Below are 122,842 nucleotides of genomic sequence, written 5' to 3' on the forward strand. Positions count from 1 at the left end.
AGCTGAGCCGTTGCGTGCTGCCTCCCAGGGTGCACGTTACCAGGAAGCTGGGTCAGACGCAGAGGGGCCAGGACGCTTACCCAGGCGCTCTGGCGTGGGATGTGGGAGACCCAGGTGGCGGGGTGAACCACTGCACCACACTGCCTGGGCTGGGGTTGCTGTCGCGGCACAGCAGGTTAAGGTGCTGCCTGTTCTGCTTAAAACTGCTCAGAGGCGCTCATTTCCTATGTGTTGATTCATTCACATAGAACTTGGCCAGCAGCACTTTGAAGCCTTCTGGTGCGTGGGAGCCTTGGACGGCATTGGCGCCGTAGGAAACCAGTGGAATACGAGTCCCCCCCAAAAAGCACAGAAGTGTAAAAAGCGTGCCCAGCATAGACCCCAAGAATACATAGGGTATCCTGGAGGTCACCCAGGGCACTTGGCAGGCGGGAAAATCTCCAGCTAATGCCGTTAAAACCTCTCAGCCCCACCCAGAAAGACAGATCACCCCAATAACCCCATCGCATCACCAGAAGGCAAACAGCCTAACTGGCGGGAGGCTGCCGTCACAAAGGTACCCTTGGGTTAGCCCTGTGCAGCTGCCTGCCACGGGCTGTCCTGCCCCTGGCTCCCTTGCCGTGTGTTCAATAAATCCTAGTTCTCACTCTGCCTCCTCTGGTGACCTCTCCTCCCCCGCGACACCGGCCTCAGTCACTCCCACAACAGGTGCGAAGCTGGAAGGAAGGGGAATGTCACCTTGTTGGACGTCAGCTAGGGGGTCAGCTGGGAGGTGTGCCTTGGGTGCTCCAGTTCCACTGCTGGGGGGGTGCTCGCTGCAGGACAGGGAGCTAAGCTGCTGCTTGGGGCGTCCACATCCCGAATCGGGTCCCAGCCCATCTGCTTCCGATCCAGCTCCCTGCTCACGCATCTGGGAGGGCGGCAGAGGATGGCCCAAGTGCTTGGGCCCCTGCACTCATGTGGGGGACGCAGGTGGAGTTCCTGGCTCCTGATTTGACCTGGTCTGGCCCTGGTTACGGGCATTTGGGGAGTGAGCCAGCAATGAAAGATAGCTCTCTCCTCTACATTCAAGTAATGTCACTACTCTGCATGTCTGCAAATGACCATAAATGCTCAAGTATTGATGTCAGGCTTACAACTGGGCTTTAGCAAGTTTGCAAATTCTACACTACAGAATTCTCAAGTAATGAACTGTCCATCGTCACCTCTCTGGCTGCGCGGGCAGTAGAAGTCGATGGGAAGGTGACCGGCGGAACCCACTGGTGCAGAACTCCGGTCCCCAGCCCTGTTAGTTCTTGGCTTCTATGGCCAGCAGCCTCCTAACCAGGCTTCCTGGTTCCAGGTCTTTCCCTACGGTCAGTTGACACAGCTGCCAGAGAGATCTTACAACATCTAGACGTGTGACTATTACTCCCGTGTGGGGGCTCCCTGTTGTGGGGGAGACCCCAGTATGGGGTCCTTCGCTCTGTAACAAAAGTGGAGACGCGTGTCCGCAGCCCGAGCATGGGGGAGCAGGCCTGCCGGGCTGAGTCGGCCTGGACACGGCGACAGGAAAGAGGGGCGCAGATGCTAACGAGCGGGAGCAACCTGCGCGGTTTCCTGGGAAAGGGGGTGGCGTACTAATGGGAACTGGCCCCTCCGTGGTCTCCAGTGGATGTTGTGATTGTCAGTTGTCATGGCGCTGGTGCAGGTGTCATTTAGCATGGACGTCAGGTGAGAGGTCTGGGGTCTCCCAAAGGCTGCTCAGGCCACTGTACCGCTTCTGGCTGGTGCCGGCTGGTGAGCCTGCAGAACTGTTGGCTGCCAGGCATCCTGTTGCCGCAAGAGCTGAAGTTAGGGTGGGGGTAGGAGCTTACGCAGGCCATGTAGGCATTGCCCTAGGTAACACGACAGCTTGGCTCGGCGCTCTCCCCTGGCTTCCTGTGTTGTCTTCACCCTGGCTCAGGAGACAGCCGCTCTTCCACTGCCGGCTTTTGCACCATGTGCCTCTCACCCGCGCTCCGTGTTCATCCGAGCCAGCCTTCTGCCATTGCTCGAACAGACTGTTACCCAACCCGAAACCAGGTGCTCGTCCCAAGGGAAGCCGAGGACTCCGAGCACAAGCTTTGGGTGGGAAAAGAGAGGAAGTTCAGGGTGCTAGCACCCGGGGAGGTGGCAGGCTGACACCCCAGCACCCAGCCTCTCCATCAGAGGGAAGCGGGCCAGGGTTTGCATGGGGAAGCAGTATTCCCTGCGTGACTACCGTTATGCAAGAGGTGTAGGAGGTGAGGTCTCCCAGATGTCCCATCTTGTGACTGTCGTGTCAGCCCAGCCTGCACAGAAACGCAAACCCAATGCTTGCTGGGTCCCGACTCAGTCCCAGGCCACTCACAGCGGTGGGCTGCCAGCCGCTGTGACAGCAGAGCCCCCTCCGTGCCCTCTACGTCTGCGAAGAAGCCATCCACTCCTTGCGCCCGTCCTCTGCCCCTCGTACGCTGGCTGCTTCCCCAGAGCACTCGCCGCCAGCTGGCGTGGTTGTGTCTCCCACTGGGATAGAAGCTCCTGGAGCGGCGGCTTGGCCTGTGCATCTGGTTGCCGTGGCCCAGTGCTAGGACGGGAGCCAGCACTCACTAGGCAACAAATGAATATTGATGAGTGCAGCAGTAGTGCCTGTTGATGCGCTGGAGTGATTTTTTTTTTTTTTTTAAAGATTTATTTATTTGAAAGGCAGAGTTAGAGAGAGAGGAAGCGATAGAAATCTTTACCCAGGGCTGGCGCTGTGGGGTAGCGGGTAAAGCTGTCACCTGCAGTGCCCACATCCCATATGGGCGCTAGTTCAAGACCTGGCTGCTCACTTCCGATCCAGCTTTTTGCTATGGCCTGGGAAAGCAGTAGAAGATGGCCCCAGTACCCACATGGGAGACTCCGAAGAAGCTCCTGGCTCCTGGCTTCAGATCAGCACAGCTCTGGCCATTGTGCCCAATTGGGGGGTGAACAAGTGGATGGAAGACTTCTCTCTGCCTCTCCTTCTCTCTCTCTGTAACTCTGACTTTCAAATAAATTAAAAAAAAAAAAAAAAAAAGAACTCTTTACCCATTGGTTCACTTCCCAAATGACTGCAGTGGCCAGGGCTAGGCTAGGTAGAAGCCAGGAGCTTCATCCGGGTCTCCCACGTGGGCCCAGGCGCCCAAAGACGTGGGCTACCTGCTGCTGCTTTCCCAAGCACATTAGCAGGGAGCTGGATCGGAAGGCGGCACCTTAACCCTTTGAGCCACAGTACCAGCCCCTGGAGTGAAATTCTAAACACTTCCGGGGTGGGTATTTGCCTACTTAAGATACCTACAGGCCAGTGCTGTGGCTCACTAGGCTAATCCTCCGCCTTGCGGCGCCGGCACCCCAGGTTCTAGTCCCGGTCGGGGCGCCGGATTATGTCCCGGTTGCCCCTCTTCCAGGCCAGCTCTCTGCTGTGGCCAGGGAGTGCAGTGGAGGATGGCCCAAGTGCTTGGGCCCTGCACCCCATGGGAGACCAGGAGAAGCACCTGGCTCCTGCCATCGGATCAGCGCGGTGCGCCGGCCGCAGCGCGCCGGCCATGGCGGCCATTGGAGGGTGAACCAACAGCAAAAGGAAAACCTTCTCTCTGTCTCTCTCTCTCACTGTCCACTCTGCCTGTCAAAAAAAAAAAAAAAATGCTTACATCCCTGGGTTTGAGTCCCAGCTCCACTCCTGACTCCAGCTAATGCACACCGGGGAAGCAGCAGGTGACGGCTCAAGTGACCGGGTTCCCACAGGGGAGACCTGAAGTTCAGTTCCCAGCTCTGGCTTTTGCCCAGCTCTGGGGGACCACTGCAGGCATTTGGGGAATAAGCCGTGGATGGGAGCCTGTTCTCTCTCTCTCTTTCTTCAAACATTTTTTTTTAAAAAAGATTTATTTATTTATTTGGAAGGTAGTTACAGAGAGAGAGAAATCTTCCATCTGCTGGTTCACTCCCCAAATGGTCCAGCCTCAGCTGGACCAGGCCAAAGCCAGGAGGCAGGAACTCCACCCAGGTCTTCCATGTGGGTGCAGGGGCCCAAGCACGTGGGCCATCGTCTGCTGCCTTCCCAGGCCATTAGCAGGGAGCTGGATCAGAGGCAGAGCAGCCAGGACTCAAGTCCGTGCTCATGTCGGGTGCCGGCCTTGCAGGTAACGGCTTAACCCACTGCGCCAAGCTACAAACAGCTCATTTTCCAGCAGAATCAGAACTGGTGAGCTTTCTGTATCCTGACGGCCCCTTCCATTGGACCCTCGCTGGGGAGGGTCCGACAAATGGTGCCGTGACTCGGATAGTCGGACCGGTCACTGGAAGCAGGAAAGAAAAAATTAGAACGTGTGGAAAACACGGGAATCTAGGCAGTAAAGCCTAGGATTGGTACCGCGGAAAAAAGGAATTCCTCGACAACCAAGTTGTCTTTGAAAAAAAAAAAAAAAAGTAGCGGGGACGCCCGTGAAAGCGGCCGCTGTAAAGCGGGGAGTTAGAACAGGAACAATGGCGTGGGGTCGGAAGACAATTGAGGGCAGCAGAGAAATCGCCTGAAGTCCTTAGGTTATGGCAACTGATCGACCAAGCTCTCCGTAATGACTCGGAGGAAATAGCAGCCCTCCTAGATGAAGGGGCTGACTTACTAGAGGAAACGCAGAGAATCTCCATCTGGGAGCCTAGATGGAGACAAAGAGGACGGAGACAGAGGACCAACATGGGTCGGGACAGAGAGATAGGGAGGATGAGAGACCCCTCCTTCTGCACCCCCTACTCGAACCAAGACTCTCCCTCCTCCGGAGGACTCCTCCTCCACGAGAGACAAAAGGCGGGGGCTTCTCCCCGGAACCTCCCTGAGAAAAACGGGCAGGAGGACGAGGCACTCCCCCTAAGTGGGAAGAATATCACCACATAAATCAGGCTTTCCCTGTAATAGTGGACGTGCAGGGCAACCGGGGATGGACCCCCCTGGACCACAAGTTGTTAAAGGAATTACAACAATCAGTACAATTATATGGACCACATGCTAACTTAAGCGGTCCTAGATAACATAGGCACCAATGGACTAGTCCCAGAGGACTGGAGGAACCTAGCTAAGGCAGTGCTTGATGGGGGAGACTTCCTCCTCTGGTCCGCGGCTTACAGAGAGCTCGCGAGGGCTCAGGCCCATGATAACGCTAGGTACCGTCAGCCAGCCTGGAACGAGGATAATGACGAATAGGCTCAGGCCGGTTGCCCTAATGAGGTTTTGATGCAAGTGAGAGAACTAGCCCGGAGGGCATGGAAGGCCATTCCAAGGAACGAGCTAGGACGAAAATGTTTTAAGTGTGGAAAAGATCACATGAAAAGGGAATGTACAGAACAGACAATCGGGACGCCAACCAGGACTGTGTCCTCGATGCGGTAAAGGCAACCATTGGGCAAATGAGTGCTATTCCCAGCCAGATAAGGCAGGCAATCCGCTCCTATCGCCCACCAGATCAAGTGGCCAGAATAGTACATTCCAAAAAAACGAGTGGTGAGCCCCCACACCCAGGAGCCCGAAAACTCGGTGGGCAAGAGGACAAACCATGGGAGGAGTAGGACCGTCTCAAAAGGACCGGCAAGCGTTTACTGCACAGAGCTGCGAGCCACCAACTATCTAGTATGAACACCTCAAATGGGAATCCAGGCAATACATGTGGAACCTCGGGAGCCCATGGATGATAGCCACGGCTTAGGCGTTACTATAGGAAGGGCTACAAATTCATTAACGGGGCTTATTCAGTTGCCTTGCTCAAAGTAATGTTCCAATCTACTAAGGGGATAGTGCAGCTGTTGCCATTGCAGCCTGTGGCTCAGCTGCTAACAATAAGTCCTGTAAAGGATGCTAGAGGTAATCAAGGAAAGCATTTTACAGCCCTCACTATGACTCTTGGCGAGCGCCCACTATGGACTCCTATTATCAAAGGAAAGGCGATCAAGGAGCTGTTAGATACGGGCGCAGATGTTAGTATTATCTCCGAACAAGACTGGCCTCCTTCATGGCTCCTCCAGGAAGGAGATAACACCTTGGTAGGATTAGGCACCGCTGTTGCCCCATCCCGAAGTGCGCAAGTGCTAGACTGGAAAGATCAAGAAGGCACCACAGGCAAAGTACAACCTTACGTGTGTGCTATCCCTGTAACTTTATGGGAGAAGGATGTCTTAGAGCAACTTCATTTGCAGACCTGTTGTTGGCAGCTGCGAGAGAAGACACCCTAGAAAGAGCGTTTACCATGCTAACCTCATGCTTGCAGACGGCGGGGTTACAAATTGCACCAGAAAAGATTCAAAAGGGCACCGTGGTCCAGTACCTAGGACTAAGGTTAACACCAACTACTGTGGCTCCTTTAGATTTTGTCATGTCCACCGCAGGACTTAAAACCTTAAATGACTTCCAAAAATTATGTGGTAACTTAAACTGGATACGGCCTTATTATAAAACATTTTGGAAGGCTATTCACAGCTCGCCTTACCTCGTACAGCTGCAATCTTACAGAAGGTTGAAGAACGCCTTAAAAACACGCAGATGCAAAGATGCCAGAGCTGTTTGCACGTGTTGGTGGACACATGCTCTGGAATTGTCAGCCACGGCTCTAAAAGAAGGAACTCAACAGGTTATTCAACACTGTCTAGTCCTTTGCCGCTTGGGGGTGCCCAAAATTATCAAAACAGGTAATGGGCTAGCGTATACTTTGGCCCATTTTGCTACATTCTTAAAAGAATTCGGCATAAAGCACGTTACAGGTGTACCCTACAATCCCCAAGGGCAGGTAATAATTGAACAGACTCACCTGTACTTAACTTTAATAAACAAAAAGGGGAATAGGAGAATATATGGTAGCTAATTGCGATGCATTGGCTATAGCTCTATATACTATAAATTTTTTGAATAGGAAAAAGTGTGGCAAAACTGAGTTCATGGTGTTTAGTGATGTACTTGCAGTATTGTTTGAAGAATTGTTTTGTCTTAAGGAAAAAAAGACGTTGCACGTGATTTGTACTGCAGCAAATCAGCAAAGTGACCTGAGTTGGATACATTTGAAGGTATTTTGAAAGTTACGTTCAAGGCTAACACCTAAGCTTTGTGTAGTGTAAATAAGGATGTTTTTGTATCAGTTTTTTCCTTCGTAAATGGCATTAACATTGTTACTTGAGGTCTTGCTTAATCACTGTTGTCCTGAGGACTTGAATTTCAAATTTCCTTACACTTTTCATACAAAAATCATAAATATCTGTAGTGGTCCGACAGGCTATGCTTGCTATGTATCGCTCTGACCCGCAGCAACAGATAACAAGAAAGGGGGCGCTGTGGGGAACCGCAGGCTGGCCACCTGTGGGAACCTCCTCATCTACATGGTTTGCAGCAATCGGTCGACCACAAGGCCTACGAAAACAACCAGGTGAAACAGATGAAACAGAATGGACTCTGCATAAACTAGGAAGAACCAGGTGAAACAGAAGAACTTTTGACCTGAGGCTATACGCGCCCTTTCATCTGATTGGACGCCCCCGCCGCCGCGGCCCCTCTTCTTTTCTCCTCTCCCCACTTTCCTTCTCTCCCCACAAATATAAAGTTCCTTGAGAACCGATGAACAGTGACCGTGTCGTGACTGCGTTGGACCCCCACTGGCGAGGGTCCGACACCCTTCAATGCTTTCCCGAAATTACAATTTCTTCCAAATCGCAGAAATCAAAATCTGAAGTTGATTTCACTTTAGGTGAGTTTCAAATTATGCTTTTAAAAATAAATCACGCGAAAAGAAATCCTGTTCCTATGAATAATCTTACTTCTGGTGTTTTTCTTAATCAGAAAATAAGACTGACATTTCTACAGTCTAGCACTTTGAAAGTCCTGTGAAAGTATTTGTTTTAGCTGTGCAAAAATATTCCATACTGAAAAAAACAACCAGAAACTAATTTCTTTGTTAAATACCATGATTTTGGTTTTTTGGCGATGGGGTTTCATGATGAGAAAGGTCCTTAGCTCCTAACGTACAGGCTTATATATAGTCTATATATAACTTATATAGGAAAGACAGGGTGACAGTCAACATTGCTTTTTAAAATTTAATTTTTATTTGAAAGGCAGAAACAGACACAGAGAAATCTTCCATCTGCTGAATCACTCCCAGACACCTTCAGTGGCCACCAGGGGGCAGAGCTGGGAGCCCAGAGCTCAGTCCAGGTCCCCCTTGTGGGTGGCGAGAACCCAATCTCTTCGGCCATCACCACCGCCTCCCAGGGGCTGCACTGGCAGGAGGCTGGAGTCCGGAGCCAGTGCTGGGGGTTGAACTCAGGTAGGTACTCTGGTGCAGGATGTATGAGTCAAGTACTAGGCCAAATGCCCACTCCTATGTTTAATCTATCCTCATACCGTATATTAGTGATAGTTTTTTTTTTTTTTTTAAGATTTATTTATTTGAGAAGCAGAGTTACAGAGAGAGGGAGAGACAGAGAGGTCTTCCATCTGCTTGCACCCAGCGACACTGACTGAAAGGAGCCTCTTCTCCCTGTGTTCTCCTATAAGAGAGTGGGTGGGGCTGCTGCCTGCAGTACCAGCATCCCATATGGGCGCCGGTTCGAGACCTGGCTGCTCCACTTCCAATCCAGCTCTCTGCTATGGCCTGGGAAAGCAGTAGAAGACGGCCCAGGTCCTTGGGCCCCTGTGCCCATGTGGGAGACCCAGAGGAAGCTCCTGGCGCCTGGTTTCGGATCAGCACAGCTCCAGCCATTGTGGCCATTTGGAGAGTGAGCCAACGGATGGAAGACCTCTCTCTCTCTCTCTCTCTCTCTCTCTGCCTCTGCCTTTCAAATAAATAAATAAACCTTTAAAAAAAAAAAAGAGCCCACTAAAACTTAGAGATGGTTCTTTGGCCCTTCCAGTGACCGTATGGGATTTGTTAGTTATTGTTGAAAGCGGTCCCAGAGAGAGGATTTTCACTGCCTTTACTCTTGGCAGGAGACTTTCCTGAGTCCCTTCATACCGAACGCTAGAAGCAGCCAAGTCTTTGATTCTGTACCTGAGAACCTTCCGTAACACGCTCTGTGCAGAAGTCAGCATCGCGCCCATGGAGGAATCCGGGGAGAAACACCTCTGGGTCCCGCACAACCCCACAGCTTACTTTCTCTGATGATGGCCAAGACGTGGTCGCCGTGGGAAACTCACACAATCAGCACTCGTGACGTCTTGCCCCGTGTTAGCCACCGTTGATGTGTTGCACGGGCCCAGTTTGAGTGCTGCACTGTGCACTGGTGACTCTTAGCCAGTTAACGGCAGATCCTTTCCAAACAGTTGTAAAGGAGAATTTTTTAAAAAATTTTTTTTTATTATTTTTTGAGGCAGAGTGGACAGTGAGAGAGAGAAACAGAGAAATGTCTTCCTTTTTGCCGTTGGTTCACCCTCCAATGGCCGCTGCGGCCGGCGCACCGTGCTGATCAGATGGCAGGAGCCAGGTGCTTCTCCTGGTCTCCCATGGGGTGCAGGGCCCAAGGACTTGGGCCATCCTCCACTGTACTCCCTGGCCACAGCAGAGAGCTGGACTGGAAGAGGGGCAGCCGGGACAGAACCGGCGCCCCGACCGGGACTAGAACCCAGTGTGCTGGCGCCGCAAGGCGGAGGATTAGCCTAGTGAGCCGCGGCGCCGGCCGTAAAGGAGAATTTAAGATGTGGTCTTTCCTTCTGCTGGCCCTCATTCTCTTTGTAACAGAACAGAAGCTATCTTTTTTGAATGTCAGTCACTTTGTGAATATTAGTGCTAATTCTCCCAGCAGCCTTGTAATCCAAGTATTCTAACCACAGGAGGGTATTTCAGAAAGTTGGTGGGGAAAAAATGTTTATTTTGGTGCAATACATTTTGAAATTCATAGATTCAAGGGGTCTTCGAACAGTTGAAAGCAGGGCCAGCCCTGTGGTGCAGTGGGTAAAGCCGCCGCCTGCAGCGCTGGCATCCCCTATGGGCGCTGGTTCAAGTCCTGGCTGCTCCACTTCTGACCAGCTCTCTGCTGTGGCCTGGGAAAGCAGTAGAAGTTGGCCCAAGTGCTTAGACCCTCACCCATGTGGGAGACCCTGGCTCCTGGCTTCAGCCTGGCTCAGCCCCAGCTATGTGGCCATTTAGGGAGTAAACCAGTTGATGGAAGATCTCTCTCTAATCTCTCCCTCTCTCTCTAACTCTAACTTTCAAATAAATAAATAAATCTTCTTTTTAAAAAAAGTTGAAAGGAAATGGGTAACATGAAAGAACTGCGCATGGAGTTCAAAATTTTTTTGTAGCAGAGAGAACTTCTCTCTCTCTCTCTTTTTTTTTTTTTTGACAGGCGTGGATAGTGAGAGAGAGACAGAGAGAAAGGTCTTCCTTTTTGCCGTTGGTTCAACCTCTAATGGCCGCTGCGGCCGGCGCACCTCGCTGATCCGAAGCTAGGAGCCAGGTGCTTCTTCCTGGTCTCCCATGGGGTGCAGGGCCCAAGGACTTGGGCCATCCTCCACTGCCTTCCCGGGCCATAGCAGAGAGTTGGCCTGGAAGAGGGGCAACCGGGATAGAATCCGGAGCCCCAACCGGGACTAGAACGTGGTGTGCCGGCGCCGCAAGGCAGAGGATTAGCCTGTTAAGCCACGGCGCCCACCGAGAACTTCTCTCTTAATCTCATGCTCCGTGCAATTTCTGAAGGAGCCGGTGGCGCCGAGTCCCCGAGGGCCCACTGCTCTCAGAGCTCGGAGGGATTTCCCTGTTACGTCACGGAGGCAGCTGAGGTTGAGGAAGGGGGGTCGTCTCGTGCGGAGTCACACAGCTCCAGGGTCCTCTGTCCAGGGCACGCCGTCACTGCCATCCCTCGCCGGGACTTCTACCACACCCGCCCACGCTCGCCGCCTCTAACCTGTTCCCCCCTCATCCGCCAGCGTAATCTTAATCCGTGCATGTGCACACAAGCACATTGGCCTGCACTGGTTTCCCATCAGAGGAACCACGCGCAGCTACTGGGAAGCCAATGAAACTTCCAGACCCCTCGCTGCACGGCCCTGGGAAGCATCCTAGTGTGTTCTTCAGCCCAGATGCAAAGTAAGATCTTTCCCCTGCAGTTGGTAGGCGCTGCTGTCTGCACAAACCTTCCCTCCCTTGGAAGACGGCAGTGGGTGTGGGTGGGTGTGTTGGGATATATCCAGTCACAGTCCATCGGATGCATGCTGGGGTAGTCGGCCATCTGGGTGTAGAAGTGGCTTCCAGGCTGTCTCCTGCCATGCATCATGCCACCTCATGCAGCTCCGTGACAGGGGATGTTGGTGTAGAAGCTGTGTCACCCCATGAGCAGCTTAGGGGACCCACAGCAGTTTATGGATATGGAAGAAGAATGAGGCTTGATGTGTTTGGAGTCCGAGGTTAGCCTAAGGAAAACCCCAATGTGTACAGTTACAAGCTGACAGGAGCCAGCGCTGTGGCGCAGTGGGTTAAGCCACCATCTGCAAAGTGGCATCCCACATGGACACCAGTTCAAGTCCCGGCTGCTCCACTTTGGTCCAGCTCCCTGCTACTGTGCCTGGGAAAGCAGCAGAAGATGGCCCAAGTGCTTTGGACCCTGTACCCATGTGGGAGACCTGGAGGAAGCTCCTGGCTTCAGTTTGGCACACCTGGCTGTTCTGGGCATTTGGGAAGTGAACCAATGAATGAAAGATCTCTCTCTTTGTTTCTCCCTCTCTCTCTGTAACTCTGCCTGTCAGATAAATAAATCTTTTTTTAAAGTTTATTTTAGTGCCAGAAATTTGTTTTAAAGAATGATTTATTTATTTGAAAGGCCAATTTACAGAGGGGCAGAGACAGAGAGAGAATCTTTCATCCATCCGCTGGTTCACTCCTCAAGTGACAGCAACGGCCGAAATTGGGCTGATCTGAAGCCAGGAACCAGGAGCTTCTTCTGGGTCTCCCTTGTGGCTGCAGGGGCCCAAACACTCAGGCCATCTTCCACTGCTTTCCCAGGCCATAGCAGGGAGCTGAATCGGAAGTGGAGCAGCCAGGACTGGAACCGGCGCCCATATGGGATGCCTGGCGTCGCAGATGGTGGCTTTACCCACTATGCCACGGTGCTGGCCCCAGCCTGGGGCTTTTAAGGAGTGCTGCTGCCGAGACAGACGCGCAGCCGCTCGCCGGTCTGATCACGGAGCCCTGGACTTCAGCGCAGTTCCTTGGGCAGCTTGCTTGATGGCTTGGCTTTATCAGGAGGAGGGGATGGCGGGATAAGGGAGACAAGAGGTGGGGGCAGCTGCAGTTGGTCTCTGGCCAGGCTTAGATAAGGGGCTGCTTGGCGTCACCGTGGCTACTTTCATCCTGCGCCGCTGACCAGAGAGGACCAGATGGCTTTGCAGTTCAGCCGCCTTTCCAAGGCCGGGTTCCAGAATTCTCAAGTGAGCCTTAATTATCTGTCGAATGGAGCAGATCCTCATCAGTACCAGGCTCCGTAGTTTGCGTTTGCTTATCGGAACATGGAAAAGAAAAGAAAGATGTATTAGGTCTGATTCTGCAGCCACTGGATTAACGGACTCCCTGCCGTAAACCTGGACCAGCCTTTTCCTTTGTCCTTGGGCTGAAATCCAACCCCTCGTTCTATTCTGACCTCCAACCCCTGGCCTGCATCTTTCTGACCATGCGCTGATGTGATTGCATTGCTTGCATTAAGCTCTTTCCTGCCTCCGGGTCTGGACCCGCCCCCTGCTCTCCCTGGGGGATGCTCTTGCCCAGCCGACCGCCTGCCTGGCGCTTTCCCCTCTCTGCTCCGTCAGAAAGGTGACTTCTGAGCGCCCTTTCGCCCCCTCCCTTCCTGTTTACTTCCTGCAGTTTGAAGTCCTCTGTCTCTCACCTGCCTCTTGCCCCAGGCCGAGAGCGAGCATAGGGAAGGAGGGAGCGTTCCCTCCGTGCAGAATCTGACCTAGAGCTGACCCCCAAATCGTCATCGCTAGCTGGGGACGTGACAGCGCAGCGATTCAAACTCGCGCTTATCTCACAGCCAAGGCCAAAGGCTGTGCACAGCCTGCCACGCCCAGGATGTGTTTCCAACCTGTTAGCCTGCGGACGGGAGAGTGTGTGTGCGCTGGGACACAGCCCATCTCAGCTCTGGTTCTGGTGGCTGAGAAAGCCGACGCCATCATATACCCCTTTCCTGACAGGTGGCTTCAGTGTCCCTCCGTTTTCAAAAACCACGGAGACCACCTAGAGGGCATCAGACATGTTGTCGGAGAGAAAGGAAAGATTGCGTCTTGTGCACCAGCTGTGGGCCTGGAAATGAGCCACCGATTTCCAGTGTTAAGAGATTCGGATCAGGTGGCTTGGGATTTGGTTAACGGTAATCAATTGTCTGGGACAATCCATGCCAGATGTCACCCCAGCCCTCGCAGGGCGCTGTCTGTATCGCCACACGACTGCTCATCTGGTTCCTACTACCCATGCAGAATCTTGCTGTCAGTCGGCATTCCACAGGAGAGGAAGCTCCGTGAGAAATCGAACCGTGGCTAAATAAATTAGAGGAGTGGATAATTAGAGCAGAGGTTCCAAAGCCGCTCCCCTTGGGTTCTCTTTTAGCCTTACTCCTCTGAAAGCATTCTATGGAGGTTTTTGTTTTTTTGTTTTTTGTTTTTGTTTTTTTTTTTTTTTTTAACAGGCAGAGTGGATAGTAAGAGAGACAGAGAGAAAGGTCTTCCTTTGCCGTTGGTTCACCCTCCAATGGCCGCTGCGGCCAGCGCATCTCGCTGATCCGAAGCCAGGAGCCAGGTGCTTCTCCTGGTCTCCCATGCGGGTGCAGGGCCCAAGGACTTGGGCCATCCTCCACTGCCTTCCCGGGCCAGAGCAGAGAACTGGCCTGGAAGAGGGGCAACTGGGATAGAATCCGGTGCGCCGACCGGGACTAGAACCTGGTGTGCTGGTGCCGCAAGGCAGAGGATTAGCCTGTTAAGCCACGGCGCCGGCCTATGGAGGTTTTATAACACAGGGAAATAGGATATAGTGAATTTCAAATTTTTGAGTGCTTTTGAGGATCAGTCTTTTATAATGTTCTCTGCTTGGGGTGAGAACAAGCTGGGAATAGTTACACTGGCAACCAGTGAGTTCATTTCTAAGATGGCCATTCTGGGTGGAGCCACAAATATCCATCCAGGGGATAGTGGCCTCCATCTGCAGGAGGATTTGTGCCCTTGGAGTCCGCAGCAGGGTCTGCGAACACCTCTCCTGCTCAGAGTAGAAGTCCTGGGGAAGACACAGGCTGCCTATTGGGCAGGATTATTTAAATTCTCTATTTTACACAGTGGTCTTAGAGACAGTAAAGTCAGGGCACAGGGCGGGCATTGTGGCATAGTGACTTAAGCTACTGCTTGCAACGCTGGCTTCCGTTACCTGGTTCAAGTCTCCGCTTCTGACCCAGCTTCCGGCTAGTGCACCTGAGAAGGCGTTGAGGGATGGCCCAAGCATTTGGGAACCTGCTGTCCATGTGGGACTCCAGGCTGGAGCTCCTGGCTCTTAACATCAGCCTGGCCCGGCCCTGGCTGTTGCAGTCATTTGGTGAGTGAGCTGGCAGATGTAAATCCCTCTCTCTTCTCTCTCTCTCCTCCTTCCTCTCTCTCTCTCTCCCACCTCTGTCACTCTGCCTTTCAAGTAAATGAATATTTTTAAAGAATGGAGAAAGGACATAAGTTTCTTTTTTAAAAATAAAAAAAAGATTTATTTATTTTAAAAGCAGTGACAGAGAGGGAGAGACCAAGAGTAACACAAACACACACACAGAGAGAGAGTGAGAGAGAGAGAGAGTCTTTCATCTACTGGTTTACTCCCCAAATGTCCCAAAATAGCCAGGGCTGGGCCAGGCTGAAGCCAGGAACCCCATGCAGGTCTCCCACCTGGGAACGCAATACATGGGCCGTTATCCACTGCTTCCCATGCACGTTAGCAGGAAGCTGGATGGGAAACATGTAGCAGCCAGGACTTGAACCGGGCACTCTGACATGGGATGCAGGGGGCCCAAGCGGCAGCTTAGCCCACTGCACCACAATACAACACCACAAGCCTCTTTTTAAAATTTGCAATATGTGTATCATCTCAGGAGAACGGGTCTCTTACCATACGTATGTACTCCTAGTTAGTTGTCTTTGTTTAACAAACAAATGTTGAACTTTTGCTTGTCAAATAATTGCAAATCTGCAGAGGGCTTCTATCTACAGAAATCCAGATGTATCTTAAAAGAATAATGTCTTTCATAATGTGACCCATCACTCCCACACTAAAAAATCTCAAAATCTAGGGGGCACGAAATACTCTACTACACTCTCTTAAGGTGGAAACAATATTCTCATTTCTTTTATTTGTTTTTTAAGATTTACTTATTCATTTGAATGGCAGCACGACAGAGAGAGGGAGAGACCGAGAGATCTCCCAGCTGCTGGTTTGTTCCTCAAATGGTGCAACAGCCAGGGCTGGGCCAGGACAAAGCCAGGAGTCAGGAGCTCCATCCAGGGTTCCCATGTGGATAGCAGGGCCGTCATCTGCTGCTTTGCCAGGTGCATTAGCAGGGAGCTGGATCAGAAGCAGAGCAGCTGGGACCCAGCCCGGGATGTTGGTGTAACCCTCTGCATGACAGTGCAAGTCTCCGTATCCTTGTTTCTTAACAAGAGCAGCTGGCTGGTGCCGTGGCTCACTAGGCTAACCCCCCACCTGAGGTGCTGGCACCCCGGGTTCTAGTCTCAGCTGGGGCACCGGATTCTGTCCCGGTTGCTCCTCTTCCTGTCCAGCTCTCTGCTGTGGCCTGGGAGTCAGTGGAGGATGGCCCAAGTGCTTGGGCCCTGCACCCACATAGGAGACCAGGAGAAGCACCTGGCTCCTGCCTTCAGATCAGTGTGGTGCGCTGGCCGCAGCGGCCATTGTGGGGTGAGCCAACAGAAAAGGAAGCCCTCTCTCTCTCTCTCTCACTGTCCACTCTGCCTGTCAAAAAAAAAAAAAAAAAAAAAAAAAAAAGCCAAGAGCTGCTTCTCTTCCCATAGGCGTGTATTTTTTCCCAAGCCAGGACGTGTTATTATTTAGTATGCTTTGTAGCTACATTCTCATTTCTTTGTTAGGCTGTTTTTCTATTGGTAATTGGTTCTGTGACAGTGTTCTGTGTATATTTGCTATTATTCAGTTCTATCAGGACAGATCAATCTGTGTTATTTGATTTTAGACACTACTGTGTGGCTGCTATACTGTAATATAATAAAACACAGCCAATGAGCTTTCATACATTAAAATATGTTTGCACTTTTACATTTTAATTGCAGCCCTCAAAATAGCCCTCGAAAGGAACCTTTAAAAAAAATCCGCATTTCTTTTTGACGGATTGACTTTTAGCATCCCGTCAACGCTTACTTGTTCCCGTTTAATTTGTCAGCTGCATTTAATCTCAGCAGTAAAAGTGACAGCATCCATTTTTATCTCTAATTAACTTTTCGCTTTGGCTTTCGTCTCGAAGGCTCACCGCGGCGGAGTTCATCTCCAGGCCGCCATGGACACGCGGAGTGGCAGGTTCCGGGAGACGCGGCCTGGCTCTGCCTTCGCTCAGCTGACCCCATTCTGAAAGAGAGACGTCGAGCCGCACTGGCGCGGAGGACGGCCGCTAGGCCACATGCGGAGGACAGTGTTTGGTTTTGACCCTTGCGGTCCATCTGGCCTCCCACGTCTCTTCCTGTTCTGTTTCTCTTTTAACAGAAAAGTACCCGCTGCCCTTTGCCCAAGGGTTTCGTAAGGGCAGAAGCAGCTCAGAGAGTAGGAGCACTTCGATGGTAACAGCTGCCAGTCATTGGCCACTCAGGAGCCAGGGGAACTCAAAACCTGTGAGTTAGGCTTTGGGGGCCGGCGCCATGGCTCACTTGGTTAATCCTCCACCTGCAGTGCTGGCATCCCATATGGGAGCCGGGTTCTAGTCCCGGTTGCTCCTCTTCCAGGCCAGCTCTCTGCTGTGGCCCGGGAGGGCAGTGGAGGATGGCCCAAGTGCTTGGGCCCTGCACTCGCATGGGAGATCAGGAGAAGCACCTGGCTCCTGGCTTCGGATCAGTGCGGTGTGCCAGCCGCAGCGGCCACTGGAGGGTGAACCAATGGTGAAAGGAAGACCTTTCTCTCTGTCTCTCTCTCTCACTATCCACTCTGCCTGTCAAAAAAAAAAAAAAAAATCCATGCATAAGAAAGGACTTCAAAAACTTCATGGAAAACGTGTAATATGAAAACACTCTGGGCCTGGCTCCATGGCGCTGTGTGGTGGATTGAGAAGGCCATGCCAAAACGGCTGCTGGCAAGCGAGTGTCAGTTACTCAGAAATGGCTTTGGAAACCACCTGGCAACAGAGCCTGCCTGACAACAGGCTATGATTGGTTAGGGCATAAACCGCCCCTTGACCGGATTGGCTGCCTTGGCTATACAAGCTGCTGTACCAACTGAAATAAATGAGTCTGCGGGCTGCTTGCCTCTGGCCCACTTTCACTCGACTCCTGGGGTCTGTGTGGTGACTTCACGCCTCTTGCCCCCACCGCACTCCTCCTTCCAGAATGAATCCACAGCAACAGGGCAGTAGGTTGATCCTCTACCTACAGTGCTGGCATCCCATATGGGTGCCAGTTTGAGTCCCGGCTGCTCCTCTTCCGATCCAGCTCTCTGCTATGGCCTGGGAAAACAGTAGAAGATGGCCCAAGTCCTTGGGCCCCTGCACCTGCGTGGGAGACTGGAAAGAAGCTCCTGGCTCCTGGCTTCAGATCGGCGCAGCTCCAGCCATTGTGGCCACCTGGGGAGTGAACCAACAGATGGAAGACCTCTCTTTCTCTCTGTCAGTACCTCTCACTGTCTGTAACTCTACCTCTCAAATAAATAAATAAAATCTTAAAAAAAAAAAACTACACAGAGACTTTAAAAAATTGCACGGAAATAAGTTTATCATTTTGTTTTAAATGAAGGTTTTTTTTTTTTTTAAAGATTTATTTATTTCAAAGGCAGAGGTAGAGAGAGGGAGAGGCAGAGAGAGAGAGAGAGAGAGGTCTTCTATCCACTGATCCACTAGTTCACCCCCAAAGTGGCTGCAACAGCTGGAGCTGCGCCGATTCGAAGCCAGGAGCCAGGAGCTTCTTCCAGGTCTCCCCTGTGGGTGCAGGGGCCCAAGCACTTAGGCCATCTTCTGCTTTCCTAGGGCATTAGCAGGGAGCTGGACCAGAAATGGGCCAGCTGGGACTTGAACCAGTGCCCATATGGGATACAGGTGCCTCAGGTGGTGGCTTTACCTGCTATACCACTGTGCTGGTCCCAGTTTTTTTTTTTTTTAAAGATTTATTTATTTATTTGAAAGTCGGAGTTAGAGAGAGAGAGAGAGACAGAGATATCTTCCATCCGCTGGTTCATTCCCTAGATGGCTGCAATGGCCAGAGCAGGGCCAGGACGAAGCCAGGAGCCAGGAGTTTCTTCTGGGTCTGTCTCCAGCGTGGGTGCAGGGACCCAAGAACTTGGGCCATCTTGCACTGCTTTCTCAGGCATCATCAGAGAGCTGGATCAGAAGTAGAACAGCCAGGACTGAAACTGGAGCCCAAGGGGAATGCCGGCACAACAGGCGTGGCTTAACCTGCTGCACCACAACGCCAACCCCAAATGTGTCTTTTAGTGGCATTTCCCCACACACTGCCTGGAGCACCCTGGGACTTCCTGAGCATCTACTCCGAGCAAAGTGGGCAGGTGCTGTGAGTCAGGAGCTGCTGACTGGGGGGCACTGAGGCGCTCTAAACTGCCGCAGAGGAGGGAATGACAAACTGTAGCAAATGTAGGGGAAGGAACTGGAGGGCAGGGAGTGATGGAGGGTCCAACGGAGGTTTGCTTGTCCCTCAAGAGGAGACAAAGAAGCTCAAGCTGAAGAAGCAGGGGGCAGGTGGAGGGGAGGAGAGGACACGCCAGGCAGAGGAAGAGCATGTGCAAGGGCCCTGGGGCAGGGCTGGCTTTGGTGGTTCTGGGGCCTTGAAGAGCCAGTGGTGTGCCACTCCATGTGCAAAGGAGGGGGTGTGACGTGGAGTCGTCGAGGGCAGCAGGGCCCTTCTGGGATTGGCTGCTGGCTGCTGTGTTGGACAAGGTGTAGGGGGCGACAGCCATGTCTGGGGCAGGAGTCAGAGATGCATTGGCATATGAAGAGAGCTGTAGGCGGGTAGGGGGTGTAGAAGTGGGTCCAGGTGAATTCCAGGTAAACCACGCTTTTGGGGGGTGAAGCAGAAGGGGAGCTAGGGATGACATCTGGGTGTTCAGCTTGACTTGTCTGCTGGATGGTGGTACCACGGATTTACCCGGGAAGGCTCAGAGGACAACAGGACTGGGGACATTGCTAAGTGACATGACCAGGAGACAATGACACCAGGTGCCTAGCTCTGCGAGAGCTCAGTACCCGGTCACTGTCAGGACACGGGTGCGGATGGTGTTGACAGCCAGGAAAGCCGACAGCGTCACCCAGGGAGGGAGCACTCACACGGAGACGCAAGAGAACTGGTCCAAGTCTTGAGCTGTGTAGTCCCCGGCAAACAGAGCCCGAGTGGAAGAGGAGGAGGCTGCCAGGAGAACTCGGGATGAGAGTAACCGATTATTGCCCTCGACATATTGCTTGAGATTGAATGAGCTAACATATTAACACGTGCTTAACTTATACTCTTCGTTACCTGGCACGGCGAACATGGCAGTTACTGAATTCTGTTTGCTGTGGCAAGGTGCCAGCCGGCTCGGGGGTATTTAGGGGCAGGCCAGTTTGAGCTGCAGCTGGGGATGCCAGCATTGCATATTATACTGCCTAGATTGAGTCCCAGCTCCGCTCCTGCCAGGGCACACCCTGGGAGGCAGCAGGTGATGGCTCCCGTGGCTGGGTCCCTGCCGCCCTCGCTGGAGACCCAGACTGAGTTCCTGGCTTCAGGTTTTGACCCATCCCTGGATGTTGTGTGGCATTTGGCAAAAGATGTCAGGTTAATAGAGAAATAGATGAAGTGAAGGGATTTGAAATGGGTCTTGAAGAAAGGGTGGGTTTGAGTATTCAGATAAAGGGAGAAGGAACAGAATGTGTAAAGATGGGGAAAATGTGATAAACACCCCACGGTCTTCAGGGGGATGTGCAGTGCTGTATGACAGTCGCTTGGGCTGCATCTCAGAAAGCTGGAAGACAGATGCTACTTTAGTTGGTAGCTATGGCACTGGCCGCGGTTTCCACTGTCATCTGGGCAGCCGGCGTCTCCTAGCAATGTCTCTAACCGAATCAGGTGCAGCCACCACATCTAGCAACCATGACTAATGGGCGTATCCTCCAAGCAGAAGCCGGGCAGGATCCACACATTACATTCTGTGATTTGGATTTTAAAGTTCAAAACAATTTACACACTTTGCCTTCCACTTAAAAACAGTGACAACGATGATAATGCAAACACCTGCTGTTCTCGTGGTTATTGGCATAAAATTCTGTGAGGTCCGGGGGTTCTGAACATGCCTGCTGGCACAGAGCTAGCAACCATTTAACTGTAGTTTTGCCACCGGCATGTACCATGACCTTCCGTTTCAAATCCCTGGGCTGTAAAACACAAGAACACTTTGAAGTCGCCCAAACACTGTCAGGATGAATTGTATATGCATGCAGAGCCCGCGACTTGCTTCAGAGCAAAAGATCTAAATCTGCAGCCAGGTTTAGATTCTAACAGATGTACTGATCTGGAGGTCAGAACGAAATTTCTGCTCACCGGGCACCTAGAGCTGTCTGCTCCGTAAAGCTCTCTCTAAAGAGACAGAGGCACTCATTGCCGGTGAAGTTTAAGGGTAACTCACTAGCATCCCTTCAGCCGGATGAAGCTTTCTAATCAGTTAGAAACAGGAGGCAGGCAGGGTCTAGTGGGATGGGAGGCAGGATTCCAGCAGTCAGTATCCATCTCCATCGGAAGCACCAAAGTCACAAAGGCTGACCGACAGCAGCGCGGAGGACCTGCCCAAGCCAGTTCTGCGCGTGGCTCTCCTGCATGTCAGTAGTTGCACCTTCCAGCGTCCAGGTTCCTGATGGGAAGCCCTTGGGAGCTGCTGGCACCTGCGGGCAGTGGAGCCCAGTGGGGAGTGCTTTGGCCAGGAGCCCCGTGCCAGTCCTTTCTCACCACGGTTTGTCTCAGCACCCCTCTTGTTTCTTTGCTCATCCCTCTGGCATTATTTTATTTATGCAGTTTGCGGGCGTTCTGAACGCTGGAAGCGGTCGGTCCATCTGGTCGGCTTCTCGGGCTCTGCGGAGAGCGGATATCAACTCTCCTGGGTTTGCAGGTCACCCAGAGTGGTTAGGGCAAGGGCGCACCTGTGAGCCAGCCTGGAGGCAGGCCAACGTGGTGGGGCGGGGCCAGGTGTGGAAAGGGCGGGGCTAGGAGTTGAGGCAGAGGCGGGGCCAGCTCTGCCGGGGCGGGGCCGGGGCGGGACCACGCGCGGCGAGCCTCCTATCGCGGCCCGGCCCCGCCCAGAGCAGAGGGGTTAAGGTGGGCTCGGCGGCCGGAGCTGAGCGGACGAGCCGACGAGCGGAGGGGCAGGTGTCCGGTCCCTGTCCCGGAGGCCCTCCCGCGTGAGGCCGGGGCGATGGCGGTGCGGGGGTCGCGGCCTCGCGCGCTGCACCTGCTGCTGCTGCTGGAGCTGGTGGCCGGGCGCTGGGCGGCGGGGGGCGCCGCGCCGCGAGGTGAGCCTGGTTGCGGGGGTGGGGGTGGGGGGCACTTAGCATCTTTTTCTCTGGTCGTTGGAGCGGGGTTCCAGTTTCAGCGTCCAGGGCCGGCTTCGCTGCGGGGACTGCGCGTGGACCTCGCAGCCACTTTTGCCCGAAAGATGCCAGGGTGGCCCTGCAGGGCTCCCCTCGGGGCTTGAGACCTGACCTGGGCCGCCGGCCCCCTCCCCGGGCGAGGGCCGCCGCGCGGGCAGCCGGCGCTTTCCGCTCGGCCGTTCTGGAAGGTGCGCCGAGCGAGAACCGAGGGCACAAAGGGCTGGGTCCCTCCGCGAGTTGCCAGCGCTGCGGAGAGTTTCCGAGGCAGCCCCCGGACGCCGCACCTGTGTGCGGTCTCACCTGCGGGCGGGCGGCGGGCGAGGGCGCGCGCTGCACCTGTGTGCGGTCTCACCTGCGGGCGAGCGGCGGGCGAGGGCGCGCGCTGCACCTGTGTGCGGTCTCACCTGCGGGCGGGCGAGGGCGCGCGCCGCACCTGTGCCTTAGGCAGAGGGAGAACCTTATGGGTGTTAAACGTTTCTTTGCTCCGTGTTTAAACTGTGATTCCCGGTTTCGGGAAGGAATGGCTTTGGAAATTGGAGTTATTCTTGCAGGAGGCATGCGGGATACTTTGAAAAGTTCATGGAAACGGAATTAAAAGATACCATTTGGGTGCCAAGAGTTTTTGCAAGCCATGCGTAGTGTTATCGTGATACTCATTTTCCAAGGATGCTTTTGAGGCCTCGTATGCGTGGATTTACATTTTTTTTTTTTGCACTAAGATACACATACCTTTTTAAAAGCTGATCTTTAAAATGGATTTTATCTTATTTGAAAGGTGGGGCGGGGCAGGCACTTACGACCCTACTTGGGTCACCACGTGGCTTATTGGACTGCTGGGGTCCAGGTCCTGGCGCGGCTGCTGACTCCAGTTTCCTGCCAATGCACACCGTGGGAAGCAGGGGTGATGGCTTGTGCCCAGCGAGCGAGTGCTGATGGAGGAGCGCCCCACACTGATACATTTTAGAGTCCTTTACTGCCGGAGGCCCAGAGCGGGCTCGTGCCCCAAAGAACTCTCGACCCCAAAGCAGCAGGATTTATAAAGGCAAAAACCACAAAATCGGGAGGGGAATACATGGTTACCAGGGTCAAGCTAACCTAAAGCCTATGCGAAACTACTATCGATTATAATCTTAATAGTTACAATCTTAACAATTTCAATTATAATCTTGACATTAATCCAGGTATTGGCTTAAATCATGTAGGGCAGAGACAAGTTGCCATCTATTAATCCAGGTGCAGCCTATCTACTTCCAAGCCTGAGCAATTATGCTGTGGGAGGTGGTTTCCTAGGCTCTGCGAAGTGTGATGTAGGGGACTGCTATTGTCCGAGTGTGTTAGATGATAGTTTCAGACCAGAGTCTCGTGGTGGTGGGGGTACCTGCCCAGGATGGAGTCCCTACTGCCAAGGTGTTACTTCAGCCTGAAGCAGTTGGTTCCCTGCCACCCACGTGAGAGACCGGATTCAATTTTATGACTCCGGACTCGGACTTGGACTTGGACTTGGCCCAGTCTCTGCTGTTGGGCAGAAGGGACACACACACACACACACACACACCAATCTCCCATCCATTGGTTCACTCCCCAAATGCCCACAACAGCCAGGGCTGGGCCAAGCCGAATCTGGGATCCAGAAACTCCATCTGGGTCTCCCGTGTGGGTGGCAGGGCCCCCACTGTGTGAGCAGCACCTGCGCCCCCCAGGGTGTGCACTAGCAGAGAGCTGGGAGCGGGAGCTGAAGCAGGAGCTTCGTACGGGCGCTCCCATACGGGACGTGGGTGTCCGTTCCAAGAGGCATCTTAACTGCTGTGCCGGATACCTGCCCCTCTGCTAACGTTTTGACATACCCTCGTATTTCTTCATGTAGACGGATGAGAGATAAGGTGGGGAGGGTCATTGAAACAGAATCCTGTGCGGAGAGTTACCGTTTAATAGGAAGGAGTGTGGCTTATAGCCAGAAAAACAGGAATTTAAATGGCAGCTCTGATGTATCCTGAGGTGGGACAAACTTTTCCCCCAGTTCCCTTTGGAAAATGAGGATCGTGTAAGTACCTCTCAGTCATCTTCAGGATGAAGGACTGTGTATAAAGTGCTTGGCACGTGCTGTGGTGCACTAGGTTAATCCTCCGCCTGCGGCACCAGCATCCCATATGGGTGCCAGTTCTAGTCCCGGCTGCTCCTCTTCCCATCCAGCTCTCTGCTGTGGCCCAGAAGGGCAGTGGAGGATGGCCCAAGTCCATCTCCCTGCACCTGTGTGGGAGACAGGGAAGAAGCATCTGGCTCCTGGCTTTGAATCAGCACAGCGCCATTTGTTGTGGCCATTTGGGGGATGAACCAATGGAAGGAAGACCTTTCTCTCTGTCTCTCCCTCTCACTATCTGTAACTATACCTGTCGAATAAATAAATAAATCTTAAAAAAATAATAATAAAGTGCTGAGCTGGCGCCGTGGCTCCATAGGCTAATCCTTTGCCTTGCGGCACCGGCACACCGGGTTCTAGTCCCGGTTGGGGCACCGGATTCTGTCCCGGTTGCCCCTCTTCCAGGCCAGCTCTCTGCTATGGCCCAGGAGGGCAGTGGAGGATGGCCCAAGTGCTTGGGCCCTGCACCCCATGGGAGACCAGGAGAAGCACCTGGCTCCTGCCATTGGATTAGCGCGGTGCGCTGGCAGCCATTGGAGGGTGAACCAATGGTAAAAGGAAGACCTTTCTCTCTGTCTCTCTCACTGTCCACTCTGTCCAAAAATATATATATATATAAATAAGTAAAATAAAGTGCTTAGCATGGCGCCTACACTAGGAAACAAATAGTCCCCTGCCCCTTTTGGTCTACCTGGAACTTTGTATTTTCTCTGTTCCAGTGCGGAGCTCTATAGGCAAGCGTTAAGTGGTGTGCCTGCCACCTCTGCCCATGGCAGGTGCACATTGTTGGAGCCAGAGCTGATGGCTCCACCTTCTGCCCCTGCTCTCCCTAGCGAGTGCTCCTTTGATGGGAACTACCTCGGGGTATCACATTTGTATAATGTCTTTCCTCAACCCAGCTGCTTTAACAACCACAATTCTGCCCTTTCTCTTGGTATCCCAACAGTTAGCTTCTTGTAGGAGCACAGAAAGTGTTTGTGGGATGAGTGAATGCAACAGCGGTGAGCATGCTGGAGCTTCCTTTCCTCACCTGGAAGGCGAGACGTCGTTACCGGCTCCAGAACTCTAAGATCCTGTGTGCTCTTAGTGGTCAGGATGGGGCACGTGGCACCGAGTGGCCGAGGAGGTCACACACGTGCCCCTGTGCACAGGGCCTGTGAGTGTGGGTTGGCGGGGGTGACCGCGTGACCTGGGGCATGTGACCGCCCTTGCCGGTTCTCCGTTTCTTTCCTCTTTAAAATGAGAGGGTGGTCCATGTTTTTGAGGCCCCTTTAACTATATTAGTGTTCATATGTTACTGTTTTCATATTCATTTTTTATATTCATTTTAAATTCTTTTTTAATGATTTATTTAGGCAGAGTTAGAGGAATAGAGAGAGAGAGGAAGAGAGAGAAAGAGAGCGCTGGGCTTCAACCCACTGGCTCACTCCCCCAGTAGCTGCAACAGCTGGGACTGGGCCAAGCTGAAGCCAGGAGCCATCGCTCCACCTGGGTCTCTCAAGCAGGTGCAGGGGTCCAAGCACTGCTTTCCCAGGTGCATTAGCAGGGAGCCGGGTTAGAAGTTGAGCAGCCGGGATTTGAACTGGTGCCGTATGGGATGCTGGTGTTGTAGGCAGCCTCTTAACCCAGTAGGCCACAATGCAGGCCCCTGATGTTAGATTCTGACTCGTTCCTCCCTAGGGTTTTCTGTGAGCCAGGTGGTCCCCAAGGGAAAGAGAATGCCTAGTGAGCCAGCAGCCTGCCTGTTTGGCTAATGGGAGGTGACCGAGCTGTGGAAAGTGGCCCAGAAGCCAATTTTATCTGTATTAAAGGATAATTTACTAGTACATTCAGGTAATATGAGCCTTTTAAACTGACCAAACTGTGACTGGGACAGTGATTTACGGAAATTAGATAGTCATCACTCAGTTATTTTTTGCTGTGTGACATTTTAAATGTAATATATATAGTGGCTGAGTTCTTCATTCAAAGGAAAATAAAATAATTCATAAAAATATTAGAGCAATGGAAGCTTGTTTTTCCTCTCACTTTGGGTCATTCTCTCTCTCTCTTTTTTTTTTTTTAACTTATTTTTCGTTGAAAGGCAGAGAGAGGAATAGAGCCTGAGACAGAGCACTCCCATCTGCACTCTGCAGATGACCGCACAGTGAGGGCTGGGCTGGGCAGGAGCGTGGAGCCTGGCGCTCCGCTGGGTCCCCCAAGTGGGTAGCTGGGACCCAGTCGCTTGAGAAACCGCTTGCTGCCTCCCAGACTGTGCATCAGCAGGAAGCTGGGGTCGGAAGCAGAGCTGGGGCTGGAACCCAGGCCCTCCAGTGTGGGACGGGGGAGTCCCCGGTGGCGTCTTGCGCACTCTGCCACATGCCCACCTCTGGTCATTTTCACTGTCATTTTCAGAAACTAACAGAAATAAATGCACACTCAGTGACTGCCAGCTCTATTTTTATCTATGTGTTTGTCCTTAGATGAACTTTGCAGGCAATTTAATTTCAAATTAAAATTTATTTTGGCTTCCTGGAATAGTAGATATGCTCTGTGAGCAAGGCTTTGAGTACCTGGAAGGTAGGGTTTCATTCGTGTGTTTCCAGGGGTATTGCAGGTGTGCGCAAGGTTAGTAACCTGGCCTGTGTGTGGAATGCAGAGGTCTTCAGTCAGTTGTCAAAGGCTCATTTTGTTCAACTTAAAATCTACAGATTAGATGTAGCAAGGAATTGGTTATGATCAGTACGAAATCCAGTACAGGCACGCTCCTTCTCGCAGCATTGTTTTGCTCCCTAGGAATTAGAAGTAGAATCCTTTCTCCTTTTTTAAAGATTTATTTACTTGAGAGGCAGAGTTACAGGCAGAGAGGGGGAGAGAGAGAGGTCTTCCATCTGCCGGTTCACTTCCCAAATGGCTGCAACGGCCGGAGCTGTGCTGATCCTAAGCCAGGAGCTTCTTCCCGGGTCTCCGACATGGATGCAGGGGCCCAAGCACTTGAGCCATCTTCTGCTGTTTTCTCAGGCCATTAGCAGGGAGCTGGATCTGAAGTGGAGCAGCCAGGACTCGAACCGGTGCCCATAAGGGATGCCAGCGCCACAGGCGGGGGCTTTACCTACTATGCCACAACGCCAGCCCTGGAAGTAAATTCTTTCAGATGATTTTTAAGTTTACTATTAAATAAGCATTATGCCTACAATGAGAATTGTTAAATATTGGAATAGTTTTTGAGAGAAGTTTAGAATTTGTAGAAATCTCTCTAGAACACATTGGTATGGTTTTATAATGACAATATAAGAGATTTTAAAAAATTTTGGCCAGCGCCACGGCTCAATAGGCTCATCTTCTGCCTGCTGCGCCGGCACACCGGGTTCTAGTCCCAGTCAGGGCGCCGGATTCGGTCCCGGTTGCCCCTCTTCCAGTCCAGCTCTCTGCTGTGGCCCGGGAAGGCAGTGGAGGATGGCCCAAGTGCTTGGGCCCTGCACCCCATGGGAGACCAGGAGAAGCTCTTGGCTTCTGATCAGCGTGGTGCGCCGGCCATTGGAGGGTGAACCAACGGCAAAGGAAGACCTTTCTCTCTGTCTCTCTCTCTCACTGTCCACTCTGCCTGTCAAAAAATAAATAATAAAAAATTTTAATTTTTATTCATGTGTGAAACAGATCAGGAGAAAGAGCTCCTGTCTGCTGGCTCACTCTCTAGTCTGGGAGCCAGGACACAGTCCGGACCTCCTGCACGGTGGCAGGAGCCGGGCTACCTGAGCCATCACCACTGCCTCCCAGTGTGTACAATAGAAGAAAACGAACTGGAAGCAGAGCTGGGACTCGAACCCAGGTACTCTGCTATGGGGTGGGGGCAGCCCAGCTGTTGTCTTAACCTCTTAGCTAACTGTGTGCCCGGAGAGGATTGTTTTTAATGATTCGTCCCCGCTTTGTGACGGGAATTATAATTCGGATGTTTTGTTCTCAATTTGGGAACGCTTGTTATTTTTCTGTGTTTAATTTCATGACCTTGTGCTCTTTTCTTCCCAAGTCTAATTGTAAAACACAATTTTTTTTTTAGCAGAAAAAAACAGAAGTCTGAGTGTTTGAATCCCAATGAGAGGACAGTCTGAACTTCTGGGTTTTATTTTTTATCTGGCCTTTTTGTTCTTTTTAGTTTACCATTGATGGTGTGTAGGACATTGGGCAAAACCGTTTTTCTCCTTAGACAGGGTTTCTCAGCCTCTGGGATTTGTTGTTGAGGAAGCGGCATCCCTGGCCTCTGTCCCTGCGACACCAGTGTGGCACGCACTGAAAAACGTCTCCAGACATTGAAAATGGCCTTGGAGACCAAAGTGTTCCCCTCAGGGCCCGTAAAGGTGGCAGAGTGGGTAAAGCCACCACCTACCACGCCGATATCCCATATGGGTGCTGGTTCACGTCCTGACTGCTCCACTTCCGATCCAGCTCCCTGCTGATGGGTCTGTGACAAGCAACAGAAGATGACCCCAGTGCTTGGGCTCCTGCCACTCAAGTGGGAGACCCAGATGGAGCTCCTGGCTTCAGCCTGGCCCAACCCTGGCTATTGTGGCCATTTGGGGAGTGAACCAGCAGGTGGAAGATCTCCGTCTCTGTCTCTCCCTCTTTGTAACTTTCAAAGGAATCAGTCGGTCTTGCCCCTCATCCTTGTCCGCCCTCCCTGAGAGTCCTGGCTGTAGATCTGCTGACCGGGCATCTCACCTTGTGTACACGTGGCTGGATGTTGGTGGAATGCAGGTGTTGATTCCGTGGGTCAGAGGCAGGGCCCGGGAGTCTGCATTTCAGTACCACGCTGTGAGTAGCAAGGTGTAGACCGTCCTCCACTCATACAAATGGGGTGAATTTTCTAGGGGATCCACTGAAAGAAATTATGGAAATAGTACATTTACAGTGAATGCTGGCCCAGACAACACAACACCAATAGGAAGTAAGAAAATGGTGTAACCTCGCCCTCCTCACAAAGCAGCTCTGCACTTTTCTGGATTTCTTCCCAGTACTTAAATTCACTCATAGTTGAACTTTTTTTTTTTTTTTTGGACAGGCAGAGTGGATAGTGAGAGAGAGACAGAGAGAAAGGCCTTCCTTTGCCGTTGGTTCACCCTCCAATGGCCGCTGTGGCTGGCACATCGCGCTGATCCGAAGCCAGGAGCCAGGTGCTTCTCCTGGTCTCCCGTGCGGGTGCAGGGCCCAAGCTCTTGGGTCATCCTCCACTGCCTTCCTGGACCATAGCAGAGAGCTGGCCTGGAAGAGGGGCAACCGGGATAGAATCCGGAGCCCCAACCGGAACTAGAACCCGGTGTGCCGGCGCCGCAAGGCGGAGGATTAGCCTGTTACGCCACGGTGCCGGCCTGAACTTTTTTTAAAAAAGATTTTATGTATTTACTTATTTTAAAGATGTATTTGAAAAGCAGAGCATCAGAGAGGGAGAGACAGATCATCCATCTGCTGGTTCCCTCCCCAAATGGCCACAACAGCTAGGGGTGTGCCAGGCAGGAGCCAGGAGCCAGGTCCCCGCGGGTCCCCTGTGTGGGTGGCTTTCACAGGTGCGTTAGGAGGCTGGATTGGAGGTGTAGCAGCCAGGACTCTGCTACAGCCAGGACGCCTGTGTTGCAAGAAGAGGCTGCACCCACCATGCCACAATGCTGGATAGTTCTAGAAAGGAAACTTGCAAAAGTCTTATCAAGGACATTTGGTCTGTAGCAAGCACCTTCCCATTCGGCTAGATGTTTTATTTCAGGATAGTATAACGGTAGGCACTCATAATACATATTTATTGCCTGTTGTGAGAGAGATTTACGGTCCCAAATTAAAACAGTGAGCTCTGCATTTCCTTGATCTGATGACGCTCAGACTTTGTAAAGTGTGGAAGCTCTCCTGTCCTTGAGAACTATCGACAGGACCTAAATTTACCATCACTGACGGTCATTTTCTCACGGCACCTGTTCCGAGAGTCAAAGGCAAGATGTTAAATGTTTAAGTTAACTAGAGCGTAGTATCCATTACAGCGGAACTTGACCCAATGATTCTGTGACACGAATCAATACAAAATGTCATGAAAATCCTGGAGTCGAAGAAAAATGACCCCCTGCGTCCTGCATCTTAGCTGCACGACTTAAAATAGTGATGGGTAAGCGTGTTCGTTCACCACATTGGAAACGCTGGGTGTGGCACAGCTTTCCCCTTTGCAGAATGGCTGGCTGTGTGCTCAGCTTTATCTCGCCCATTGCTTAATGCTCGTGGGACTGGGGCTGAGAGGATGCTTTGAAAAGGAGGACCGGTCACTTTTTGTTAACTTGAAAGCGATTCGGGGCGGGGGGCTTAGAGGGAGGAGAAACTGCTCCAAGCAAGCCTTGACTATGAACTGGGATATATGGGGCACCTTAGCCTTACCACCATTTTTATTTTTCATTTTATTTATTTTCTGACAGGCAGAGTGGATAGTGAGATAGAGACAGAGAAAGGTCTTCCTTTTTGCCGTTGGTTCACCCTCCAATGGCCGCTGCAGCTGGCGCACCGCGCTGATCCGAAGCCAGGAGCCAGGTGCTTCTCCTGGTCTCCCATGCGGGTGCAGGGCCCAAGGACTTGGGCCATCCTCCACTGCCTTCCCGGGCTATAGCAGAGAGCTGGCCTGGAAGTGTTAGACCTTCTCAGGTGGTCCCTGAAGAAGGCGGGAACTACATATGTGCACAGCCATGACACAGCAGGCCCACTAATTTTTTTTTTTTAAAGATTTATTTTATTTGAAAGGCAGCGTTGGAGGGAGAGACAGAGAGATCTTCATTCGCTGATTCACTCCCTAAATGGCTGCAACGGGCAAAGCTGGGCCACTCCGAAGCCAGGAGCTTCTTTTGGGTTTCCTGCTTGGGCCATCTGCTGCTGCTTTTCCAGGCCATTAGCAGGGAGCCAGATGGAAAGTGGAGTCACTGGGACTTGAACTGGCGCCTGTACGGGGCACCAGTGTCCAGCAGCCTTACCAGGTATGCTACAGTGCTGGCCCCAGCAGCTCCACTTCTAAGACCCAGTGCTGCCCTAAGTGTGGGAAAACCTGTGTACAAGGATGTTCGGTCGAGCGTTTTCCCACTGTGCCATGATTAGAAATAGCCGAGAACTGCAGACCGTGCAGTCGCCCATCCGCGATACACCGGTAACTCTGTGAGCGTCTGTGTTTGAATCTAACAAGGACCACTCATTCCTTTATGATGAATGCATCATTTTGAGATGAACCAAACGAAACCTGACTTCTAGTTCCACCTTCACTACTTACCAGCTGCTGACCTTAGACCAGTGATTCTCTGGGCCGGCGCCGTGGCTTAACAGGCTAATCCTCCACCTTGTGGCGCCGGCACACCGGGTTCTAGACCAGTGATTCTCTGAAGGGCGACTTTACTCCCCCTCCTCCGACATTTGGCAACATCTGAGGCATTTGTGGTCGTCCCGTGGTGCAAGTGGGAGTGGTGCAGCTAGTGGACAGAGCCAGGGATGCTGCTAGACCAGGACACAAGACAGCTCGCCGCAACAGGGAGCTAGTGTATTTAGGATAAAGTGGAAGCCAGTGGACGTGCAAGTTTGTACCCCAGAGAGGCAGGCGGTGTGTTTTTGTTTTCTGCTTTATTCCTGGTACCGGGCACAGGCCAGCGCAGTAAGCAGCCAGTCAACGTTTGTTGAATGAATGCATGAGTGCATTGAGCTAGATACCATGTGCTAAGCTCTGGTACACCCAGGTTGTAGCAGATGCTAAAGGTTTAAGAGAGGGTGGGAGTTGGCACGACAGATAAGTCGCTGCTTGAGATCCCACTTCCCACATTGGAGTGTGTGGTCTGAGGCCTGGCTGCTCCACTTCCAATCCAGCTCCCTGCTAACGCACACCCAGGGAGGCAGTGGGTGATGGCTCAAGCAGTTGAGCCCCTGCCACCCACGTGGAAGACTCAGGTCGAGTTCCAGGCTCCTGGCTTGGGCATGGCCCAGCCCTGGTGGTTGCCATATTTGGGTAGTGAACCAGTAGATAGAGAATCTCTCTCTCTCTGCCTTTTGCCTAAAATGAAATATACGTGTATGTGCATATGTGTGTGTATGTATGTGTTTATATATACGAAAAAATTCCACAAATAGTAAATTAGTTTAAAAATGATTTAACGGGGTCGGCACTGTGGCGTAGCTGGTAAGGCCCCGACCTGCAGTGCTGGCATCCCATATGGGCACCGGTTCAAGTCCCAGTTGCTCCACTTCCAATCCAACTCTCTGCTCTGGCCCAGGAAAGCAGTATTAGATGGCCCAAGTGCATGGGCCCCTGCACCCATGTGGGAAACCCAGAAGAAGCTCCTGGCTCTTGGCTTCGAATCGGCTCAGCTCTGGCCATTGCGGCCATCTGGGGAGTGCACCAGCAGATGAAAGACCTCTTTCTTTGTCTCTCACTCTTTGTAACTCTATCAAATAAATATCTAAAAATTATTTAAGAATTTATGGAAAAAACTGTAGCAGATTATCATCAATTTTTATCTGCAAATTGGAAAAACACTGCTAATATCCACATTTCGCTGCAGAACACATAGGCTGACTTCTCCCAGATCCATTGCTTTTTGTTAGGAAAATCATGGTTCTTCATGGAAAAATACTAGATGATGCTATCAGATACACCTGTCTTTTTGGCTGCATACTGTTTGAGGGTACTTCAGAAAGCTCATGGGAAAATGAGCCACTGTTTGGCACTGTGCTTAAGATGCCAGCTGGGGGACCAGCGCTGTGGTACAGCAGGTTAAAGCTCCGACCTGCAGTTCTGGCATCCCATATGGGTGCCGGTTCAAGTCCCGGCCACTCCACTTCTGATCCAGCTCTCTGCTATGGCCTGGGAAAGCAGTAGAAGATGGCCCAAGTACTTGGGCCCCTGCACCTGCTCCTGGCTCCTGGCTATGGATCTGCGCAGCTCTAGCCGTTGCGGTCATCTGGGGAGTGAACCAGCAGATGGAAGACCTCTATTTCTGTCTGTCTCTCTCTCTGTAACTCTGTCTTTCAAATAAATTAAAAAAAAAAAAAAAAAAGATGCCGTTCGGGACACCGGACGCCTGCATCCTGTACTGGAGTGAGTGTTGGAGCCTGTTCATGCTTCCTGCCAATGTGCACTGAGGGAGGCAGTGGTGGTGGCTCAAATGATCGGGTTCCTGCTTCCCACATGGGAGACCTGGATTGAGTTCTGGCTTCAGCCGGGCCCAAGCCTGGCTGCTGTGGGCTTTGGGGCAGTGAACTAGTAGATGGTAGAGCGCTATCTCTGTCTTCCAGAGAAAGTAAATAAAAACTCAGAATTTGTAGGAAAATGAAATTAAAAGGTAATTTTGTGGGCTGGCACTGTGGTGTAGCAGGTAAAGCCACCACCTGCGGTGCAGGCATCCCATGTGGGAGCTGGTTCTAGACTGAGCTGCTCCTCTTCCAATCCTGCTCTCTGTTATGGCCTGGGAAAGTAGCAGAAGATGGCCCAAGTCCTTGACCCCCTGTACCCGCGTGGGAGACCAGGAAGAAGCTCCTGGCTTTGGATTGGCCCAACTCCAGCCATTGCAGCAGGCTCTCTGCCCCTGCCTCTCTCTAACTCTGTCTTTCAAATAAATAAACCCAGGAGCTTCTTCTGGGTCCCCTGTGCAATGGACTTGGGCCAACATCCACTCTTTCCCAGGCCATAGCAGAGAGCTGGATCGGAAGTGGAGCAGCTGGGATATGAACCAGTGCCCATATGGGATGCCAACACTGCAGGCGACGGCTTTACTCGCTATGCCACAGCACTGCTCACCCCCCCCCCCTTTAAGATTTATTTATTTGTTCGAAAGAATTGGAGATATCTTCCATCTGCTATTTTACTCCCCAGATAGCTGCAACAGCCAGGGCTGGCCAGGATGAAGCCAGGAGCTTCTCCTGGGTCTCCCACCTGCGAGGCAGGGGCCCAGACACTTGGATCATCTCCCACTGCTTTTCTCAGACTATTAGCCAGGAGCTGGATTGGAAGGGGAGCAGCTGGGCCATGTGAATCGGTGCCTATACAGGATGCTCTTGTTGCAGACAGCTGCTTTACCCACAACAGTGGCTATTTATTTGAAAGGCGGAGTTACAGAGAGAACGAGCTAGCTTCTATCCTCTGGTTCACTCCCCAGATGGCTGCAGCAGCCAGGGCTAGGCCAGGCTGAAGCCAGGAGCCCTACAGCTCCATCCAGGCCTCCTATGTGGGTGGCAGACACCCAAGCACTTAGACCATCTTCTGCTTACCCAGGCACATTATCAGTTGGGAGCTGGATTGGAAATGGAGCAGCCAGGACACGAACCATCGCCCATGTGGGTTGCCAACATGGCAGGCAGTGGCTTAACCTGCTGAGCCACAGTGTGGGCCCCAGGGCCCCAGTTCTTGAGCCATTATCTGGTGCCTTCTCAGGCACATTAGCAGGAAGCTGAATCAGAAGCAGAGCAGCCAGGACTCCACCTGACAGGCTAATATGAGATATGGGCATCTCGGCTGTGGCTTGACCTCTGTGCACAGTGCTGGCCCCCAGAAGAAGGTTTTTTAGACACTCAAGGGGCCAACATTACGGTGTAATGGGTTAAACTGCTGCCTGCAAATGCCGGCGTCCTACATGGGTGCCAGTTCGAGTCCTGGTTCCTCCACTTCCCATCCAGCTCCTTGCTGATGTGCCTGGGAAAACAGAAGATGGCCCAAGTGCTTGGGCCCCTGCATCCACATGGGAGACCAAGAAGAAGCTCCTGGCTTTGAGGTAATAGATAACTCATGGTGTAGAATATTCAAGTTCAGGTTTTCAGCACTGCAGTTCTGTGTCCTTCCATCTTCACACTAAAATTAAGGAACAAGATTACATTTCCATGTAAAATAATTGCGATTTCACTAAATGACTTGAATGCGAAATGTTTTCAGCAAGTCATTCTCTTTAATTCCTCAAACTCAAGACAACAATATTCAGAGCTAAAATTGAACTTAGAAAACCAAAATAAGTTTTTTGCACACATCTGCACCTCACTAGGTAGGCAGCTTAGCTTTTATCTTGTTGGTTGTACTAACAGGTGCTTTATGTGTTATTAGTAGACTGATAATAGTATTAGCTTTAAATAATAGAGACTTGAAGAAAGCTTTATACTGGAAAAATGTTGCACTCTCAAGAATGTCCAGGGCCACGAATACATTCTTTCTTGCTATTTTTCAAGGTTCCATTGTATAGGCGGTGTGTTTGGATATTATCTTTCTTGGCCCCTTGGGAAGTTGTAGGTAGAAATTAGTAGCTCTGCAAATGAATGTGTGTGTCTGTGTGTGTGTGTGTGAGAGAGAGAGAGAGAGAGAGAGGGAGGGAGGGAGGCAGGCAGGCAGGCAGGCAGGCAAACAGAGAGGCTAAGGGTGCTCCCTTCTACTGGTTTACTCTCCAAATGCATACAATGACCATGACCAGACCCGGCCAAAGTCAGAAGCTGAGAACTCAATCCGATCTCTCATGTAAGCCGCAGGAACCCAGATGGCCTCCCATCCCCACGGCCATCCCCACGGCCTCTCAGTTCCTACATTAGCAGAGGCTGGAGCTGGATACTGAGTGCAGGCCCTCCCATAGGGGACCCGGGCGGTTTAGCCAGCATCTTACCTGCTAGGTTCATGGCTAGCCCTGTGCTGATACCTTGTGGACTTGCTGATGGAGGTCCCAGTTGCCGTGACTTCAGCAGTCATCCGAGGAGCACTAAGGGGAACCCTGACTGGCGCGTGGGCACGTTTTCAGTTAGTCTGCACAGCAGCCTCGTAAGGTGGGTACCGTGTACCGGTGTCATGGGTGAAAGACCGATATGCCACTTAGCGTCAGGTCACACGTGAGCGCGAGAGGCTGTTGAGAGCCAACCTGTCTGTCTTCACACCCTGAGTTCTTCACCAGCTTGTCTGTTACTTCTGCCTGTATCAGCATCTAAGACAAGATCACTATTTCCCCCCCTCGTGTCGGTGGCTTGTTTCCAAAAAGCAGTACCCCGCGATGACACCATCTTTGTCCATCATCTTCCTTAATAGAAGTTACAAAAAGTGGGGGGATGCAGTATCTTTGCAGGCTGGCACATTGCAGAGCCATCATGAATAGTAATGATTCCAAGCTGCTGGTTCATCCTGAGTCAGGCAAAAAAAATCTAAGAACAGATTCTGTTTATAGTGAGATCGTGAGACAGCCTTGAGTTATGATAGTACAGTAGTTGTAGGTAAGTTTGCTATGGGGTATCTTTTTTTTTTTTTTTTTTTTTTTTTACAGGCAGAGTGGATAGTGAGAGAGACAGAGAGAAAGGTCTTCCTTTACCGTTGGTTCACCCTCCAATGGCTGCTGCGGCCGGCGCATTGAGCTGATCCGAAGCCAGGAGCAGGGGCTTCTCCTGGTCTCCCATGCGGGTGCAGGGCCCAAGCTCTTGGGCCATCCTCCACTGCCTTCCCGGGCCATAGCAGAGAGCTGGCCTGGAAGAGGGGCAGCCGGGATAGAATCCGGCGCCCCAACCGGGACTAGAACCTGGTGTGCCGGTGCTGCAAGGCAGAGGATTAGCCTGTTAAGCCATGGCGCCGGCTGCTATGGGGTATTCTTAACCTAAATGCCAAACGAACATCACCCGAGTGCCTGCAGCCAGTGTCCCAACAGTGAGGACCAGCAAGGCTTTGGCTTCCCGGCTGTGAGTCCCGCACGTGACCTGCGCCCTCCCTTTGAGCCTGGGTCTTTTCATCCAAGAGGGCTTTCTCGATTCTTGTACCAAATCCCCATTCTGGTGCTTCTGCAGGAGAATGTTGTAGCCTTCTCCCCTCGCCACGCCCCACTGCGGTGCACTTCCAGGCTGTGGGCTAGTCGGAAGAGGGCTGGATGCCCTGTGGGAGGTCCAGCACAGTGCAGGCCACGTAGTCGCCGACGCCGTGCACCACGGCACTGCTGACGCTGTACTGGGGTGCCCCTGTGGCTCTCCAAGGAAGACCAGCATCTCATTCTTCATCTCCAGTGTATCCAGGTGCCCCCCTGAGCCCCCACCACCCACGCGAGAGCTTGCTGTCTACATGACTAAACTCTGCAGGCCACTGCCTGTGTCCCGGGGACCCACTCATCCCTACATGCTTGCTGGAGCCCAAAGATCGCTCATTTCAAGAAGCTGAGTGTAGTGACTCATCCTTGCTAGCAAATCTGTATAGCTCTTTGGACAGCTGCTTCACAACACACGATAGAATTCTGAATCAGTACAGGAAAGTGGGAGTGTTTGTTAGTGACTCATTTGTCCATTCATATATATATATATATTCATTCAAGAAACGAAGCAAGCACCTGCTATGCGCTTCCACTACCGGGTACAGGGATAGAATGATGACCGGAATGTTACACCTGCTACTGTTGGTTCACCCCATCGTGGCTGTAATCAAATGCACTACACACTGTGTGCAAGTGAGATAAGGAGCACGGTTCTGTGCAGAGGAGCCCAAGAGAGCAGTCGGGGACAGGGAGCCGAGATGAGATCCCAAGGGTGAGTGGGACCCAGCAGGGTGAAGAAGGAGGGCGAGCTTTGCTCACAGAGGGGAGCATCGCCTTGTAGGAAGGAAGCAGACGATGCGTGTGAGAAGCTGGACCGCCAGTGTGGACTGGAGCAGCCAAGCCACGGTAGGGCTGCCAGGAAATGTGGGGGCCAGAGTGGGGGGTGGGGGGACAGACTGGGCAGCACCTGGGTTTTAAGGATTTTAGTTTAATTAGTGGAAAGTTGCAGAAGGGTTTTAAGAAAGAGGATGTTAAAACACAAATTGAGATACCAAGAAATGCTTGAAATTAAATAGATTTGGAAAAAAAAAAAAGGGTGGTGTGGCTCAGTGGGTTAAGCTTCACTTGGAACACCAGCATTCCATCATGTCACACCGCCGTTTGAGTCCCTGCTGCTCTGCTTCCAATCCACCTTCCTGCTAATGTGCCAGGGAAGGCAGTGGAGGATGGAGCGCCTGGCTTCCATCTGGCCCCAGCCCTGGCCATCATGCCATCTGGGGAGTGAACCAGTGGATGGAAGATCTCTCTGCCTTTCAAATACATTTGTAAAAGAGAAAGGAGAGGTTTTGTTGAGCTAGCTGAACAAAGGCTATGACCGGGACGCATTCCTAATCCGCCAGCAGCGCGGCAGGTAGCGTGCGGAGAGATGCCTGCTGCGTTGGCAGAGCCGGGGACTTCGCTGTGCAAATGTGCGGAGAGGAAAACACACACGCTGCACCCACGCTGGCTGCAGATAAGAGAAGGGGGCACCACGGGCCAAGTCCTGGGAGAGGAGGAGAGTCCACAGGGAGAGGTGCTGCCGCTCGCTCGCCACTTCTGTGTGGACGCCAGTCGCCACGAATCCTCGACAGGCAGGAGCATGAGGAACAGTTTGTCCCAGGCGGGACTCGAACTTCAGTAAATCTGCAGCAGGCCAGTTTTTCAGCTGATAATGTTGTACGGCCCTCGAGTGATGTCGTAAATATCCAAATGGCGGCCGGCGCCGCGGCTCAATAGGCTAATCCTCTGCCTTGCGGCGCCGGCACACCGGGTTCTAGTCCCGGTCGGGGCGCCGGATTCTGTCCGGTTGCCGCTCTTCCAGGCCAGCTCTCTGCTGTGGCCCAGGAGTGCAGTGGAGGATGGCCCAAGTGCTTGGGCCCTGCACCCACATGGGAGACCAGGAGAAGCACCTGGCTCCTGGCTTCGGATAGCGTGGTGCGCCGGCCACAGTGGCCATTGGAGGGTGAACCAACGGCAAAAGGAAGACCTTTCTCTGTCTCTCTCTCTCACTGTCCACTCTGCCTGTCAAAAAAAAAAATCCAAATGGCTCTTGGCAGACAGAAGGTCCCCCACCCCCACCCGGGACCTTAGCCCAGAGCTGTCAGTTTTGTATAAACTCCTGTCTCTTCCTTCCCTCTGTCCTCTGGCCTGTGACTTCATTTAGGACATCTCGGGATTCTGTTCTTACCTCCCTCTCCCTCCCTCTCCCTCCTTCTCTCTCCTTCTCTCTCCTCCTCTCTCCTTTTCTCTTTTTCCTTATATATTTTTCAGTTATAGCCTTGGGAGTGTCCCTTTGGGATTTTGTTTTAAATAAATAGAACAGGATTTCTAGAGTCTCCATTGCTAAGTGCAGTTTTGCAAGTCTCTTGAAAAATGTCTAAATGTGTTGCTGGGACCTTTAACTATAAAACTGTAGCCACAGTAAGGGCTAGGTGTGATTGCGCCAGTCATTCTTAAAGAGGCTGCCTGACGGGTCTGACAGTGAGTCTTGGGAGCTACAAGAATCCCTGAGGTCTGTCAGGTGGTCTGCACTCGACCACTTTTTTTTGGCATCTTAAAAACTTGAAATGCAAGATTGTGATCTTTTTGGAAATCTCAGGTGTTAATCACCTTAAACCTGCATGTAATTTGACTCGGATGTCGCAGTTAACACGTTCACCTAATTTGAGTGTTACTAATAGTGACTTCTGTTACCATGTTGCATATCCCTCACTTGATAAAAATGGATCCCTGACTCAAACAGCGATGATAAGTAACAATGTGCACTTCAGCATTTCCCCATAAATACAGTGTGCATTCAGGGTGGAAACTGCAATGCCCTAAGACAAGAATTTGCAGCTAGGAGGATGTCAGTATCTGTAAACCGAATGTCACCCCATGGGCGATGCAGCCCCTGCTCCCCGGGGTGGTTCTGTGGTGAAACGTTGCCGGGCGCCGGCACCCAGGAAGCATCTGCTTTGTTTTCCAGCGCAGCACAGTGGCTCGCTGATGAACCAGCTATTTCTAGGACAAATGCACAATGGTACTTTCCAGTAGAAAATTAATGAATCTCGTTGCTAAAAACAGAAGGCCCAGTATCCAGAGACGACGTTCAGAATAGGACGGATCCTGGGCAGCAGAAACGGGTTTAAGGCACGACACTGACAAGCAGCTTGGAAAACCAGGCACAAATTACTGCGCTAGAGGAGAAAGAGGGAGAGATTATTAGCAAAATTACTCTATTTATATTTATTCAAAAAGCAGGGAAGCAGAGGGAGGGAGGGAGGGAGGGATCTATCTTCCGTTTGCTGATTCACTCCCCAAATGCCCAGAGCAGCTGGGGCTGGACCAGGGGAAAGCCAGGAGCTGGTGATCCAAACCAGGTCTCCCAGATGAGTGGCAGGGATGCGCATTGTTGGGATTGGCAGCTGGGATGGGCAGGGGGCTGGAACTGAAACCCAGGGACTCCCGGCTGAGCTGTGGGCATCCTAGACAGTGTCTTAACTGTAGCCCCAAAACCTGCCCCCAAATGCACTTCTTAGATGGCAGTGTTGGCTGTCACGTGACATTATTAGCATACGTTCTGGCATTTTGCTTTGTCGTTGGACAGAATCACCAGCACAGGTTTAGAATCACTGTTTGATTCGTGCCTGATAAATACAATGCACATGAGGGAGCTGTGCCCGCCAGCGTCTAATTTTTTGTCACCTTGAATTCTGTGTTATTGAAGAAGAGATTTAAACTTTAGCGAGGGTCGTTTTGTGGTAGAGACTGGAAAAGTGCGTTGAGAATGCTTACAGCAGAGTGCCAAGCGTGTGGGCTGTGGGGAAGTGGGTGGCAATGCAGACCAGGGGCTTCCAATGACAGACAGACGTAGGTGGGGACCTGTGTGCCTGCTGGGCTGGGTCCAGACCTGGAGGGGGAAGTCGCAGGCATCAGCTGTGTCTACAGCCTGTTGTGCGGAGAACGGGCACTGTGCACACAACTCTGCAGTCCACACGGAGCCGGCCTGGTTCTCCCTGGGGAACGTGCACCCTTGAGTGCCTAAACTCATGGGTGTGAGAGAGGCATTTCTTCATGGCACTGATACAACCATAAACCTGGGGCCGGCGCTGTGGTGTAGTGGGCAAAGCTACCGCCTGCAGTGCCGCATCCCATATGGGCGCTGGTTCAAGTCCCGGCTGCAAGGGCGGAGTTGGGCCAGGCCAAAGCCAGGAGCCTGAAGCTTTATCCAGGTCTCCCAGATGGGTGGAAGGGGCCCAAGCACTTGGGACATCCTCCACTGCTTTCCCAGGACATTAGCAGGGAGCTGGATCAGAAGTGGAGCAGCCAGGATTCAAACCTGTGCCCGTACGGGATGCCGGCACTGCAGGTGGCAGCTTTACCTGCTGTGCCACAACACAGGCCCCTCAAAACAACTTTGAACAAAGAAACATGCAGTTTACAGTTGATTTAGAATTCACCTTATGTGTATATTACAGTGCACGTGGTGTCAGTCTTTCCCGCTCGACTGTAAGTCTACATGCCGTGAGCCCTCTGTCCCAGCACCCATCTGGTATCAGGTGTGTGTCCAATAAGTGCTGAATGAATGAACAAAAATCAGTGTGGGCTGGAGCTCTGAGGGTGTGGCTGGTGAAGTTCTTTCAGGGACTTGTCACAAAGATGGGAGACGTTAGGGTGGCAGGTGCCACGGATGAGGTGTGTGGCGCTGGCCTTCCTGGCTGTATGCGTTGGATTCTCTGCTTCTCAACATTCTGAGGCTATGAGTAGCGCAAACTTAAAGCTCTTAGAGGCAACTATGAAAGTGTGACTTCTGGGGCCGGCACTGTGGTGCAGCAAGTTAATGCCCTGGCCTGCAGCACTGGCATCCCATATGGGCACCGGTTCAAGTCCTGGCTGCTCCACTTCCAATCCCGTTCTCTGCTATGGCCTGAGAAAGCAGTAGAGGATGACCCAAGTGCTTGGGCCCGTGCACCCACGTGGGAGACCTAGAAGAAGCTCCTGGCTTCAGATTGGTGCAGCTCCAGCGGTTGGGGAGTGAACTAGCAGATGGAAGACCTCTCTGTCTCTCTGCCTCTCCTCTCTCTGTTGTGGCCAATTGAGGAACAAACCGGCAACGGAAGACCTCTCTTTCTCTCTGCCTCTCCTCTCTGTAACTCTGACTTTCAAATAAATCTTAAAGTATGACTGCTAAGTAGGATTTACTGCACCATCAAGGTTATGTGCACCTGCCATCCCCGTCACATGTGCTAGGAATGCCAAGAGGATTTCTGATGTTGGATGTATTACAAAGATATTTACCAAGTCGTGTCTTAAGATTCTCATTAGGTAGAAATGTATATTATGTGATCGATGCCTTACCTATTCTCTTCCAAACAAAATTTGAAATAACGATTGAAGCTGATAGTCTCCCCTGCTGCTATTGAAAGTTTTTATCTTTTAAATCTTTTTTGATTTTTTTTTTGACAGAGTTAGACAGTGAGAGACACAGAGAAAGGTCTTCCTTCCATTGGTTCACCCCCCCAAATGGCCGCTACGGCCAGAGCTATGCTGATCCAAAGCCAGGAGCCAGGTGCTTCCTCTTGGTCTCCCATGTATGTGCAGGAGCCCAAGCACCTGGGCCATCCTCCACTGCCTTCTCGAACCATAGCAGAGAGCTGGACTGGAAGAGGAGCAACCAGGACTAGAACTCGGCACCCATATGGGATGCCGGCACAGCAGGTGGAGGATTAACCAAGTGAGCCACAGTGCTGGCCCCTATCTTTTAAATCTTAAATTTCATCATTTCAGAGGCTATAACATGTTTAGATGATATTAAAAGAGGAAAAGTGGTTCAGCAGTACCCCTTTAACTTGAAGCTCTGAAATTAGCAACCTCTAAACATTAAGAATGGCTTTAAAAAAATTATTTATTTGAAAGACAGAGTTAGAGAAAGAGAAGGGTCTTCCCTCTGCTGGTTCACTCTCCAGATGGCTGCAATGGCTGAAGTTGAGCCGATCCAAAGCCAGGAGCCAGGAGCTTCCTTGGGGTCTCCCACACCAGTGCAGGGGCCCAAGGACTTGGGCCATCTTCTACTGCTTTCCCAGGCCATAGCAGAGAGCTGGATCAGAAGTGGAACAGCCAGGACTCGAACCAGTGCCCATATAGGATGCCGGCGCTGCAGAAAGCTGCTTTACCCGCTACACCACAGCACCCGCCTCCAGTGTACTGTGTTATTAGAGTCTGTTTGGCATCTGTTTGTCCAGCGCTGTGCGTGTCAGCCTAAGGAGACTTCTATGAGTGGCATGGCACGGACTCGATTGTAGATTCAGTCAGGTACCTCCCTGTGCTCAGGGGAGCGGACAGAGACCCTGGGGCTGCTTTGTAACTGAAGGAACGGGGTCGGGGGCAGAGAGGGAGAATCGGGGAGCACCTGCTCTCCTCTCACCTCCGCAAGGGAAGGGGAGGTTTTGTGGAAGTGCCCGTTTCCTGGCAAACCGAAGCCGTCTCCAGCTGCTGCCACCCCTGTGTGTGCCCTTGCTGAAGACGCCAGTGGCATTTGGGCTCAGTACATGCTTTTTCTTCCCAAGATCCTTAGTCCCGAGTCACCTCATGTTTGAATTTCACACGTTTTATGTCTCCTTCCCAGACTCTGGTCCAGGAACTCGGAGAGCCTCGCCGCTGTCAGAGGCGCATTTCAGCTCGGGAGGAGTGTGACTGTGACGCGGAGCTGGCCAGACTTTAGCCTTGGTGTCTAACGCTTTCAAGCTTCTGTTTTTCTTTTTAAGACTTGGGCCCTAAAGTAGTTTTAGACACATGTGCAGCAGACGAAACCATGACAAATCTACATAATCCATTGAGTACTTGATGTATACTAATATTATGCAAATGAAAGCATGCCTATTTACATTTTCAGTGATAAACCGGCTTTGCTTCCCTGTATCTGTTTTCTAGGCTCGAAAGTGTTTTTGATAAGCAACTCCCCTATCCCTGGCAACTTAAAAGCTCTTATTTCTTGTATTTTAATTACTGTCTTGACTGCTGAATATCTCTTTGGGAACTCGGCGTATTCGTACAGTGAGTAGTCTGATTTAATGCAGGATTATATCGGAGCCAGAGTGTCTCTTATTTGAGTGCAGATATTCAGATCAGTATTTCATTCAAAAAGTTAGTCGTAATGGCCCAAATTTTAATTTGGCTCATTAATAATATTGGATTTTTTTCTTTTAAAAAAAGTATACATGTTTAATGGGAGAAAAGCCAGTGCACTAACTTAAAAATTTGTTAATAGGATTATCTGAACCATCCTTTGTGGCAAAACATGAAGACAGTTTGTTTAAGGATTTATTTCAAGACTATGAAAGATGGGTTCGTCCTGTGGAGCACCTGCACGACAAAATAAAGATCAAATTTGGCCTCGCGATATCCCAGCTCGTGGACGTGGTAGGTGTGCCTGTTACACGTGTTCATTTCCTGCGGGGGCGGTGAGCCAGCACCACGGCCCACCTGGTGAAGGAGACGCAAGCCGTCCCCTCGGGGTCCTCACCAGTGTCACAAAGGGAGTACGCCGTGCTTGCACGCGGCCGGATAGCTCAGAACTAGGCGGTCGCGCTCCCCTGCTGTGTTCCCAGGATACTCAGCAAGTGTTTAAATGTATATATAAAGTATTACTTATAGAAACGCCTTTGTTTTCTGATTAAAGCAGTGTGCACGATTTTTTGTAGAGAATTTAGAAAGTGCAAAAAATATAAAAATGGATTCTAATTCTACAACCCGCAGGTGACTCATGTGAACAATTTATTGCATTTATTTCCAGTTTTTCCCTTGTATGTATGTTACAAATTGAAAGAATGTTAGGCCGGTGCCGTGGCTTAACAGGCTAATCCTTCGCCTTGCGGCACTGGCACACCGGGTTCTAGTCCCGGTCGGGGCACCGGATTCTGTCCCGGTTGCACCTCTTCCAGGCCAACTCTCTGCTATGGCCCGGGAGTGCAGTGGAGGATGGCCCAAGTCCTTGGGCCCTGCACCCGCACGGGAGACCAGGAGAAGCACCTGGCTCCTGGCTTCGGATCAGCGAGATGTGCCGGCCGCAGCGGCCATTGGAGGGTGAACCAACGGCAAAAAGGAAGACCTTTCTCTCTGTCTCTCTCTCTCACTGTCCACTCTGCCTGGCAAAAAAAAAAAAAAAAAAAGTTAGATATAATTTCGGTTGCTGGCAACTTTTCCCACTACTGTTTACATGATAAACATTTTCCTGTCATTACATAGTCTTCAAATATAATTTTAATATAATATAATTTTAAGTCTTTAACTTATTTATTTGAGACACAGATGGACAGTCAAAGGGAGACATTAAACAAGTAGAGCGAGCTCCAGTATGCTGATCCACTCTGCAGTTGCCGGTATACAGAGCCAGGATCCCAGAATTCGGTCTAGTGGATGTCAGGAACCCACCCAGAGCCGTCACCTGCTGCCTCCCGGGTCCACACTGCCATAAGCTGGAGTACAGAGCTGAAGCTGGGAACCCAGCCCAGCACTCTGGTCATGGAACACGGGCATCGGAACTGGCGTCTTCAATCACCAGCCCCTTTATAATTTATTTAACCATTATCCTATTGTGGTTTTTGTTTGTTTGTTTGTTTTTAAAGATTTATATTTACTTGAAAGTCAGAGTTACAGAGAGAAAGGAGCAGCAGAGAGGTCTTCCATCCACTGGTTCACTCCCCCAATGGGCCACTAATGGCTGGAGCTGCACCAATCAGGAGCCAGGAGCTTCTTCCAGGTCTCCCCCATGGGTGCAGGGGTCCAAGGACTTGGGCCATCTTCTGCTATTCCAGGCCATAGCAGAGAGCTGGATTGGAAGTGGAACAGCCGGGACTTGAACTAGTGCCCACATGGGATGCCAGTACTGCAGGCAGTGGCTTTACCCGCTACGCCACAGCACCGGTCCCACCATTATCCTATTATTGGCAGAAGATTGTTCCCAGCTTTATTGCTCTAAATGACCATGATTGATACGTTCATACATGTCTGAATTTCTCCTTTCCTTAAGAAAGGCAATTGAGTCCAAGGATATACATGAATCCGTAGCTGTATCACCTCATTGTACCAGAAAGGCCAGGGAGTAGATGTGGTTGTGTCCCCGGCCCCTTGGGGATGCTGTAAATAAAGATAGGCAAGTGGAAGTAGGGAGAGCAGGACGTGCGCCCAAAGGTCTTTCCAGCTGGGGCTATTGGCACATAGAGCACGAGAGGATCGAAGGCAGCAAGGGTAGGGGAGGTGGCCCCGCGCTGGCCTAGTAGGAAGTGCGGAGTTTGATAGGACACAGAGGAAATCTACTTTAATAAGGGGGAACGATACGCTCCTGAGCCTTTTTGTGGTGCTGTTTGGATCCATCGACGAACGCTGAAAGCCCTGCTGCCTAGGAGCGGTCTGGCTGGGATGCTGGGGAGGCGGGGAGTGGCAGCTGCCTGCCACGTACTATGGCCTTGCTCCTGCTGTTTCTTGTGCTTGGAGAGCTTTCCGTCTGACACAGAAGGCCAAGTTCATCTACCAGACTTTGTGCAATGGTTGCAGACTCCTGACAACAGGGTCTCCCCGTCTCGCCCTGGAATGCAGTGCCCGGTCCTCAAGCACTCCCTGCCTCCCAGCATCCACGTAGCACGCATTCTTCTCCTGGTCCTTGTGTCCATCCCAGAGCCTAGCACGGTCTCTGGCATTTAGTGGATGTTCTACAAGCGATCTAATAGGGAAAAGCAGCCCACGAGGATAAATAAGAGGTCGCCTACCTGGCGTGGAGGGGGCAGGAGGTGTAGGAGCTTGAGAAGCGAGTTAGATGACCACACAGGAGAAGGGACAGGACCTGAGGCTGGAGGCGTCCGGTTTTGAATCCCGAGTGATCAGAAGGGGAGAGCGGCAGGGATTTGGAAGATGCAGTTAGTGGTCATGGTGCCGGTCAGAGGGGTTGGCGAGTTGGCCATTATTTGAGGTGGCCATTGCCAAGCAAACGTGCACCAGCCCTTGGGAAGTGGGCACTGGCGCAGAGCTGAGAGGTGAGCCCGAGGTCGGCTTGGAGTCGTGGCCTGGGGTGATGCTGAAAGCCGCGAGATGGGAGTTTTTAAAGCCAGAAGGGACAGTAGGAGCCTGATCTTTGAGGAACATTCATGGGCGGTGGTGGAAGGAGGAGCTAACCATGGACAGGAGTGGGGCAAGGGCGGCGTCCTGAGAGAAAGCCCCAGAAAATGCAAGGTGTGCGAGGGAAGACTGGGCCCAGGGGCCGGGGGCTGCAGATGGAACAGGAAAGTCCTGAGATGCTTCCGAGTTGTCTTAGGTTCTTGTATCGCTGGGGTAGCCTCTACCCTGTAGTCTTCTATGTGGGTTTTCCTTTAATTTCTTCTGAACTCTACCTTATTTCTTCCCTCCCTCCCTCCCTCCCTCCCTCCCTCCCTCCCTCCCTCCCTCCCTTTCTCTCTCTCTCTCTCTCCTCCCCCCGCCCCAAATAAATAAGAGACAGAAAAAGATCTTCCATCTGTTGGTTTCCTCCCCAAATGGCTGTGACAGTTGGGGCTGGGCCAGCTGAAGCCAGGAGCCAGGAACCCCATCCGGGTCTCCCACGTGAGCGGCAGGGGCCGAGGACTTGGGCCATCTTCTACTGCTTTCCTAGGCATATTAGCAGGGAGCTGGATCAGAAGTGGAGCATCTGGGACTTGAACCGGTACTTGGATATGGGAACCGGCTTCATAGGTAGTGGCTTAACTCACTGTGCAACAATGCAGGCCCCTCTTTCTTTTTATAAAATCTCAGTGTTCGTTTGTTTTGTCTTTATTTATTAAGATTGATTGATTTATTTGAAAGGCAGAGTGATGGAGAGAAAGAGAAAGGTCTTCCATCTGCTGGTTCACTCCCCAGTGGCTGCAAACCAGGAACTCCATCTGGGTTTCCCACAGTGTGGCAGGGGGCCAAGGACTTGGGCCATCCTCTCCTTTCCCAGGCGCATTAGCAGGGAGCTGGATTAGAAGCAGAGCAGCTGGGACTCCAGCCATGCTCTCTGGTATGCTGGCGTCGCAAGCAGTGGCTTAACCTACTGTGCTACAGAGCCAGCCCCAGTTTTTTTTTTTTTCTTGTAAGACTTATTTAGTTATTTACTTAAGTATTTGAAAGGCAGAGAGGGAGGGAGGGAGGGAAATCTTCTATCTGCTGGTTCACTCCCCAGATGGCCACAACAGCCAGGTCGGTGCCAGGCTGAAGCCAGCAGCTGGGAACACCATCCTGGTCTCCCACATGGGTGGCAGGGGCTCAAGTGCCTGGACCTTCATCTGCTGCTTTCCCAGGTGCCTTGGAACTGGATCAGAAGTGGAGCAGCCAGGACCTGAACCAGCTCTCCAGTGTGGCCAGCGTTGGCATTGCAAGCAGTGGACTTAACCCACTGCTCCACAATTCCGGGCCTGGCTTGTTTGTTTTGATTTTACTTTTATGGTTAGATTTAAAAAAACCATTACCCACTAAAACTTTTCTGCCACACTTACGTGTAATTAACATTTCTCCATTTCTTTCATTTTTTTAAAAAAGATTTATTTATTTGAAAGGCAGAGTCAGGCAGAGGCAGAGAGTGAGAGGTCTTCCATCTGCTGGTTCACTCCCCAGATGGCCGCAATGGCTGGAGCTATGCCAATCTGAAGCCAGGAACCTCTTCCAGGTCTCCCATGTGGGTGCAGGGGCCCAAGGACTTGGGCTATCTTCCACTGCCTTCCTCGGCCACAACAGAGAGCTGGACCAGAAGTGGAGCAACCAGGACCCAAGCCAGTGCCCACATGGGATGCCAGCACTGCAGGGGGCAGCCCCACCGGCTGTGCCACAGCGCCGGTCCATGCCCCTCTGCATTTATTTCTAGTTTGCTCCTCTTGTGCTGTTTTCCACATTCAGATCTGTTTTTCTCGCATCTTCCATTGTGCAGAGCACGTCGTGGGTGCTCAGGAGGTACTTGAGGTCACGTTGCGTTAGGGTCCCAAGGTCATGGCTAACTGCTGCGTCTTTGGGGCCTTCTGGAAACTTGGGCACTGTTCTTTTACCTGTGTCACTGTCGGAAATGCAGATATTGCCTGGGCCTCAGCGCACAGAGCAAGGTTTATATGTGACCACCTTTTCCTAGGGAGAGGGCCCATCGTTTCCATTAGATTCTCAGAATTGACCTGCCAGACAGCATCATGGGTAACAAGCTTACCAGGGCTTTCCTCATTGTAAGTGCCTCTGCCTAGGGTTTTGCCTGATAGGCCTATTCTGATAGAGGGACCAGTAGTTCCTCGGGATGGAGTGTGGCTTTGGGGTGGATGGCAGAGCTGGTGGGATAAGGTTGACATCTAGGAGATTTGAATTCTGGAATTAGTTCTGCTAATTGACGGTGTGGTTTCTTTCTTTCTTTCTTTCTTTTTTTTTTTTTTTTTAAGACATTTATCTGGAAGTCAGCGTTACACAGAGAGAGGAAGACACACAGACGCACACTCACATGCACACACACACCTCTTCCATCCACTGGTTCACTCCCCAAATGGCTGGGGCTGGGCCAGGCTGAAGCCAGGAGCTTCTTCCAGGTCTCCCACGAGGGTGCAGGGGCCCAAGCACTTGGGCCATCCTTCACTTTCCCAGGCGCATTAGCAGGGAGCTGGATCAGAAGTGGAGCAGCTGGGACTCGAACCAGTACCCATAAGGGATGCTGGCATAGCAGGCAGTGGCTTTACCGGCTATGCCACAGCGCCGGCTCCGGCAGTGTGCTTGCAGCCAAGTCGCCTCCCTGGCTCCGTCTCTGTGTCTGCAGGGTGGAAGGACTGCGGTGGATGGAACCGCGAGGTCCTCTCCAGCTCCAGGGTTTGAATCAGGGAAGACTGCCCTTAGGAACGGCAGTGTGGGCGGGACAGCCTGGCTTTGCTGAATTTCCGGGTCCTCCTCTCTCCCCCAAGGGGAGACCTCCCAGGGCTGCCTCCCTCCCCAGGGTGTGCTCCCTCCGTCTCCGCCTCTCCCAGGCCCTTCACTCTTGCTGGGATAGGGGAGGGGTCACCCCCACTTGGCTGAGCTGGCTGCCCTGTCCTCTCTCCCCAGTCCGTGGGCTTCACACTGTGTCCTGTGCGTGGTGTGTTTGTGGTTGGGTGACTGCCATGGCCTTTAACTGGGGCACTTGGCTCCACCATGCTTCAGTAGAATTTAATGGAAGGAATGTCACTTCATTTAGGCCTTGAACATCTGGGAAAAGACTGGCATAGCAAAGACAGGACAGCAGGAAGGGATACGTGACACATCCCGAGGACTCTGGAGACGTAGGATCTAAAAGCATCCAAGGCTGTGACTCCAGGACTTTTTCTACAGAGCAAATCCATGGGGAGATTCAAATTCTTGCCTCAGCAGAGGCAAATGACTGCAAGGAAGAGTCCCTGAGGAGTGCTCACACGTGCTGTGTCCCCAACCCTGGGACACACGTGGTCCTCCATGCTAGCCCCTCTGCAGTCCAGGTGTGTCCTGTAGAGCACAGTGGGTTCAGCTGCCGCCTGCAACACTTGTCCCTTCTTAGCACACTGGCCGGGTCCCAGCTGCTCCACTTCCCATCCAGCTCCCTGCTCATGTGCCTGGGAAGACAGCGGGTGATGGTCCCAGTACTTGGGCCCCTGCACCCATGTGGGAGAGCTGAATGGAGTCACAGGCTCCTGGCTCAGCCCTGGCTGTTGTGGGAGTGGAGTGAACAATCTCTCTCTCTCTCTCTCTCTCTCTCTCTCTCTCTCTCTCTCTTTTTCTCTTTTTCTCTTTCTCTTTCTCTCTTTGTTATTCTGCCTTTCAAATGCTTAAATAAATCTTAAAAGGAAATAGATATGACCTGGGATTAAGGATGGCTCACAATTCACTGGCAGGCTTTCTCCCCCTCATAGCACTGAATGCATAGAACAGTGGAGGTGGCTGGAGGAAATGTAGCAGTTGAGACTTCATGTTAAATCTAAGACTGCCAATGGTGTGCCTTAGGGCAGTTTATCTGAAATGCAAATCAGGTTGAAAGGAATCAGATAGGGGCTGGCACTGTGGCACAGTGGTTAAAGCCAATGCCTGCAGGGCTGGCATCCCACGTGGATGACAGTTCCAGTCCCGGCTGCTCCACTTCCAGTCCAGCTCCCTGCTAATGCTCCTGGGAAAGAAAAGGTAGATGGTCCAAGTCCTTGGGCCCCTGCACCCACACGGGAAATCCAGAAGAAACTCCTGGCTTCAGATTGGCCCAGCTCTGGCTGTTGCAGCCATTTGGAGAATGAACCCATGGATGGAAGACCACTCTCTCTCTGTCTCTGCCTCTCAGTAACTCTGCCTTTCAAATAAATAAATGAAGGAAGGAATCAGCTAGGCTGGGAAAAGATGCTGTTTTTCCAGAACATGAGACTGACACACACAGCATGGGCACCCCAGGGAGAGGCGTGTTTGTATAAAAATGTGAACATTTTAATTTAAAGAATGACTGTGTCCTTAATTGAAATAAGCAACCTTATTTAATCTTTATCTTACAGGATGAGAAAAACCAGTTAATGACGACAAACGTGTGGTTGAAACAGGTGTGTACCGGCACCACTGGTCACCACGGGGCTTGCAGCACAAGGGGACCAAGTGTGTGGGGTGCAGAGGGGGCCAGGGTGGATGTGGTCCTTGTATTCATCCAGTTAATGTTTTCCAAGTGTCTGCTCTGTGCAAGGCCCTGGCAAAAGAGCAGTGAACAAAACAGACCAAAGTCCCTGCCCTCAGGAACTTGGAACGAGAGGGAAGTGAATGGGTCAGTCGGACATCACCTTAGAGCCGGATCAGCCTGCAGAAAAACACGTTGGAAAGAGGACAGGGAGTGCTGGGGACTGTGCTCCTTAGAGTGCTCACTGAGAAGGCTGGGGGTGAACAGAGACCCGCAGGAGAGGAAGCGAGCTGTGTGGCTATCTGGGCAGGATCCTGCAGGTGCAAAGGCGTGTGCCTATGGGGTTCAAGGCGCAGCAAGGAAGCACTGTGGCTAGGGGTGGGTGGGCCATGGGTGGGTAGAGGAGGCGGGATCAGCTGCACAAGAGGAAGCTGAGGAGTGGGGCACCTGGGCCACTGCCGGGGCTCAGCTTTCCCTGGGGAGATGGGGATGAGCAGGGAGGTAAGGGGGTACTTCAGTGTCCTGAGCCCTTTTATATCAAAGCCTTTTTGTGAGGGACATCATACGTGTGCCTTCAACCTTTGGCAAGTGTTGCTGTGTCCTCGTCATCCCTAATTGTCAGACCTGCTGCCGGTTCCCTAACCCAAACCCCAAAGCACCAAAGACAGGTGTGCTTTTCTGGGGAGGCAACTCTTGCTTTTCTTTCTTTCTTTCTTTTTTTTTTTCAAAGATTTATCTATTTCAGAGGCAGAGTTAGAGAGAAAGAGGGAGAGACAGCAGAGAGAGATCTTCCATCTGCTGGTCCACTCCCCAAATGGCTGCAATGGCCAGAGCTGAGCTCATCTGAAGCCAGGAGCTTCTTGCAGGTCTCCCACGTGGGTGCAAGGGCCCAAGCATTTGGGCCATCTTCTGCTTTCCCAGGCCATAGCAGAGAGCTGGATCAGAAGTGGAGCAGCCAGGACAGGAACCAGTGCCCATATGGGAAGCCAGCGCTGCAGGCAGAGGCTTAGTCTACTATGCCACAGTGGCCGGCTGTTTTTCTTTTTTTCTAAATTTGTATCTATTTTATTTGAATGGGGTAGGTAGGTAGATATAGATAGGTGGGTGGAAGGAGGGATAGAGAGCACCCATCCACTGGTTCACTGTATGCCTGCAATAGCCAGGGCTGGGCCAGGCCAAAACTGGGAGCCAGGAACCCAATCTCTGTCTCTCACATGTGTGCAGGAACCCAACTACTTGAGCGATCACCCACTGCCTCCTAGGGAGACATTAGCAGAACGCTGGAATCGAGAGCAGAGCTAGGACTTCAATCCAGACACTGTGCTATAGGAAGCAGCTTAACTGCTATGCCAAATGCCCGCCCTGGCTGCCACTTATTTATTTATTTACTTTTTGCAATTCAGTCAATCATTATATTTATTTTATTTTTTTAAATTTATTTTTTAAGGAGTACAAATTTCATAAGTACAACTTTAGAAATATAGTTATTTTTCCCACTGTACTGGCCCTCCCACCCATACTCCCACCCCTCCTTTAACTTTGTACACAAAAGACCAACTCTATACTAAGATTTCAACAATTTGTGCACATACACACACAAACTGTTTGAAAACTAGTTTTACAGTTAAGCCTCATAACTCACTGAGGACAGAGGTCCTGCATGGGGAGTTAGTGCACAGTGACTCCTTTTGTTAATTTTTTTTTTTTTTTTGGACAGGCAGAGTGGAGAGAGAGAGAGAGAGAGAGAAAGGTCTTCCTTTTTGCCGTTAGTTCACCCTCCAATGGCCGCTGCAGCCAGCACATCTCGCTGATCCGAAGAGCCAGGAGCCAGGTGCTTCTCCTGGTCTCCCATGTGGGTGCAGGGCCCAAGGACTTGGGCCATCCTCCACTGCCTTCCCGGGCCATAGCAGAGAGCTGGCCTGGAAGAGGGGCAACCGGGATAGAATCCGGCACCCCGACGGGACTAGAACCCGGTGTGCCAGCGCTGCAAGGTGGAGGATTAGCCTGTTAAGCCATGGCGCCGGCCCTCCTTTTGTTAATTTAACAGTTAACTCTTATATATGGTGTCAGTGACCACCTGAGGCTCTTGACATGAGCTGCCTAGGCTGTGGAAATCTCTTTGATGGCCACTTCTTTCCAATGGGATCTCACTCACAGAGATCCTTCATGTAGAATATTTTTTTGCCACAGCGTCTTGGATTTCCATGCCTGAAATGCTCTCATGGGCTTTTCAGCCAGACCAGGAAGCCTTAAGGGCTGGTTCTGAGATCAGAGTGTTACTTAAAGCAATTGTCACTCTGAGTCTGCTGTGTGGACTGCTTCCCATATTGGAACATTCTCTCTTTTTTAATTCTATCTATCATTACCAGGCACTTGATCCTATTTATGTGATCACTTTAATACTTAATCCTATCTATATGTTCACTTGAACACTTTATCATCACTTTAAAAATTAAGATGGCATTTTTACCACCAAGCTTAATGGGATTTGGAGTCCCATGACAAATTTGTGAACTGTAGCCTTAGAAGTAAATCTGTAGGAATGTATGCAGAACTATACAGCTTTACAGTTAGACTTTCTCCTCCCTCTCTTATTCCCACTCTTATTTTTTACTGAGATCTGTTTTCAATGGATTTTATACACATATGATTAATTCTATGTTAAGTAAAGAGTTCGACAAATAGTATGAATGGAAAAATATGGAACTGATCCTCAATAGTCAAGACAAGGGCAGCTCAAGTCATTCCTTCTCAAAGTGTCAATTTCATTTCTACAGATTTCATTTTAGGTGCTCTATTAGTTCTCACAGATCCAGGAGAACTTATGGTATTTGTCCCTTTGGGACTGGCTTATTTCACTAAGTATGATGTTTTCCAGATTCATCCATTTTGTTGCAAATGACCAGACTTCATTTTTTTTAGTGCTGTGTAGTATTCCATAGTATATATATCCTGTAATTGAATTAAATCCTGGGCATTTAGGTTGAATCCATGTCTTAGTTATTGTGAATTGAGTTGCAATAAACATGGAGGTGCAGATAGCTCTTTTGTTTACTGATTTCACTTCCGTTGGGTAAATTCTGAGGAGTAGGATGGCTTGGTTATATGGTAGGTCTATATTCAGATTTTTGAGGTATCTCCATACTGTCTTCCATAGTAGCTTTACCAGTTTACATTCCCACCAACAGTGGATTGGGGTACCTTTTTCCCCACATCCTCGCCAGCATCTGTTGTTGGTAGATTTCTGTATGTGAGCCATTCTAACCAGGGTGAGGTGAAACTTCATTGTGGTTTTGATTTGCATTTCCCTGTTGGCTAGTGATCCTGAACATTTTTCATGTGTCTGTTGCCTTTTCACTTTCCTGAATGTTTGTTTTGCAGTACAGAAGCTTCTCAACTTGATGAAATTGTTAATTTTGGCTTTGACTGCCTGTGGCTCTGGGGTCTCTTCCAAGAACTCATTGCCCATGCCAATATCTTATAGGGTTTCCCCCAATGTTCTCTAATAATTTGATAGTGTAGGGTCATAGATTTAGATCTTTAATCCACGTTGAGTGAATTTTTGTGTAAGGTGTAAGGCAGGGGTCTTGTTTCATACTTCTGCATGTGGAGATCCAGTTTTTGCAGCACCATTTGTTGAAGAAACTGTCCTTGCTCCAGGGATTGGTTTTAGCTCCTTGGTCAAATATAAGTTGGCTGTAGATGTTTGGATTGATTTCTGGTGTTTCTATTCTGTTCCATTAGTCTATCCATCTGTTTTTGTACCAGTACCAGGCTGTTTTGATTGTAACTCCCTTGTAGTATGTCTTTTTTTTTTTTTAAAGATTTATTTATTTGAAAGAGTTACAGAGAGGAGAGGAGAGGCGGGATGAGGGGGATGTCTTCCATCCGCTGGTTCACTCCCCAATTGGCCGCATGGCCGGAGCTGTGCCGATCTGAGGCCAGGAGCCAGAAGCTTCCTCCAGGTCTCCCACGTGGGTGCATGGGCCCAAGGATTTGGGCCATCTTTTACTACTATCCCAAACCATAGCAGAGAGCTGAATTGGAAGTGGAGCAGCCAGGTCTCGAACCAGCACCCATATGGGATGCCAGTGCTTCAGGCCAGGGTGTTAACCCGCTTTGCCATAGGGCTGGCCCCCTTGTAGCATGTCTTGAAATCTGGTATTGTGATGTCTCTGGCTTTGTTTTTGTTGTATAAGATTGCTTTAGTTATTCAAGGTCTCCTGTGCCTCCGTATGGATTTCAGCATCATTTTTTCTAGATCTGAGAAGAATGTCTTTGGTATTTTGATTGGTATCTCATTGAATCTATAAATTGCTTTTGGAAGAGTGGACAGTTTGGTGATATTGATTCTTCCAATCCATGAACATGGAAGATTTTTCCACTTTTTTGCATCTTCTATTTCTTTAATGTTTTATAATTATCATCGTAGAGATCTTTGACATCCTTGGTTAAATTTATTCCAAGGTATTTGATTTTTTTGTAGCTATTGTGAATGGGATTGATTGTAGAAGCTCAATCTAAGCATTGCATTGTCTGTGTATACAAAGACTGTTAATTTTTGTGTACTGACTTTATATCCTGCTACTTTACCAAACTCTTCTATGAGGAGTCCTTTGGACCCCCTATATATAGAATCATGTCATCTGCAAATAGGGATAGTTTGACTTCCTCCTAAAATTTGTATCCCTTTGATTTCTATTTCTTGCCTAATGGCTCTGGCTAAAACTTCGAGGACTATATTAAATAGCAATGGTGAGAGTGGACATCCTTGTCTGGAACTGGATCTCAGTAGGAATACTTCCAACTTTTCCCCATTCAATAGAATGCTGGCCGTGAGTTTGTCATAAATTGCCTTGATTGTGTTGAGGAATGTTCCTTCTATACCCAATTTGCTTAGAGTTTTCATCATGAGAGGGTGTTGTATTTTATCAGATGCTTTCTCTGCATCTATTGAGATAATCATATGGTTTTTGTTCTGCAGTTTATTAATGTGATGTATCAATCACATTTGATCAATTTGTGAATGTTGAACTGTCCTTGCATACCAGGGATAAATCCTACTTGGTCTGGGTGGATGATCTTTCTGATGTGTTGTTGGATTTGATTGGCTAGTGTTTTGTTAAGGATTTTTTGCATCTATGTTCCGGCAAATTGGTCTGTAATTCTCTTTCTGTTGCATCTTTATCAGGTTTAGGAATTAAGGTGATGCTGGCTTCATAGAAAGAATGTAGGAGGATTACCTCCCTTTTAATTGTTTTGAATAACTTGAGAAGAATTGGAGTTCTTTCTTTTTTAATCTTTTTTTTTTTTGACAGGCAGAGTTAGACAGTGAAAGAGAGAGAGACAGAGAGAAAGGTCTTCCTTCTATTGGTTCACCCCTCAAATGGCTGCTACGGCTGGCGTGCTGCACCGATCTGAAGCCAGGAGCCAGGTGCTTCTCCTGGTCTCCCATGGGGTGCAGGGCCCAAGCACTTGGGCCATCCTCCACTGCACTCCCGGGCCACAGCAGAGAGCTGGACTGGAAGAGGAGCAACCGGAATAGAATCAGGCACCCCGACTGGGACTAGAACCCGGGGTGCTGGTGCCACAGGCAGAGGATTAGCTTAGCTGCAGCACCAGCAAGTTAGTTCCTCTTTAAATGTCTGGTAGAATTCAGTAGTAAAGCCATCTGGTCCTGGGCTTTTCTTTGTGGGGAGGGCCTTTATTACTGATTCAATTTCCATCTTGGTTATGGGTCTGTTTAGGTTTTATATGTCTTCATAGCTCAATTTAGGTAGGTTGTATGTGTCCAGGAATCTACTTCTGCTAGGTTTCTCAGTTTGTTGCCATACAGCTCTTTGTAGTAATCTCTGATGATTCTTTTTATTTATCTGGTGTCTGTGTTACATTTCCTTTTGTCTCCAATTTTATTGATTTGGGTCTTTCTCCTTTTTTTTGTTAGTTGGGCCAATGGTGTGTCAATTTTATTTTTTCAACAAATCAGCTCTTTGTTTTGCTGATCTTTTGGATTTTTTTTTATTTCATTTTGTTGATTTCTTCTCTAATTTTAATTATTTCTTTCCTCCTACTAGTTTTGGGTTTGATTTGCTGTTGCTTTTCTAGATCCTTGAGATGCATTGATAGCTCATTTATTTGATGCCTTTCCAATTTGATATAGGCACCTATTGCTATAAACTTTCCTCTTAACACTGCTTTTGCTGTATCCCATAAGTTTTGATATGTTGTGTTGTCATCTTCATTTGTTTCCAGAAATCTTTTGATTTCTTCTATGACCCACTGTTCATTCAGGAGCATGTTGTTCAGTCTCCATGTGTTTGAATATGTTCTAGATTCCCGAGTTGCTGATTTCTAGCTTCATTTCATTGTGGTCTGAGAAGATGCATGGTATGATTTTGATTTTTTTAAAATTTTTGAGACTTGCTTTATGGCCTGGCATGTGGTCAATCCTAGAGTAAGTTCCATGCATTGCTGAGAAGAATGTGTATTCTGCAACTGTAGGATGAAAAGTTCTGTAGATATCAGTTAGATCCACTTGGTCTATAGTGTCGATTAAATCTGCTACTTCCTTGTAGATTTTCTGTCTGCTTGATCTGTCCATTGCTGAAAGTGGGATATTGAAGTCCCCCATTACTATTGTATTGTAGTCTAGGCCTCCTTTTAGATCTCTTAACATTTCTTTTAAACAGCCAGGTGCCCTGTAATTAGGTGCATATACATTTATAATAGTGACATCTTCCTGTTGAATTGATCCCTTAATCATTGCACAGTGCCCTTCTTTGTCTCTTTTAACAGTTTTTGTGTTAAAGCTTCTTTTGTCTGATATTAGGATGGCTACACCAGCTCTTTTTTGGTTTGTGTTAACATGGAATATCTTTTTCCATCCTTTCACTTTCAGTCTGTGTGCATCTTTCTTGGTGAGATGTGTTTCTCGTAGGCAGCAAATGAGTTTTGTTTAATTCATTCAGCCAGTCTCTTTTAACTGGAGCGTTGAGGCCATTTACATTCAAGATGACTATTGATAAGTAATGACTTTGCCCTGCCATTTTTCCAAAAATATTCTTTTTTTTTTTTACTTTGGATTTCCTTGTACTTTTACTGAGAGATTATCTTCCATTACCTTCTTTCATAGTGATGAACATGTTTCTATTTTTCTGTGTGCAGCACATCCTTAAGCATATTTTGTAGGACTAGATGAGTGGTGATAAATTCTTTCAATTTCTGTTTGTCATGGAAGGTCTTTATTTCACCTTCATTCATAAATAAGAGCTTTGCAGGGTATAGTACTCTGGGGTGACAGTTTTTTTCTCTCAAGACTTGGAATATATCTCACAATTCTCTCATAGCCTGTAGGGTTTCTGATGAGAAGTCTGCTGTGAGTCTAATTTGAGATCCTCTGAAAGTAATCTGACATTTCTCTCAAGCACATTTTAGAATCTTTTCTTTATGTTTTACTCTGGTGAGTTTGATTACAATGTGTCATGGTGAAAATCTTTTCTGGTCATGTCTATTAAGAGTTCTGTGTGCTTCCTGTACTTGGAGTCTCTTCTCCAAATTAGGGAAGTTTTCTGTTATTATTTCACTAAAAAGACCTTCTAATCCTTTCTCTCTTTCCACACCTTCAGGGCTTCCTAGAACTCAGATTTTGGGTTGTTTGATAATATCCTGTAGATTCCCTTTTTTTTTTTTTTTTTTTTTTTGACAGGCAGAGTGGATAGTGAGAGAGACAGAGAGAAAGGTCTTCCTTTTTGCCTTTGGTTCACCCTCCAATGGCCGCTGTGGCCGGCGCATCTCACTGATCCAAAGCCAGGAGCCAGGTGCTTCTCCTGGTCTCCCGTGCGGGTGCAGGGCCCAAGGACTTGGGCCATCCTCCACTGCCTTCCCCGGGCCATAGCAGAGAGCTGGCCTGGAAGAGGGGCAACCGGGATAGAATCCGGTGCCCTAACCGGGACTAGAACCCGGTGTGCTGGCGCCGCAAGGCGGAGGATTAGCCTGTTAAGCCACGGCGCCGGCACTGTTGGGAATCTACAGGATTGGCCGGCGCCGTGGCTTAACAGGCTAATCCTCCGCCTTGCGGCGCCAGCACACCAGGTTCTAGTCCCGGTCGGGGCGCCAGATTCTATCCCGGTTGCCCCTCTTCCAAGCCAGCTCTCTGCTATGGCCCGGGAGTGCAGTGGAGGATGGCCCAAGTCCTTGGGCCCTGCACCCGCACGGGAGACCAGGAGAAGCACCTGGCTCCTGGCTTCGGATCAGCACAATGCACCGGCTGTAGCGGCCATTGGAGGGTGAACCAATAGAAGGAAGACCTTTCTCTCTGTCTCTCACTATCTACTCTGACTGTCAAAAAAAATTCAAAAAAAAAAAAAAAAAAGATTCCCAACAGTCCAACAGTGTTTTTTAGTTCACTAATTTCTTCGTGTTTTTGGTTTTACTGTATAATTTCCTGTGCTTTGTCTTCTAAATCTGATATTCTTTCTTCTGCTTCACTGATTCTGTTGCTAAGGCTCTTGACCCTATTTTTTATTTGTTCTATTGAATTCTTTATTTCATTTTGATTTCTATTTCAGATCTAAATTTCATGGGAGAAATTTTCTTTCATGTCCTGTACAGATTTCAGTAGTTCATGGATTTGCTTCTGATTACTTCTATGTAATCTTATGATCAATTTTTTGAATTCAATTTCTTGTTTTTCTTTCATCTCATCATCTTCACAATCAAATATTGTGTTCTGGCCAGCGCTGTGGCTCACTAGGCTAATCCTCCGCCTGCGGTGCCAGCACCCCGGGTTCTAGTCCCGGTCGGGGTGCCGGATTCTGTCCCGGTTGCCCCTCTTCCAGGCCAGCTCTCTGCTGTGGCCCGGGAGTGCAGTGGAGCATGGCCCAAGTCTTTGGGCTCTGCACCCCATGGGAGACAAGGAGAAGCACCTGGCTCCTGGCTTCGGATCAGTGTGGTGTGCTGGCCACAGCGCGCCACCCGTAGCAACCACTTGGGGGTGAGCCAACGGAAAAAGGAAGACCTTTCTCCCTGTCTCTCTCTCACTGTCCACTCTGCCTGTCAAAAAAAAAAAAAAGTTGTATTCTTTTGGGGGCATCATGTTGTCTTATTCTTGTTTCTTGAGTTGGTGCATTTGTTCAGCATTTGTGGAGATACTCATTGGTTTCTTCAGGTGCCACTCTTAGCTTGATCGCTGTTACTGTGTGGAGGTTGGACAGGTGTTTAAATGTATGCAGTGTGTAATAAATCCAGCTCTACCTTGCATGAACCATCCCAGTTCACTGAGGTGGCAATGCAGGTACAAGAGTGTTCCCCTTGAATCTTAGGGTCCTGAGCCTTCAGGTCCCTGGGGTGGTCAGTTGGTGGGCAAGGGCCTGAGCAAAGCCATGGACACACCCAGCTGTGGTCCTTACCAGTGTGTCCCCAGGACCATGGCTAACATCACTGCAGAAGGGGATGGGTTTGCCCTTGGGCCATCAGAAAGATGCAGAGGGAGTTTTCTCTTTGGAGGGAGAGACAGTTTCATTTCCAAAACGTCTAGTTTGACAAAAAAGTGTGCTTTTCACTCTGTATCACTTCTGTTGGCACTGAGGCAGGTTTCTGTTTTAAAGCAATGGACAGACGTAAAACTCAGGTGGAACCCCGAGGACTACGGAGGAATCCAGGTGATCCGCGTCCCCTCCGACTCCCTCTGGACCCCGGACATCGTCTTGTTTGATAAGTAAGTTCCACCCTAGATGCCACTTCCCACTTCCATGAGAAGACGGTTGCATCCGACTTGGGTACTAGCAAGGTTTCTCCCTTTTGAAAACCTTAGCTGTAGCATCAGACCTGATCTTGCATTTGCTGTCATGAGCCTCCCAGTGGGTTCTGTGCATTTTTGAAAGTTGCAAAAGACATGGGGTGGGGGTACAGGAGGGTGGAAGGCAGTCGGGGAGGGGGTTTAGCCTGCAGCGAACCCACATGGCGGCCCTGAGAGGCAGCCGCTGAGTTACACGCTGACACGCTGCTGGGTCTTAGTCCACCCGTACAAGGATGGACTGGGTCCGAGGAAAGGTAAGTGCGCCGCTCGCCCGTTCCCCAGCCTCCCGATCCCGGAGACAATCAGACGCAGCGGGGAGCCAAGTCTAGCAAGGACTCGTTTACTTCCTGCGTAACAGAACCTTTTATAGCACAGAACTGCAGAGTCATTGGGGCAGGGCTAAGGACCAACCAATCACTTAAAAAATCACCTTACGGGGGGGCTTTCTATAGGACTAGCCCTATGTCTATACACTTGTTACTAGTTTTGTTACCTCCCCTGATGTTGCACAGCCCATCAGTTTTAGTGGTAAACAACTTTGGATTCCGCCCACCTTACTTCCCCTGGGCTCCATCATGTAACTAATTTCCCCACATATTCCCCCTTTTTTGTTTTAGCACGCGGTCCCTGTCTTAGGTTGCCACCAGCTGTCCTTGCCCTTACCCGTCATCGGTAACCCAGGCAGCTTGGCCATGAGCCCTGTCTTAGGTTGGTGCAGGACGCTGGGTGCTTTACCCGTCTTGGGGTGTCACGTGACTTGTAATTATGGGAGCGTGGTTACAGTACGTGGGGGATGAGGGACACTAGCACACAGGAATCATTGTTGTGCACCAATACAAGGTATGAGTCTGTAGCCCTGCATAACAAAAACATCCCTCCCTTCTGGGGTGCCACCCATTGGCCCAAAGTCTCATTAACAATTTGACATCCGTTCCAGATTTTTTCCTGAGAACCTTTTGACTAATCCAATGACCCATCCCCGTAGTCTCACACACCCACTGAGATGGGGGTTGGCCCCCCTTTTTCTTTTAAAGATTGTTCCTTTAGGCCAGCCTCTTGGCCAGGCCGCTGGTTCTAGGCTCCTCGATGTGGAAAAGGAGCCGTAGCACACGCAGATCACATTGTAGGGCATGCTGAAGTCCTGCGTGGGCAGGCTCACCAGCAGCAGTTCCGTGTACAGTCTCACGAAGTAGCTGGACTGAGGATGGACAGGCTGACATAGAAGCCATGACTGGGGTCTGGAGTGTACTCAGTCCACTTGAGCAGGGCTCACTCAAACTGGATGGAGACCTTGGTGACCAAGCTGGCAGGCAGCTGAATGAGCGTCTCCAGGAGGTGGGGCTGCAGGCAGTCCTGGCAGGTCGGTCTCCTTGCCCTTGGACGTGATGGGCACGTAGACCACAGCATAGTGTCCAGCAGCAGCGTGGGGAAGGCGTGGTACGGGTGGGTGTACAGCAGGGCGCTCAACCCTCTCCCAGCCCGTGCAGCAGGAGGGCCAGGAACAGGTATCCGCGGGGCGCGCCTCTGAACTGGTGCCTGCGCAGTCCTGCGACGTACCGCCCTCCGCCTCCGGCCAGGTCCAGTGAGTGTTCGGGTGCAGGGTGCAAGGCGCGTGCGGGCCTCCGGAGGCCGGGCCAGGCCCCAGCCTCAGGTGGCCGCGGAGCGCCCCATACCCGATGGGAGCGCCGCGGGGCTGCAAGGCGCGTGCTCGCTCGGCGCCCTCGGACTGGGGTCCGAGGCCGGCCCGCGTCCCCGTCGCAGCCTCTCCACGAGTCGCCCCAGCCTCTCCTCTCCCGGCCCCAGATCTCCCGCTTTGTTCCGCGGTGGAGAGAGGGGCCCGGAGCTGCAGTCCTCCCCCCCCCCCACATTGGGGCTCCCGCCTGGGCCACCAGCGCCAGCGCTTATCGCCATCGTCGTCCTCCCGGTCCGTGCCGCTGCTCGAATCGGTGGGCAGCAGCTGTTGGCCCTGTGCTGAGGCCACTGCTGGCCCGGGGCCGCCCCTGCCGCCGCCGCTCCGGCTCCGCTGGTCCCCGCCGGGCTCCATGCGCTGCGTTGAGGGGTGCAGCGCAGTACTTGCACTGCTTCGTCCAGGTGCGAGAGGGCTGCGGTGCCACCCAGCTCCACGGCCAGGCGCGGCTCCTCGCACAGCTCCAATGGCGACCGCGAGGGGTCCGGGCCGGCCAGGTGTGCAGCCAGCGCGCAGCAGCCCTCGGCGAGGTGGGTGAGGCGACACCACAGGCGCTCCCAGGGGCCTTGGAAGGCGGCAGCCACGTCCCCGGAAGGCAGCGGGGTGATGCTCCCGCAGGGTGTTGTGTGGGGGCTCTGCCTGGCCCCCTCCGCCTGGCCCCAGGAGCAGCAGCACTAGCAGAGCGGGCGGCATGGCCGCCACCATGCCAGCGGCTGCTCCCGCGTAAGTTACCTCATTTCTCCTCCCTCCTCCCGGGCAATCGCAAGGGTCTGCATCAGGTAGCTCCCTCCGCGGCTCTACATAGGGGGAGGCTGCCTCTGCCCCCAGGAGGTATGGGGGGGATTCTGGCCCTTCTGGGGTGGATGGGCTAGGCGGGGTGACTTTTACTTTCGTTTTTGCTTTTTGATTAAACTTAGCCCGTTTTCTTTCCCCGCCATCTTCCTCTGAGTCTCTGGGCTCTCCCAAGTCCTGTAAGGCCTTTAAGGCCAGGTCCACTCTGGACGAAACTGCATTACCCATACTAGGGTTTCACTTACCCTGAGAGACCGCTTGGCCTCGGCTGAAAAGTAACTGCTCGAGCCCCACGTTGGGCGCCAGATGCTGGGTCTTAGTCCACCCGTACAAGGATGGACTGGGTCCGAGGAAAGGTAAGTGCGCCGCTCGCCCGTTCCCCAGCCTCCCGATCCCGGAGACAATCAGACGCAGCGGGGAGCCAAGTCTAGCAAGGACTCGTTTACTTCCTGCGTAACAGAACCTTTTATAGCACAGAACTGCAGAGTCATTGGGGCAGGGCTAAGGACCAACCAATCACTTAAAAAATCACCTTACGGGGGGGCTTTCTATAGGACTAGCCCTATGTCTATACACTTGTTACTAGTTTTGTTACCTCCCCTGATGTTGCACAGCCCATCAGTTTTAGTGGTAAACAACTTTGGATTCCGCCCACCTTACTTCCCCTGGGCTCCATCATGTAACTAATTTCCCCACAACACGCGTGTGCTCATGCCACTCTCACGGCGGCTATGTCTGTTTCCCAGACAAGCCGTCGAGGCCCAGGGTGGCTGCACCTTCTGCACGCTCACACAGCTGGCGTGTGAGAGGGAGGTCTTCACACCGTGGCCACGGATGCCCCGTGTGCCCGCTTGTGTACCAGACATCATCTTCCAGCTCTGGGAGGAGGGTGGCGTATTTTAAAAAGTTGACATTGTGTTTTATGTTCAAACGCACATCTTTGCCGCTGTGTTTAAACGCGGTGTTGGGAGGAGTGAGGACTAGTTACAGCCCTGTCTTGTGAGTTTGGAGGATGGGTTTTTTAACTCGGGGAAGGGGATGGTTCTGGGTCCCAAGTTTGTTATTTCTATGACGACCCCAGGGCGTACTGGGGAATTTGTGTTTATCCTAAAGCCCTTTATGTGCTAGAGGCATTTGGCATGAAAATGGAGCAAATATTGTGCAAAATTCTCTTTTAAAAACCTTTCCTTAGGGACCCAGCACTGTGGGTAGTGGGCTAAGCCTCTGCCTGTGGTGCAGGAATCCCATATGGGCACCAGTTCCTGTCCCGGCTGCTGCTCTTCCGATCCAGCTCTCTGCTGTGGCCTGGGAAAGCAGTGGAAGATGGCCCAAGTCCTTGGGCCCCTGAACTCATGTGGGAGACCTGGAAGAAGCTCCTGGCTCCTTCAGCTCAGCTCAGCTCCGGCCGTTGCAGCCACTTAGGGAGTAAACCAGCGGGTGGAAGACCCTTCTCTCCATCTCTCCCGCTCTCTGTAACTACCTCTCAAGTAAATAAAAATATGTAAAAACAAACAAACTTATTTGAAAGGTAGAGTTATATAGAGAGATGGAGAGAGGGAGGGGGGGGAGGGAGAGCGAGATCAGCAGGGAGCTGGGTTGGAAGTGGAACAGCCAGGACTTGAATCTATGCTTATATGGGATGATGGCGTTGCAGGTGGTAGCTTAACCCACTGCACAATGCCAGCCTTGCAAAACTTTTTTTTTTTTTGAAGACTTTTACCTCTGAGCCTCTCAATCTGGAAGAGGTGAACAAGCTAGGAGGTCACATGGTGCACCCCCTGGAGCGGAGCTTCCTCCTCAAACGCCTGGGGAAGCAGCAGAAGATGGGCTAAGTCCCTGGGCCCCTGTCACCCACGTGGGAAGCCCAGATGGAGCTCCTGGTTCCTGGCTTCAGTCTGGTCCAGCTTCAGCCATTGCAGCCATTTGGGGAGTGAAGTACCAGATGGAAGTACAGTCTCTCTCTCTCACTCTCAGTAATGGATGACTTTTTTTTTTCTTAAAAAAGGATTTATTTATTTAAAAGGCAGAGAGAGAGAGAGAGAGCGCGAGCGAGCGAGCTTCCTTCTGCTGGTTCACTCCCCAGATGGCTGCAATAGCTAGGGCTGGGCCAGGCAGGAGCCAGGAGCCAGGAGCCAGGAGATCCATCTGGGCCTTTCACATGGGTGACGGGGGCCCAGGGACTCGGGCCATCGTCTGCTGCTTCCCAGGCGCATGAGCCGGAAGCTGGATCGGTTGTGTGGAGCAGGTATACCTGAAGTGTCATCATCTAGAAATGATGCCATCAGTACAGGACTGACGTCATGCCAGGCTTGGGTTCTCCGCTTCCAGTAGTCACCGTGGGTGTGTGTGCGTGTGTGTGTTCTAGTGCAGATGGACGTTTCGAAGGGGCCAGCACTAAAACAGTCGTCAGATACAACGGCACGGTCACCTGGACGCCCCCGGCAAACTACAAGAGCTCCTGCACCATAGACGTCACGTTTTTCCCGTTCGACCTGCAGAACTGCTCCATGAAGTTCGGCTCTTGGACCTACGACGGCTCGCAGGTGGACATCGTCCTGGAGGACCAGGACGTGGACAAGCGGGATTTTTTCGATAACGGGGAGTGGGAAATCGTGAGCGCCACGGGGAGCAAAGGCAACCGAAGCGACAGCTGCTGCTGGTACCCTTCTGTCACCTACTCCTTCGTCATCAAGCGCCTGCCCCTGTTTTACACCCTGTTCCTTATCATCCCCTGCATCGGGCTCTCCTTCCTCACCGTGCTAGTCTTCTACCTGCCCTCCAACGAAGGCGAGAAGATCTGCCTGTGCACGTCCGTGCTCGTCTCGCTGACGGTCTTCCTGCTGGTCATCGAGGAGATCATACCGTCCTCCTCCAAGGTCATCCCCCTCATCGGCGAGTACCTGGTGTTCACCATGATTTTCGTGACCCTGTCCATCATGGTGACCGTCTTCGCCATCAACATCCACCATCGCTCCGCCTCCACGCACGACGCCATGGCGCCCTGGGCCCGCAGGGTGTTTCTGCACAAGCTGCCCAAGCTGCTATGTATGCGCAGCCACGCGGACCGCTACCTGGCGCAGGAGGAGGAAGAGGCGGCGGGCAGCGGGCGCAGGCCCCCGGCTCCCCGGAACACGCTGGAGGCCGCGCTGGATTCCGTCCGTTACATCGCCAGGCACGTCACCAAGGAGAGCGACGTCCGTGAGGTCCGTGGCGTGGGTCTCCTGACGCAGGCCTGCTGCTCCTCTCAGACGTGACTCTCGGGGCCCAGGGCGCAGTGAGCAGCGTGACCCTTGAGGTTAAGCGTAGAACGAGGGCCAGTCGACAATTTTGCTTTTTTTAAAGATTTATTTACTGGGGCTGGCACTATGGCGTAGTGGGTAAAGCCACTGCCTGCAGTGCCAGCATCCCATTGGGTGCTGGTTCGAGTCCCGGCTTTTCCTCTTCTGGTCCAGCTCTCTCCTACGGCCTGGGAAAGCAGTAGAGGATGGCCTGAGGCCTTGGGCCCCTGTACCCACATGGGAGACCTGGAGGAAGCTCCAGATTGGCACAGCTCCGGCCATTGTGGCCAATTGGGGAGTGAACCAGCAGATGGAAGACCTCTCTGTCTCTCTCTGCCTCTCCTTCTCTCTGTGTGTAACTCTGACTTTCAAACAATAAATCTTTAAAAAAAAGATTTATTTATTGAAAGGCAAAGTTGGAGGGAGGGAGAAATAGAGCTTCCATCCACTGGTTCACTCCCCAGATGGCTGCAATGGCCAGGTCTGGGCCTGCTGAAGCCAGGAGCTTTATCTGCATCTCCCATGTGGGTGTCAGGGGCCCAAGCACCCAGACTATCTTCTGCTGTTTTCCCAGGCACATTAGCAGGGAGCTGGATTGGAAGTGGAGCAGCATCCCGGAAGAGTGAAATAGAGGGAGATACAGAGATGGATCTTAAATCCACTGGGTCACTCCCCAAATGGCCACAACAGCCAGGGCTGGGCCAGGCTGAAGCCAGGAGCTTCCTCCGGGTCTCCCACGTGGGTGCAGGGGCCCAGGCACATGGGCCCTCCTCAGCTGCTTTCCCAGGCGCAGTAGCAGGGAGCTGGACGAAGCTTGAGGAGGCTGGGTTTGTAACAGGACCGGCGCTCAGCTGCACTCGGCAATGGCAGGCAGCAGAGGGAGGCAGACACGGAGGTGGCCAGCAGCTCAGCTGGCTGTACTTACACTATGCGCAGTGTTACCCATGTGCCTAACGCGTTTCTGTTTTTCCGTGACAGGTGGTGGAAGACTGGAAGTTCATAGCCCAGGTGCTTGACCGGGTGTTCCTGTGGATGTTCCTTCTGGTCTCAGTTGTGGGTTCTCTCGGACTTTTTGTTCCTGTTATTTATAAGTGGGCCACTATAGTAATACCAGTTCATATTGGAAACACAAATAAGTGAAATTGCTGAGGAGTGCTAGGCTGAATTTGGTTATCAAACATAGATCTTTTGGCGCCAGTAGAATTATGAAAAGTGGAAACTTTAAAATTTTAAAAAATTATTTTGAGGGGCCAGTGCTGTGGTGTAGTGGGTGCTGGTTTGAGTCCCGGCTGCTCCACTTCCCGTCCAGCTCCCTGCTAATGTGCCTGGGAAAACCTAAGTGTTTGGGTCCCTGCACCCCTGTGGGAGTCTCAGAGGAAGCTCCTGGCTCCTGGCTTCAGATCAGCCCAGCTCCAGCTGTTGCAGCCATCTGGGGAGTGAACCAGTGGATGGAAGACCTCTCTCTGTCTCTGCCTCTCTCTCTAACTCTTTCAAACAAAATAAACCTTTAAAAAATCATTTTGAGAGGAAGAGGTAGAGAGAAAGCTCTCATTCACTTATTTATTCCCCAAATGCCCATAACAGTTTGCGAGACCAGAACCAGGAGGCAGGAACTCAGTCCAGGGTGGCAGAAACCAACCACTGAGAGCCACCACCTGCTGCCTCCCAGGGGTGCATTAGCAGCAAAGTGGCCTTGGGAGTGGGGCTGGGATTTGAACCCGGGCACCCCAACAGGGCACGTGGGTGTCCTAAGTGGTACCTTAACCACCAAGCCCAGCACCTGCCCCCGTGATTAAAAGCGGATGCCAGCTTTTACGTAGACTTTTAAATAGACTGGCTAGCATCAGCGAATCCCGGATGCTCCCGCAGCACACGGCCTGCACGGCTGGAGTAGTACCTGGCCCAGCCACGCTGGACCTGCCACGTCCTCTCTGAGCCATGCCGGTGGAGGCCCACATCTGTATCCTGGCCGACAATCCTAACTTTAATCAGCAGCGAAGTCTGTGTTGATGGTGCTGAAAGGCGCCAGCTGTATTTGAAGTCATTTTAAAAACGTCGCCTGCACGTAGTACAAGTATACACTCTGAAATTCTTTCTGTCCTGGACTCCCTCACAGCTAATCTTTAGCATAATATTCCACTGCTATGTTAAGTAAGCTGGCTACGTGATAGAAAAATGAGTTACTGGGATACTGCTTTTCTATCACCAACATGAGAACTGGGCACTCCTTTTAGGCTTTCTTTTTTAGATGCTTAAGCTGAATGAACTGTTGTATTAACATTTAAAAAAGTGTAATGTACTTACCTTCAATTTATTTGAGAGAGAGAGAGGCAGACATCCACTGTTTGATCCGCAAACACCTGCAACAGCTAAGGCTGGGCTAAATCCTGGAACTCCGTCTGGGTCTCCCACATGGCTGGCAGGAAACCAGCGCCGGGAGCCATCGCCTGCTGCCTCCCAGCGTGCACGGGAGCAGGAAGCTGGACCCGAAGAGGAGGAGCCAGGACTCGAACAGGCACTGTGGGAGGTGGGTGCATCGAGTGATGACTGAGCTCCGCCCCAGAAGCCTGCCCCCTGAGTTGTCGCCTACCTTGCTTTGTAACACCGGCCAGTCCTGTGCACATGCAGCCGGTTCAAGCCCTGGCTGCTCTACTTGCGATCCAGTTCCCTGCTAATGCGCCTGGGAAGCAGCAGCAGATGGCCCGGGTGCTTGGGCCGCTGCACCCACGTGGGAGACCTGGATGGAGCTCCTGGTCCTGGCTTCAGTCCAGCCCAGCCCTGGTCTGGGGAGTGAACCAGCAGATGGAAGATCCATTCTCTCTCTTCTTGACTTCTTTCAAATACATTTAAAAATCTTGAAAAACAAAATTAAATTTCATCTCTAAGTCTTTAATGCAGCTACAACCAGGAAGAACACACCAATGGAAACCTTTGATTGGGACCTCGTAGCTCCTGAGAACAGCTATAAGCCATCCAAGTCCAGACGGCAGAGGGCACCCATCTAACTTCCGGGCTACTTAGGGTTTAATGCCATCTTATGAGTGAAAGTGTGGCTGGATGAACTTAACCTGCCTGTTAGCTGTCTTAGCCGGTATACGCCCCTTTACTGTGGCCGAGGCTTTTGTACATAAAGAAATGACACGGAACAAAGCTGCCTTCGACTGTTTGAAACGGGAGTCGCGGTGGGTTGCAAAACTGTACGTTTTTATTTTTGCACAGGAAAAACACTGCCTGGTGAGAAGGTGGAGCGGTCGGCTCCGTGGGGGGCTGGGTTTGCAGGTGTGGCGCCCAGTGCGCTTTCCTGAGACCCCCATCTACGGAGGGGACGGGGAACCGCGGACGTGTGTGTTGTCACAGGAGGTGGTGAGTGGCTTCCTGCCATCGGTGGGCAGATCTGGGGTGCTGCCGAAGGTGTCATGGTGCCCAGGACACCCCCCTGCACCCCAACACTTACCCAGCCCAAGGGGTCAACAGCACTGAGGCTGGGAAACCCAGCTCTACGGGTTCACGCTGTGGTCTGTGTGTTGTGTCTGCCCAGAACTCTTGTGAGTGGGGTTGGGGGTGGGACTGGACCCTTACCCAAGAGGCCACAGAGGGCCGGCTGGTCCCTTTGGCCACGTGGGGACGGGGCTGGAAGCTGCCCCTGGCCAGACACTGAGTCTCGCTGGCTCCTTGCACGCAGACCTTCCCACCTCCAACACAGCCGTTAGAGCTGCGAGTGAGTGGCATCTCCTTAGAGCCGCCCACGGGCCCAGGCAGGAGCCATCCGCGGGCCTGAGGCTGGCCGAACGGTTCCGAACGAGAAACACACCCCGAACAAGAAACACACGGCCGGAACCCTGAAGCAGCTCAAGCCGGGAGCAGACTGTGGGCGGAATAAGGGCAACCCCTGGGCAGTGCACGATGGACGCTGACGTGAGGGCTCCCCAAGGCAAGGTTTGCAGCTCAGCCACTGGGACACGGGGAACACTTCAGGCTCCACGCAGCACTGTGGATGGTTCCATCCCTCATCACCAAAGCTCATTCGGTGCTCATTTAGCCGTAATAAATGTTCTGGCCATTTATTATTTCGACAAAACAAACACACACAGGACAACTGGAGACTAAGGAAACCTTGCAATGCCAGAGACAGCAGTGGTAGGCTGGTAACAGGACGTAGGTCACAGCTGAGAGATGGTGATCAGGCATCATCCCTGGCCATGAGTGGCTGCAGGAACAAGCCCGCCGTGCCTAGAATGCACACCAGGATGAAGACCCACAGGAAGATGCGGTCGATCACCATGGCAACGTACTTCCAGTCGTCTTGGATCTGCAAGACCAAAGCCAGAGAAAGCAGTGAGAGGAAGGGCAGGGCGGCTGCAACCTCCCGAGTCCGTCTCTAATCCATCAGTTGCAGGAGCGAGGCCACTGAGCATCCAGCGTGCAACAAACCAGGCGCCCTGGTCCTCTGGGGAAGCTGACCATCTCGAGCGCCTGGCTACTCAGGAGAGAAACAGGTACTTGCACGGTTAGCTGTGTTTCGAATCAAAGGTCTGAACGTGTGTGTCACAGCTTTTCTCGATCAATTTTGATTTTACGAAGTCACACAGCTCCCCTGCTGGGGAACGTGGGGCCTGCCTTGCCGTGGCTGACCCAACTCCCAAAGTCCTTGTGCTTCAGATACTGGTTTCCTTGTAGCACCTGCTCCAGACACTCCGAGAGCCCCTGGACGTGAGCTCATCTCCTGTTGCCCAGCCGCCCAAGTGCCACAGAGTGAACACCGGCCTACCACCAAGAGCCCTGCTAACGGCGAGACCAATTGCATGTTGTGGGCTGGGCTCGGGAAGGAGAACTGCATGGCCACCTCCCTGCGAGACAGTCCAGAGAGCAAGGGAACCGTAATCAGGTTGAGAAAGACAAGACCTATGAGTCAGGGGCTGGGAAGCCGTAATCACATCACAAAGGCAGCACGTAATTTTGTGATTTAATTTAGGGCGCTGAGGCATGACTCTGTGCCGCCAGTATGAACTGGAGTAAGCCTGACCTCTGGGTGACACCCAGAAGCACTGCGAAAGTGAGAGTTACGAAGGCCATCGTAGAATCCCAAGAGCCGTGGCTCCTCCTCACCCCCACGGGCAGAACCTGAGACTCGTGGAGTCAGAGGGTGGAGAGGCAGCGTCCCAGAGACACTGCTTACGGTCCCAGCCATGAGCATTTGGGTAAACTGTGTCCCTCCCCGAGCCTCGACTTCTCACCTGCACAGTGGGGATTAGAGCCGCGCCTGCCTCCAGGGCTGTTTCAGCGCAGTGCTGAGCGGACAGGACCCCTGGGTAGTGATGTCTGTTTTAAAAGTGACCCTGCTGCAAGCTGGGATCTACCTTCCCCTGACAGCTCTCACAGCTGACCCTCCTGAGAGATGGCACTGGAAAACGTCCATGTGAAATGAAGCAAAACGTACACTGTGTTGCAAAAAAAATTTGAATTCGAGCATAAGAAGTCTATAGAAAACTCAGAGGGGCTAGCGATGTGGCATAGCAGGTAAAGCTGCCACCTGTGACACCCACGCTGGTTCGAGTCCCGGCTGCTCCACTTCTGATCCAGCTCCCTGCTAATGCACCTGGGAAAGCAGCAGAAGATGGCCCAAGTGCTTGGGCCCCTGCACCCATGTGGGAGACCTGGATGGAGCTCCAGGCTTCAGCCTGGCCCAGCCTGGGGGGCTCTTTCTGTAACTCTGCCTTTATTTATTTGAAAGGCAGAGTTACACAGAGGAGGAGAGTCAGAGGTCTTCCATCCGCTGGTTCACTCCCCAAATGGCTGCAGCAACAGCCTGAGCTGTGCTGATCCGAAGCCAGGAGCTTCTTCCGGGTCTCCCACGTGGGTACAAGGTGCCCAAGGACTTGGGCCATCTTCTGCTTTCCCAGGCCATAGCAGAGAGCTGGATCAGAAGTGGAACAGCCGGGACTAGAACTTGTGTCCATATGGGATGCCGGCATTGCAGGCGACAGCTTCACCCACTATATCACAGCACCGGCCCCTCAAATAAGTAAATCTTTAAAAAAATTTTTTTAAAGGATATAGAAATCACATTTTTAAAAAGTCCATGGAATTTGCCTCTTATGAAAAAACCACATAGCTTTCCATTTTTCAACAAAATACACCTAAATTCCATTTTACCATGATTTTTCAAAATTATTTATTCAAAGGCAGAGAAGCTGGTCAGAGCTCTTCCATCTGCTGGTTCACTCTCCAAGTGCTGTAACAGCCAGGGCTGGGCCAGACTGGAGCCAGGAGCTCCACCCAGGTTTTCTGGCCCAAGCACTTGGACCAGCTCCTGCTGCAGTCCCAGGTGCGTTGGCAGGGAGCTGGATCAGAAAGGGGAGGAGCCAGGACTTGAATCAGTGCTCCTTCGGGCTGCCGGCACTGCAGGCGACAGTGACACAACGCGGTCGCTCCAGAAACATTTGGAAGCACCCTGGTGCAAACAGGACTGCACAGAGAGGCGAGAGGACTCGAGTTCTCCCTCTGTTGTTCAAGTTGCCCAGCACCGTGGTCCTAGCGGTTCTCTGGCCGCGGAGCCCAGGCTGCATTGTGGGTGAACTCGCCCAGCCCCCTCCTGGAGGGAGGCTCGAAGCCTTTGGGGCTTGGGATGCGCGGGTCAGTGTGAGAGGCCCTGTGCCCTGGTGGTCTTCCCTGCAGCTGGGCCTCGCAGCCTGCCCTTGTGCAGCCCAGAGACCGGGAGGCAATTGGGAGCCACAGCAAGCCTGGCTGGAGGGATGCCCAGGGCCACCAGCAAACAAAGGCTCTGTGGGCCGGTAGAGCTGGAGGTTCCCTCCTTGCCTCCCCACCCCTGGCAGCACTCAACCTCCGAGGAGATGGGGCTGGGAGCCAGCTGGGCCCTCAGCCATTTGGCAAGGCTGGCAGAGCCCCCAGGGAAGAAGAGTTTACAGTCCCCCATACATGAGCCCAGCGCTCTGAAGGCAATGGAGACGGCAGCCAGGTGGGCCACGGGAAACACGAAGCTGCTTCCTAGAGCCAAGAGGAAAAAATGAATAACAGCAGGTGCAAGAAATAGGTCATAGCAGAGAGCCAGAGACCGGCAGGTGGCGCGATGGAGCGCCTGGCGTGGGGGGGGGGGGGACTACTCGGTAGCAGTCATCACCTGGGATGTCCCAGAATTACAGGAAGAGGCAACGTGCAGGAGAGCCCCCCCCCCCCCCCCCGAGTTTCTAGACAGAACGAGGGCCCATGGAGAGCCACGCTCAGATGCGCTTCAACCCTCCGAGGCAGAACAGGGCAGCAACGCGTGCTAAGGATGCGAGGAAAAAGAACGTTGCCCTCTGCCAGGTGCAGGCAGGACAGAGGAGGGCTTCCAGGAGGCGGCAGCACCCACAGGCCAAACGTCAAAGGCGAACACATCTAGTGACCACAACCAGAAACTGCCACGGCGGAAGAGGACGTGCCTAAGACTCCAGAACACACGCTCTGGTGTCCCCCAGAGCGGCAGGGTGGGTGGGGGCGGGAGGCCCAGGAGTGGCAGGAACGGAGTAGTTGAGTCCCTGCTCCCACTGCGGGGAAACCTGGATTGAGTTCCAAGTTCCAGGCTTGGGCCTGGCCCAGCCTTGGCCAACGGAGGCATCTGGGGAGTGAACCAGCAGGGGGAGTGCTCGCGCTCTCGCTTGATCTCTGCCTTTCAAACAAAGCTAATAAATGTGTATTATGGAAAACTGCATGGATTTCCCAAGTTTTCTTGGCCAACATCAACTAAGCTTTTGATTCTGTGTACAGTAAAGTTTCTGAAGCCCCCGTGTGTCTATATGTACCTAACAACCAGAAAACAACTTGTCTCAATTACTGGCTCAAAAGACGCAGCTGTGAGCCACACACACCTCCCAGACCCAGCACGGCCCAAGCGGCCTTCGAGACTCCTGGTCCACCCAGGGCCCTGTCCCCAGCCAGACTCCTGCTCCTATCCCGGGCCCCAACCCCAGCCCTGACTCTGAATGGCAGGATTACTGCTCATCCAAAGACCAAGTGTGAGCTCACGGCCGGGAATGGCCGGGCTGGCCCCCCCCCCCCCCTTAGCCCAGGGAGCCCCTACCGGGGGGGGGGTCCTTCAAGGCTGTCCCACCCTCAGGAGCTGGCCCTGGGGACACAGCCTGGGCCGAGCACAGGGGCCGCAGCCGTGTGGGAGCCAGAGAGTGTGAAGTAAACACACCTCTGGAAAGCTGCGCGTACGCCACAGAGCATCCACGACTCCGGAGCAAGGAGTCCTCGGGCAGCTGCCTGCCTCCCTCTGGGCACCGAGGAAGCACCTGCCGCCGAGCACCACGCAGCTCGGCTTGCTGGTCGGATCTCTGCTTTCCCTGGACTGTCTGCAAGACCCAGCATACTGGGCCCACGCTCCCACATGGCAACAGAAGACTAGAGGGGAGCTGTGGGTTGACCAGTAGTCTAGACCACCTGCCACGAATGTGCCACAGACCCCACCCCTGCCACGGCTCTGCTCTCACCTGCATCCCGTGTGGGCCCGTGACCTCCTTTTTCATAACTGCTTACAGGACTAGCTCCACGGCTCAGACCCTCCTGAGACTCAGACACCCTGGACCCTCCTTCACAGAAGAGGGTGGGGGGCTCACATGTCACTGCGCACATCCGCCAAAGACTTTAACCCCTCCCTCACGGACGGACATATGCCCCAGCCTCTCATTACTTCAACTAAACAACCCAGTGGGGGAAGGACCACGTGGCCAGGTGGGCGGCAGAGATGGTGGCTTTACACAGTGCGGGGCAGGGGCACCTGGGGCCAGGGCCGGGGCAGGTGTGTCTGTTTGGCTACAATGAGGAGGGATCCATTCTGCGGGCCCCAGCCCCTGACAACCTAACGCAGTCCAGTCACTCTGCACAGCACCACCCGCAGACACCTCTTCCCCATTTCAGTTCCATCCCAAACCCACTCCCACTTTGACACCTTGGGTCTGTGGGGACACCCGGATGATTTTCCCAAGTCACAAGGATACCTAGCACAGGTTTAACGCTGTGTAAACCATCACTCACCCGTATCGACCGGGGAACCACCACAGAAGGCAAAGTCTGCACCTGCTGGGGACAGGCGCAATTTCCCCCGAGTCCCCGTGACCCCCAGCTGGTCGGATCTGTGGGTGCAGGACCCGCAGGTGCAGAGCGCGGACTGATAACCCGACATGGGCCAGAGGGTGTGCGCTCCAGGGGTGCGCCCGGAGTAAAACCACGGCTAACTCAGAAGAGATTTTTCAAAGCGAGCCAAGGGTAGCAGAAACTATCTAGTACTGGCCAACAGATTTCCACTGGTCATTTACTTCACGTCCACCCACAACAGGAGAACTGGACTTTGGGGCTCAGTACCTGGGATGTGCCTGGGGGGAGGGGGTCACCCGGCTGGAGTCACGGGAGTGCTTCCAGCTGCTGGGTGGGTGGCGGGGAGGGGATGCAGGCAGCTGTGTCCTGCCCCTCTCAGTGGCTTGGGTCTGCCACTCACAGCAGAATGAAAGAGGCCACAGCCAGTTCTGCCAATCATGCGCTAGGAGCTGAAATCACCTGTAGTTAGCTCTCTGCCGATAAGACAGAAGTAGTTAATTTTAGAGTGTCTCATAAAATGGTAGAGTGTGTTGCTGGGATCCCTGGAGTGGACAGGGGGCCACACTCCCTCCCAATGTCACTTAGTGGAGCTCCCTTCTTCCTGGCACTTGGCGTTAGTCCCAGCATTTGATTTTTGGAACTCAGTACAGAACTCAGTACACTCAATTTTAAAAATGGGCAAAAGGATGTGAATGAAAACCCCAAAAAGGAGATACCCAAAGGGCCAATTGGCATAGAAAAAGAGCCCCTAGGGGAAATGCTAATTAAAACAGTAGGGTGGGGGCCCTGGCACTGTGTAAAGCCACCGTCTGCAGCACCGGCATCCCTCACGGGCGCCAGTTCAAGTCCTGGCTGCTCCACTTCCGATCCAACACCCTGCTCATGCACCTGGGAAAAGCAACAAGGCATGACCCAAGTGCTCGGGCCCTGGCCACGCACGCGGGAGACCCGGATGAAGCTCGGAGCAGTTCAAATGATTCCATGCACCTTACACAGCCTGCGAGCCGCCGGTCCCCCACCCCTGCCACGGAGGCTTGTCGAACGCACACGTGACCATGTCCTCACCTCTTTGGCCTCGTTCTGAGCCTTCATGTTCTCGGCGATGTACTGCACGCTCCGGATGGCCTCTCTGATCTCGGGGGACAGGGCAGACAGGGACAGCACCGCGTCGACAGACTCCGAGCTGGAGCTGCGCGTCAGGTTGGCGCCGAAGTTGGACATCTTGACCCTGCGGTGGTGACGGTAGCCACACGCACCATCCTGGCAGGGGCAGCCCTCCTTGTAGGTTTTGGGCTCGGCACGGCCGAAGCAGCCGAGGTTGGAGAGCTCGGCGCCGGCCAGGAGCTGTGGCATCTGAGCGCTGTCCCCGTCGCTGGCCGGCCTGGTCATGAACATGACCCTGGGGAGGAAGTTCAGGAAGACGGTCTTCACCCAGGCGGGCATCGTGTGCGTGGTGGGCGTCCGGTAGTGGACGTTGAGCACGAAGACGGTGATGACAATGGAGAGGGTGACGAAGATCATGGTGAAGAGCAGGTACTCGCCGATGAGCGGGATGACCAGCGAGGTGGACGGGATGGTCTCGGTGATGACCAGCAGGAAGACGGTGAGCGAGAGCAGCACAGAGATGCACAGGGTCACCTTCTCGCCGCAGTCGGACGGCAGGTAGAAGACCAGCACGGTGAGGAAGGAGATGAGCAGGCAGGGGATGATGAGGTTGATGGTGTAGAAGAGGGGCAGGCGGCGGATGTACAGCGAGTACGTGATGTCCGTATAGATCTCCTCGCAGCAGTTGTACTTGATGTCGTGCTTGTAGCCGGGGGCCTTGATGATGGCCCACTCGCCGCTCTCCCAGTAGTCCCTGAGGTTCATGGAGGAGCCGATGAGCACCAGGTCGATCTTGGCCTTGTCGTACGACCAGGAGCCGAACTTCATGGTGCAGTTCTGGTAGTCGAACGGGAAGTAGGTCACGTCGATCTTGCACGAGCTCTTGAAGATGGCCGGGGGGATCCAGGTCACCTCCCCCGTGTACTTGAGCAAGGCTTTGGTCTTGTCGTCCACCTGGAAGTCCCCAACGGCGCTGTGGAGACAGAGGAGGGGGCGGGGAGGCGGCCACAAGTGGTCATTGCCACGGCGACCTGGGCCGGCTTCCCACGGGTGGCAGCAGTAGGCCGCAAGTGACAACTGGTGATGCTATGGGATGGGAGCGCCATTCCCCCGCCCCGTTTGCCACTGGGGGCACAGAGACCCTGAACCGGTGCCCATATGGGATGCTGACACTGCACTCCAGGGCTTTACCAACTGTGCCACAGCGCCGGCCTTCCCAGCAGTCCCTGGAGGCCACCACTGGTTCACGCCGCAGTGCACCCCACCCCCCGCCTGGGGAAGCCAGAAAGGACATTTGAAAGCAATGCAGTAAAAGCCGTCCTGGAGGCAGGTACCGCCTGCTGGCCCCAAGCTCTGGCCCTCTGTGTCCTCACCCGGTCTTTCCTGGGCATCCAGCGTATGCACAAGGCCACCCCCACCATGTGGAACCCCGTCCGAGGGTTTGGCTGGAAACTTCCCTCTGGCTCCGGACCCCGCCACGCCCCGCACACCTCACCCTCTCATGACTACAGGTCCCCCTCCCCTCCCCCCCTCACAGCCCACACTCCAGTCACTGCACACAGAAGCGCCCGGCCCAGGGACGGTGCCCAGGGGTGGCGTCTGCTGCTCCACTTCGTGCCCAAGGAGCTGGCAGCCCACCACGAAGCCCCCATGTTCAAGGACAGCTCGTGTTGCCAGTACCGGGTGGGGACCTGGTGCAGGCCCCGGTGGCCCCCACTTCCCACCATGGATCCCGCCGGCCGGGACGCCCCACAGCAGCCCTGCGGCGCGGCACGGCACAGACTTAGTCCCGCTTCGCTGCTCCTCCCCAACCTGCATGGGAGACCCAGAAGAAGCTCCCATTTGGGGAGTGAACTAGCAGATGGAGACCTTTCTGTCTCTCCCTAATCTCTCAAATATTTTTTAAAAAAATAAACAAATGAATATTTAAAAAGGAAAGTTTGCTGATCCTGCTCTAGTCCACTCCCTTTGTGGTACAGAAACAGAAGCTGCTCAGGGTCCCACAGAGCTTGTGGCAGCCCCAGGCCTTGGGAGCTTGGATCTCCAAGCCAAGTCACAGAAATGCGCATGCCCAAAGGACAGATGCCCCTCACCCCACCCCACACCCAGGGTAGGCCCGGGGGCAGTGCCCCTCCCTCCTGGTTCCAGTGAATCCTGGAGCTGTGACTGCTGCCCACAGCCCCTGATGCAGCCCAGCGGTCCCCTCTATGCCCCACGGGGGACAGAGAACTGAAGACACAGCTGGGGACCGGGGCTGGGAGCAGCAGCAGCCACACGGGGGCGCCACGCGTGGTCTAACAACTGTGCTTTGAAGACAGAGAAACCAGGTGCAGACAGCAAGCAGCTTAGGTCGAGGGTGACCATGTACCCCAGAGGCCCCGCATGGCCCTGCCTGGCCTGTGTGGTCCCTGCTCCCCCTCGGAGTGACGGCGACCACCCCAGTGGCTGACGGCGGAGAGGCAGCAGTTAAAGATCTCCCGGCAGGGGCATGGGAAGCCAGGGTTTTCCACCCGGCCAAGTAAGCTGAACATCTTTGTGAAAAAAAGCCACTGTGTTACACAATTGCAAGAACCTAACATAGACTGTGTCCACGCGTGTGGGACCCCACGAGAGAACAAACTTCAGGAAGCAAAACCTGGGGCCGGCGCTGTGGCAGAGTGGGTTACGCAGCCACCTGCAGAGCCAGCATCCCACATGGGCGCCCATTCAACTCCCGGCTGCCCCACTTCCCATCCAGCTCCCTGCTAACATGCCTGGGAAAGCAGCAGCAGATGACCCAAGTGCTTCAGCCGCTGCACCCACGCTGGGGACCTGGATGGAGCTCCTGGCTCCTAGCCTGGCCCAGCCCTGGCTGTTGCAGCCATTTGGGGAGTGAACCAGTGGATGGAAGATTTCACTCCCTCTGCTTCTTCCTCTCCCTCTGTAACTCTGCCTTTCAAATAAATAAATCTTTTAAATAAAAACGAAAATGAAATATGGCATAAGCAGAAAGGAGGTGTTTCCCCCGGGTGTGCTGAGCAGATCCGCCCCCCCCCCCCCCGGCAGGGCCAATCCAGGGAAAGCTGAGCTCTGACTCAGAGATGGGAGGAGTCGGATCATCCTCTCCACACGTTATTTTGGATCCAGATCCCAAGGAAGTTCCATCTGAGACCCGCTCCCGTCTACGTACAAGCTGTGGCACTGGCTGTGACTCACGTCACTGTCAAAACATCATGGCATAAGGTACCGCAGCTGCCTGCCCAAGACTGCCGGCAAGGAAGTGGCCACAGTGCGCAGCTGGGTAAGCCGTGGCTCTCGAAGCTGCCATTCCCTATCAGGGCACAGGTTCAAGACCCGGCTGCTCCACTTCAATCCAGTTCACTGCTAAGGCGCCCGGGAAGGCAGCAGAGGATGGCCTAAGTGCTTGGACCCCTGCCACCTGTGTGGGAGACCTGGATGAAGCTCCAGGCTCCTGGCCCAGCTCTCTTCCCAATCCCTCTCTAGACCCCAAATGTCCTCCGAGACCCCCTTCCCCACCGCTGTTTGCCCTTCGCCCTTCACTGTCCAGCCACCGTGCCATGGGATGCCACCAGCTCACGGGCACCTGCATACAGCAGGTGCTTAGTGAATGCCCATCGCGGCCCCCAGCGCCTCACTTGTTATACAGCACGATGTCTGGCTTCCAGATCTTCTGCGCAGGGACACGCATGAACTCCGCCCCGTTGTAGTCGGAGGGGTTCCACTTCAGCTTGTAGTCGTTCCAGATCTGGGGGGGTGTGGACACAGCACATGGGAACCCCGCCTCTGGGAGACCCCGCCCACCCTGCAGGCCTCCCAGGCAGGTATAGGGGGCACAGCGCCTCTGCCGGCGGCCCAAAGGAACTGCTGCTGGCTGCACGCCCGGAGAGAACCCAGGCCCGCACCCATCAAACAGGCACCATGAGTGCTGTCTCAGGCCAGGGCCAGCTCCATGTCGTAAGCGCCTGCTGTTTACATCCCAGAAATGGTTCTCCAGGGGCTTTTTCTGACCAGTCCCTCAGCAGTCCCAATAAGGGGGGGAGGGCTCCCCAGTGGCACACAGACCCCTTCCCCATCTCAACGCTGATCGGGGCCAGCTCCTTGGGAAACCGCACGGTCCCTTCAGGGCCCAGGAAGAGGTGGGTGCAGAGGAGGGGAGGTCTGAGGCCCGGGCACTGGGGGACAGGAGGCGGGGAAGCAGTGACCGCAGAGGGGCTCTGGGCAGTGCCTCCCGGGGATGAAGCACTCAGCTGGCCAGGCCAGCGAAGGTCACCCGCGGGCTAATGGGCCATTAGCAGCTCAGCAGGTCCAGGCAAGGCTCCTTGGGGACAGGTACGTGGAGACCCAGTTCCCTGGCGTCAGCGGGAACAGGAAAACCCAGCACCCCGACTCCCACCTCACCAGCAACAACCAGGATGGGGTTTTGGCAAGAGCAAAGGGAGCAGGTGGATTTGGGCACCGCTTTTGCCCCAAGGACCTGGCGGCAGCCCCAGGTCCACCCCAATTGTTTGTAAAGGAGGAGTCGGTCCCTCTCCTCTGTCTCTCCAGGCTGCTTTCTACCTGTGACCTAAGGGTCAGGGCCCTGGAGTCCTTTCAGGGGGTATCAGCAGTGCCTGGGACCCCATGCCCGGGATGAGACAGATCAGCCGGCCCCGGAGTTCCTATGGGCGTCCACCCACCCTTACGAGTTGCTTGGTTCATCACTGACAGCAAACCAAGCAGTCACCACCAGGGGGCAGCACTTACCTGCTTGAGCCACAGGTTGGTCTCCATGATCTGGTTTACTTCGTCCTAGAAATGGGGCAGATACCATGCTGGCCTTGGTGAGGGGCTCTCCCGGAGGACGGGGAAGTCCAGGGTGGGGGTGGGGACGCCCCACAACCCCACACCCCACCCCCGCTGCCGCGTGGGCTTCAGGTGCTCACCACTTTCACTAGCTGAGACATGGACACCTCGAACTGGATGATGACTGGGTCTGACACGTTGGCCACGGGGCGGATGATCTCGTTGTAATCCTCAAACAGCCGCTCGAACAGTCGGTGCTCGGCCTCGGAGGCGCTGACCACTGAGGCAAGCAGCCCCGTCAGTCCCTGGGGGGTTATTTACACCCCCCCCCTGGGGACATTGCCCACCCACCCACCCATAGTGCACCTGCTGGGGTGGGGGACTCTGGGGACTCTCAGATTTTGAGGCTACTCCTGCTCCTTCGAGTTACAGCCTGAGAAACGGAGACCCAGGGGGAGGGAGATTTGCCCAGGCCACACACGTCCAGTGGGTGGCGAAGCCTGGGCTCTGAGCTGGCGGAGTTGGGGAAGTGGCTTAGCCTCTCTAAACCTCCTTCTCTTTGCCTGTCAAAATAAAGGCGATCAATGAATCCAGCGTAAAAGGGTGGGGTGAGGGGCCAGCGTTGTGGTGCAAGGGGTAAAACCACAGCCTGCCATGCCAGCATCCCATATGGGCACCAGCTCGAGTCCCGAGTCCAGCTCTGGCCTCCGTCTGGCCAAGCCCTGGAAACTGTGGCCATTTAAAAAAAAAAATTTTTTTTTATTTGAAAGGCAGAACTACAGAGAGGGAGTGAAGGAGTGATCCTCCGTTGCTGGTTCACTCCCCAAGTGGTCGCGAGCTGTGCCAAAACCAGGAGCCTGAAGCGTCTTCCAGGTCTCCCACATGGGCGCAGGGGCCCAAGCTCTTGGGCCATCTTCTACTGCTTTCCTGGGCACTTCAGCAGGGAGCTGGATTGGAAGTGGAGCAGTCAGGACTCGAACCGGTGTCCATATGGGATGCGGGTGCCACAGGGGGGGTTGTGGCCATCTGGGGAGTGAACCAGTGGATAGATCTCTCCCCCCTCCCCCCTCCTCCGTAATTGCCTTTCAAATAAATAAAACAAATCTTGGGGGAAAAAAAAAGGTCGGTGTGGGCGTGTGGGTCAGAATGCAAGAACTGTGGGCACCCTGCACCCAGATGTAGCTGCCCCCCGCCGCCCCCACAATGGAGACACAGGGCCACTCAGCGCCACCCAGGCACAGGTGCTCCGCCTGGGGCCTGTGGGGGCGGCAGGCCTGGGGAGCCCCCTGCACCCCACTCGGAGCTGGGTGAGGGTGGTCACCCGCCCTCTTGGAAGCCAAGGTACCCCCGCGGCTCCCGCTCGCGCCGCTCACAAACCCGTGGGCACTCCCGCCGCGCCACGCCACGCCACGCCCGGCAGAGGACGCGTGCAGGCGCCGCTAGCGACCGGTCCTCGGGGACCAACTTCAGCTGCCCCAGAGCCGAAGAACGCGGGCAGGACCTCCGCCCCGCGGGCAGAGACGCGCTCGGGGCGCGCAGGGACCCCCTGGCAGCCCCGCCCGGCCCGGGCCCCTCGGCACCGCCCGCCCAACCGCCCGCGGGCCGGCTTCTCTCCCCCGGGCGGGGAGCGCCAGGGGCGCGGGGAGCGACAGCGAGAGGACCCAGCCCTGCACGACGCCCGCCCCTCGGGCCGCCCCGGGACCGGCCCCCAGCCCCCTCGGGCCGCCGGTGCCGGCTCGCGGACGCGGACGGCGGACCCCGGGCCTGGGGCGCGGGCGCAGAGCCGGGACGGACAAAGGCCCCCGGCGCGGGGCAGCCGCTCGGCACCCCGCGTCCACGCGGACCCCGCACCCGCACCTGGCGGCAGCAGCAGCAGCAGCAGCAGCACCGGCGACGGCGACGGCGGGGCGCCCATGGCTGCCCGGGACCTCGTCTGTCTCCGCGCGGCTCCCGGTGCAGAACTCGGGCTGGGGGCGCGCGGGCTACGGGGACGCGCGAGGCTCCTCCCGCTGGGCCGCCGCGGGGCGGGCGCGGGGCGGGGACCCCGCGGGAAGCTGCGGGCGGGGCGCTCCGGGAGGAGCCGGGGGCGCCCACCGCGGCCGCCGCCGAGCCGAGGGCTCCGGAGTTGCCCGGGGATGGCGTGGGGGGTAGCTGGGTCCCGCCGACCCCTGCGGCCCGGGCTGGGCGCGGGGAGTCGGTGCGGACGGGGTCAGCTGCGAGGCGATCCCTGCCGAGGCTGCGCCGTGCGGGCTGGAAGTTTTAGCAGGTGCTCGTGATGTTCTTTCCGGAGAAAGAGCAGTAAAATAAACACAGGAGGAAGCCGTTTGCGGCATTCGGCTAGGGGCAGGCACCTGTCTGATGGCCACGCGGGCTGCTCACCTGTGTTAAACCAAAGGGGGCACTTCTTAAAAACAGATTTATTTATTTGAAAGACCCAAGAAGAGAGAGAGAGGAGAGACTCTTCCATTCGCTCATCCGCTGCTTCACTCCCCGGATGGCTGCACTACACCCAGGGCTGAGGCCAGCCCAAGCCAGGAGCCTGGAACTCCACCCCGGGCTCCCCTGTGGGCGCAGGGGATCAGGCACTCGGGCCATCTTCCCTGGCCTTCCCAGGTGCATTAGCAGGGAGCTGGATCAGAAATGGAGCAGCCGGCACTGGAACTCGCACTCTGATATGGGATGGCAGTGTTGCACAGTGCCGACCCCCAGAGGGGACATTTTTCAGAGCCCAGAAAATGCAAGAATGGGGGCCCAGCTCTCCAGCACCCATTGAAGTGTTCTCATTCTCCTGGCAGAGTCATTTCTGGGGGAGGGAGGGAGGAAGGGGGGGGGAGCGGGGTAAAACCATTGTCTACGGAGTGACATCCCATGTGGATGCGGGTTTGAGTCCTGGCTGCTCCACTTCCCATCCAGCTCCCTGCTAATGCACCTGGGAAAGCAGCAGAGGATGGCCCAAATCCCCGGGTCCCAGCACCCACGTGGGAGACCTGGAAGGAGCTCCTGGCTCCTGCCTTTGGCCTGGCACAGCCCCAGCCATTGCAGACATTGGGGAGTGAACCAGTGGATAGAGGATCTTTCTCCCTGTCTGTAACTCTGTCGTTCAAATAAATTTAATTTTTTTCCTTCTCTTGTTTATAGAAAAGTTTTCCATTTGGAAAATATTGCAAGTTGCATATCCAACGGAGGGGACACATAGCCAGAATATATAGAAAGCCCTTAAAACCCAACAGTAGGTACAGGTGGGTGTGGGAGCACCAGAACTGGATTATGGTGCTAAACTTGCGCACATCAATGGGTGACATTTATGGAATGTGAATTTTACCTCAGTGCAGTTATCAAATAAACACAACTGGACGGTAAGGATACTAACAACCCAATTTTTAAAAAAGATTTATTTATTATTTGAAAGGCAGAGTTACAGAGAGGCAGAGGCAGGGAGGGAGAGAGAGAGAGAGAGAGAGGTCTTCCATCGATGGATCACTTCCCATATGGCTGCAATGGCTGGAGCTGTGCTGATCCAAAACCAGGCCAGGAGCTTTCTCCTGGTCTCCCACATGGGTGCAGGGGCTCAAGGACTTGGGCCATTTTCCACTGCTTTCCCAGGCCATAGCAGAGAGCTGGATCAGGAGTGGAGCAGCCAGGACTCGAACCAGTGTCCACATGGGATGCCAGCACTGCAGGCAGCAGCTTTACCCACTATGCCACAGCACCGGCCCCCGCAACCCAATTTTTAAAATGAGCAAGAGTTAAGCAGACACTTCAACAAAGAGGATAGACAGAAAACAAAACAAAAGCACACGAAAAGATGTTCAAGATCACCAGCCATTGTGAAGAATATAAATACAAACCAGGGTGATGTATCTGTCCATGCCCACGAGAGTGGCTACAATTTAAAAACGCTAATATCAAGTGCAGACAAGGACAGAGAGCAACTGAGTCCCTCCTGCTTTGCTGGTCAGGATGCCACTGGCATTATGGTTTGATCACTTCTTATAAAAGTATACACGCGAATGCCATATGAGCCAGGGGTATCTGGAGAAATGGAAACTTGCGTTCAGGCACAATCCTAGCCGTGAATAGAATAGCAATTCTATTCATAACTGGCCCAAACTGGAAAGAGTCTAAATGTGCTTCAACCCCCACACAAGGACATCCGGCTCAGCTGCCAAACCAACAAACCCAACCCTCGGAAGGGTCTCCAAGGCTTTGCCAGTCTGCAAAGCCTGCACACGCATGAGTCCATTTAAATGGTGCTCCTGAAAAGACTGGCAGCGGTGGCGAAGAAGGGGCGAGGAGTGGAGGGAGGTGGGACTGAAAAGGGACAGAAAAAGATAGCTCCTACCTCCTGCCTCCTGTCACACAAAACTACTCAAGTGTAAAAATTCACCAAGCTAAGCATTATGAGGCCACTTTTATTGTGTATTATAATCCCATAGAATTCTCTGCAGTTCCACTAATATCCCGTATGCTGCTGCATGCCAGGCTCCGTGAGCGAGACTGTGTAGAGGAACCACTCAGGACATCAGCCAGAGCGGCAGCGTCTGGGAGCAGGCAGGGGAAGCGGGGATGGCTGCCTGGAAGAAGGGGTACCCGTGCGTGAGCTGCAAGGAGGAGTAGGGTCATACATCCATTCAATAAATAATTTATTGGGCACCTGCCACGTGCCGAGCTGTGTCCCAGGCCCTGCTGTCACGGAGCTCACACTCCTCGGGGTGAGATGTGGGTGATCGATGAGCCGCTGAACAAGAGCTGCAGGCAGGGAGGGGGTTGGAAATGTTTCCCCTGCTCCGGGGGGGCTGCTCGGAGGAGGTGTCATGGGAGCACAGGCCTGGGAAGAGCTTTGGAGGCGTGAGGAAGAGCCGGGTGAGAGGTTACAGCAGGTACAAGGGCTCTGAGCCAGGAAAGACCTCAGAGGGCAGGGGACTAAGGGTGCGGAGAACCCAGTGGGAGGCCAGGGCTGGAGAGGTGGGTGGCGACGGTGGTGCCAGCGGCCATGTCCCCCGCTGCTGGTACAAGAAGACAGTCGCCTCCTGCTGGGGTTTCCTGCAAGGCACTCCGAGGGGGCAGCGCAGGTGCCCGCTCCATGCCGGTCCTGAGTGGCTGAAAGTCACGTACGCACTGAGGGCCTCATGAGCCGTGACCCAGGAGCAGGCGACCACCTGCCCGCCTGTCCGTGCTCGGCTCACTCCCCCAGGGCCCTGTGGACAGCCGGGTGGCCTAGGCACCCTCGGAGGGCGAGTGGGTCTGGAAGAGGGGAGGCAGGAAGAGCCCCACGGTGCCCAGGACGCACACGAACACGAAGACCCACAGGAACAGCCGGTCGACCACCATGGCCACGTACTTCCAGTCCTCAACCACCTGCAGGCAGACAGCGAACTGGTTACGGGTGCCTGGCCACGGGCGCCTCCCTCCCCAGGATCAGGCCCTCACCACGTCCGGGGGCCCCTCGGGCCACAGGCGCGGAGTCCCACCCCAGTTCTGGGCCTGTCTCTGTGTCCTCTGATGCCACCGGTCAGCTCCCACCACCATCCAGGGTGCTGCCGAGCCTCCCCCATCCCCAACACCAGGAACCTTGGTCTGAACACAGGAATAGGAGGTGTCACTCATGCCACAAACGGCATGGAAACAACACATGTATGCTCATGAAAAAACTATGCACAGACTTCCAAAACGTCGGCACCAAAACGCACTTGTCTTTTTAATGCCATTTTCCTATGAACTTTTTTGAAGCCCCCTGGGAGTTTGATCTGGTGCTAGGTAATGGGGGTGAGGCCCGAGGGTCATAAGGCCGCTTCCTCTTGTTTTCACCCCAAGCCCTCTCTGCCTAAAGGGAGACTTGGGGTGCGCCCAGCCCAGTGCGGACTTGAAGAACACCTTGTTCCCTTCTGCTCTGCTGAAGCCCCTCCCTCCCTGGTCTTTGGAGACCCGGCTGTGGGTGTGGCCTCCAGAGGTGCCACTCCACCTGCCTGCTGCCTGGTCCCTGGGGTCAGCTGTGGAGCTGAAAATGCCAGCAGTAACGGGCAAACTGGTGGTCAGTGACCCTGTTTGTCAGGGGCGTGAGCCTTCCCTGCAGGTGAATCCCGCATTAACCCAGCCCCCACGGCCCCAGCCAGACACCACCGCTGCCCGTCCCCGGTACACGGCTCTGTGGGGCACTCCTTAGCTTTCTTGGGTTGCTTTGTGCCAGCCCCAATTTCAAACAGCTTTTGTTTTCTTTTTGGGGGTACATGTGTGCTCTCTCCTCTCAGTAGATTTTCGGGCTATTTATAGTGACCAGCTAATCACCAGTGGGTGCAAGTGCTGGGGTGAGCACAGGGATCGGAGAAGGCCCAGCACCTGCTCAGGGGGACCAGGGAATCCAAGGCCATCAGAAAGATCTGGGCGCTGAGCCTAGCTCTGCTCAGGGCCAGCTGTGTGACCCTGAGGCAGGCCAGCAAACCCCTCGGAGCCTGGCTTCCCATAGGCACAATGGGGTTTCTGGTACAAGCCTCTTTCGGGGCACCTGGGAGTGTTAGCTGTAACGTGTGGCTGGAGCTTAATGTGCAACAGCCGGGCCTGCCTGGCTCCTGCCTTCAAGAGCTTTACAGTTAATGCAGCTGTGAGTGCTGGGGGCGCGAGAGCTCAGCACGGCTGCCAGGGGCCATGGGCAGATCAGTGCTTCTCTCCGTAGGGTGCACACCAGTCACTGGGTATGCGGCTTACAGGGCAGGCTCCTGGGTGCCTCCCCGGAGACCCTGGCTCAGACGGAATGGGTGGCCCCCAAGTTGCATTTTGAAAGTTGCCCAAGGTTCTCTTTTAGCCATCAGCCCCAGGCTGCACGTTGTCTGGGAGCCAATGAACGGGGTGAGGCGGAGCTACTCAATGGTGTTAAGCTGAAGACTGGCACCAACACATCAGTGTTCTAGAAGTTAATTCTGACAGTCCTGTAGAGCTGCTCTTCCCCGGAGATGCCTAGGACTCCCCTGGGGAGGGGGTGCTCCCTCCCACCCCGCCACTGGTTAAATGCTGACTAAGCAGATATAGGTCAAACGCAGGTGCTCATTCAGCAGCTATGGGGTGGGCCCGGATTCTGCACTCCTGACAAGCTCCCAGGTGTTGCTAGTCTACAGCAAGACTCTGATAGCAACAGTGTGAGAACACGCCAAGAAGTTGAGAAAGGGCCAGGCTGTGGTGTAGCAGGTAAAGCTACCACCTACAGCACCAGCATCCCATATGAGTGCTGGTTCGAGTCCTGGCTGCTCCACTTCCAACCCAGCTCCCTGCTAATGGCCTGGAAAAGCAGCCCAAGCTGCACCCACGTGGGTGACCCTTCTGCAGCTCCTGGCTCCTTGCTTCAGCCTGGCTCAGCTCCGGCTACCGAGAGTGGACCAGTGAATGGAAAAACTCCCTCTCCCTTCCCCCCAACCCCGCTCTGTAACTCTTTCAAATAAATCTTTTTTAAAAAGTTGATGAAAAAGGGGTATTAGAAGTATGAGTTTGAGGCCAGCACTATGGCATTTGCCTACAATGTCTGCAACCCATATGGGCACCAGTTTGAGTCCCGACTGCTCCATTTCCCATCCAGCTCTCTGCTGTGGCCTGGGAAAGCAGTGGAGGATGGCCCAAGTCCTTGGGCCCCTGGGAGACCCAGAAGAAGCTCCTGGCTCCTGGCTTCGGATTGGTGCAGTGTTGCAGCCATTAGGGGAGTGAACCAGCGGATGGAAGACCTCTCGCTCTCTCTCTGCCTCTACCTCTCTGTAACTCTGCCCTTCAAATAAATAAATCTTCAAAAAAATAAAATAAAATAAAAAGGAATTGCACAGAGCTAAGAAACCAGAGACGCCTTCTTTTTCCCCCTGCAGCTGCTGAGGGGGAGGCGCCTCGCTGTGTGCAAAAGCCCGTTCACAGCCTGCGCTGCCGTGTGCCGTGACTATCACTACATCCTCCCTAGAAGTCATCCGAGACAGCAGACTCTAGCGCTCCCTGCTTTGCTGCCTGCAAGTAAACTCTAACCTGTTCTCAGGAAATCCGTAAGTCTCCTGGTTCCACTTGGGGCTGACTGCCCTGGTCGCAATAGCATTTCCAGGGATGTCTCTCTAGCCCCAGGGCCAGTCTGCAGAGGGCCAGAGCAGACGCCCCGTGCACCCCAGCCCTGCAGCGCTCCCTAAAGGCTGCAGAGTCCTCTCCCAGCCCCCCACGGGCACCTGCAGGTCCACTCTCCTTCCCCAAAGGCTTGGTCCAGCCGCGGGGGTGCATGCTGTCAAGCTGGCCAGGGGGGCGATCAGCGTCCTGGGGCCTCTCTCAAGTCCCCGGGGCACGGGGGCTGGTGGGCAGGCCTCCGAGGCTTGCACCCCGGAGTCCTCAGGGGTCTCTAACTGGGGGTGGGGGTGCCCCCTGGACACCCACAGCTGCAGCCCATCGCCAGCGTCCTCGCCTGGCTCTCCGCTGTCCCCCACCTGTGCTGGCAGGAACCCCCTCTGCGATCCGATCACCACTCCTCGGTCCTCAGCTCAGGGTCTGCTCTCGGTTGAGCCCCGGGAAGACACAATGCGGGGCTTCCCCTGCCCCGCCCACCCGACGCACGCACCCACTACAGCGCCTGTGTGCAAGGAGCCTGAGCGTCTGAGACATGCTGCCCGTTAACTGGGAAACTGGAAACCAAGGGCGGGGCCGGGGCCGGGAGCGGGGCGGGCCAGGGCGGGGCTCGGAGGGGGCGGGCCTGGAGCCGGGGCGGAGTTTGGGGCTGGGGGTAGGGTGGGTGGTGGGGCGGAGCAAGTGGCGGGATCTGGGGCCGGAGGCGGAGCTGGGGCGTGGCCCGGAGGGGCAGGCCGGGGTCTGGAGCCCGAAGCGAGACTGGGGCCGGGGCGGGGCTGGGGGCTGGGGTGTGGGACCAGGGCGGGTGTAGGGGGTCTGGGCCCGGAGGCGGGGCCGGGGAGTGGCTGGGGCGTGGCCTGGAGGGGCGGGCCCGGGTCCGAGGCCCGAGCCGAGACAAGGGCCGAGGCGGGGCCGGGGCTAGGGTAGGGCGGGGTCTGGGATCGGGGATGGTGGCGGGGTCTGGAGCTGGAGGCGTGACGGGGGCGTGGCCCGGAGGGGCGGGCCAGGGTCTGGGGCCCGAAGCGAGACTGGGGCCGGGGCGGGGCTGGGGGCTGGGGTGTGGGACCAGGGCGGGTGTAGGGGTCTGGGCCCGGAGGCGGGGCCGGGGAGTGGCTGGGGCGTGGCCTGGAGGGGCGGGCCCGGGTCCGAGGCCCGAGCCGAGACTAGGGCCGGGGTGGGGCCGGGCTGGCGTAGGGCGGGGTCTGGGGCGGGAGGCGTGGCCGGGGAGTGGCCGGAGGGGCGGGCCTGAGTCTGGGGCTCCAGGACAGACTGCGGCCGAGGCGGGGCTGGGGCTGGGGTAGGGCGGGGTCTGGGATCGGGGATGGTGGCGGGGTCTGGAGCTGGAGGCGTGACGGGGGCGTGGCCCGGAGGGGCGGGCCAGGGTCTGGGGTCCGAGGTGAGACTGGGGCGTGGCCCGGAGGGCGGGCCTGGGTCTGGGGCCGGGGCGGGGCCGGCGACTCACGCTCTGGGCTTCGTCGTCGCTCTTCAGGTGCTGGGCGATGAAGCTGACCCCCTCCAGCGCGTCCTGCACGTCCTGCCGGAACCTCGCCGAGGCCCGGGGCCGGAACTCCCTGGGGAGCCCCGCGGGGGACTTGGCCGCCGCCGGGTTCACGAAGTACATGGGGTCCCCACAGAGGCCGGCGGCGGCCTCGGGGGGCGGCGGCGGCGGGCGTGAGCGGCGGGGCTGCGGGGTCTCGGCGGGGCCCGGGCGCTTCATGAACAGGAAGGCGGGCAGCGTGCGCAGGAAGCAGCGCTGCACCCAGGGCGCCATGGTGTGCGTGCTGGGCGAGCGGTGGTGCACGTTGAGCACACACACGCTGGTGACGATGGAGAAGGTGACCAGCACCATGGTGAACATGAGGTACTTGCCGATGAGCGGCACGTCCAGCGAGGTGGGCGGCACGATCTTGGAGATGAGCAGCAGGAAGACGGTGAGCGCCAGCAGCACGGAGATGCACAGCGTCATCTTCTCGCCGCAGTCGGACGGCAGGTAGAAGACCAGGATGGCCAGCGAGGTGATGAGCACGCAGGGCACGATGAGGTTGATGGTGTAGAACAGCGGCTTGCGGCGGATGACGAAGTCGTAGCTGATGTCCACGTAGCTGGGGTCGCGCGGGTTCACCGTTCTGCGCCCCGGCAGCGCCACGATGTCCCACTCGCCGCTGGGCGTGAAGTCGTCCACGAGGGCCCAGGGCGACATGAGCACCATGTCGATCTCCGTGTGGTCGTAGGTCCAGGAGCGGAATTTGAGCGTGCAGTTCTGCTGGTCGAACGGGAAGTGCCGCACCTCGATCTTGCACGCGCTCTTGTAGATGGCGGGCGGCAGCCACTGGATGCTGCCGTTGGAGCGGACCACCACGTTGGTGTAGACGGACACCTCGTAGGTCCCGTCGGCGCTGGCGGGGCACAGGCCAGGGCATCGTGGGGGGATGGCCCGCATGTGGCCTCCCGCCCCACCCTGCCCCCTGCGGGGTGGAACCGGCTAGGGCTGCAGGCTTGTTACTGTGTCCACTTCACATGGGAACGCCCAGGCTCAGAGAGCGTGAGTGGCTGGGGGGGGGGGGGGGCTAGGAGGAAGCTCAGCTGAGATTTAAACTCAGCCCCGCCCCTCTCTGGACCGCATTCTCATAGTGGCTACTGCAGGTGTAATTAGACCTTGACCTCACTCCACCTACCTAGGGTTTTTGTTTGTTTGCTTGTTTGTTTGTTTGTTTTAATTCTTTGGAAGGCCAGTGCCACCAACACCAGCCTCAACAAGACGGCTGAGGCTCTCAAGGACCGGGGGTGGGCTGTGCCTGGGTGACTTGGACCAGCTGCACCTGAGCCCCCGTCTGGAACAGAGCATGGGGAGGGGCACTGGCTCTGCTCCATTTCCCTCCCAGCCCTGCACCCCGGAAGCCTGGGGGAGCACACATCAGGCCCAGGGCTGGATTCGGGGCCTCTGCCCGGCCCAGCCCTGGCCAGCCCTGCCCTGCCCTGCCCTCCCCAGCCCTGCCCAGCTCTGCCCAGCCCTGCTCTGCCTGGCCCTGCCCAGCCCCACCCTGCCCTGCCCAGCTTGCCCGCCGGCCCTGCCCGCCCCCACCACTCACTTGTTGTAGAGCACTATGTCGGGCAGCCAGACGCGCTTGGCAGGGATCCTCAGGATGTTCACCCCCTCGTAGCGGGAGCTGTCCCAGGCCAGGCGGTAGTCAGTCCACTCCTGAACAACAAGCGAGGCCCGTCACGCGCTCGAAGGGCAGCGCGCGGGGAGACACCGGGGGCCGGGGGCCCTGCAGGGCACTCACCTGCTTCAGCCAGACGTTGGTGGTCATGATCTGTTCTCGCTCGTTCTGTGGAGGGAAATGGGGTTGCGAGCTCCTGCTGCGGATGGCTCTGAGCTCCAGACCAGGGGCCCACAGCTGTCCCAGCCTTGCCCAGTAGCTCCCCCAGACCCAGTCCTCCCCGGGTACCCCAGCCCCCTTCCCATCTGCCTGACTCTGCGCTCTCAGACCTGAGTCCTATAGATTGTGCCTCCTCCATGCAGCCTACCTTTTCTGCTTCTGCCCACTCACCTGCCACCATCACCCATCTCCTGCACCCCTGCAGTGGCCACTTCCTGGGCCTCTGCTCTAGGCTGCCTTGTTCTGTTCTCTACAGAGAAGCCGAGGTGAGCCTTTGAACATCTCAGCCCTGCTCACACACACACACCCCCAGACTGCTTCCCTATCTCACCCAAGGTCAAAGCCGACATCATAGGAGGCCTGAGTGACCTGTCCCCATCTCCCCTGCCCCCTCCTGTCGCAGCTCATCCAGTCTGCTCACTCCCTTGGCCACACTGCTCCTCGTTGTCTTCAGGAATTGGAAGTGTAAGGGTGGGAAAGTGGCCTTGTAGTTAGGTCCCCTATCACAGGGCCAGGGTTAGAGTCCTGGGCCGGCTCCCGCTCCAGCTTCCTGCTAATGTGCACCCCAGAAGGCAGAGCTGATGGCCCGAGCAGCTGGGCCTCTGCCACTCACACGGGAGACCCGGATGGAGTTCCCAGCTCCTGGCTTTGGCCCAGCCCAGCCCTGGCTGTTGTGGGCATATCTGGGGAGTAACCCAGTACATGGGAGCTCTCTGGTTGTCTGTCCGTCTCTCCAAAGAAACAGAGCAACGCCACCTTATCAGAGAAGGCCTTCCGTCCTCTCCCCCTCTCTGACGTCCTGCCCTACTTTTTTTGACAGTCCTTGTCCTTGCTTCTCGTGTGTGGTCACCGCCTCCTGCCCACGTCGGAGGGAAGAAGGCCCGGGAAGAGTACTGGGACGTGTCTGACAAGTGATGCACATTTGTGAATGACCCATGAATCTTAGGGGAATAATCCAGGCCACTGTTCCCTCATTTCTCACCCGACCACCGTGAGACCCTCCTAACCTGTGTCCATGCACACACACGCACACACACGCATGCGCGTGCACACGTCCTCCCATGTGGCTGGAATGAACTTTCCAGAGTTCCTGCCACCGTCCCCCTCAAACCTGCCCCTGCTAGGTCCTTTCTGTGGCCCCCCTCACATACGGGACAAAAGCCGAGGCCTCCACAACGCCCACCCTCCCAGCCTCCCGCCGCCTCCCCACAGGCCTGCTCCGGCTCTCCCAGCGAGCCCTGTGCCCTCGGTCGGAGCCCGCTCTCCTGGGCGCCGTGTGCCTGCTCATCTGGTCCTCCTCCCTCCCACCGCCGCTCCTCTTCCCATCCCCTGCATGCCTGCCGCAGGCTCATAGCTTGTATCTGAAGCCACATGGCACGCACGGTGGCTCCTGGCAGGCGCCCAGAGCAGGGGCAGGGGTCACCTCATCTGCACTGCTTTGTTCAAAGCAGGTTTGTGTTGCTGAGACGGCTGAAGAGCTTTTCACTCACCCTTCCTCCCGGGTGGCCCTCCCAGGGTCCCAGCTCCTAAGTGGCACCCCAGCTCCCACCACGTCCCTCCAGTCCCGGGTGTGCCAAACACTCCGCCGGCTTCCCGCTGCCCCTAGCACTTGTGCTCAGCCTCTCAGCCTCTGGGTCCTCTGTCCACCAGCCCTCCCGGGTAACTGCACCCCTGACCCCCAGGGCCACCTGTACCCCAACCCCCAGGGTCACCTGTACCCCAACCCCCAGTTCACCACACCCCTTACCTCCAGGGTCACTTGTACCCCCAAACCCCAGGATAACCACACCCCTTACCTCCAGGGTCACCTGTATCCCGACCCCCAGGGTCACCCACACTGCTGACTCCAGGGTCACCTGTACCCCAACCCCCAGGATAACCACACCCCTTACCTCCAGGGTCACCTGTATTCCAACCCCCAGGGTCACCTGTACCCCCAACCCCCAGGATAACCACACCCCTTTACCTCCAAGGTCACCTGTACCCCAACCCCCAGGATAACCACACCCCTTACCTCCAGGGTCACCTGTATCCCAACCCCCAGGATAACCACACCCCTTACCTCCAGGGTCACCTGTACTCCAACCCCCAGGATAACCACACCCCTTACCTCCAGGGTCACCTGTATCCCAACCCCCAGGGTCACCTGTACCCCCAACCCCCAGGATAACCACACCCCTTTACCTCCAGGGTCACCTGTACCCCAACCCCCAGGATAACCACACCCCCAAACCCCAGGGTCACCTATACCCCGACCTCCAGGGTCACCTGTATTGCAACCCCCAGGGTCACCTGTATCCCAACCCCCAGGGTCACCCACACCCCCAACCTCTAGGATCACCTGTACCCCCGACCCCCAAGGTCAGTCATACCCCAACCTCCAGGGTCACCTGCACTCCGACCTCCAGGGTCTCCTGTCCCCCAACCCTCAAGGTCACCCACACCCCTGACCTCCAGGGTCACCTGTACCCTGATCCCTAGATCACCCACACCCCTGATCTCCAAGGTCACCTGTACCCCGACTCCCAAGGTCACCCATACCCCTGACCCCCAGGGTCACCTGTACCCTGGCCCCCATGGTCACCCACACCCCTGATCTCCAAGGTCACCTGTACCCCGACTCCCAAGGTCACCCATACCCCTGACCCCCAGGGTCACCTGTACCCTGGCCCCCATGGTCACCCACACCCCTGACCCCCAGGGTCACCTGTACCCCGACCCCCATGGTCACCCACACCCCTGACTCCCAGGGTCACCTGTACCCCTGACCCTTAGGGTCACCTACAGAGCCTGCTCCTGTCAGGACTGGCTGTGGCCTCCAATCACCTTTTAAACAAATTTTTTTTTTTTGCATTTTTCCAGCTCTTCTAACTGTTTTTGAAAGCTGGAAACATCTGTGTTGAAAACATTTCTTTGACAGCTGAGTATGATTTACGTGGAGTGAGACTCACAGGTCTGCAGCGCAGGTTGGTCAGTTCTAACAAAGGCATTGAGAACCACCCGCTTTCAAGATCTAGAACATTGCTACCGTCCAGAATGTTCTCTGGTGCCTCATTCTGTCCCTCTCTCCCCCGACTCCCCCAGCAGCTGCTACCTGTGCCGGGGGACCTGGGTACAGGCCCTGGCTCCCTCCCCTAAAAACTGCTCCAAAGGCCTGCTGGTCTCACCCAGCACTTGGCCTGTTCTCTAGAAACTTCCATCTGTAAACTGTGCCAATAACCTGGCCTCCTCAAAAAACAAACCCTGAAAAAGAAAAGGAAGAAAAAACAAACCCCAGGCCTAACATTTGCTCTGCATCCAAGCTCTCGGAGACCCGACAGCCCCCGGCGGAAGAAGTCACGGGGCGGGTGCTGGCAGCTGTGTCCCTGCCTCTGGTGGCATCTGTCAGCCCCCGGGGCACACGGAGCAGGACTGGCATGGGCAGCCTGAGCCTGGAAGCACAGCCAGAGCTGCCTGCCTGTTCCCCCGCCCAGGGCAGCAGCAGCTGGGTGGCAGCTGGGCTCACCCCATTAAACAAGCAGCCCTTGGCTGGACAGTGAGACCCAGACACCAGCCTGGTCGGCCTGGCTGGGAGAGGGCAGGCTGCAAGGGAGAGAGAGAGCGGACAGGGCCCCACTCCCTCCCCAGTCTTGGGCCGGGCTTCCTCCTTGGGGATGGGCCAGCCAGTAATTTGGCCAGGATCCTCTTGAGCAGGGGCTGGGCCAGTGGGCCAAGTGTGCTGAGGAGAGAGGCTAAGGGGAGGGGGTTCTCTGCTCCCCCAGCCAGACGTGGCCCCCAGACTGCTCCCCAGGCTGCTGTGACCCCACGCGTGGAGACAGGGAAGGTTTACAATGGACCACGGCTCCCTGGTGTACCCCCAACTCAGAGACAACAGCTGAGAGGAGGAGGGGATTCCTCGGCACCCCGCCCCACATCCTCGGAGCCTGCTGTCACTCTAACTGAATACAAGGAGCCCAGGGAGGAGAGAGGGTGACCTCAGCCTGTGGTTCCCCCATCACAGTGCCTGGTTCAAGTCCTGTTTCCTGCACTTCAGATCCAGCTTCCCGCTAACGTGCATCCTGGGAGGCAGCAGGTGGTGACTCAAGTTCTTGGGCCCCTGCCGCCATGTGGGAGGCCTGGGTGCAGTTCCAGGCTCCCAGCTTTGGCCTGGCCCAGCCCTGGCTGTTGTGGACATTTGGGAAGTGAATCAGCAGATGGAAGTTCTCTGTCTCTGCCTCTCTCTTCATCTGTCTGCCTTTTGAATAAAACAAAAATAAATAAATAAACAAAATTTTTTTAAAAAAAAAAAGAGGGGCCGACGCTGTGACGTAGCAGGTAAAGTGCCAACTGCAGTGCAGGCATCTCATCAGGGTACTGGTTCAAGTCCCGGCTGCTCCTCTTCCAATCCAGCTCTCTGCTGTGGCCTGGGAAAGCAGTAGAAGATGGCCCAAGTCCTTGGGCCCCTGCACCCATGTGGGAGACCCAAAAAAAATCTCCTGGCTCCTGGCTTCGGATCGGGACAGCTCTGGCCATTGTGGCCAATGAGAGAGTGAACCAGCAGATAGAAGACACCCCACCCCCCTCTGCTTCTCTGTAACTCTGCCTTTCAAATAGATAAATAAATCTGAAAGAAAGAGAGAGAGAGAGAGAGAGAGAGAGAAAGGGAGGGAGGGAGGGAGGGAGGGAGGAAGGAAGGAAGGAAGGAAGGAAGGGAGGAAGGAAGGAAGGGAGGGAAGAATTTGAAAGAAAGACCAAGCAAAAGATTTGCCATTTGCAGCCATGGATGTTGTCACGTGAGCATTTCACATTTGGTGCTGTGGCCGCCACCCTGTGACTGTGGAGGAAAAGAGAAGTGCAGCCATGACACTGCTGACAATGACCTGGAATCCTGACATCATGGAATGACTGAATTAAGACTTAATGCCAGCCGGCGCCGTGGCTCAACAGGCTAATCCTCCGCCTGTGGCGCCGGCACACCGGGTTCTAGTCCTGGTTGGGGTGCCGCATTCTGTCCCGGTTGCCCCTCTTCCAGGCCAGCTCTCTGCTGTGGCCCAGGAAGGCAGTGGAGGATGGCCCAAGTGCTTGGGCCCTGCACCCGCATGGGAGACCAGAAGCACCTGGCTTCTGCCTTCGGATCAGCGCGGTGCGCTGGCCGCAGTGTGCTGGCTGCGGCGGCCATTGGAGGGTGAACCAACGGCAAAGGAAGACCTGTCTCTCTGTCTCTCTCTCTCATTGTCCACTCTGCCTGTCAAAAAAAAAAAAAAAAAAAAAAAAAAAAAGGACTTAATGCCGGGGCCAGCGTTGTGGCATAGCAGGTAAAACTGCCGCCTGCAGCACTGGCACCCCATGTGGGCACCAGTTCAAGTCCCACTGCTCACTTCCAACCCAGCTCTCTGTTGTGGCCTGGGAAAGCAGTAGAAGATGGCCCAAGTGCTTGAGACCCTGCACCTGTGTGGGAGACTGGGAGGAAGCTCCTGGCTCCTGGCTTTGGATTGGCGCAGCTCTAGCCATTGCAGCCAATTGGGGAGTGAACCAGTGGATGGAAGACCCACCCCACCTCTCTCTCTCTCTCTCTCTCTCTCTCTCTCTCTCTCTCTTTCTCTCTGCCTCTCCTCTCTCTGTGTAATTCTTTCAAATAAATAAATAATTTTTTTTTTTAACAGAAGACTTAATGCCTCCCCCTGGCCCCAAACGTCGGCCTCTCTCCTCGCATTCACTCACTAAATAGCTACACCTAGATCCTGGGACCGTGGATTACCAGGGGCTCTGCTCACTGGTGCCCCAGGCAGAGGCCAGCTAAAGGCGTGGGCAGCTGTGCAGAGTGAGACTCAGAACACAGGGGCAAGGGCGGGGCTCTCCACAGTCAGGCAGATTCCTTAATGTATGGATAAGGATCGAGATCCTTATTGGGATCTTGCCTGGAAATCGGGCAGTGACCGGAGCGTCCAGTCAGCCGACTCCCAGCCCCACAGGCTCAGAGGCCGTTGTCCCCCCTCTCCTGGCCACCACACCTACCACGCTGATGAGCTGGGCCAGAGAGAGCTGCAGGTGGATGGAGATGAGCTGCGAGGAGCTGGTGGCCGGGCGGATCAGGTTGTTGTAGCGGGTCTTGTTCAGGAGGTCATCCATTAGCTTCTCTTCGGCGTTGGCCATGCGGCAGTCCCCTGGGGAAACACGCTTGGTCAGACCCCTCCACACCTGATGGCAATGGCCAGGGACACAGCCGGCCTCTCCTTGGAGGCTTCAAGTTAAAGACAAGGTGGGGGGGGGGTTCTTTTCAAGATTTATTTATTTGAAAGAGTTCCGGGGAGTGGGGGGGCTTCCATCCAACGGTTCACTCCCCCAAATGCCATCGGTCTGGGCTGGGTCAGGTCAAAACCAGGAGCCAGGGGCTTCTTCTAGGTCTCCCACATGGGTACAGGGGCCCAAGTACTGGAGCCATCTTCTGCTGCCTTCCCAGGCACATTAGCAGGGTGCTGGATCAAAGTGGAGCAGCCGGGACTTGAACTGGCGCCCATATGGGATGTCGGCAACACAGATGGCAGCTTAACCCACTGTGCCACAACAGTGGCCCCAAGGAAGTTTTAAGATTTATTTTTATTTATTTTAAAGGGGGAGAGAGAGAGGGAGAGAGACGGGGGGGGGGGGCAGGGGGAAAGAGAGAGAGAATATGAATATCTTCCATCCACTGGTTCACTTCCCAGACAGCCACAATGACTCACGCTGGGCCAGGTTGAAGCCCAGAGCCAGGAACTACATCCGGATCTCCCACATGGGTGGCAGGGGCCCAACTACTTGAGCCATCACCAGCTGCATGTTAGCAGGAAACTGGATCAGGAGTGGAGCTGGAACCCTGGCACTTCAACATGAGATGTGGGCATCTCAAGTTTTATTTTTCTATTTTTATTCTTTCAAAGGCAGAGTGACAGAAAGAAAGACAGAAGGATCTTCCACCCACTGGTTCACTCCCCTGGCGACAGCCAGGGCTGGGCCAGACCGAAGCCAGGAGGCTGGAACTCAGTCCAGGTCTCCTAAGTGGGTGGCAGAGGCCCAGGCACCTGACCCATCATCTGCTGCCTCCTGGAGTGCACGTTCGTTCGCAGGAAGTGGGATTGGAAGTGGAGGCAGGACTCAAATTCAGACACTCCAAGGTGGGGTGCTGGTGTCCCGAGTGACAGCCCAACAACTGACCAAGAGGGATCTTCACCACTGGGCCAAACCCCACCCCCCCAACCACGACAGAGCCCAGCTCTCTCCCCCGACACGGCACCTCTTCCTTCTCTCGTTCCCTCTGGCCATGAGCACACCCCTGCTCCACGCACCTGCTCCCCAGACTGGGCACCGACTCCTTACCTCTCCCTCGGTGCATCCGAACAGCCACCCCAGCCCATCTGTCCCTCAGCCTGCCCTCCCATCCGCACTGCCCCTGCCCTGGGCTGTTCCAGGAGCCCCCTTTCTGGTCTCCCCGCCCACACGCTGCCTCTGCCACCCACAGGGTAGCGCCAGAGCTGGGGGCGGCCCGTGCTTTTCCTAAGAAGTGCACAGGGCTGCGCAGGGGCTGGTTCTGATTTAGACCTGCAGGGCACGAGGTCCCTCTGAGACCCCAGAAGCAGGGGCCCAGCTGGTCCTGATCTGGAGCTTAAAGGAGAAGGCTCGGGCCGGCGCCGCGGCTCACTAGGCTAATCCTCCGCCTTGCGGCGCCGGCACACCGGGTTCTAGTCCCAGTTGGGGCACCGATCCTGTCCCAGTTGCCCCTCTTCCAGGCCAGCTCTCTGCTGTGGCCAGGGAGTGCAGTGGAGGATGGCCCAAGTGCTTGGGCCCTGCACCCCATGGGAGACCAGGAGAAGCACCTGGCTCCTGCCATCGGATCAGCGCGGTGCGCCGGCTGCAGCGCGCCTACTGCGGCGGCCATTGGAGGGTGAACCAATGGCAAAAAGGAAGACCTTTCTCTCTGTCTCTCTCACTGTCCACTCTGCCTGTAAAAAAAAAAAAAGGAGAAGGCTCAGCTGAGAGCCAGGTCTGAGACCCAGCCCCAGGGCAGCCTCCTTGGGGGGCCTGAGACGGCTGCCAGCCCTGAGCCCCCATAGCCTCGGGGCTGCCCCTCATACCCCAATCTCTCCCCGAGTGGCATCTGCCGCGGGTTCCTCTCCCTCACATGTCTGGGGGTATAGGGGAGGTCCATCTTGGGTGCTCTGAAGTCTGCAGAGAGAACGTGTTGGGTACAGGTAGGGCTGGGCTAGGGAAAGAGGGAGACTCCCAGGAAGCCTAGGAGCAGGAAGAGAGATGGAGGTGGGGGAGGAACCAGGACTGGGCAGAGATGGAGGGAAGTGGAGAAAGAAGAGAGGCAGGGATGCTGGCCAGGGGCTGCCCAGCTCACCAGGGACGGAACTCAAGCCTCATACTCCCCCACCCCCACCGTGAGTCCCACTGAACCCCTCCCTCTGAGCACGGCCAAGGAACCCAGAGCATGGAGGTCCCAACGGAGCAAGCCGGAGGCTGACTCCTGGCTGGGTGCTGGGCTGGACACTCGGCCACAGGGAGCAGCCGCTGCCCTGCCGCCTGCGTGCGCTTTCCAACTCGCTGCCCATCTGGAGCAGATGCAATATTTAGCGCCTTGCAAGAGGCTCCCGGTGCACCTGCCGCCCCTCCCCCACACCGCCCCAGGCTCTGCAGAGGGGAGTCCTGGGGAAGCTTGGCCTAGATTCTCAGCCCCGCCCCCTCATACCCCAGCCCCTCTCCCAGAGGCCAGCTGCTTGGATACCCCGGAAGACGGCTCTGGTCCCGGGCTCTAACCGGGTGCCCCTTGCAGCCTTGCTAAAGCGCTGCGTCTACGCCATGGACCCTCACTGGTGGACAGGGCCGCGGCCTGCCCAAGCCCATCTGGCACATGGGGGGAGGCTCTGGGGCAGAATCTGCAGCTCTGAGCCCCTGGCCCTGCAGCACCAGGGGAGGCTGGCTCCCACCTCCCTGCAGCCCCTCGCGGCTGCTCCTACGGGGCTCCCAGGGCTCATATTCCGGCCCTGAGCCCACCTGACACACTCAGGTTGCTCAGTTTCGGGCTTGTCCTGCCTCTCACAATGACCCCCAGGGGGGGGCCAGGTCCCCAAACATCAGGCCATCTGGCCCACCCTGCTATTTATCAGCGCGGGAAACTGAGCCCACAGAAGGCAGGAATGTGGCCGGGGACGGAGCCAGGCCAGGGAGCCTCTGTGACACACAGCCCTCCTGGGTCCCGTGCTTCCTCAGTGCCGAGCCGGCACCACAATTGGCATTGCCTGGGGCGGCATGCGCGCCCACGTGTTTGTGATGGTGTGTTATGGGAAGGAGAAGGCTGCTGTGGACTGGAATACACTGCCACCCCACCCAGGGCAGCACACCTGTGGGCTCCCCAGCCCGACGCCCTGCCTCCGGCCTGGGAGACCTGGCAGGCCCACAAGGCAAGGGGCCCAGGATAGGGGGGACCTGCAGAGCTAACTTGGGGGGTCAGAGTCCAGCCATCACACAGAAGGCCACCACTAGGGGTCAGTCATGAGCAGCAATCCTGATGAGTGGGCCCCACCAGCCTGGGTCTGGGGTCTTTGGGGGGACTTTCCTAGAAAAGTGCTCTCTGGCAGCCAGAGCTGGAATTTTAAACTCTGTGAGCGTTCAGTGTAGAAACGCGTATTTCCCACCTACAAACACAGAGTGGGAAAATGGATCTCCCTACTGTGGTGGAATACAACCTCAGATTCTCACTGGCGTGTGGGCTTCAAAGAGGGAAAGATTGTCCATCAGGGTGCCTGTCCTTGACTGATGCCGGAGGTCCCAGAGTCCTGTCTACGAAAAGGCAGCTACTGGAGCTTCTTCAAAGCTGAGCTTTAGTCAGTGCTTTAGCATAGAGGTTGGGCCTCTGCCTGTGGCACAGGGATCCCATATGGGCACTGGTTCGAGTCCCAGCTGCTGCACTTCTGATCCAGCTCCCTCCTATGGCCTGGGAAAGCAGTAGTAGATGGCCCAAATCTTTGGGTCCCTGCATGCACGTGGGAGACAAAGAAGCTCCTGGCTTTGGATCAGCTCAGCTCTGGCCGTTGTGGCCAAATGGGGAGTGAACCATTGGATAGAAGACCTTTTTCTCTGTCTCTCCCCCTCTCTGTAACTCAACCTCTCAAATAAATAAAATCTTAAAATAATTAAAAAAAAAAAAAAAAGGTGGCTGGCGCCACGGCTCAATAGGCTAATCCTCCGCCTGCAGCGCCAGCACACTGGGTTCTAGTCCCGGTTGGGGCACCGGATTCTGTCCCAGTTGCCCCTCTTCCAGTCCAGCTCTCTGCTGTGGCCCGGGAGGGCAGTGGAGGATGGCCCAAGTCCTTGGGCCCTGCACCCGCATGGGAGACCAGGAGGAAGCACCTGGCTCCTGCCTTCGGATCAACGCAGTGCACCAGCCGCAGCGGCCATTGTGGGGTGAACCAACGGCAAAGGAAGACCTTTCTCTCTGTCTCTCTCTCTCATTGTCCACTCTGCCGGTCAAAAAATTAAAAAAAAAAAAAAAAGGTGAGCTTTCATCTCTAACTCGGAGCTCACCCGACACCATCAGGGCTTCTCCAGCCACACGCAGGCTCCCAGGCTGCACCTCCTGAAATTCCAACCCCCGGAGCTTACCGTGGGGTTCAGGAATCCGGCACGGGGTGACGCCGCTGTCTCCCCCAGGGCCATACTTAAGAAACACTGTAGGGACCACACACACACCTGAGTCGCCAGGTACAAAGATCTAGCATCGCTGTTGAACAAATGGGGAAACTGAGGCCCAGAGAACGCAAGCCCCACCACACCTGGACTCTGCTCCAGGTCTGGGGTCTGCCTTCCAGGTGCCACCTCCCCAGCCCGGCCTCAGCCGAGCGCGCAGCCCAGGCTGTCCCCCCAGGGCTGGCTGGCGACACCGTCCGGGGAGGTGCGCCCTCCAATGTGCACTCGGGGCTGGCGAGCTGGGAGGTCCCGGTGGTCGCCCGGCGCCCGCGGCGGACCCAGGAGCTCACCCTTCACCGCGGAGCAGCGGCTTCGCTCGCAGGGGTCGACCCCGCCGCGCTCCGCCCGGGAAGGGCTCTGGGCAGCCGACGAGAGGGCCTGGGCGGGGTCGGTGCCCCCAGCCACCTCGAGCGCTGAGCTCGGCCGAGACCCGAGGGTGGCCCCCACCCCGCACCTCGCAGACCCACCCCCGCCTCGGCCCGCCCTCGCGGCCTCGGCCCCGCCCACGCCCCCCTCTGGCTGGGACCACCTCGGGCCACTCCCCCGGGCGCGGCCCTCTCTCCCCCACCCTACGGCCGGATCAGCCCGCTCCGCCCGGCGCAGACGCCCCCAGAAGCACTCACCTCGCCCGCAGAGGGCGAGCAGGGAGGAGAAGAGGAGCAGGGGGTGCGCGCTCCGCATGGCAGCCGCCGACAGCTCAGCCGTCGGGTCTCGCGCGCCCTAAGCCGCCAGCCGGCGAGTGGCGCACGCCCGGGTCCCGGAGGGCGAGCGGCGTGGCGGCGGCAACGGCGGAGGGCGGGCGCTAGGACCCCGCGGAGGGCCCCGCGGGGACGGCCGCTGGGAGCCCCGCCCCCTGGGGGAGATGGGCGGGGCGACCCGGGGGCGCCCAGGGCTGGCCTGGGCGTGGCCAGGCGCTCAGGTACCGCCCACGAGGGTGTGGCACTCGGGAAGGGTGGAGTCTCCCAGGACCCCTTGCCTAGTTAGGGGGCTGGAACAGGCATCCTGGGGCCAGGTGGGCAGGCGGCCCAGGGGCGCCACGCTCAGTGCTGCAGGCCCCGGGGCGGGGGCATCGCGGGACAGAGGACAGAGCCGGACCTGGCCGCGACTGGCCCCTCCATCAGGGACCCAAGGGCCCCAGGCAGCTTCCCGCCCCCTGAACCCTGCAGGGCGGCGCAGGAAGGGCAGGGGCTGGGGGCGGGGGGACACCAGGAGAACCCCTTAAAAGACGCTCTGCACCCCCTCTCTGGTCCTCTCAGTGTGGCTTCCTGGGGGTGGTCCCCAGACTCTTCTGGGGGTAATCTGACATTCTCACATACGATGTTCAAAAACAAAACAGCGGCGAAACGGAGCTGGCTTTCCCTTCGGGATGCGCACATCCTCTCCTCCAGACCTGCGGGAACAGGCTTGATAGACAACGTAAATCAAAAAGACTGTGGCCAGGGCCGAGAAGCAAGATCATCAAAACCAGCAGAGAAACGCTTGCTGGTCGGGGCCGCTGGGCTTTGGAAGCCCCCGAGCTGGAAGCTGGGAGCTTGAGTGCACCTGATCCTGGCCCAGGGCTGGGTGGGAGGGAGGGGGCTCTGCTGCCCTGGCTGTGTGGGGTGCATCCACTCCCCTGTGCACCCCAGCGTGGGAGCCTGAGAAAGCCACAGAACTTGGGGCACCTGCCTGGCCGTAAGAGCCGAGCTGGCCAATATGGGAGGGGAGGAAGAGGGAGGGGAGGCAGAGACGGTCAAGGCCTCTCAGAACAGCCTACCGCTGTGCCAGAAATAAGGGCAGTGCACGGAGAGTGACAGGACACCGAAGCCACCTTAGCTCGGGGGCCACACGTGGGATGGGTTGAGCTTTGAGACCGGTCCTGACAGTGATGAATTGTAACTCGTCGAGTTAAATAGACACTGAGAGTCTACACGGAAGAAGATACATGAGGGCAAGCCTGATGACACACACACACACACACACACAGGTCCTGAAGACCAGAACCGGTGACTGTGACCTTGTGAGCAAATGGCCAGGGGACTTTTGCAGGTGCGATGATGCTAAGGAGCCTTGGATGGGAAGATTATCCCAGACCATCTGGGTGGGACCTGTGTGGTCGCAGGGTCCCAGTGACAAGGACAGAGGGGGTCGGAGTGGGGCAGCGAGACAGAGAGATGGGGAGAGGGATTGGGGCGATGCCGCTGTGAGCCTAGGAAAGCCAAGGCAGCCTCTAGAAGCCAGAAGAGGCAAGGAATGGGATCTTTCCTGGAACCTCCCGAAGAGACCAGCCCTGCTAACACCTTGGTTTCAGCTCCACAGGCTGACCTTGGACTTTTGACCTTCAGGTTAGAGACAAAAAAAAAGTGATTTTTAAAAATATTTATTTATTTGAAAGACAGAGTTACGGGGGGTGGAGGGGAGAGCAAGATCTTTCATCTTCTGGCTCACTCCTGAAACAGCCACAACAGCCAGAGCTGGGCCAGGCCAAAGCCAGGAGCTCCTTCCAGGTCTCCCATATGGACGCAGGGGCCCAAGCACTTGGGCCATCTTCCGCTGCTTTCCCAGGTGCATTAGCAGGGAGCTGGATCAGAAGTGGAGCAGCCGGGACTTGAACCAGCACTCATATGGGATTCTGTGCTGCAGGCGGCAGCTTTACCTGCTACAGCACAGCGCTGGCCCCAATTAGTTTGAAGCTACTATGTTTCTGGTAATTTGTTGTAGAAACCAATATAACACCTTAACAAAGTTACAGAAATTAGCATTCACCAGAATTGGAGCCAATCAAAATCGTGCACCACCTATAGGATGCAAGGCAAAGGACACAGGTCCCGCTTGTGACATTCCCACCTAAGGTGTGTGGCTGGAATCTGGCTGTGAGGCTACATTGGGCTACCCCGGAAACCGAGATGCTTGGTAATGTAATTGGCTGTCTTCAAAAGCCCAATACAGGAGCGTACCTTGGTTTGCAGCTAAAGTCTACCAAAATACTCGGGGGTGATGGGGTCACATGGTGTTGCAAACGTATTTCCAAATGACGGAGGGGCAAAGTTCTTGGTACGGCACTTGAAATTTTTCTGTAAATTTGAGACTTTGCAAAAAGCAAAATAAAAGCCTACAAACTGAGATCTGAAAACATATGAGGTGATTGAAGGCTAAGAAACAGAGCAGGATGACCTTAAGATTCCAGTTACGACATCAGTGTCCCACATTGGCGGGCCTGGGTTCGAGTCCTGGCTCCAGCACCCAACTCCATCTTCCTGCTAATGCAGACCCTCGCAGGCAGCGGTGATGGCCCAAGCAATCGGATCTCCGCTGTTCAAGTGGGAGACTTGGATGAGTTCCCAGCTCCCAGCTTCAGCCCTGGCCCACTCCTGGCTATTGTAGGCAGTGAACCGGTGGATGGGTGACCTCTCTTTCTGCCTCTCAGATAAAAAGAAAGATAGTCAATAAAATAAGATTTACTCCAGATGAAATAAGTTTTTATGGGAGTCTGACATATTTTATACACTAAAGAGAAAAAGCTACCCAATTAATTATTGAGGATAGTGTAATTTGGTACCAAACAAATGAGGATATTAAAAAAAAAAAAAAAAGATCCAAGCAGAGGGAGGTGACTGGGGCTGTAGTTGATGTGCACAGTCTTGGGAGCCAGGTGAGATTGGGATTTGCCGTCTGGGGCCAGCCGCAGTGTGTGCATCTCATCTGTGATTGCTGGGAAGTGGCTTGCGTCCTCATGCCCCAATTCCCTTCTATCTGAAAGGGGAAGAGACCCTTCACAATCAACCTTCCAGCATGGAATGAAGTAACTCTTGAAAAGGAGCTTAGCAGTGTTCAGAACACGGGAGACGTACTAAACATTAGCTATCATGAACATGCACTACAAAATTATGAATAAGATAATACCACGTCAGACACAGCAGTGTGCCCACAAAAAACTCGTGCGTCATGGCAAAGTAGGTTTGATTCCACAGCGCAAGGATGAGTCAGTGTGAGCTAATTCACTAATGTAATATCCTATCTTGATAAATCGAATAGTAATTCAATGCACAGTATTAGCAAACTAACCTCCTTAACCTTATAAACCTGCAGCCATTATCATAGTAAGTGGCACAACTTTAGACACAAGGTCCGTCCGAGTCAAGATGTAGACCAGGGTGCCTCCTGTCACTGTCTACTCAGTGTGGCACGAAGGCCTCAGGCAATATTAGGATAAAACCTGGGAAGGTATTGTTTTGTCAGGTCCCGGGCTGCTCAACCCCAACAAATTATGATTCTGCCTATAATGGAAGAAAGAAAGCCAAGGAAATTTAAGAATTAGAAAGGAAAACTACCTGTATCTGTGGACAATATTATGGTTTACATAGGAAACCCAGGAGAACATACAGAGAAATTCTTAGGGCTAGTAAGAGAGTTAGCAGTATTGTCAAATTCAAGATCAACTTTTTAAAAATTTTTATATTTATTTATTTGAGAGGCAGAGAAGAACGGAGTTGGTGGGTAAACATGCTGGCTTCCTTGCCACTCAGTGGGGTGAGCCCAGTCACCTCATGGTGACCAGCTCACCACTACACCTGCTATTGGCTTCCTCTTGCCCTGTCTCACTTCCCCACTCCCCTACCTGGGCTTCCTGATATCACCTTCTAAAGAAATGACTGATCCTGTGGCTTATTCGGCTCACGGTTTCAGAGGTTCATGGTCCATTCTCAGGTGGGCTTGGCAGGTGTTTTTGCTGTTACAGTCTGGAGGTGGCACCAGGGCATCATGTGGTAAGAGACAGTGTGTGTGTGTCTCTCTCTCCTTGCAAAGCCACCAGGATTCAACCAGGGCAAAGGCACCGTCTCTCAACACCATAACTGGATTTGGCTTCCATCTCATAGTTATGACTTTAGCATTTAAATGCCCGCATGAGTTTGAAAGCCAAATCATATTCCAACCATAGCGCTGGCCAACCAGAAAAAGTGGGCAGATGATGTGAACATCTAATTCACAGAAGACTTGAATGACCCACACACAGCTCAGCAGGAATGAGAGGATCCAAACAGAAATGACGGGAGACGCTAGTCCATGTTATTTTGAAAGCCCTACAGTAGCACGTGCTGGTGAGGATGTGAACCCCCATCAACAGCGTTGGCCAATGGCTGCCCTTTGCCAGCTTCGCCCCATGGGCTGCTTCTGTCTAGTACAAGAGCTAAGGAGAATGGTTTGTATGTTGCTTTTTAAAAACCATTTCTTAGGGCTGGCACTGTGATATAGCGGGTAAAGCTGCCACCTGCAGTGCCGGCATCCCATGTGGGCACCAGTTTGAGTCCCGGCTGCTCCACTTCGGATCCAGCTCTATGGTATGGCCTGGGAAAGCAGTGGAAGATGGCCCAAGTCCTTGGGCCCCTGCACCCACATGGGAGACCAGGAAGAAACTCCTGGCTGCTGGCTTCAGAGCGGTGCAGCTCCAGCCATTGTAACCATCTGGGGAGTGAACCAGTGGATGGAAGACATACCTCTCTCCCCTCCCCCCCCCCCCCCACCTTTTTCTCTCTGCCTCTGCTTCTCTGTAACTCTGCCTTTAAAATAAAATAAAAAATCTTTAAAAAAAAAAAACCCACACCATTTCTTTATTTGTTTGAAAGGCAGAGTTACACAGAGAGAAAGGGAGAGAGAGAGATCAAAAGATCTTCCATCCCCTGGTTCACTTCCCAAATGGTCATGATGGCCAAGGCTGGGCTAAGTCAAAGCCAGGAGCCAGAAGCCTGGAACGTCATCTGCATCTCCTACATGGGTGACAGGGCCCAAGCACTTGGCCCATCTTCTGCTGCTTTCCCAGGTGCATTAGCAGGGAGCTGGATAGAAGTGGAGCAGCCGGGACTCGAACCAGCATGGGTGTAGTTTTTTTCTGGTTTTGAACTGTTGGAACTTGAACCTGTGCCCATATAGGACGCTGGCATCGTGGGCGGTGGCTTCACCCACTGCACCACATCCCCAGCCCCGGTACAAAGAACTGGGAAACACAACAGAAACCAACAGTGACAGCAAAACCAACAGGCACCAGAGACCACACGGGGGCTTCAACGTCTGAAATATTCACTCTCGGGCGAAGCAGTAGAACAATAGAGAGTGTGCAGGAATGGCAAACTCTACACGCAGAACTGGGGTCAGCTCTGGGACAGGAACAGGAAAGAGCTTGGGGAGAGGCTCAGCCGTTTGATGTGTGTCTAACATGTCTCCTTTTGTAAAACGTGAGGCTCTGAAGCAACACTGCAATTTCTGATCGTGTTGGATAGCGTACCCAGGTGTCTGATCCGTGATGTTCTACAGATTTACCCATGTCCGAGATACTTGTCATAATTTATTTATTTATTTTTTAAAGATTTATTTATTTTTATTTGAAAGTCAGGGTTACACAGAGAGAGGAGAGGCAAAGAGAGAGAGAGAGAAAGTCTTCCATCCACTGGTTCACTTTCTAATTGGCCTCAACGGCTGGAGCTGCGCCAATCTGAAGCCAGGAGCCAGGACATCTTCTGGGTCTCCCAATGGGTGCAGGGGCCCAAGGACTTGGGCCATCTTCTACTGCTTTCCCAGGCCACAGCAGAGAGCTGGATCGGAAGTGGAGCAGCCAGGACTAGAACCGACGTCCATATGGGATGCCAGAGCTCTAGGCCAGGGCGTTAACCCACTGTGCCACAGCGCTGGCCCCCATAATTTATTTTTAAAGGGAGTGTCTTTTGGTGACTGTGTCCAAGGGAATGGTGACTGAAGATGGGGTGGGGGGTGGGGTGACTGTGCTCCTGGCCCAGCCCCAGCAGCAGGCTGGTCAACTATCCACAGGCCAGACAGGCGGGCTGATGTCCAGCCAGGCTCTGTGCATGACTGCCAAGTGCCCTTCTTGCAGTTTCTTGGCCATGAGGGAGGCCGGCTGGCTCAGCAGCTGAGGCCAGGCTACCGCAGCGTGGGCCACAAAGGACAGAATAGCGGCTACCACAGGGCTCAGAGCCCCATTGCCCGGTCTGTGCACCTGCGGAGGGAGATGGTGGCTGTGTGGTCTCCAGGCATCCCAGATCTGTTTTCCTGGGTCCAGAGTTGGTTGCAAGGGCTGCAGGTTATGCCTGGGGCTCCGGCCTCCTTACCCAGGGTAAGAAGGGTTGAGCAGAAGTTGGTCTCCAGATTCCTGGCTGCCTAATCCATCCTGAACTGCCTCTCCCGGCTTTCCCCTCAGCGCTGGGGCCCTCAAGGAGGACCCCAGCAAGGAAGGGTTGGTGGGAAGAGGAATTTCCAAGAAATCTGCGAAGCAGAAGCAAAGGGTAGGGTGATGGCTGGAAGCTGCCGTGCTTATGTGCGAGATGCTGCGGCTCACCACCGCTCACTGCCCTGAGTCGGGGCCTCCTGCCCGTCCGGGCCTGGCTCACCCACACTGGCCCCACTACAGGCCCCACAGTTGTGGGAGCACCAGGAGTCCACCCTTGCCCCTGGGGGGTGCCCTCGGGTACCGCACAGGTGCAGGCCTCTGGGACTGACCCATTGGCGACCCTCTCAGGGATCCTCCCTCACTGTGGAGCTCTGACCCTCACAGTGAGTCCTGAGCCCACCACTCCCAGGTTCTGCTCCCCTGTGGCCCACCCTGAATCTTCTCTTAGGGTGGGCCTGGGAACACAAAAGCACCCATGGGACACAGGATGCTCCCTCCTCTCCCTCCCTCTGTGGCTCCGTCGTCCAGAGTGAGACTTACTCTATTCTGCATCTTGGCAGAATTATGTAAAACCATCAAATCTGCCCCCTTCCTGGCCTGAAAGGGCTGCAGGCACAGGGTGGGGCCTTGGAGCACCACTTCTTAGGGCAGGTGCAGAGCAGCTGTGATAGTCCACACACTTACTAGAGGCTGGGTTACAGCATCGTTAATTCTCCCATTTTATCCTTACAAGAACCTACTGCCCCCCACTGCAGAGTGCAGGGAGGGGGTGGAGGGGGTTTGAACCCAGGACCCCAGATGCCACAGCTGCAGGCCACCCCTTCCATGAGGTGACCTGTGATTCCCACCACCTGTCGCCTCTGCTGGGTCCCAGGGCCTCTGCCTCCTGGCCCTGCCCTTCTTCATCCGCCTGGCGCCTTTCTCTCCCGGCACAGCCTGGCTCCCTGAGATGCTCACACACATCTGGGGCGCACGCCAGCTGAGGCCACAGAGCCAGCGTGTTGGTGGCTGCAGGGTGACTCTGCAGCTGGGGCCTGGGGACATGCATGGGTCAGGTCTAATTCAGACCCAAGAGCTTGTGGCGGGCAGCTACTGACGTGAGGGGCTTGGGACAAAGAACAGCTGGTCCCCGCCTCTGGCCGGCACCACCAGGGGCATTTGTGGGGTCTCAGCATCTGGGTCGGGACCTCTCAGTGCCTGCTGCTAGCCTCACGCCTCGCTCCGTCTCAGGGCCACCTGCCCCGGCACCCCGGGCGTGGGAGCGAGTCTCCCCAGTGAGCCCTCCTGCCCTGTGAGCCCATGACTGTCCACCTGTAGGGACACACGAGGGTCCCCGTCCTGGCTCTGCCACTCTGGACAACTTCCTCCTTCTCCTCCTCCACAAGGGGACTTTAAGAAGTTCACAGAAAATCAGAATTAAAGTTATGACTGTATTTTGGCACCAACACCTGGTTTTTATACTATGTAAAACTGCATTGTGAAAAAAAAAAAGTGCATGGCTTTCTAAACAATTTAAGATAAATGGTAGAATTTTTTTAATGTTTATTTATTTATTTTTGTTATATTCAACAGGTGGAGAAACAGGGAGAGAAAGACAGAGATGTCCCCATCTGTTGGCTCATTGCCCCAAATGTCCACAACAGCCAGGGCTGAAGCCAGAAGCCCAGAATTCCACCTGGGTCTCCCACGTGGCCGGCAGAGACCCAGGTACCTGAGCCATCAGCTGCTGCCTCCCAGGATCCCCACTAGCAGGAAGTTGGGTGGGAAGTGGAGTAGCCAGGACTTGAACCAGGCACTCTGATACGGTACGCAGGCATCCCAAGCAGTGCTTAGCCTCTGTGCCAAATGCACCTCCTTCAAAAAATTTTCAATTCACTTTTAATTCCATTTTCCACGAACTTTTCCAAGTCCTGTCCCACAGGGCTGACCTGGCGAGGGAGCGAGATGACGGCACCTCATCGTGCGGCACAGGGATGCCGGCACTGCAGACGTGGTTTTAACCTGCCGTGCAACAGCGCTGGCCCTGATAGTCAGCATCTTAGCCACACACCAAATGCCCGCCCCTGAAATCAGACAGGATAAGCCTTCACTTTTTTTTTTTTTTTAATTTTAAAATTTGCTGGCTGGCACCGGTTGGAGTGCCGTTTCTGTCCCGGTTTCTCCTCTTCCACTCCAGCTCTCTGCTGTGGCCCAAGTCCTTGGGCCCTGCACCTGCATGGGAGACCAGGAGAAGCACCTGCTTCCTGGCTTCGGATCGCTGCAGCGCGCTGGCCATAGCGGCCATTGGGGGGTGAACCAACGGAAGGAAGACCTTTCTCTCTGTCTCTCTCACTGTCTAACTCTGCCTGTCAAAAAAAAAAAATACAAATTTTTAAAAATTGCTTTAGTTATGCTAAAGTCATTCACATTTTCATACACGTTTCAAATTTTTAAAAAAAAAATGCCTGTTAGAATATGGATTGGGACGACAGTGAATCTGTAGACCAACTGAGGAGCAGTGCCCTAGCCGTCAATCTTATATCTGTTAATCTGAAATACAGCACGTCTCTCCTTTTATTTGGGTCTTCGAGAGGCGAACAGAGATGGAGTCGTCACTCGCACCCACTGTTGCCTGGACACAGTGTCCGTACAGGCTAAAGGCCTTAAGTAGGAGTTGTGTCTAGCACTACGACCTTGGACGAAAGTAGAAAAGCCTCAGATGAATGTAGACGAGAGTGGACCACAACTCAGGAGACAAGTAGAGTCGCTGTGAGAGCTTCCCATTCCGCGTGTTACCTCAGAATTTGGAAGGCCGATGTGTGGATGGAGATCGCAGAGCATTCAGTAGCGTGGAAGGAGTTCCGGAGGTGTGCTTTGTGACTGGCAGAAATCCAGGACCCCAGAGCAGCTCAGAGGCCCCCAAAGGGAGAGCAAAGTCACTGGGGGATGCTGGATCACCAGCGTAAGGCTATCCGAGTCCCGGCACCAATGTTATATATTAATGTTAGCCATCGCAAAGCACACCGGACACCGGAGTAAGGGAAAGGGTTTATTGGGGAACACCCTACAGACCGGAGTGAAGGGGCGGCGAAGGAAAAAGAGGAGACTTAAGAGAGACAGAGGAGGGAGAAGAGAGACGAGAGGAGAGAAGCCAAGAGAGCAGAGAGAAGCCAAGAGAGAGGAACCAAGAGAGCATGTGTGCAGGAACAGGCCCTTTTAAAACTTTGCCAGAGGACAGGCAGGGAAGCAGGAGCAGCGAATCCCATTAGGATGGGGGTGGAGCCTGGCTCAGGTAGCTGGGCCATGCGGCCACCTGGCTACAACTGCACCAGCTTCCTAACAGATGCTACCTCTAGCTTCGCACAGTGGCTGAGGGTTTCTCCTGTAGTGGCAGAAAATTGGAGGTCCTGGGCCTGCTTTGCTTTGCTTTCTTTTTGTTTGTTTCTAAAGATTTTATTTGTTTATTTGAGAGGCAGAGTTAGAAACAGAGAGAGAGAGAGACAGAGAGAGAGTCTTCCATCCGCTGTTTCACTCCCCAAATGGCTGCAACAACCGGATCTGAGCTGATCTGAAGCCAGGAGCCAGGAGCTTCCTCTGGGTCTCCCACGGGGGTGCAGGGGCCCAAGGACTTGGGCCATCTTCTACTGCTTTCCCAGGCCACAGCAGAGAGCTGGATTGGAAGAGGAGCAGCCAGGACTCGAACTGGTGCCCATATGGGATGCCAGTGCTACAGGTGGAGGCTTACCCAGGTATGCCATAGTGCTGGCCCCTTTTCTTTTCTTTCTTCCTTTCTTTCTTTCTTTTTTTTTTTTTTAAGATTTATTTATGTATTTGAAAATGGAGTTACACAGAGAGAGGAGAGGCAGAGAGAGAGAGAGAGAGAGAGGTCTTCCATCCGATGATTCACTCCCCAAATGGCTGCATCGGCCAGAGCTGAGCTGATCCAGAGCCAGGAGACAGGAGCTTCCGCAGGGTCTCCCACGTGGGTGCAGGGGCCCAAGGACTTGGGCTATCGTCCACTGTTTTCCCAGACCATAGCGGAGAGCAGGATCGGAAGAGGAGCATCCAGGACTAGAACCAGCACCCATAAGGGATGCCGGTGCTTCAGGCCAGGGCATTAACCCGCTGCCCACAGCGCCGGCCCCTTCTTTTCTTTTCTTTTCTTTTCTTTTTTTTTTTTTAAGATTAAACTTATTTATTTGAAAGGCAGAGTTACAGAGAGAGAAGTAAAGACCGGAAGATCTCCCCTGGATCCTTTCTCCTCCCTTGGAGATGCAGGTTTCCTCCACCCAGCTGTCTTTGGAAGGACCTGAAACCATCTCTCAGAAATACAAGCATTCTAGGCGAGAGCTCTTGCTGTCAGCCTGGGGCACCCTGCTCCCTCTCCTCCTATCGTAAATACAGAGACATTTGCTGCTTCTCCAGGCAAGCACCAGCAAACACACCCAGTGCCTGCGGAGTGCTGAGTGTTCTCCGTCTCCCCCTTCCCTCTCACCGCGCCCCCCCCCCACGCCCATCGCCTCTGCACACCCCCAAGGTGACTTCCTTTCCCGTCCTGAGGGTTGTTACTTATACGGTCCCTCCGTACCACTCTAACGAGTGTCTGGCTTTATCTTTGACACCACCCAGAGCTTAGGACAGTGGCTTTTTTTTTGGAATGGGGTCTTTACAGACACAGCTCATTAAAATGAGGTCATACTAAATTAAGGTGGTCCCCCAACAGCTTGGCGGGGCACTTCGAGCACCCGGAATTGAGAGAGCGCGTATTTCTGGCGCTTTCACCCACCCAGTCTGTGGGAGACGAGCACAGGGAGGAACAGGGATCCTTAGGCACCCAGAGCACCCAGTGCCGGGTCAGACACGCAGTGGGTGCTCCGGGGTGGCTGTCAGTTGGTGACCTGCTTCTTCTCACAAGAAGCAAACACAACCCCGCCTTGGAAAATACTTGTAGCGGTGCACAGCATTATCCTTTTCAGCAAGCATCGCTGTGTGTACAGCTCTCTCCCGGGCTTTTAACTTCTATTTCATATCAGCGAGAGAGAGAGCGAGCGCGCAAGAATGAGCCTATTTGCTGGTTCACTATCTAAATGCTCATAATGGCTGGACTTGGGCCACGGTCAGAGTCATTTTGAACCAAGAACTCAATCCAGGTCTCCCGTTTGGGTGACAGGAACCCAGTGAGCCATCACTGCTGCCTCCCAGGGGTTGCATTAGCAGGATGTTGGGGGCAGGAGCCAGAGGCATCAAAACCAAGGACTTCCATGTGGAACGTGGCGACATCCTGTCTAGCCATTACTGCCAGGTGAAGCGCGACCCTCTCCTCGACATGCGATGCTCGCTTCTGCTGTCTTCCCATCAAGTCTGTGACGTGGGTGTAGCTAGTGCCACTTGCCAGTCAACAGAGGCTCATGGAGGGCCCCAGGGCACCGGCCCTGCAAGGCTGGGGCTGCACCTGGAGCCCTCTGGGTGTGACCCTGGCCTCCTGTGTGTCCTCCCATAGCACAGCTGTCAATGCAGACGACTGGGTCTTGATGAACCTGGTCTCTGGGTCTCTTGTTCTTCAGCTTTGTCCTGACCTGAGGTCGGGCTTCTAACAGAAGGGGGTACTTGGTGGGTCCCACCTGTTGCCATGAGCTCCAGGCAACCAGGTGGGTCTGGGGTCTTGCCTTCCCCTCCCACCTGCTTCTGAGTGCTCCTCAGACTTCCATCTGTGCCCGAATCACCTGGAATTCAACTGAGATGGGGATTCCAGCTAAGCAGGGCCAAGTTACTTATTTCTGACAAGCTTAAACTTTTATTTTCATTTTTACTTCAAAGGCAGAGAGAGAAGAGAAGGGGCGGGGGGTGGGGGAGGAGAGAAGGGGAAGGGGAGGGGAGAGAGAGAGAGAGAGAGAGAGAGAGAGAGACTCCAACCACTGATTCAGTCCCCAAACGTCCACAACAACCAGGGCTGGTGGGCCAAGAACTCCATCTGCATCTCCCAGGTTGGGGGCAGGGACTCAAGGACTTGAGCCATCAGCTCTGGCTGCCCGGGTGCACAGAGCCGGCAGCAGGATGGGACGCAGAGCCAGGACTCAAGCCCAGGCACTCTGATGGGGGAGTGGAGTCCCAAGCAGCACCTTAACTGTTGCACCAAACCCCGACTCTGCCACACATCAGTGAGGGCTGTGGAGGCGGGAGAGGGGTGGGCAGCGAGCAGGGAGAGGGTCCCAGGTCTGGGCCGCTGCGCCGCGCCATATTTTGGGGCAAGCCGCTCAGCCCCCCTCCCTTTATCTCCTTTGCACTCTGCTTTTCTCTCCTACCCGCGGAAACACCATTAGTGCCCTTCCTGGCACCCGTGCCCCATGCCATCAACAGCTAGAAGACAACATCCGGACAGCTTCGCCCTCACTCTCCCAGGGGAGCCCACCCGGCGGGGACCCCGGGGCGCGGCAGGCCAGCTCCCGCCCTCTCCCGCGGCCCCGGCGTTTAGCCTGGGAGCCGGGCAGGAGAGCGGAAGATGTAATGGTTCCCAGCTGGCCTACTAAAGGGCAGAAGAGCACGGGGCGGGCGTGTGCGTACGGATGAACGTAAGTACGTGCCTGTGTGCGTGCGTGTGTGCGCAGAGAGGCTCCGCCCACTTCCGCCCCGGCACGGAAGTTAATGATGGCGGCGGTTTGCCACTGGGCCTTTCAAGACCTGCGCAGTGGCCAGCAGGGCAGCAGGGGAGAGAGAGGAACGCGGGCGTCCCAGCAGGGCCGGGACCCCAGGGGACACGCCTGCTGGACCCCAGGGGACACACCTGCTGGACCCCAGGGGACACGCCTGCTGGACCCCAGGGGACACGCCTGCTGGCCCTGGGCTGGCTGTGGGCGTGCACTAGCGGGGGCGTCGGAGCCAGGGGTGGGGATAATTGCCTTGGATGGGAAGTTGCCCTCAAGTCAGTGCGGACATTCCCATCAAGACCCCAAAGGAATTGCTGGGCATCGCTGGTGAACAGGAGAGAGAAATAAAGAGCGAGAGAGGGATTGTTAAGTACAGAGTCAGCATGTGGCCTGGCCCTCAGGAAGCCCCTGGGAGCGCCTGCAGCCCGTATCTGAAGTGCTGGAGCTTCCATCCCTGCTCTGCTCCCATTGCAGCTTCCTGCTACTGCGCGCCCTGGGAGGCAGCAGGTGACGGTGCGAGTCCTTGGGGCTCTGCTGCTCGGAGGCCTGAATTGAGCTCCTGGCTCCTGGCTCCTGGCTCCTGGCTTTGGCCTGGCCCCTCCTCTGCTGTTGCGGGCATTTGGAGAGTGAACTAGCAGATGGAAGGTCTCTCTCTCTCGCTCTCTCAAAAAAAAAAAAAAAAAAAAAATGGAGTTAAATGTATAAAGTAGAAGAAAATAGCCAGATGCTGTCAGTGTGGGGAAGCCATTCCAAATTTGCACAGAAATCAGGAACCATGACGGAAAGATTGAAAATGTAACTGCAGAAGCCTGCGTTGTTGTGCAGTGGATTAAGCAGCCACCTGTGATGGCAGCATCCCGTATGGGCGCCAGTTCGAGTCCCGGCTGCTCCACTTCTGATCCAGCTCCCTGCCAATGGCCTGGCAAAGCAGCAGAAGATAACACAAGTGCTTGGGCCCCTGCTGCCACGTGGGAGACTTAGAAAAAGCTCATGGTTCCTGGCTTCAGTGGCCATTTGAGTGAACCAGTAGATGGAAGATTCTCTCTCTCTTTCTCTCCTCCCTCTTTCTTTCCTCCTCTCTCTCTCTCTCTCTCTCTCTCTCTCTCTCTCTCTAACTCTGCCTTTCAAGTAAATCTTAAAAACAGGAAAATGTAACTGCAACACATTTTTATATGTCAAAATCCATAAAATAAGCAAATGATAAATGGGGAAAATTCAACATATCTCTGACAAAGGCTTAATCGCAATACAAATCCATGGGAAAAACACATCTTCACATAAGAATGGACATAGGATATGGACACATAACTTACAAACAAGTAGAGGGGCCGGCACTGTGGCATAGTAGGCTAAGCCTCCACCTGTGGTGCTGGCATCCCATATGGGGGCCGGTTCCTGTCCTAGCTGCTGCTCTTCTGTGTGGGCAGTGGAGGATGTCCCAAGTGCTTGGGCCCCTGCACCCATGTGGGAGACCCGGAGGAAGCTCCTGGCTCCTGGCTTCAGCCTGGCCCAACTCCAGCCATTGCAGCCATCTGGGGAGTGAACTAGAGGATAGAAGATCTCACTGTCTCTTCTTCTTTCCGTGTAACTTTGACTTTCAAATAAATAAACAAATCTGTCTTTAAAAATTCTATTCTGTTAGAGCTGCACTTGGCACGGTGGGGACGCCGCCTCTTTTGATGCTTCCATCCCACGTTGGAGTGACTGGGTTCGAGTCCAGGCCTCACTCTGCATTCTAGTTCCCTGCTGTGTGCGGCCTGGGAGGCAGCAGGTGATGGCTCAAGTATTTGGGTCCCTGCCACCCAGTGGGAGATCTAGAAAGTTTCTGACTCTTGACTTGAGCCTGGCCCAGTCCTGACTGTAGCAGGCATTTGGGGAGTGTGCCAAACGAATGGGAGGTCTCTCTCCCTTGCTCTCTCCATCTGTCTCTCTTTTTGAATAAAGAAAGTCAAGTAAACAAACATTGTAAAAAGGAAGCAAAAGTGTTGTTTTGACAATCATTTTTAATTTTAAGACATTATTTCTCTACATCCATGTGTATAGCAGCAATATTCCCAAAGAGAAAAAGAAACAGCCAAGTGTCTGTCAAGAGATGAGTGGATAAGCAAGACATGGTCCATCCACGCAGCGGAATATTACTCAGCCTGGAAAAGGAAGCAATTCTGCCACTGGCTACAACTGGAGTGGAACCTGAAGGTAGTATGCTAAGCGAAATAAGCCAGTCACTCAAGGAAATTGCACAATCTCACTAGTGCTTGGGAGTAGTCAAATCCGCAGAGAGAAGTGGTGGTTGCCGGGCTGAGGGAAGAGGGCATGGGGAGTCCCTGATGGGAACAGTCTTGGAGGTGGATGGGCCTGGTGGTTTTAGAATAATGTGAATGGGGGCTGGCGCTGTGGCTCAGCGTCGCAAGTGGTGGCTGAACCTTCTGTGCCACAGCAGTGGCCTGTATTGTTCCTTTTTAATTAACATCCTGTGTGTGTGTGTGTGTGTGTAACATGCAGTATTTTCTGGAGCTTTCCTGATGAGACTAGATCTTTTCTTTCTTTTTTTTAATCATTTTTATATGATATTTGCTCCTTTTTTAAAAAGATTTTTATTTATTTGAAAGACAGAGTTACAGAGAGAGGTAGAACTGGTTCACTCCCCAATTGGCTGCAATGGCCAGAGCTGAGCTGATTCAAAACCAGAAGCCAGGAGCTTCTTCCTGGCCTCCCATGTGGGTGCAGGGCCCGAGTACTTGGGCTATCTTCTGCTTTCCCAGGCCTTAGCAGAGAGGTGGATCAGAAATAGAGCAGCCGGGACTTGAACCAGCACCCATATGGGATGCTGGCCCTGCAGGCTGGGGCTTTAACCCACTGCCCCACAGCACCGCCCCTCATTTTTAGCTTTTATGTTCTGAATTCTGGAGGTCTCCGTTGCTCTCTCCTCCGTGCTGGAAACTGTTCTGCACTGAGCAGTCTGGTCTGGGTTATATGTGCAGGAGGGCAGAGCGTTGAGTGAGCAGTGGGGACCCATCCTCGCACCTGGGGACCCCCCAAGCTACAACACTAACAGCCCCCACCCCCTCTAGCAGAGAGAAGCCCTGGCTTCTCCCATGGGGCGAGCAGGCTGCATCCATGACGTGGGGGAAGGGCATTAGCAGCCCCCACCTGCGTCTTCACCGCCTCTGCCTGTGGCAGCCCCGCTCCTCGCTCCGCCCTCCGTGACACGTGTCCTGGAGTCTGGGGGCCTCGTGAGTTTCCAGAGAAGATGACAGCCCGTCCCCGAGCCCCTCTGTCTTTGAGCTTCTGCTCCCCCAGTCTGCCCCCACGAGCTCCACCACCTCCCCATCTTCCCACTCGTCTGCTCGTGACCCCCTCTGACCGAGTCATCCTGGGCTCAGACTTCTCATCGCTGACCCATCGCTGACCCATCGCTAGGACAGAGGAGGGAGACAAGGCGCTTCCTCAGCCCCTGTCCTGCGCTGGACCCTGCTCCTCTTGATGCTGTGCCCCCCCCCCCCCCCCCCGCCAGAGCGGCTTCCCAAGGCGCAGGTCTGAGCTGGGCTTCCCGGCTGGAGCTCTCCCATGACCTCTAGAGCCAGCGGGAGCAAACCCGCCCCCCTGAGTGTGACATTTCAGGCCTCTGTGAACTGGGCTCTCTGTGTCTCCAGCCTTGACTCTTTGGGATGTCTCAGAAGCCCCAGCCTGCGCTCGTGCTGGTTCCTCTGCCCAGAGCTCCCCTCTACCCCTGACGTTCCTGGATGGTGGAAACCAGCTGTTGGGAGTAGGAACCTTGATGTCTCTGCTCTCATTTCCCAGTGTGTGGAGGGACATCCATCAGTGAAGCTCCCATCTCCTCCTACCCACGCACCATGGCCTCTTCCAGAAAGCTGCTGGGACTTCCCCGGCTGGGTGTAGGTCCCCGCTCTCCTCCACAGTGTCTCTCTACTTACCACACTACCCAGTCTGTCTTTTTCAATTTGTAAACTTTTTACTTTGTAACTACTTTTAATTTCTTTCTTTCTTTTTTTTTTTTTTTTTTTTTTGACAGGCAGAGTGGATAGTGAGAGACAGAGAGAAAGGTCTTCTTTTTTGCCGTTGGTTCACCCTCCAATGGCCGCTGCGGCCGGCACATCGTGCTGATCCAAAGCCAGGAGCCAGGTGCTTCTCCTGGTCTCCCATGGGGTGCAGGGCCCAAGGACTTGGGCCATCCTCCACTGCCTTCCCGGGCCATAGCAGAGAGCTGGCCTGGAAGAGGGGCAACCGGGATAGAATCCGGCACCCAACCGGGACTAGAATCCGGTGTGCCAGCACCGCAAGGCAGAGGATTAGCCTGTTAAGCCACGGCGCCGGCCTGTAACTACTTTTAAAATATTATTTTATTTATTTGAAAGGCGGGGTGGGGGGAGGGGAGAGAGAGCTCTCATCTGCTGGTTCACTTCTCAAATACCTGTAACAGCCCCAAGACCAGACCAAACCAAAGCCAGGAGCCAGGAACTCCATGTGGGTCTCCCTTGTAGGTGGCAGGAACCCAAGCTCTTGAGCTGTCACCTGCTGCCTCCCAGGGTGTGCATTAGCAGGGAGCTGGAATGGAAGTGGAGCCAGGACGCAAGCCCCGGGGGCTCTGCCATGGGATGCAGGCGTCCTGAGCAGCAGCTTCCCCCGTGCACCAAATGCCCACGCGAATGCCTCCCACGGGAGTCCCTCGCTGGAATTTGGGAAGTTCCCTAGCATCCAGCATGGAATATCTGGGGTGGGGGACTTCCACCTCCACGCTCTGGTCGTGCACAGGCCTGGGGAGAAACAGACCAGATGCAACTCCTTTCTGCACGGCCCACGCACCTGCACGGGGCTCTGAGCTCCCTCCGGGCCAGGCTACTCCCCTGGGAGGCGGCTACATCCTCCTTGCTTGCCTCATCCCTGTCCCACTGGTGCTGGCCAAGGAAGGCGGGTTAGCAGGAGCCCCTCCTACCACTGTCCTCTCTCAGAGGGGCCTTTGTCCCCAAGCTTCTGCATGCATATGGAGTCAGATCACCAGATTGAGGGGCCTCCCGGATGCCCCAGCACTGAGCCTGCCCTGGAAGCCGTGTGAGGTGGTCCCAGAGCCCC

General features: G+C 54.2%; 3 protein-coding genes across 3 annotated transcripts; 1 reads left to right on the forward strand and 2 right to left on the reverse strand.

Annotated features, from left to right (window-relative positions):
- Positions 1-44,015: 44,015 nt before the first annotated feature.
- CHRNA5 (cholinergic receptor nicotinic alpha 5 subunit) lies at positions 44,016-67,979 on the forward strand. Its single transcript, XM_062204859.1, has 5 exons — positions 44,016-44,085; positions 51,174-51,218; positions 60,892-61,001; positions 65,927-66,764; positions 67,818-67,979. Exons 2-5 carry the CDS (start codon positions 51,192-51,194, stop codon positions 67,977-67,979), a joined length of 1,137 nt encoding a protein of 378 aa, XP_062060843.1. The 5' UTR covers positions 44,016-44,085; positions 51,174-51,191.
- A 3,040-nt stretch (positions 67,980-71,019) lies between these two features.
- Positions 71,020-83,733, reverse strand: CHRNA3 (cholinergic receptor nicotinic alpha 3 subunit). The gene is made up of 6 exons (XM_062204860.1): positions 83,676-83,733; positions 81,959-82,098; positions 81,780-81,824; positions 80,672-80,781; positions 76,998-78,009; positions 71,020-71,148 (listed from the first exon to the last, which is right to left on the reverse strand). Exons 1-6 carry the CDS (start codon positions 83,731-83,733, stop codon positions 71,020-71,022), a joined length of 1,494 nt encoding a protein of 497 aa, XP_062060844.1.
- Positions 83,734-86,946: 3,213 nt separating this feature from the next.
- CHRNB4 (cholinergic receptor nicotinic beta 4 subunit) lies at positions 86,947-104,653 on the reverse strand. Its single transcript, XM_062204861.1, has 6 exons — positions 104,596-104,653; positions 99,266-99,414; positions 93,176-93,220; positions 92,981-93,090; positions 91,354-92,287; positions 86,947-87,176 (listed from the first exon to the last, which is right to left on the reverse strand). The coding sequence occupies exons 1-6, from the start codon at positions 104,651-104,653 to the stop codon at positions 87,036-87,038; spliced, it is 1,437 nt and encodes a 478-aa protein (XP_062060845.1). The 3' UTR covers positions 86,947-87,035.
- Positions 104,654-122,842: the final 18,189 nt, after the last annotated feature.

Source organism: Lepus europaeus, chromosome 11 (assembly GCF_033115175.1).
Source record: "Lepus europaeus isolate LE1 chromosome 11, mLepTim1.pri, whole genome shotgun sequence".
Taxonomy (NCBI): domain Eukaryota; kingdom Metazoa; phylum Chordata; class Mammalia; order Lagomorpha; family Leporidae; genus Lepus; species Lepus europaeus.

Coding starts and splice junctions, on each gene's coding strand:
- CHRNA5 (XM_062204859.1), top strand. CDS start 51,192: ATGACGACAAACGTGTGGTTGAAACAG. Junction 51,219..60,891: donor CAAACGTGTGGTTGAAACAG/GTGTGTACCGGC, acceptor TCTGTTTTAAAG/CAATGGACAGACGTAAAACT. Junction 66,765..67,817: donor AGGAGAGCGACGTCCGTGAG/GTCCGTGGCGTG, acceptor TTTCCGTGACAG/GTGGTGGAAGACTGGAAGTT.
- CHRNA3 (XM_062204860.1), bottom strand. CDS start 83,733: ATGGGCGCCCCGCCGTCGCCGTCGCCGGTGCTGCTGCTGCTGCTGCTG. Junction 81,825..81,958: donor TGTCTCAGCTAGTGAAAGTG/GTGAGCACCTGA, acceptor CCCCATTTCTAG/GACGAAGTAAACCAGATCAT. Junction 71,149..76,997: donor CTCAGAACGAGGCCAAAGAG/GTGAGGACATGG, acceptor TTGGTCTTGCAG/ATCCAAGACGACTGGAAGTA.
- CHRNB4 (XM_062204861.1), bottom strand. CDS start 104,653: ATGCGGAGCGCGCACCCCCTGCTCCTCTTCTCCTCCCTGCTCGCCCTC. Junction 93,091..93,175: donor CCAACGTCTGGCTGAAGCAG/GTGAGTGCCCTG, acceptor CTTGTTGTTCAG/GAGTGGACTGACTACCGCCT. Junction 92,288..92,980: donor GACATAGTGCTCTACAACAA/GTGAGTGGTGGG, acceptor GTGCCCCGCCAG/CGCCGACGGGACCTACGAGG.